This window comes from Carex rostrata, chromosome 16, assembly GCF_964058835.1.
Source record: "Carex rostrata chromosome 16, lpCarRost1.2, whole genome shotgun sequence".
Classification (NCBI taxonomy): domain Eukaryota; kingdom Viridiplantae; phylum Streptophyta; class Magnoliopsida; order Poales; family Cyperaceae; genus Carex; species Carex rostrata.
This window is the reverse complement of record NC_135933.1, coordinates 871433-1015611: the sequence shown is the minus strand read 5'-3', so window position 1 is coordinate 1015611 and position 144179 is coordinate 871433. Positions and strand designations below refer to the sequence as shown.

The following is a 144179-nucleotide window of genomic DNA, read 5'->3' as shown; positions in this document are numbered from 1 at the left end:
ACCCGGTTAACCACTTCATGTTGGCTCAGGGCACCTCCAAAGGCATCAATCAAATTGCCAAAGAGAACGGTCATGAGCGGCAGCGCGGCCCCATTAGCAATGGAGCCGACCGTACCGAGTAGCATCAGTACCACATCCTTGGAATCCGCAAATGCGAACAACTTATAAAACGGTACAGTGTACCCGCTGCTACTTTCCTCCTCTTGCTCTTGCTCGTGACCATGGCCATGATGGCCTGACTTGTTTGGATTGCTCGAAGAGGCGAGCGGTGAGGAGCTCAATTCGAGAGCAGCATCCCCATTGCTTCTATCCATGGCTCTATAGTCTTCCTCCCTTAGTTTCTTCCTTACTCCATACTCTGTTTTTCAGTTACAGGGAACAAAACTGGGTGAGAGATTTACTTGTATTTTAAAGAGCAAAACAAGGAGGTCTGTTTCAGATAAAGGGGAGGTCTTTTTCAGACAAACATATGAAGGGAGAGAGAAGGAAGAGAGGGAATAGAGAAAGAGAGGTGCTACAGCTATACATACCAAAAAGCAATGAATGGGCATGGCGGCGTTGTCAGTACAGTTGGAATCCACAAAATAATAGAGAACTAAACCAAAAAAGAAAGGCCAAAAGAGAAGGAATGGACTTAATGGAGGTGGATAAAAGTGAAAAAATTTAACTTTAGGTTGGGCAAGTGCTATGTACTGGGTCTGGGAATAATACTAAACATAAATAAAGTTGGTGATTAAAGAATGAAAGATAGAATGTGGGAGATGACGATGCGCGCAGAGCATATAGACTTATGAGCAGCCATATTGCATATATAGTGCAACGAATGGAATTGAAGGTTAGGTGCGCGGTTAAACTCACCATTAGAGGTAACGAGTTACTTTGGAGAGGTTAAAAGTGTGAAAAATTGATACCAGATGCGGCTACCTAGAAATGGGAAGTGTATAGTAGAATAGCAAAGCGGTTGGGGCGATTCATTTAATAAAATAAATAAATAGCGAATGGTAGAGCAAAGGGAAAATAAATAAAGGGCAGATAATTATACGTACAACAAAATTATAAGAGGCGAAAGCGAGGTGGAATAATTGATGATGAAATTATGGCGAGATAAATACCCTTCATGCCCTGCTTGCTTGCTTCCGGGATAAGCAGTCTTTTCTTGGTCTTATTTCTCTTGGACCACTGTCGGACACTTTATCATGAGATCTTTTGTGGCCATTTTTTTCTACCACTAGACCGACAGTATGTAATGTCGTTGCTAGTTAAAAATTTATAGGTTGGTGCTTACTTTGCTCGTGACCGACTTTGCAAACATCTGAATTATTTATTATCGGAACAGTTCCGAATAAAACAATGAAGCATCTACTCTTATTATAAACTATATCCATATTATATTCTTTCTCAGAATCGTCTGTTGTCGCAGAAAATCCTCAAGAGGTCTACTTCGCTGCTCACTGTTCTGGTCAGAACTTGTTTAGTTTTGAGAGAGATTAGGCTCTACCAATGTGGCAATGCCTTTTTCCGTTTTAGTAAGAGGGGTGATTTCTATAGATAGATTGGCTGAAATAGCACAAGCATCCCATGTAGGTTTTTATTTCTTAATTCTCATTATCAGTTTTTTAAGTTACTGGTAAGAACTTTGTAATTTTCATTACTGTCTTTTACTTTACTGATAGGATTTTTGTAATATGAACTCCTTTCCTTTAAGGATAAATATAATCACGCCCAACGGTCCAAGACTCCAAGGGCTTTTCCTCAAAAAAAAAAAAAAAAAAAAAAACTTCGCTGCTGTTATATGTCAGTCATACATCATCTTCCTCTGTCCGTATCCGTATGACATGATAACATTATATAATACAAATATAATATTTATTTATCCATGTATATAATCTAATAGGATAGAATATATATAGATTAATCAATAAAACACATGATGGAAATGCGAAGAGTGGTCTCTTTAGCGGGGAAAAGGAAGAAAACGACTCTGACTGCCCTACTCATTCGTCTTGCTGTCTATTTTTTTAAAAAGTAACCTCGTTATAGGCAAAAAGTAATATGAGTTAAATTTATTAAAATTTACATTTCATAAGAAACGATGAAATTTTAAAAAAATTAGTCGTATCATGTCATTCTTTTTTTATATTTATCATTTTATTTGCTTCGTTTATTGATTATCTTAGTCAAAAGATTGATGTATTTTTATTACCTTTGTCCTTTTTAAAAGTATTTGTTAAATTGTTGTAACTAGGATATTATGATATAACTTCTTTGAGTGAGGTTGTGGTATTATGCATAGTGCAGATTAGTTCGAACTATGAATTAATATGTTTATTTTCAAAATTCAAACAATTGATCTAATTTGTTCAACACAATTTTCATATGAAAATATACTTACATATCAATTATTTCATTTTTTATATGATTCTTTAGATAAGTAAAAAAATCACTATTTATATAAAAAAAATAGTAAATAAAATTTAAAAATAAAAAATATACCAACAAATCAAGTGATTTTCTACTTATCTAAATAACAGTTAAAAATTGGAACAATTTAAAATTTAGCATACAGTTATATTTTCATACGGAGATTGTGTCGAGCAGTTTTGATCAGGTATTTGAACTTTAAAAATAAAAATATTGATCTCTAAAATCTACACTATGCATAGTACCATTGCCTCATTCTAACTTTTTTATATTATTCATTTTTATGCAATTAATTATTTTTTTTTTATATATAAAATTGAATTCTTTAAAATGATACAAGTCTTTGATATAGTCATATAATTATATTTTATTCTGCTGTTTTGAATAAGGAATGTTTTTTTTTTTTTTAAATCTTCGTAGAAGCTGCGAAGTCGTGAGGGAGAATCGAACTCTCGACCTTTGGGTATAACAACTCTAGGACTTTTTCCTAGCCAATTGTGCTACCTCCCCTTTCTCTTGAATAAGAAATGTTAATGTCAAAAAAGAAAGACTTTAATAATTAAATACGGTCCAATTTCACAATTCAAAGTTACACAAATTTTTATTAAAATATAATATTGTTTAATAACTATTCAAGTCAATCGTCCTTCCAAAAAATAACTATTCAAGTCGGAATGAACTCTCCTCCTTTTCTTGAGAAAAGGAGGACCCTCATATTCTTCAATCTGGACCATATAAAATCGATCAAATGGCTTCAATTACATCTGATTTGTTTTAATAAATTTTATTGATATGAAAGAAAAATGTAATTGAAGCCCTTTGGTCGATTTTGAACGGTTCAGATTAGAGAATAGGAGGGTCCTCCTTTTCTCAAGAAAAGGAGCAGATTGGCTTCCATTCAAGTCAATCACCTTACTCTCTTTTACCGAACAAGCTGATAAAGAGAACCGAGAGAAAAAACAAAATGCTTTGAGTCGGACAGATGAGTTTATATTCGGTTGACTTAATTGGTGAGTAAAAATTAAGAAGATTTAACTCATGAGTAGCGGTGTCTTAATATTTAAATAGAAATTTAATATTCGAACAAAAAGAGACTAAAAAATATAATTTTAATTTTAGTTAAAGAATCAATGTTCAGAAAGATTAAACAACTGAAAAAATTAACGTGTTCGGCGGACAAAGGAGAATAGGAATGGAAATGAAATTGCAAAATTTTTGAACTAATTTTCACTGTTCATGCGAGGAAAAAAAAATTCAGTCTGAGTAATTTTTTTTTTCTCACATTAACAGTAAATTCCGAACAATATCTAAAAGAGACTTTCAAGAAATTTTTCTTTAATTGGGGAGTTTATTAGTTTCTGGGGTCTTTCTACTTTTATCACATATTCACATGTAACCCTGTAATGTTTGACTGTTTGAATATAACGACCTAAGGGTCTTTTTCCGCAAAAAAATAAAAAAGGAAAAGGCTTAAAGAGACTATTTCACCGAACGGTCCCTTGAGTCCTGCAGTAACTCTGCCACGCACAGACGCTGTAAATATTTAAGAGGAAGCTTTTAATAGAAATCTTAACCGACATAAAATTTTAAAAATATATATATATCCATCGATTGGTGGTGCGCTGCCCCATCACTCCATCAGTACTGCGCGGTGCCCGTCTGCCCGACCAAAATCTTGAATTCTGACCGTTTTCTAAGCACTTTTTGTAGCCAATCTTCTTCTTTATTTTTTTTGTATTGCAATGCCCGTAGGCTTACATCTTTCCTGAGATACATGAGCAAAATTTGCCAAATTTAAATAAATCCCCTAGAACTAGAAGTCCGGCCATTTTTATTAATAACCCAAAAAAAAAAAAGTTTTTTACAAAAATAATCTCAAAATCTGAGTTTTTTCAAATATAACCAAACCGCCAGGATTGCTGGCGGTCCACTTCTATAGCGGACCGCCAGGGACACGGGCGGTCCGCTAAGGACCCGACCGCCAGAGTTCTGGGCGGTCCGCTATTTTTTTTTATTTTTTATTTTTATTAAAGATCTGATTTTTTCTTAATATTTTCATTTGTGAAGTTTTAGTTTTTTTTTTGTTTAGGGTATTTGGGATATTTGTCAAAAAATTAAGGACTTGGCCTTTATTAAAAAAATTTCAACTTCTGACAGCTTGGGCGGTCCACTAGGGACCAGACCGCCAGTATCCCTGGCGGTCCGCTAGCTGTCTTATAAGCACGCTTTCTCTCTCTCTCCAGCACACAGTCTCATTTGTTAAACCACAGAGAAGAAAGAGAGCGATTTTAGGCAATTGCTACAGGTATTTTATTTTTTATTTAATTATTTTCTATTTAATTTTTAATTAATAATTATTATACTATGTAAATACTATAAATTAGTCTTTAATTAATATTATAATTAACTTTTAAATTGCAAAAAATAATGAATCTATTATACTGTAATTCTTATGAATTTTTTTTTTAAATGTAGTTTGTTAAGGAAAAAATGTTGGTTGCACTGTACGTGGGCGGTAAGCTAACTAAGGGTGTAGAGGGCGTGTATTACTCGAAAGATGCCTCATTCGGCTTGCAGGTTAATGAAAGAACCACATTTATTGAACTTAAGCAACTAGTATACGAAAAGACTGGTGTAAACCCCAACCGGTATGACTTAGAATTGGCTACACGAATTGACACACAACGGGCTGGGGCGGGTAGACCTTACTTTGTGAGTTTTCCTATAACAGATGAGGAGTTGTGGAAGGCTGTGTACTAACAATTTGAGTCTAGGGGGGTCGCGATGATAGACTTATATTCCAGGAGGGTTCCCCAGGCCGGGGCTAGACCTTTTAGTGCGGCTGGGGCTGGACCTTCTAGGGCTCCCCCTGCTGGACCTTCAGGTTATGACAATTCGGCTTATGACAGCCAGGGGTACCACCACTCCCCTCATGACAGCCAGGGGTACCACCACTCCCCTCATATGACAACCCGGGGTACCATAACTCCCGTGAGTTTACTGAAGTTGTACCACCACCACCACCACCCAGACAGGCACCCATAATCCCTACATTTTCAGCTATACCAGAGTCAGTACCGATACAGTTATCCGTTAATCGAAATGATACTAATATTGATGTTGATGCTATTGATGCCATACCGGAAAGAGAAATGGAAACTGGAAATGAATACCAAGGAATTTGGGAATCTGATGACTTATCAGATGGTGATGCAAATGTACCAGGTTTGTCCAGGGAAGAAAAATTCCCAATCAAGGGTCGGAGGAATAGGCATCCTGTCGCCACATTCAACGATACCACAGCTTTTGAAGAGGCTGACATTAGTTTCTTTGGTCCTCGTGTTGTATACAATCGTGAACTTGCCCCAGGGCAACTTTATACCAACATAGATGAACTTGTAAAGAAAATCCATGAGACTCATGTTCACGGCAACTGGGAATGTATATTACAAAAAAGGGAATCAAAAAGATTGGTTGTGATATGCAAAAATGCCCCTCGTTGCGAGTTTCGCCTTTATGCAACCCCTGCGGGTTCGGGGGAAGCATGGATAATTAAAAAGTGTGAACCACCTCATACATGCAAGTCTGCGTCCACAAGGACAGACCATTCAAATCTGACAGCATCACTAATTGCCGATGCAATTGAGGCAGACATTGAGTTGGACCCATCGATGAGCATCAAGGCGGTGGCTATGGCCGTCAGACACAAATACATACATGTAATTCCAAAATATAACAGGTTGTGGAGAGGTCGTGAACTTGCGATTTGCAGAATATTCGGTAGTTGGAAGGATTCATACAACTATCTGGCACCATTGCTCCAGGCCATGGCAAGTACAAATCTTGGCACTGTATTTCAGCGGTGGCATGGCCCCATTTATGACAGTAATGGAGTACTAATAGAGGGAGTTCAACAATTCAAGAGCATAACATGGGCTTTTGGTCCTTGTATCCAAGCTGTGCCATTCATCAGACCCATTATCAGCATTGATGCATGCTTCATGTCTGGCCGTTACGAGGGGAGGCTACTGATAGCATGTGCATATGATGCTGAGAACCAGCTGTTGCCTTTGGCGTTTGCAATTGTTCAGAAAGAGGATGGTGAGAACTGGGGATTCTTTATGCAGTTTTTAAGAAGACGTGTGATTGGGCCAATAAAGTTTTTCTCTGTAATATCAGACCAGCACAAAGGAATAAAATATGTTTTTGATCGGGAAGAATACGGTTGGTCAACACATACTGGCGAGTGTGTGCACAGGTTGTGTATGCAACACGTTGCGGAGAACCTTAGCAAGGCAACCGGACACGATACATGGGTCCTAGAAACATTCAGACGTAATTGGAAAAAAAAAAAGCCGAGAAGGGTGGAAGAGATGAGTAGAGAATTTGCAAAGGTATGTGTTTGTTAATTGTTTTGTCTTATTATACTTCGTGGACATATTTTTATTTTAATTGTTTACTTATATTATTTTATTTCCTTATTTATATGTAGTATATGCCGAAAGAAAATCTCTACTTAATGAAGGTGGGCAAAAATAATCCCAGAGATGTCCAAGAGCCACCAGCATACGAGAAAATATATCAAGCACGTGATGGAGGTTACCGTTGGGGAATTATGACCACCAACGGTTCTGAATCGCTGAATGCAGTCTTCAAGGAGAGTTAGACGTTGCATGTGGCTGCAGTTGTAGAAGACACTTTCTACAAGTTAAATACCTGGTTTCAGGAACGGCGTGCTAAGGCCGCAGAATTAATAAGGATGAACCAATCATTTTCAACAAGGGTGGAGGAGAGAAACTAAGAAAACACAGGAACAAAGGTGCAACTATGACCGTGATCCTGATGGGTAATGATGGTACAGAATTCGAAGTGCACAATTCAAATGAGTACGTTCCTTCCAGCCGTAGACCAGATGACACTATGGAGTTTGTGAAGAGGGCTTTCAAGTACGTAGTGCAATTCCGAGAGGCAAGAGAGGTTGACCTGTACATGCCAAGGACCCCAACTAACACAAATACCTTGTAGTCACGTGATGGCGGTATGCCGAGTGAGAAACTTCTGCGAGGATCACTATGTCGCTGACATGTATCGTACCGATTACCTTGCTTCTACTTGGAGTGGATCTTTCCATTCTTATCCCAACCAACATGAGTGGCCTGCGTATGTCGGTGATAGAATACTCCCTTCAGAAGGATGGATAAGGAAAGGGAGGAGGAGACACAAACGTGCTATAATGACCATGGACGAGATGGGTGGTAGGAGGCCATCGGGAAATCAGGCTCGCCGTTCCGTTTCTGACAGGCGCAGGGCAGTTATGTAGCATTTTTCGGAATTAATTTATGATTTTATTATATTAATAACTGAATTCTATTGTTATGTTCAGATGCCATAAACGAACACAATGAAAGAGAAAATGCGAGAGTTGTTGCTGAAACAACTGGTAGAACACAACCACCTATTGCGACCCAATCATCTAGTAGCCAAGGGTCTACAAGTACTGCTGCTCCTGCAGCTGGCACCAGAAAATCTTCTCGTCTATTGGGTCTATTCCGACGTCGTGAAAGATGAACTTATTATTTTGCTTAGGTGAACTAAGTTATGAATATTTGTGAACTTCAGTTGTATCGTTGAACTTTAATTGTATTTGTGAACTTATTATTCCGACGTCGTGAAAGATACGTTGTAATTTCAGAAGACCGTTTCGATGTAAAGCAGAAAAAACATAAAAACCAACATGAAATATAAAATAAAACTGCAATCATAATAAATACATCATAAAAAAACTGTATGTGTATATATGTATGTGTATGTGTATGTGTATGTGTATATGTATGTATGTATATATGTATATATTATACATATATTATAAAAACCGAAAAAAAAGACCAACAAGCTGTCAGAACTTGAAATTTTTTTAATAAAGGCCAAGTCCTTAATTTTTTGACAAATACCCTAAACAAAAAAAAAACTAAAACTTCACAAATGAAAATATTAAGAAAAAATCAGATCTCTAAAAAAAAATAAAAAATAAATAAAATAAAATAGCGGACCGCCCAGAACTCTGGTGGTCGGGTCCCTAGCGGACCGCCCGTGTCCCTGGCGGTCCGCTATAGAAGTGGACTGCCAGCAACCCTGGCGGTTTGGTTATATTTGAAAAAACTCAGATTTTGAGGTTATTTTTGTAAAAAAACCTTTTTTTGGGGTTATTAATAAAAATGGCCGCTAGAAGTCAATTACAGCACTTCTCTGTTCCTGAAAAAATTGGACATGTTTATCCTTCGTAGTCCCAGCTCTGCAGTACTCTGCCTTTCTTCTTCGCTTCTCTTTTCCTTATTCTATTGAAAGGGACCCGTCGGCCGTAGGGCTGTTATTTGTTGCCAATAGCCAACACCTTTGGAATGCGTATCCTTTGCATTAACTAAAAGAAAATCTTTTGAGTTAATAAATCTCAACCGTTTGATTTTGATTTTAAAAGGAGTCAATCTAGTTTCTACTTATGATATAGAAGTCATTTAATATTAGTGTAGATCTAGTCTATACGAATCTTAAAACATATTACATAAACAATAATTATTAACTCAAAAGATTTCCTTTTGAGTTAATGCAGAGGATATGAATTCACACATTTCACCAGTCTCGCGCTGCAACATTTATTCTAGAATTTTTTTTATAAACCATAATTAGAAAAATCATTTTTATCAAACCAACGTGATTATTTTTTTTTACAAAAACCACAAGGACCGAAATGGCATTTTGGTCCCGTATTTTCTTTTTGATCAAAATGCCAATTCGGTCCTCACTGATTTCACATATTTTCGTAGGAAACGGTGTGGCAGTTGGTGTAATACACAGGACCGAGATGCCATTTCGGTCCAGTGTTTTTTTAGCTGGGACCGAATTGGCATTTCGGTCCCATGTATTTTTTTTTAAATACCCTTCTTCTATAATTGTCATGGACGCAGTGCATAATCAGGCTGGAACGATAATTGCCATGCAAAAATAGTTTAACCAAAAATTTAATTAGTAAATTTAGATCCAAACCGATATTAAACAAATACCCTCGTATTCACCAAGTATAATTTATGTTGTTCTTGAGGCAACTGCAATAAAGATCCTAAGAGTAGTTCATCATCCATTTTGCACTACAATATAAATTAATACATACAAAAAAAAAACATTAACATGCAAATCCAATTAAATATTGGCATGCATGACATGCAAACCCAAATAAATATTAACATTCATTCTATTACTTTACTTTATTCTACAATTACACTACAAAAATCTAAATTACACTAAAACAATTAAATCATTCAATAATTGATTAATACTACATGCAAATAGTTAAATTACTTGCAAACTAAATAATTCTACAATTAATAGTTACACTATATAAACTTAAATTACACTAAAAAAAATAAATCATTCAACAATTGATTTGTACTACATTCAAAAAGCTAAATTACTCTACATGCAAACTAAAAAATTCTACAATTAATTATTACACTACATAAACTTAAATTATACTAAAAATAATAAATCATTCAACAATTGATTTATACTACATGCAAAAAAACTAAATTACTTTACATGCAAACTAAAAAAATTGTACAATTAATAATTACACTACAAAAACCTAAATTACACTAAAAAATGCGAAACCACAAGGGACCGAATTGCCAATTCGGTCCAGAATATTTTCGGATGGCACTAACTCACTATTCTTTATTTGTCTTATATAAATTAGCTCACTATTTTACTAACTCAACTAAAAATTAAATTAACTACTATTCTTAAATTTAAAATTAGCTCTATTATTGCTCTATAGTCTATACCTTGTTTCATCCAAACGTACCTACGATAATGCGTTGTACTTCTCCTTTTTGACTACTACTACAGCAGCACAGGCTGCACAGCTCGCTTTGTTTATCTGAAAAAAATAAAAAATAAAAATACTACTGGTGCTGTCCGTCTGTCCCGTACATGTTCTGTGCATCTACAAATTGCTGCAATTTGGATCCTTGACCGCACAATACCGCACTGCATGCGAATCGTGCGGCACACTCATTTCAGGATTCGTGTCTTCCTCTTGAATCTGCTAAAAATCTTCCTAAAATCCTCTCCATTCGTCTTCACCCTGAACCACTACTTCCCTACTTAAAAATAAAAATTAAAAGAAAAGAAAAGAAAAGAAAAGACTACAACTAATGTTTTGTACATCATGTACTTTCCTAATTTATTCCAATTCGGATCTGGTCGGTTATCCTATCGTGTGGCATGAGAAATCTGTACCATTTGTTTTAATCATTCATTCATTTTACAAATGATATCGCCAAACATTATTCTGTATTAAAGTACATTAACTAATAATCTCATGTTGTGAATTTTAATATGAAGCGGATTGAGTGTTAGATAGGTACATCAACTGAAGCTGCAAAGCACTTTCGTTAAATACATTATCACCTTAATTAATCATACATTAGCCATGATTATGAATAAAGGCACTACATGATTGTATAATGCTTAGTGCTAATGCCAACTGTAAAAAAATATCGATGCTACCACCTTTTTGGTGGAGGCATAAGGCATTTGGTGTAGTGGGATCGTCTCATCGTCTATGCTTTTACGAACTTTTTGGGGCCGCCTGCCGCCACCATAAAGAGACTAGTCCCCTAGAAACCATGAATTTGCATTTATGAGTAAAACTTGTATCAAGATTTGATATGTCACAACGAAATCTAAAATATGTAATATACGTGAGTAGAACTAGGGTGTTCTAAGGCCTAAGCTCATCAAATTTTTTATGAACTCAATTTTAAAAACTATCATATTGATTTCAAACGACGAAATCAAACTGATAAAACCGATCTACTTCATGAGTAGTGTATTTACATGCAAATTTTATAAATTTTAAAATTAAATTTGATATAAAATCAAATTAATAAATTTTGCATACAAACACATTACTTATGAAGTAGTTCGTTTTTAATAGTTTGAAATTATCGTTTGAAATACATCTGATAGGGTTTACCGTTAAACTTACTATGATATACTTTATAATTAAGCTTAAGAACACTCTAGTATTACTCAATAAAAGTAATATAAATTAGTATAAATTATTGAACAAGTTATACTGTAAAATATTAGTTACTTTCTTATATCACGTACAATAATATAGAACTAACAAGTAAAAATAAAGAAAACATATTCGAATGGGTGAGGTTTATATTTGATTGATTTTTTTTTCCTGAAACTAAACTTATATATCGTAAAAAGAAATTGAAAGAGGAATTGACAATTGATTCCACTTCAAATACATAATTTGAAGGAGAGATCAGAGATTGCCATGTGATTTGTCGTTAAATTAAATAAAGAGTTGTAATTAATAATCGATTCAGAGGATCGATCGTGGACAATTAGAATTTTGAAGTGTGTACACGAGTTCCAATATTTAATTAAACTGAGAACAAGATAAGAAGAGGAACTGTGGGATCGAATTTCCTGCCCCCAGAGTCACTGTTAGTGGGCTCCCTAAACTCTAAACCCTAAACCCGGTCCCACCCACCCTAAATCCGGCCCCACCCCGCAGTGACTGAGGGGGCAGGATTTTCCTGCACTCCGGGGGGCAGGTGATCTGCTTCCAGGAACTGTGAATATTCAACTTTAACAATCAACAAGGGATTGATAGTGCGGCTGCTCAAGAGATAAAGAAGAAGAGACATTATGACTCCACATGAAATTAGTAACGGAGTCACATTGAATTAGGAATATAAAAAAAATTTATTTTATTTTAAAAATCGGATATAAATTTATTTATTATCATATTGTTGCTTACTTTTAGAAAAAAAAATTATTTACTTTTGAATAGCTCACAGTCTGAATTGATTAATTTATGAGTCTTTAAATTACTAGTAATTTTAGTAAAATAAATTGCTTACCCTGGTAAATTTCAATTTAAAGTCAAATTTAGATTATTAATCTCCCTCCTCCTTGTTAATTAAATCGTAGCTTTAATAATTAATTGTTTGTGTAATTATTATTATAGCCGTGTTATTGATACATTTTATATATGCAATTACACCATTTATTTGAAACCCGCTGACTGAATAATTCTAAGTTCTCCCATTATCGAAGATATAATTTATACAGGCGATCTCAATCATTCAAAGTTTCAAACACTGCGCGGCCTATGGACAGTTTCAGTTTCATTCAAAGAGATTAAGCGAGTATACAACTTTAAAAAAATAAGAGTAGAAGTTGGGTGTTTTTAAGTTTATTAATTTTTTTTTTTTTGGTGAATTCAACTTTAAAATATATTGAATTGGTTTCAAACGACGAGTTCAAATCATTGAAATTCATTTACCTTACAAGTAATGCGTCAACATGCAAAAAATTTAAATTTCAAACTTATTTGTTTAGAATCAAGTAGTCAAAAACGTTAAAAAGATGAATGCATAAAATTAATTTATAAACCTTATAATTTTGACCGTTTGATTGTATACTAATTCGAAATTTTTTTTAAATACCATGATAAAAAAATCAAATCACCTCCATTTTGGGGAGATCGCACAGCCGATCCGTGATCTCAGACTGAGGTCCGCAATTGAATCTGCGGCCTCTTGAATTTTTTTTATTTTGTTTAAGAAAATATTTATTAAATAATAAAAAGGCTCAAATATTGAGGAGACATGTCAGACGATTGTAAAGTCTCCAAATTAACTGAATATTTAATGTCAACACGAATTTCAAGTGAAAAAATAAATAATTGGAGCCGCAAACTAGCTGTGCGGTTCTCGTTAAATGGGACCGTGGATTGAATCTGCAGCCTGGATATTTTTCGAATTCTTTTGGAACGGATGTACTTTGGTTTTCTTTTTTAGTTATGGTATTTATAAAATTTCGGTATACTAATAAGTTTGAAAGTAAATGTTTGCATATAGACATATTACTCATAAAAAAAGATGAATTTCAACAGTTTAAATTCGCTATTTAATAACCCCCTAGTTCTACTTAAAAAATCATTTTATTCATTGGACGGTGCAGTGCACCAGTGCCACGCAACATCTAAGCTGATCTTTTTTGTCTTAAAAATTTCCGATGGCGTTCACCTCACAAAAAAAAGATAAAACAAATCTGATGACGTCAGCTCTGCTTTACATTTCTTTCTCTTATTTTCACTATATTCCTCAATTTTCCGTCGATTTCACATGTTGGGTTCGGAAAACTTTGAACTCTCAGTAACTCAGTAGCATTTTCTATACTAATTGCGGGGCGGATAGAACACAGTTGTCATTCTGTCAACGATATAAAAAAATTTACAGATGCAGAGGAAGAGGATTGTTGTTGATTATATATTGCCGCATAAAGATACAGTCGATGGACAGAGCATGTCGTGGGCCCACAGTGGTTTTGGGAAAGAGAATTTTCTTTATAGAAATAATTATTAAATAATATATGAAAATAGAGCGATTTTTTTTAAATGTTATAGATGAATTTGAAAATAAAATTTTGGATACAAATTTTGAATTTTTTTTCTGATAGACACAACTCTTAGTGATTTGATCACACATATCAAAATGTGAATTCGCGAACTTTGAGTGCGTAAAAAAATATACTTCATTTAAAACTAAAATCCTACTCTCCTCTTCTCTCAACTCTCTCGGTTCACAAGAACCACAACTGAACTATTTACACATCTCACATACATTGTGTCTGTGCAGATAAAGGAAAAAATTTAAACAAACTCTTCTCCCTTTGCTTGGGGCAGAACCAAAATATATTTAACCTGAATCATTTGTAAAAAATTAATTAAAAATAAAATTGATCGTAAATTTCCACACCGTACTATGATAAAGGAACTATAATGTGTTTACCTGAATCTCTTTCATATTTAAATGATCTTAAGGAACTTTGTATAGATTGTTTTTTTTATCAATATTCATTACATGTGGAATTAGTTCAGATTTTTTTTAAAAAAAATTACAAACAAACACAAACTTCAATTAAATTTGAATTTTGCTGATTTCAAAGTTGAAGAAGTAAATATGCATTGAAGATCAATGTAGTTTATGTTATGTGAAGACGGTGAATTTTGCTCAAAAAACTATATTACACTTGCGTGCGCTCTTTTTTTCTTTATTTTTTGTTACTTTTGCGTAACTCTTTTTGTTTTCTAAACAAGTAAACATGGTTAATTTGTTGTTTTTTTTTAATAAAATGTGGCTACGATGGGATTTGAAGATCTATTTCTTTCATTGGACACTTCCTTTTTTACTCTTGTATATTTGATAGCTTTACAAAAGCAAAATAAATTTAATATAAATAGTGCGAAAACAAAAGAGTCGATGTGAAAATAAAAAAGACAATTAGAAATATGTTTTTCGAATTTTATTAATCAAGACCTTATAAACTTGTAATATTGCATAGGGGGGCTACTTCCTATGAAAAGTAAAATTCAGTTGAACTTCTATATTCTTAGTAAAATAAAATTGAATGATAGAGGTGGCTTAGCATCTCCCAACTTCCACTATGTCCTGTCGCTGCTTTCTGTTGAACTCATAGTCCGCAAAAATCACAATACAACCATCTCTGTACCTCATGTGCACCATGGCCATCCGACAAACGAGCACCAAAGTTTAGATTCAAAAAAAAAATTGAATCCAAAATGATCAATTTCTTCGTGTGATCATCTGTGATGTTGCAATCATCAGAAAAAAAAAGAAAAAAAAAATCGGATCGCACAATTTGGATGTAAATTTTTTTCAGATTCATCTATGGTATAAAAAATTCCAGCTACTCTTTCTATTTTCTTATATTATTTAATAATAATTCCTATAATTAAAAATTCTCCTTGGCAACGTGGGACCCGCTTTTACCAGTGCTACTGTTCGATCTGCTGTTGTCATATGAGGTCGTCGTGTCGTGTCACTTTAATTTGCCGACTTTCTATGTGCTATTTTTTTGGGTGTTCCACTTCCACATGGAGAATTCGGATTCCAAGTAATTCAAAGTTTTGAAATTGAATCATCTTCTCAAAATTTGCACTAATATTAAAAAAATCTCGTAAATTTTATTTTGAACTGAATTAGTTCAGATTCTGAAGTAGTTGTTTGCATGATTTTTAGTATATGTTTTTTCAAAGAATGTATTTTTTTATGAACTATTGAATTATTTGCGAATCTCACAAATATTATAAATTATTTAACAATTTTATCTGAATTATAGTAAAATTATTATTTTTTAACCTGAATTACGAACTTAGACCTTGTTAAATTTTGTATTGAATAGTTTTGATTTAAGTGTTAATTTTGTATTGAAATAACGCTAACACATGCAATGCTTATTTTGAGAAGAGAAATGCATTTAAATTGCATGCAGTGTATCAGAGATGACACCATTGACTCTGTTTTGTCAACAAGGCACCATTGCTTTATTAACATCATTGATTCTAAATCAGTCGTCTCTTATATTTTAGTGTTCAGATTAATTAAAAGGAGAGGAGAGGAGAGGAGAGGAGCTTGGACAAGAGAATTTATGTTTTACTTTTGCACGTCGGCTCAGATTTTTTTTATGGAAAACCTTTATCGGCGAATAATTAATTACAATATTTTTGCAAGTAATGTAGTCCTCAGTACCGTACACATTAATTAAGATTTGAATTCAAAACTATGTGAAAATTATTGTAATAACTTATCATTGAAAAGTATTAGTTGGGTAAAACATAACTTATGTGATGCTTATATTTTGCTTCTGAATTTTAGATAAACTAAACTTGAATGAGGCTATATATGGTATTATATATAGCTCATACCAGTCCGTATTATTGATCAATTAACATATTTATTCTCAAAGTCCAAACAGTTAATATGAATCATTCAATATGATTTTTATATGAAAATGTACTTCCAAGTAATATTTTACATTTTTTAGAAATTTTTACTATTTTATAAATAGATAGAAAATCAATACTTTTGAATGATCTAGAATTTTTAAATCGGTTAATTTTTTATCAATCTTAAAGAATTATATTTTTTTTAAATTATAAAATTCCTTTGCAAATATACTTTTATAGAAAGATCACGTGTACATTTAATATTGATTATTTAGACTTTAAAAATAAAAAATATAATCTATAATACATATTAACATACGCTATGGACAGGACAGTTCCATAGCCTCACTCATTAAGGTCTTGTTCGGTCGTGTTACTGTTTATGTGAAAAAAAAAAATTTAGTTCAACTGAATTTTTTTTTCTTATGAAAATAGTACTTTTCAGTGTACATATTCATTTTCAATTGAAGGCCTAACATGGCCTAAACTTACGATATATTTGGGAGTTGGTGAGAGCCAAATCACTCGAGCGGTCAAGCCTGTATGAAATGAATCGACGAAGTATTGACTTTGTTAAAGTATAAATGCAAATCATTTGTAGTATAATAAAAATTAATATGTTATCTTTTTCATGTAGCCCAGTTGAAAGGTACAATCGAACGCAAATATTTAGAATTAGGGGATACGATCGAGGTCCATATCGTTTTCTGTTGGCATCATCATCATGGTTGGTGCATGTAGAAACTAGAATTCGATCAATCCAATAAGTCAAAAAATTAAGTAAATTTAACAAAATATTTGGTTGGGTAGCCGTAGTTCTGAATGCAATAAGCAACGCGTTAGTCAATGACAATTGACAAGTCTGTCTATCAATTAGCAACGTGTTTAAGCCACTGAGAAGAATATCAATAAGAAACCTGTGGCTGTGATGGATATCATCTAATTTTATTTTTTTACAATGGGAAGAGGATTAGAGGAGTGACGTGATAATACTATCTACTATGCATCATATTACTGTAATATGACCAGCTGTATTATTGTATTGATATAAGTAATTAGAAATCAGATTATATATTATGGGAATGAATAGTTTTGGAGAGTACAGATTTGATCAATTGGTCAGACGCCCACAACAACATGATTATTTGCATTTACTATTTAACACAATCACGGACAGATGTAGGATTTTCATCATAATTTTCAAATCCATTAATCAAATCAGCATACTTTACTTTTAGTTGGGATTTTTGTGGGCTCGAGCCAAACTTTTTTTAGGCATTTCCGACTACAACCATGACCATGTTCATTCCGCTTTTTGACCATTTTTGCACGGTAGGTAGTAGGTACAGCCGTACAGGTAAAGGTAATAATGCTATATTGCTATTGTTATTGCTATCATGACAAATGTCATCACTGTTAGATATTTTCTCAATTGTTTTGCTTTGATTTGACAGTAGAACAGGGCAGTTAATAAACGGCCTAAATTTATCCGAAATTTTTAAACTAACCATTTTATAAAAAATGTTAAACCAAAACATCAGTTCTCGCTGTTTTTTACAAAAATTGCATGGCCGCTTGCCCTGGAAGCGGCCACATGGAGCTTGGCCGCTTTGGAGGGAAGCGGGCACCTATTATGGGCCGCTTTGGGGGCCAGCGGCCACTGTTCATTTTTTTTTTTTTTTTTTTTTGAAAACAGAATTTTATTTTTATTGTTTGTATTAAAATATTAGAAATGTTGAACATATTTCTTTGAAAATAGATGAAATACAATATAATTTGATTTATTAGAAAGACTGCAACAAATAACGCGGATCAATATTTTTCAGGCCGGATTTTTCGCGGTTGTAAGAAAAATTAATATATTTCTTTATGTGTTATTGGAAAATAATAAAAATACTTAGATTCTGAGTTATTGATCCCGGTTCAAAATTCACTTCTAGGTAATACAAAAAATATTATGATCCTTCTAGTACATTTAATTTTTAAAAAGTTGTATCTATTTTTAGAATTATTTTTAATATGAAAGTAATTTAGTATGGACAAATCAGGTTGTGACACATCATAATTATGATAAATTGGACCATCTAAATTGTGACGCATCATAACATATGCAAAAAAAAAGGTTTGCACGCCCATGCAATTGAGCCATCTAAAGTGTATTTACTTTCCTCTTAATGTGTAACACTTGGAAGTTCGGAACCTTTGATGACAAAAACAGAAATAGACAGGTTTGCATCAACTTTATACGAGCGTGCCAATTTGCACTCACTGGTGGTTGCTTAATTGGTTTCTAGTCTATTCAGCTTTTAACCGAATTAGAAAACTTTGAACTAATTGTTTCAGTTTTTTTTTTTTTTTTTTTTTTTTTGAAATGAACTAGTTTGGTTCAATTTTTAATCTATTTCGGTTTTTCTATTAATTGGTTCGATTAATATTATGATCCTTCTAGTTTGAAATGAACTAGTTTCGGTTTTTCTATTAAGGATCATAATGCACTAGAAGGATCATAATATTTTTAAAAATAGATATAACTTTTTATAAATTAAATATATTAGAAAGATCACAATATTTTCTGGATTACCTAGAAGTGACTTTTGAACCGGGATCAATAACTCAAAATCTAAGTATTTTTATTATTTTCCAATAACACATAAAGAAATATATTAATTTTTCTTACAGCCGCGAAAAATCCGGCCTGAAAAATATTGATCCGGTTATTTGTTGCAGTCTTTCTAATAAATCAAATTATATTGTATTTCATCTATTTTCAAAGAAATATATTCAACATTTCTAATATTTTAATACAAACAATAAAAAAAAAAAAATTTCTGTTTTCAAAAAAAAAAAAAAAAAAAAAAATTAATGAACAGTGGCCGCTGGCCCCCAAAGCGGCCAAGCTCCATGTGGCCGCTTCCAGGGCAAGCGGCCATGCGATTTTTGTAAAAAACAGCCAGAACTGGTGTTTTGGTTTAACATTTTTTATAAAATGGTATATTTAAAAATTTCGGTAAATTTATATTAGACTCCTAGGCTAGTGGTGCGAGAATGCATTACGATTAATTTATCTATAAAAAATATATATATATATATATATATAGAAGATAGAAAATCACTGGATTACTCGGAAATTTTTTATTCATAAAAATTATGAAAAAGGTAGAGAGAGAAACAGAAAGAGTGCATAATTTGTAATATTGGTAGAAAGATCGGTATAGAATTTATTGATCTAAACTATCAAACAGTTAGGATAGATAGAATTTCTATCTATCTAAACTATCAAACAGTTAGGATAGGTAGAAATTTTACCTATCTAAACTCCATTTCAAATAAAACTGTAGCAATTTGCTGCGAACAGATGAAAGAAATAAAAACAGATTAGGATCGGTAGAATTTTTATCTATCATAACTGTTTGATAGTTTAGATAAGTAGAATTTCTACCTATCCTGACTTTTTTTATTGTTTTGATCGATAGAATTTGTACCGATCTTTCTATCAATATTATAAACTATGCACTCTTTCTGTTTCTCTCTCTACATTTTTATTAATTACTATGAATAAAAAATTTCCGGATTACTCCGCACAAGCATCATGGTGTTATCATTGACAGTCACAAGCAAAGAAATATAAAAGAAAGAAAAGATACCGAAGCCTTGTATGGTCCAGCTTTGTCTGAACTCTGAAGTGATTGGCAGGAAAGCGCATCTCATTGCGACATTACCAAACAATTTACATCTACTTACGGGTCAAACTACAGCGCCAAATATCAGCCTAGTCATAGTCATGTGCGGATTTAGAATTTTCATCGGAAGCATAAAAAAAATTAGGTATCGAATTTATATTCATCAACTAATCAGGTAATTAAGTAATTGATAAAAAATAATATTCTAATTTATTTTTCAATACTCTTACTTATAATTTTTAATATTTTAACTTATAATTTTAATTATCAATCATAATTCAGAAAACTTATTTTAACTTTCACTTTAAATTTAATTTGAATTACAAATTAAAAATCGAGAGAGGACAAAAAAGTTTCAAAAAAAGAGTAAGTACTATAGTTGTGGCATTTATATGAGACCTCATAAACAAAATAATAACAAGGGGGAGGATGACAATTGACAAACAAATTGAAACAAGTGTCACATATAACTCCAATCTGAATTCTATAACTATACTACTTGCGGCCAACAAAAAATAAAGTGTTGCAAATTTGAAGGTGGTGACAGTCTAATAGACGTATATGACTGAGCATTATATTAAGAAGTGAAAATAAGCTTAAGAATTCTTGTATAAATGACCAGGCGACTGCTAGAATAAATGTCGAGAACATATATATCCTCGTTAGAACTAGTATAATGTGGTCTTGGTTATAACCTCCAGGGATTGTGAAAGCGACAGTAAGTGTCACAGTTGTATCAATACGGAGTCTAGTCCGATGACTTCAGTGCTATCCAAGTTATTTTTCAAAGATGATTGTTTCATCACTATGTCAAACCAATCTTCAGAAAGTTTCTCACCATGAGTTTTCTAGTAGTTGAAAATTCGTGAAGACATACAAAAGATTTGTTTTGATATTATTGTCCAAGATAGTACTCATTTATCAATATCAAAAGTTCTAATCAATGTTTTTAAATACAGTCGCATGAACTGCATATACGACTGAATATGCGTATGCAGTAGGAAGTCGCATCCACAATTCCATAGAGTCCCTCTTATGTTGTTTTGAATATGAGACCGAATATATAGATATGTATTCTGAATATGCATATATGCGGAAATGAAAAAAAGAATGGCAAGGGCAGGGATTTTTTATTTTTATTTTATTTTTTGTGGAGAAAGGCAAGCGCAGAGATTTCCGACATTTCTATTTTTACTCAATTAAAAAATTATTTTAATAATAATAACCAAGGTTTAGGAATAATTTTAAAAATACCCAAACCGTGGAATTTTAATTCCAGTCCGTGGAAAAATTCCACGGTTCCAACTTTTTTGTTTTTGTTTTTACAAAACAGAAATTTGTATTTATTTTTTATTTTTTGTATTGAAATATTAGAAATATTGGATATATTTCTTTGAAAATAGATGGAATACAATATAATTTGATTTATTAGAAAGACTGTAACAAATAACCCGGATCAACATTTTTCAGGCTGGATTTTTCGCGGCCGTAAGAAAAATTAATATATTTTTTTATGTGCTATTGGAAAAAAATAAAAATGCTTAGATTCTGAGTTATTGATCCCGGTTCAAAAGTCACTTCTAGGTAATCTAGAAAATATTGTGATCCATCTAGTACATTTAATTAATAAAAAATTGTGTCTATTTTTGAAAAAAAAACAAAAACTTTAATTTATTTAATGATTGTTTTTCAAAAAGAATTCTCAAAATAGAAACAATTTTTTATTAATTAAATGTACCAGATGGATCACAATATTTTCTAGATTACCTAGAAGTGACTTTTGAACCGGGATCAATAACTCAGAATCTAAGGATTTTTATTTTTTTCCAATAGCACATAAAAAAATATATTAATTTTTCTTACGGCCGCGAAAAATCCAGCCTGAAAAATGTTGATCCGGGTTATTTGTTACAGTCTTTCTAATAAATCAAATTATATTGTATTCCATCTATTTTCAAAGAAATATATCCAATATTTCTAATATTTCAATACAAAAAATAAAAAATAAATACAAATTTCTGTTTTCAAGATGAGAATCAATTTTTTTTTTCTCCTTCTTGTGCCGAGATGAGAATTGGGCACCAAAGAAAATCAATTTCTTTTTTCTTTTTTCTTGTGCCGAGATGAGAATTGGGCACCAAAGAAAATCAATTTTTTTTTCTTCTTGGAAAATCAATTTTTTTTAATGTTTGTGCCGAGATGAGAATTCGGCACCAAAATAAAAAGTTGTATTCTTTTTTAAAAACAATCATTAAATAAATTAAAGTTTTTATTTTTTTTCAAAAATAGATACAACTTTTTATTAATTAAATATACTAGATGGATCACAATATTTTCTAGATTACCTAGAAGTGACTTTTGAACCGGGATCAATAACTCAAAATCCAAACATTTTTTTTTTTTACAATAACACATAATGAAATATATTAATTTTTTTTACAGCCGCGAAAAATCCGGCCTGAAAAATGTTAATTCGGGTTATTTGTTACAGTCTTTCTAATAAATCAAATTATATTGTATTCCATCTATTTTCAAAGAAATATATCCAATATTTCTAATATTTCAATACAAAAAATAAAAAATAAATACAAATTTCTGTTTTGTAAAAAAAAAAAAAGTTGGAACCGTGGAATTTTTCCACGTGCTGGAATTAAAATTCCACGGTTTGGGTATTTTTAAAATTATTCCTAAACCTTGGTTATTATTATTAAAATAATTTTTTAATTGGATAAAAATAAAAATGTCGGCAGAGATTTTGCTATTGCATAGATCTATATCAAAACAAGACAGAGATATTCTAGCTTGCTCTCCTAAATAAAAAGATATTCTAAATTGACAGTGAATGGTTGAGAGCAGCGCTCGAATAGTCGGTTTGTTAATACTGAAGTAAATCTATGATGGTCAACTGAACTATTTAAACTGAATTAAATTTTAATTTATTTGGTTGAATTGAATAAGAGATTAAATTTCAACAAGTCATAACTCAATACATACAAATACATTAATATTTCGCAGAAATAAATATTTAAATAACACTATATATTGTTTAATTCCATATAAAATAGGTAGATGTGTTTAATATATCCAAACTAAAATAAAAGGAATCAAGTGATAATTGAGCTAAATACAATAAAAAAAATCATACTTGAACCATTAAATTTGGTTAGTTCGATTTAATTGGTTTTAAAAAATCTAAATTGAACCGATCTATTTAAATGGAAAATTATAAAGTCAGAATCAATTCATTTAAACCAAATTCTTTTGATTCGATTGAAAACCAAACAAACATAATCGTTTAAACACCCCCAACAGAGATCCAACAATTGCTACGGAGTTGCACGACCATTAACGTTTCCTAACCTCACCATGGTATAAATTCTCTGTTTCTCCATCAACACAAGATTTTTAATTTCTTCATGGTTCACACCAAAAAGCTAAAAATAAAAAAATAATACTTCTGTTGTTTGGTATGCCCGTGATTTTTATTAATACCCAACTTTAAATATAAATATCTATTTTTAAATAAGCTTTTGAACTTTTTATAAAAATACCCAAACCACTATATTATATAGCGGATTGCATTTTTATTCCGATCCGCCATATAATATAGTAGATCGGGATTTTTTCAAAAAAAAAATTCCAAAACCGCTATATAATATAGCTGATTGGGAATTTTTTTTTAATCAATTAGAATAATTGTAATGTTTTAGATATATATTATTTTATTTTATGGTTATTTTTCACAAAAGATTCTGAAAGTTTAATCGCCAATAGTCCTAAATTAATTTTTATTACAAAAAAGTTCAATTACATATATTTTATTTTATTTTGTAGTTATTTTTCACTGAAGACCCTGGAAATTTAATCGGCGATAGCCCTAAATTATTTTGTATTACAAAGAAGTCCAATTACATATATTTTATTTTATTTTATGGTAGTTAAGCGTAATTTAGCGTAGTTTGTAATTTAATATAATTAGCATAATTTAATGTAATTAGCATAATTAGTGTAATTTAGTGTAATACTCGAGATCCACCAAGTTCTTCTATCCTTCGCGCCTTCAATTCACTTAAGAGATGAGATGAATGGAGAAGGTGATTAGGGTTTCAAAAGGAGAGAATGGTGGTGTGTAAAATGGCTCTTCATATGGCTGCCTCATGCCTTATATAACAAAATTCGTGACTTGGGAAATAATCAGGCGCAATCTAGAAGTGAATCGGGCGAAGATCTCACATTAAATGCACAAAATCTGCTGAAATCCTGTCTGGTGCGGCCTGGGCAGAACTTCACAGTCGGATGCACTGTGAGGGAAATGGAGAGTGTGCGGGCAGGGGAGGCCGCACTTTCACCCGCAAAAGCTCTCCGACTTTTGAGGTGTTGTTCAGTGCGGGCAGGGGTGGCCGCATAGGGGGCCGCACCAATGTGTTGTGCTTCATGCTGTGAAGTTTTGATAGGTGTGCGGGTCGGCCAGGTTGCACCTTAGGCCGCACAACCTCTCTGACTTGGCTGTTTTGGTTCCTTTTCCATCAAGGTTCCTTCCAAAGTGGATACGGTCTCACCAAGTGCCTCAGAGACCATTCCAAAACTTACAAATGCTCCAAAACTACAAATAAAATGAGCAAACAGCAGTAACTTGGTTCTTGATGTATTTCTAAGCTAAATTATGCTAAATTAACCCAAATGCATGGAAATTGGTCAAGTTATCGGTACAAAACCCTAAACAAAAGTGTATATATTTTGTGCTTATCAGGCCCTCTATGCAACCCATAGCACCGTAGCCTTACTCATATTAGCCTATCTCTCTCTCTCTCTCTCTCTATATATATATATATATATAATCGATTGTTCCTAGCCTCCCATGCAACCAAGTCGTTTTCTGATTTTTAAAGTCCAAATGATTGATCCAAACCATTAGATGTGATCTCCATATTAAAATGTGCTAGGAGACCAAATTTTACATTTTTTGGAAATTTTTTACTATTTATTAAGCCACTTTGAAAATCGCTGATCCAACGGTAGCTTCTGATTTTACTGTTTGGTTAAGCCACTGTTGGATCAGCGATTTTCAAAGTGTCTTAATAAATAGTAAAAAAATTCCAAAAAATATAAAATTTGGTCTCCTAGCACATAATAATATAAAGATCACATCTAACGGTTTGGATCAATCATTTGGACTTTAAAAATCAGAAAACTACTTAGTTGCACGAGAGGTTAGGAATAATCGATTGTATATTAGCCTATCTCTCTCTCTCTCTCTATATATATATAGAGAGAGAGATGGGCTATGATGAGTTGCAAAGTAAAGCGACTATTTTACTTCACACTCATATTTTGCGATTTTAAAGTTCAAAACGTCGATCCGAATCGCTCAAGATGATCTCCATATTGAAATGTGCTTGGAGACCAAATTTTACATTTTTTGAAATTTTTTTACTATTTATTAAGCCACTTTGAAAATTGCCGATCCGGTGGTCTAGAAATTTTTACTGTTCACCCGGATTTTCAGATTTTCAAAGTGGCTTAATAAATAGTAAAAAAAATTCAAAAAAATGTAAAATTTAGTTTCCAAGCATATTTGATTATGAAGAACATGTTGGAAGGTTTGAATCGGCTATTTGAACTTTGAAAATGAAGATATTGCGTGAAGTATATACGTGTTTTACTTCGCAACTCACTGTAGCCCATCTCTCTCTCTCTCTCTATATATATATATATGTATATATATTAGATGTTGACGTCAGTGTTGTAAGAAACGTCCGTTTTGGTTGATCAGTCATTGGTGGTGATCAAACCGTCAAAATTTTTTTTGACTATTTGACCAATATTTTGTGATTATGACCGATTATTCTTAATTAATCGCTTGATAGAATCATGTTCGTCCAACGAGTGCATACCATTATTTACAACACTGGTTGACATTACATATACAGATAGTTAAATTTCATACAAAATATGTAAATATCATAAAAGAATAATTATAACAAGCCCCTCACCCCTGTCCCCCCATTTATCCCCGCACTCTCTCACTTCCTTAACTGTCATATCCCCTCACTTATTTGGCTAAAAATTTTTATTTATCCCCGCATTAAATTAGAGTCATTTAATAACAATCCCCGCATTAATTATGCTTTCCTCTAATAACAATTCCAGCATTAATTATTCCTTTAAAAATAATTTCCGCATTAATTATACTGTTATCTAATAACAATCCCCGTTAATAAATGTTTATTTGTTATTTCTGAGAAGTATTTATCCATGTAACATAAAGTATTTATCCATATAACATAAAGTATTTATCATTATGTATGAGAGTATTTATCATTGATGTTTACTGTAAGTTGCAATTATGTTTGAGAAATATTTATCTATGTAACATAAAGTATTTATCCATGTAACATAAAATATTTATCCTTATACATGAGAGTATTTATCATTATGTCTAAGAGTATTTATCACTGATGTTTTACTGTAAGTGCAATTATATTTGAGAAATATTTATCTATGTAACATAAAATATTTATCCTTGTAACATAGAGTATTTATCCATGTAACATAGAGTATTTATCCATGTAACATAGAGTATTTATCATTGATGTTTTTACTGAAAATTGAAATTATGTCTGAGAAGTATTTATCTATGTAACATAAAGTATTTATCATTATCTGTGAGAAGTATTTATCATTGAGTGAGGGGATTGTTTATTTAATGGTCCCCAATTGTGCGGGGACAATCCAAAAAAAAAGGAAATTTTGTGCGGGGATAACTGACAAGTATTTATGAGGGGATTGTTTATTTAATGGTCCCCAGTTGTGCGGGGACAATTAAAAAAAAATGAAATTTTGTGTGGAGACAATTAATGGATTGATTTATTCAGTCATAAATAGAGATCATTGCATAGGGATTAATATTTTGCAAATTCAGGATAAATACTTTGATGCTTCAAGTTAAATACTAACATTTTTTGCGGAGTATTAATGATTGAGCGGTCCCCCCATGACTTTTTTGGCAGTTAGTGCGGAGTTTTTTTCGGGGATAGACCTGCGGAGATTGTTATCAGCATCCATCATAAAATATTCAAATAAAATGTTGTTCATTTTAAGTAAAAAACAAAGAAAAACAAAACATACATTTGAAACTTATAAAGTTTAGTCGGTTCGATCTTTTACGTTTTGAAAAATCTAATTTAAAGAAAATCTAAATATCTGAAATATTTCAAAAAATTAAACCGTACCGATCCATTTATACCGAAAACCTAAACCATTTGATCCAAAATATGATCAATTCGATTGAAAACCCAATAAATCGTACCCAATAAACATCCTTGTATCAAACCCACCTATCTTTTTTACTCTTTGAACGTGTTCGGTTCGTGACCTTTCTTTGAAGGTGGCATTGGAGAGAAACATTCGTCAACAGTCAACACATTATAGAGTTCACATTTCAATAAAGCAAGAAAAATGTCAGATGCAGACAAAAACATTAATATAATTCTACAAATCGTCATTTATTAATTAAAAGTAATTTCTCGAATGAAAACAGAATCTGCTCTTTTTAATTATCTGACAATTCACAATTGACATGTACATGTGACCCACGCCTAATCACAACTTTGGATTTATATAAATTCAAAGACAAAATGAACTAAATCTGACAAGGAAAGCTGAATTTCAAATCAAGACCTTTATAATATTTGTAAATTTTTTATACGCTTGCTTGGGTTGCTGGTCGCTCATTGCTCCAAAACTTATTATTCGATCAAAATTTAATTTCAATGTTTTTTTAAAAAAAATATTATGATAAAAATGAGATAATAGTGTGATCATAGTTTATTTATTATTTTTTTTAAAAGAAATGTAAAAGTCTAGCTTCTATATTACAGTGTGCTTAGAGTTAAACACGCTGTTGTCAACTTCTTTCTCATAACTCGACATACTAATGCCAATTATTTTCCTAGACTAACATGCCTATAAAAATTAGTTCATTCTCAAAATATTTTTATAGTTGTAGAAAACATTAAAATTTATATTCATACTCTAATTAATTGGTTCTAAATTCTAATCGTGACCATTAAACCGACAAATAATCTTTGTATTACACGAATAACCAAAACCGATCGAGTATCATTGAATTATTACCTAAGAAGAATTTTAAATCACTATTTATTTCATATTATGTCAGTAAATATATCCGAAAAAATGCTGGCAGTAGCACTAGAATATTATTTAGTACAAAAAAAAGAGAGTTATAGCCAATCTGTTAATTAATTAATTATAGTTAGGAGTATATATTATCTGCGCATGGAGTTGGAACTCGGAACAACATCGATCCCTCCATCCAATTCATGGCCCAGTGAACACAATTTCAACATGCTTGAAATTAAATTGAAATATTAATAATAGAAGATACTGTTTTTTAGCTATCCACCTAGAATCAGACTGCGCATCTACCGTGTTTTTGCTTTATATTGACTTGTGAACACTTTGTAAAGAATTTCCATCGCTGAATATATATAGTAGCTTATTACCAATTTGGGTTTTAATCCATGCAGTAATTAACCAAATAATATATATGATTATACCTAGGGGTGACAAGAAAGCAATTGACATGATGCAACAACTAATTCGTAGGTCGATTGGGAGCATTAGTTGAAATTGATGTAGTGTTTAATTAGTTGATATAATCAAAAAAGGCAAATTGAATGAGTGAAATAATTTTCAAGGGGAGTGAGACTTATTTGGTAAGCTTTCAATTTTTTGCATTCATTAAGTGTTGACACCAGGTCCTTTTAACCAATTAAATGCATCTAACTACTCCCATTTATCTCTCTTCTCCTCTTTCTTTCCATGCTTTGTGTGCACGAATAAAGGGATTCTAGTTCTCTAGGTTAGTTGGATGCTAACTAGATGTTCTCATATTCAATCGCAGGTTAATTACATCATGTTCAGGAGCTAAACTATAAAATTTATATAAAAAGGCTAAAATTTGAAATACATAATATATGGTGAACTATATAAAAATCAATTAAATTTCATCATGTGTGGTGTAGAGTATTTTTCTGTTTTTTGAAGGACACAAGTATACTGTGTCGTACAAGCAAGCTTAAACCAAAGCAATGAATAATGATTGTTACTCATGAAAGCTACAATAATCTCTCGTTAAGAGAGAGCCCATCAATTGCTTAATCTGCTTGTCATTTTCCTTTCTCGTTGCTTTCATTCGTATAACTGAAAGTTACTATTCCCTGTAGTACAGCGAAATGTTGTTAACTTGGTTTTTTCAATTCAAACAACATGAAAATAAATCTCATTTTGCAAACTCCCAGAAAATTAATATCACAATTAAGCACCCACAGGTTGTAAGGTTTGCATTTTTTTTCTTTTTGGGCAAAGATAAGGTTTGCATTTAACCAAGGTTGGCTGGATATTGTTGCGTTGTCAATCGAACTACAGTTAGGCTTGGCGTTTTCCAAAAAATAAAGCAAGGACTTTATTTTTGAGGTGAAAGCAAGGACTTTATTAGACTTAGGTAGGAGTTAGGCTAATATGACATTGGTGTTATTTGAAACTAAATAACATTAAATCTTAAATTCTTAGATCTGTTTTAAGATTCGTAATATTCACTTTTACTGTTTAAGCACTTTATTTTGTACGAATCTTAAAGCAGATATAAGGGTTTAAGATTTGGTGTTATTTAGTTTCAAATAACACCAATGTCATATTAGCCTAACTCCTTAGGTAGATGTAGAAGATAATTTTTTATTCATATTAATTATAAAAAAAAAAGTGTACAGAAATAGATAGATTACCTCGTTGTTAACTAATATGATAAGATTGTCAACACATATCACGATCCATATTTTATGAATCTGAGACAATGTTCACGATCCATCTTTTTTTTTTTTGTAAAACGGTTTAAAACTGTAGTCTAAGTTTTTTTTTTTTTTAAAAAGATGGATCGTGGGCATTGCCTCAAATCCATAAAATGTGGATCGTGATCCGTGCTGATGATCTTACTATATTGGTTGAAAACGAGATACTCTATCCGTTCTGTACATCTCTTTTTTATAATTACTATGAATAAAAAATTCCTGATGGAAAATAGAAAGGATTGCAGTGACACATACAAAGTGATAGTCAGAGGTTTATAATTTGAGAATAATTTAATGATTTAAATTTCGTAATTCCGAATATAATAAAAATATAATTAAAGAACAAATTGTTTCTACTTCTATTACCGTACCAAAATAATATTATTTTTTTCTACCAGATAAACAAGAAATAATTTTAACGAATATTATGAGATAAATATTGTGTTACTCATACTATTTATTAAATTCGAGAATCATGACTAAGTCGGTAAGATGATGAAAGAGAAATTTCTATATAAATTATTTGTGTATTAATTTTTCATACTATTCTAAATTAATTTGATATTCGATCAAATATCTTTAAATATGAATCGTTGTAAATTTTATGGCATTTGACGAACCGTGAAACTTATTATATTTCATGTATATGATGTGTATAAAATATAAAATATAGATTATATTTTACTTACCGAATTTTAAAATTAGAAATTATTTGATAGATATATTATTGGGCATGTTATTACCAGCCACCAGGTACGTACGACACACACACACACACACACACACGCTAACTAGTGCCCGGTTGGTTGGTTGGTTCGGTAGTTACGTACGCACGGACTCTTATATATGTTATTATTCGACATGGTGATCATTGGAGAAAAGCAAAAAAGGTGCCCAGAAAGAAGTTGGCGTCTCTTACACTCTCCTTCTTGTCTTATCCAATCATTCATTATTCTTTTCTTTCTTTTAGTGATACTAATAATAGTTTATTGTTAGAAGATCTCCCGTCACCTTTAATAAAAGATAGGAAGAATTATTGCTAGATCAGTTCCACACTTCCACTTGGCTTCGATAGTTGGATCTCTTCAGATATTGTAAAACATTATTATTATATTTGTAGAAGATGAGGTTATATTGTTGTTAACAAGCTCATAGGCTTATTTACAAAATGATTGAGAAAGCCCAATAAATTTTCAGAAAACAATGAAGGTCCATTAAGATGGTGCCCCTCTCAATGGCTCACACTCTTACAGGATATATAGATTCTAAATTTTGCATGTTTTGTTATATATTTTTATTTATTTTTTTTGCTACATGGCTTGATGTGCATGAGATCCATTTCACCGAGTTGGACACCTCCATTGCTGAGCTCAAGACATGTGGCCGGCGAAATGCAGTTGGAGAGCAACGATAAGAAGAATCACGAGATGTTCAACTTGATCCGAGAATCGAGAGATGCGATTTCTACTGACAAAATCTATCAAAGCTGAAATTTTCATATGCCAATTACAAAAATCACGAGATGCCATGGCCGAAATTTTTAAATATACCATTATTTAAAAAATAATAAATCAAAATATCATTTTTTCGTTAAAATTATAAAAATGACATGGCTGCATTTAGACAAAGCGGCCACTATTTTGGTGGCCGCCTCCACAGAAAGCGGCCACTATTTTGAACGCTTCTAGGAGATACGGTCACCCCTCAACCCTATAAATAGTGGCCGCTGGTGCTGGATTTGGTCACAATTTCATTGGTTTTCAATCACTTCGAATCAAGTAATTTTCTTCTTCTTTTCTAATTTCAATTTTTAGTTTAGATTAGGAATAAGAGTAGGAGTAGGGTTTAGAATTTAGGGTTTAGAATGTATGATTTTGATATCTACCAAACCTAGTTATTGACCAAAATAATTAGTTATGGACCGAAATAATTAGTTATTTTCCAAAAAAATTAGTCATTGATCAGAATAACTAGTCATTGACCAGAAAAACTAGTCATTGATCAGAATAACTAGTCATTGACCAGAATAACTAGTCATTGACCATAATAACTAGTTATTGTCCAAAATAATTAGTAATTGTCCAAAAAATTAGTCATTGATCATAATAATTAGTCATTGACCAAAATAATTAGTTATTGTCCAAAATAATTAGTAATTGCCCAAAATTAAGACCAGAATATAATTGTAAATCCTAATAAGACCAAAATATAAAGAGTTAGGCTGGGGTGCTATGGATAGCATAGTGGCCTCTATGCTACGGCTCAATATTCGAGTTTCCAAAATCCAAACGGTCGATCTAAACCGTTCATCTTATTCTCCATATTAATATCTGCTTGGAGACCAAATTTTATAATTTTCTGAATTTTTTTACTATTTATTAAGCCACTTTGAAAATCGTAAATCCAACGGTTTTACTGTTTTGTGCAGCCACCGTTGGATCAACAATTTTGTAAAATACTTAATAAATAGTAAAAAAATTCAGAAAAATGTAAAATTTGGTCTCCAAGTAGATATTAATATGGAGAATAAGATGAACGGTTCGGATCGACCGTTTGGATTTTAAAAACTCGAATATTGAGCCGTAGCATAGAGGCCACTATGCTATCCATAACACCCCAGCCTAACTCAAATATAAAATACATCATGGCATCTACGAGAGATATATCTTCTTCCAGTCGAGGTGCAGCCCATATACCTACTCCTTTTGAGATGTCACAGTACGTCAATGAGGCATTGACATCTGTGGTGCCCGGTATCCGGTACCGCACTGATCGGGTGTCAGACTTTTTCTAGTACCCGAACGCGTAGCACCGTATCTTAGAGGCTGCCACTGGGGTAAGTTTTATATTATTAATAAAATTATAATTTTATTGCAATTTATATTTATATGAATGCTTTGACATTTTAAAAAATTTAGGGACTAGATGCAGTTACGGTACACCACAACAAGATGTGGCTTAAGTACCAGACGGCCTATGCTGGGACATTGCGTGCCATGGGTTTATATCAGCTATCCCAGATGGCCGAGGAGAATGCTGACGAGGGATTGTGCTCTGGCCTCATTAAGCGATAGCGTCCTGAGACCCACTCATTCCATCTCCCCCACGCTGAGATGACAGTCATCCTACATGATTTTAGTTGTCTGTGGGGCATGACTATTGTCGGGGAGCCTGTGACAGGCGTCGAGTACGGGGATTTTAGGTCCTTGTGCCAGGATTTGCTAGGGGTACCGCATGCGCAGCTACAAAAAGAGAATAAAAGAGGCGCAACAAAGACACAGATCTTCCCCGGTATCATCAGCTTGGCTAAGCTGAGAGTCGCCTTCAAGGAGTATCCAGCTCCTAGTGGTCATCCCTCTCAGGTATAAATTTTATCTTATTTATTTATGAAAAATTTAAGTTTTCTTCTATCTAAAAATGTTCTAATTAAAATAAATAACAGGCCACCATTGATCAGCACATGCGTGCATACATTCTGGAGATGATCACTTGCAAGCTGTTCCCTGATTCACACAGAGATCAGGTGCGGCTGTGCTATCTCCCATTGCTGGCTGATTTGCCCAATGCGGGCAAGTACAATTGGGGGGCTGCAACTCTGGCGTGCTTGTATAGGTATGTGTTTTGAAATTATTATGCAAAAAATTTAATATGGAAAATACCATCATTAGACCTCTTGTTAACACTAACATTGTACATGGGTCTTAATCAAGCATGCCTAAAGAAGAACAAGACCTTTATTGGACCATGCAAGTTGTTGCAGCATTGGTCCTGGGCGCATCTGATTGTTGGTCGTCCGACAGTCACTAAATAGACATATGTGTTGGATTGGGGCAGGCCAGAGCCAGACACATGCCCTGCATACGCGGATAGGTATAGCTATCCGAAGACCTATGTCGGTGCAGGTCATGGTGGGACACTCGGCATCAACCACTGGAGGCAGCAGATCAAGCATCTCAGGGATGATCCAGAGTATGTGACATGGGAGCCCTACAGAGAATATGTAAGTTCTTATTTTATTTCAAATTTGATCTAAATAAATTTGTAAATCTTGACACTTGGATTGATGTGAGTGTTAAAATCTATAAATTCAGCTCGAGGTAGGTAGGGTACATCAGACCTGCCTTGAGATATTGCCGGAGAGATGTCGGCAGCAGGAGGGTTCCTGGCATGCCGATGTGCCGCTCATATGTTTTCAAGTACCGTATTTTCAATTTACTTTATAAATTTTAGAAAAATAACCTTTATTAAAAAACCTACTAAATTTCAGATTGTCGAGCATCATTATCCTGAACGGGTCATGAGACAGTTCGAATTGCGTCAGACAGCTCCTCCCCCGATGCCGATTAGTGAGGACACCTGGCGACAGCTTCATTTTGCCATGGACATCTCTCCGGGCAGAGACTGGGTGCATTGGCATAGAGAATACGTCTAGCTGGCATCTGCTGCCACCCCACCCATAGCTGAGGAGCACCATCACATGGATGTATCGCCAGTGTAAGAATCACTTTTTTTCAATGTCTCTATTGAATCTACATGATAGAATATCTGACTTATTTTTAAAAAAATACAGGCCTTACAGAGATTGGTATCAGGAGAATGGCACGTGCACGATGTATTTAGAGGGGTGTATCACCGACAACCCTCTCGAGCGCGTACCGAGGCCGAGAGATCGGAGAGGATGATGTACAATGTTAGTGTTAATGTGGGTACAAGGCGCGCCTTGACGCTCTTCTGAGTTGTGCAGGATTGTCTGAATGTGCCAATGTGGGTACAAGGCGTGCCTTGACGCTCTTCTGAGTTGTGCAGGATTGCCTGGATGTGATCGAATTGATGACATATCGGATAAGCCTGATATCTACGTCGCATATGCTAGTGATGAGGCTATTTGGGCTACGGTCCAGGCTGCTGAGAATGTCGGTCAGGCGTTCGACAGAGGTGCTGAGACGTTGCGCCAGCGCACCGCAGATCATACCATCCCTACTCAGGAGTAGGCCGTCCCTACTCAGGAGCAGATCCATACTCAGGCCTTCTCTACTCAGCCCACACAAACGCAGGTGTGTTTTTTAAAAATATACAACTTGTGCATTTAAAAAAAAATTAAATAATGCATAACTAATTTGTAAATTTGTAGAAGGACGACGGGCTAGGCTTCAATATCAATACAGACCGCGATGGTTTATATTCTCCGGGTTACATTGCGACTCAGTCGATGCCTCCTGCATATCTACCAGGGTTTGTTCAGCCGAACCCCTTCCCGCTGTTTTCTGGCACCTGCACACAGCCGACTCAGTATCCTCCCGTCTCGGACATTGCTGGCACCTCCACACAGTATCTTCCCATCTCCATGGAGGATCCTATCATGAGATGTGTCTATGGCTTATTCCCGCCTTCCGAGACTGGACAAACAGTAGCATCGATCCTGCAATCCAGCAGTCGATCGACATTGAGATTGAGGAGGTTCAGGCAGAGGACCAGCAGTTGCCCGATGACTCAAATGATTCTATAGATGATCATACACCGATTACAGTTTTGCTTCGGAGTATAAGGACTAGGAGGGCGAGGCAGCCGTTCAGTCCTTCTGACTATTATGTTGTAGTGTTCATATTTTTTTTTTACTCTAGTGTTGTCAGATACTGTGATTTATTATATCATGATGCTTATTTTGTCAGATACAGTTTATTTTTCATACTATTTCGCTTTTATCTTTTATCATTTTTTCGTCACAGTAAAATCTAAACGTAACGACATGTTAATTTCTTCCGACAAAAGTAAAATATTTTCAAAATAACAGACAAAAAAAAATAATTACAACTATTTTTAAAACAACAAAAAACAACAAATAAATCAAAACCAAAAACAAAATAAATCAAAACAAAATTAAAAAAAAATACATTCTGAAAAAAAAAATGGGTGGCCGCAACCTCTAGAAGCGGCCCAAAAATCCGGCCGCTTTCTGTAGATGCGGCCACCAAAATAGTGGCCGCTTTGCCTAGATGCGGCCATGTTATTTTTATATTTTTTATGAAAAAATGGTGTTTTGGTTTATTATTTTTTGAATAATGGTATATTTAAAAATTTCGGATGCCATGGACATGGACAGGACTAGAAAATCTTGATAAGAAGTTGAAATTTAAAATGCATAATATGTAATTGGTGAAATTTGAATTCAAATTTTCACCATTATAAAATAGAGCTCTTATTATTTGACTATAAGTAAACATTTCACATTTTATGAAGAAGTTGGACTATATAAAAGGTTAAAAAAAATAATATACATAATTAAAATTTTCCAGCCATAAGGTTGGCTTTTTAGATCTGTCTCTGACCATGAGCCCTCAAGTCTGAGGAGAGGCGGTGATGATGATGGGATGGATCATGGATGAGGATTGAGAGTGCCTAGGGGCGGAACTATAAAATTTGAATAGAGAGACTAAATTATAAAATACATAATATGTGAAAAGGAAAGAAAAAAAAGTGTGGTCATTGGAAATTAAACTCAAGACCTCACGATTCACAAACATCAAGTGGAATTCTAACCACTATGCTACAAGCACACAATTATTATTTTACGAGAGGAGACTAAATTATATAAAAGTTTTAAGCAAATAAAAATTAAATTAAATTTTAATATATATAATTAAAATTTTAAAATATAGGGATGATTTAGCTTTGAGTGCCTTGAGTATTAAAGCTTCTTTCGGTTTATGTTTAGTTTACTTAGCATATTGGCATCTATTACTATTGACTTGCATTTGTTTTACTTTTGACTTGTGATATATTAATTGTGATGGATGCCTAACTATAGGTCGAGGACCCCAGGTCGGATCTGGTCGGGTCTAATCAGAGATAGAGCCCGTACATGGCTTGTTATTGGGGATTGACTCGACAACCTTTTTGTGATGTCTACAATGTGCAATACGTCAATACCGGAGATCAAATGCCAGTACATAAAGCAGCCATGGTACTTGTTCAGATATAGTCATATAGATATCTAATGTGTTTCGTCTTTTCTTTACATGGGATCCACTGGACCATGATCCAGGTAGAGGTTTTTGTGGTGTGGTGGGCCGTGGGCCACCATGTGCTTTTGGTGTGCCAGGTAAGTGCGTATATGAATGCGCAGGTGCTTCAAGTGTGGTGGGAACATAGTTCAATGAGGGTGTTCGGCGAGTTGGTTTGGCTTAAATTTTAAACTCTACTAAGGAAGAGGTGTTTGGCAAGATAAATTTAAGAAAGAAAGTCTTTAGCTTTCTTAAGGAGGCTTAATGTCTTAAGCCATGTAGAATGATAGCTTAAAAATTGGGACAATCTTAAGAAAGTGGGCAAAAAGAGGTTTAAGAAAGTGATTTTAAGCTTTGCAAAGGAGCAAGTGTTTGGCAAGCTTAAGACTCCTTAGAGCACTAAGGAGCTCTAAGGAAGCCTAAGCCTTATTTCCATCATATGTTTCTCTCTCATTTTTAGAGTTATATATACTTGCCTGGAATTCAAATTCCTTGAGTAGCAGGAATATCTATCTAGAGTCTAGAATATCTGATTTTATCAAACGGTCTGGGTGATGAATGGAGATTGCTCATTTTAGGTGAAACGTTTTGAGTTACAAAATCAGGATCTTGCTATCGAGGCAAATAGTAGCGGCAGTTACGGACCCCATAAATTTGACACCTACGAGTCAATTTGCTGGTTTTTATTTTGACGATAATTTGCAGAAATTTTAGTGAAAAATATTTTCATTAAATAAAATTCTGTCAGCGTGTATGTGACAACTGAAACTAACTGTAAATGTAAATCCAAATTCGAGGATTGTAAAAGTTAATATATCATGATTTAGCTAATCAAAATGAAGCCGACATGCTAAAAATTTAATATGCATGTCAATAGAAGTGTAGATCACATATAATTGTATCGATGTTTCGGTTTTAGAACCTTTGTTCTTTAAATATTTTAAAAAAAACCGTAATTGAAGCAAGGTAAATTTAGGCCTCTAATCCTTACTAATATACTGTAAGCAATAAAAACCAAATTGTCTTTACTAATACAACAGAGACTGGTAATTTCCAGCCAGCAAAATTTCAATATCTAATCCTAATAATTAAATAACCCTTCCTACAAAAATGATGTCAACCGAATAAATTATAGATACAAGGATGCGGCAAAAACAATATCACGCTTGATCTTGGAAACGGCCTCTTCAAACTTGTTTTCTAATTCAGTCTCTCCAATCGATTTTGCAGCTGTGATCAACTGCTGGAGAACCTCTTCCAGTCGTCGGATAGCTCTGATCAAACTGCCTTCAAAAACTTGGGTTATTTCCATTATCTCATAGAATTTTGCACCTTTGGCCCATGAATAAACTGCCTCCATTATGTCGGGCCGGAAAGAGTTCACAAAACCCTCTACATCGATTTGAACCTAGAAAAAAGAGCTCAAATTTAGAGGTGTATTCCTCAGAAAGTTAATCACACATATCCCTTTTAAAACCAACATCTGTCTTAAAACCATACAGTATAAACATTCAAAAACTCACTTTAACCAAAAGTCGAGACTACCCATCTCGCTCTCTTCATGGATCATGATTGAGGATATCATGACTAATGTTGCACAGATACAGACAGGTGTCGGACAAAACACGACATAACATGGCATTTTTCATAAAATACAGATACAAAAGCTATATTAAAATATTCATAAAATATGTTACTTGATAAATTTTTAATAAGTCGCAACGTGTTTAGCTTATTTAGTTATTGGATTGGAATTTTAGATCTTACAACAAACAACATTATCTGACAAGTATTATTCTATTTTACTCTATAGGATGTCGCGCAAGTCATCAACAAGTGTTGGATCCAAAAAGCACATACCAGTGACCAAAAATGTAATATGCATGCAATTCACCAATGCTACAAACTTCTTCTGAAGTACTTAGTATATTCTGCTTCTTTCAATAGATACCAATAAACACATTACCTTGCAGTCATATTGGACAGTGGCAACCCGTCTTGCAATCTCTTGCAATTGTAAGAATAGAAAGCCAAGCTCCTCCCTAGGCTTCTGTGCATCGCGCAATCTCTCCTGCCAGACAAAGCAAGAGAGCAGCGCCACCATTTGTTCAACCGATATATCCTTGAAGGCCCCACTAAACATCAGTTCAGTCAGTGTCAGCTCATCAGCCGAGGTTATTTCACATGCTACCTTCCCTTTCAGCTCTACCACATCCTCACTTGTGATGTACCTACACCAATATGGCTGATTGAGCAACTCTTGCAATAGAATGAACAAATTGTTGCATAGAAATGACTACAATCTGTAAGCATTTTCATAATAATTTGACCAAATTGTTTCATAGCTGATTCACATAATGGTATTGCCAACAACTAAACCCGTATTGCCGCAATTTTACGTCCAGACTAAAAGCAAAAATAACTCAGATGTAATTATATATTTCATTTTCAACATTACTCAAATTTAGCATGTAGATAAGAACACTTACCCAAGACGGCGAAGCACCCTTTTGCGGGCTTTGAGCTCATCTTTAAAGGCAAGAGTTGTGGATTGGCGCATAGTCTTCTTGATTAACTTGATCCTGGCTGTCAACTCATGCTTAGCATGCAAAATCTTCAGCTTTTGGTTTATAAGAGGTGACTTTCTAATCTCGTGCCTCTCAAATAAGCTCTCAAGTGCCTCTATTCTCCTTGCCGCCTTCCGGTATGAACCAGATTTTACCTGAGTATGGATTTAAAAATAATAAGGCACGTATGATTAAAAACAGCTAAAAAGTTCTTAAGAACAACTAAAAGAGGTTGCTGACTTTCATGTCCTCTTCAGGATCAAGGAGAGGGATCCCGTCTTTAGAAAACCTCGACAATACCTCTGACACCTTTCTCAGAGTATTTTCTCGAGCTTCATGTGGCAATAGATCCTTTGGTATGAACAATCTTACACTGCTTAGGCTGTCAATCTTCAGACAAATAGAATAATGCATTTATTAGTTGTGAGATGAGCAAATATAAAGAAGTTCAGGAAAGAAAAAAAAGTTGAGATATTACCAGGGAAAGAGGAATTGAAATTACAACAGGTTCACCAGAGTCATTTACTGAAACAATCTTGGCAGGTGTCTTTGCACCTGCTTCTTTATTCGATGTGCTTCGTGTGAGTACATCAACAGTATACTCGGAATCCTCTGGCCCTTTATCTAGCAAAGAGAAATTTTATGGAAGCAAGTTAAGCCAAAAAATAATTATGATAACACAAATATGAAAAAGTACACTTCTTTAAGGGAATACTACCAGCACAAGAAGTAATAATAACAATACTTTGTGTACTTCCGGCTACCTAATACCCCCACCCCAACCGCACACACATAAAATGGTGTTTCTATTTTCAAAACTGCGCCAAAGTAATGTTCACTTCTCACTTTTTTATGGAAAGAATAAGAGGGAAGGTATTCCACTTTGAAATATATATATATACAGAGAGAGAGAGAGTGACTAATGTGCATTCGTATGCATATGGTCCGATATGTATACGGTCCAAATTTGAAATTTCAAAATCCAAAACGTCGATCCGAACCATTCATCTTGTTCTCCATATTAATATGTGCTTGGAGACCAAATTGTACATTTTTCTGATTTTTTTTTACCATTTATTAAGCTACTTTTTTTTTATCAAATTTATTAAGCTACTTTGAAAATTATTGATCCAACAGTGGCTGCTGATTTTACTGTTTTGTTAAGCCACCGTTGGATCAACAATTTTCAAAGTGACTTAATAAATAGTAAAAAAATTCAGAAAAATGTAAAATTTGGTCTCCAAGCACATATTAATATGGAGAACAAGATGAACGGTTCGGATCGACGTTTTGGATTTTGAAATTTCAAATTTGGACCGTATGCATATCAGGCCATATGCATACGAATGCACATTAGTCACTCTCTCTCTATATATATGCAATGAAGAACATTCAACTCGGGTCTTGTGCTAGAAAATTTCCACTTTAGTTTAAAAAAAATAACAGACTGCCACTTGTACCTTCGCCGGGGCTTTTGACCTTGTTAAAATTAATTATGACACCCCACATAGTGCCATTCTGGGAATTATACAATGGTATGTCATTGTCAGTACTGCATTGTATTTGCACAAGCCGGCCTGGTTGCAAGAAAGGCAAGCAGTATTTTGGAGAAAATACAATCTCGCATACTTCACTCTTCAGGCTTCTGTATTGCTTGAGTAGGTCATAGTAGTCTTTTAAGCTCTCCTCTTCTTCTATAACCATCGAATCCCTCTCTATTTCCAGCTCCTTGGCTTGTTTCTACAGGAATGAACCAAATCAATGTATGATACTTTCAAATTATCCCAAATACCCTCCTCCCCCTACAATTTATTCACGAAACACTAAAATTGTTCCCAGTTCCTCTTTTTGTCTACTTGATTTCTTAAAAAATAAATAAATAAATAATTGGTGTTTTTCTCTTTCCCTCTCTCTATTTTCCAAGTGATACAAAGAAAATTATTTCTTCAAAGCTAATAAATACCAATTTAAGATAATGTGCATATTATAGACAAGAACATTTTGTTTCATTGACAAATTACAACTTGAGAATCTTCGAAGAAAGCATACCTCAAGATCAGGAAGAGAGCGATCTGCTTGAAATTGGTAAAAAGAATGCCTAAGGAGCTTCTCTGGATCTCCATCCTCGCTCCGCATTTGATTCAACAACATATTGTAGCTCAAATGAAATGCACTGTTCATTTTGTGTGGGGAAGTAATTAGAAAATAATTTCACAAGCCAAATAAAACAAAATAAGACTTGTAATCTTTTTTTAGGCGAACCATTCTATGGGAACCTGTTCAAGCTGTCAGCATTTCCTTTTAGGATAGTCTTTGCTGTAGAAGGTTCCATTTTCTCATCAACCATGAATATACAAATACCACGCTTGTCAATACCACGCCGGCCAGCACGACCACTCATCTGTATGTACTCGCCACTAGAAATGTATCTAAATTTATCACCATCAAATTTGTTCACACTTGTGAAAACACAGGTCTTTGCAGGCATGTTTAGTCCTATACTGAATGTCTCTGTGGCAAACAAGCACTGCAAAGAACGAATTTCAAGACACAAGAATTGAGTATATAGATTATGCACAGTAATTGTTAATTGAGAGTTGTTATTTTTAAGTATGAGATCAGCTGCTTAAACTTATGTCAAGATCTTCAGACAGATATTAGATTGGTCTATAAAATCCATATAAAAAAATAGAAAAATACTAAGCATAATTGAAGCTTCTGAAAAAAAGATGTGAGTCAATTGACCCCCATATGGCTAACTTGTATCTGCCCCAGCAGGTGGAGATGATATAACGAAAGCACAAGTGTTCTAAAGAAGGTTCCATAATTGAGCCTTAATAAACCATATTTAGCTTGCGGCATTAAAGAATCACGAAAAATTTAGATTGCTGAAATTAAAGTATTGGTGAAGAACGGGTTAAAATGGCATTTACCCAAAAGAGTGGACAAAATGTAAAATACAAGTCAAAGATGCAAGGAAAAAGAAAGAAAATGCCAGACCTTGATAAGCCCTTCTTGGAAGAGAATCTCTATCACTTCTTTCAGAATTGGTAGCAGACCAGAATGGTGAACCCCAATTCCCCGTTTTAACAAAGGAAGCATATTTGACACCTGATGGTTTTTGGTAATATCATACTATTACAACTAAGCAGAGTCAAAAGAAAATGCAAACACAAAAGTTTTTATTATGTGAAAAATCTTGCCTGAGGAAGCTTCTTGTCATCATCAGATAGCAAATCCATTGCACTCCAAAATATTGTCTCTGTATTTTCTTTCTCATCTTCACCATTCAAGTCCATCTTAGCCATCTACAATTGCAAATATATATATATATATATATATATATATTAGCAAGGCAAACAGTTTAAAGAATACCAAAGCAAATTTGCGCAACAGATATTTCATTTCTGGTAAATAACCCATGTTGAAAAACCAAACTTCTATAAAATTAACTAGAACCACTCTTTGAGACAAAATAGGCCAGTACCTGCATCGCAAGAACTTCGCACTCCCTCTTACTAAAAGAAAAGAGTATAACCGGGTCATACTGCCTCTGTATAATCATCTTCACCATCTTAAAAATGTCGCTCTGCTCACCACCCTTCACTGGCAAAAGACTCTTTTGCCACTTGCTATTCTCCTTGTCCCCCACTGGTACAAGAGCATTTAAGGCTTTTTGAAAGCTGTCTTCTCTAAACTTCCCCTTTTCGTCCACGACCAAGTACAAACCATCACCTCCAGAAGGGAACAAATAATGCTGGAGGGGCGTTGGCCGGTAGTCAGTATAGACTATGTGGCATGGTTGTTGATGCACCTGAACTGACCGAATTGCCCTTTGTCATGCATTAGTCATGTACAGTATTATCAAAATAAAGTATGGTAGAGAGTAAAGTTACGGTACTGCATAAGGTAGCAAATGTACAGTACTGGTCTGTACCTAGAAAAATATTGTACCTCTGCCAGGTGGCATCCATCAATTTTCAATAATTGTCTTGCATAATTGGTATGTAATTGCTCACTCCTAGTGCCAGTATAGTGTCGGTCAGATATTGTCAATCTATGTACCCCACATGTTGATGAATACAAATCTGTAACGATAGATTATTTTGCTCTTTCTGTTTGGCCTGTTTGCTTCCTTAGGTTAAATCTGTCGGTATAGTTGGTGTTTACTCATAACAGGCCAAAATCCTCAGAAGAAAACTGAACTTAAAGGAGAGGGATTTAACCTTGGCAACCCAATCAGCGAACTCCTTAGCATTTGGTACCGTAGCAGAAAGAAACACAAAACGGGAGGATTTAGGTGCCATGACTATACTCTCCTCCCATACCACCCCTCTCTCTCTATCTCTCATGTAATGCACTTCATCAAATATGATCCACGCGACCTCTCGCATTATCTCTGATCCTCTGTATTGCATGCTTCGCCAGATCTCAGTTGTCATCACCTGAGTTTTCACGATTTTCCAACCACAAAATCAGGGATTGAAAACTTAGATTCTGGTACAGTATTGGCTGATTTAATTGATCTTCCTAATTTGTAATGTTTGGGTAACCATAATAAAATAAATATATTCTCGAAGGCAAGAAATCCCTCGGGTTTTCAACTTTTTGTCCAAAAGGCTTATCTCACGCAGCCGCAATTGTTTGCCAAGGTAATTTACATGCAACTGAACAGCTAACAATGAGACAAAGAAAATATAACATAAACGAATTTTGAATAAATCGACGATGTACCAGGCAAGAGGCATTGGGCTCAATGGTGACATCACCAGTCATCAGACCCACATCACCAAACTCTTCTTTGAATTCTCTGTATTTCTGGTTGCTCAATGCTTTAATAGGGGAGGTGTAAATCACCCGCTGCCCATCTCTCAGGCACATAGCAATGGCGTATAGAGCTACAGCTGTTTTACCAGCTGATGTATGCGCCGAGACCTGAGAATTTCATAGAATATATATAGTGATGACAGAATCCTCCATCAAAAGAAAAACATCACAAGTCATAACTAGTGGTAAATGGTTAGAATATCCAACAGTGAAAAAAAGCCCCTCTAGAATTTCAAAATTTTCAAAAATAATGTCATTATATAAGCAATAACCACTGAATATAATAAAATCAGTGAAGACATAAATACCACTGAAGTAAAAAAAAAAAAAAAAAAAAAGCAAAAACACCCGATAGGTTTAGTTGATTGCATCTTAACTTAATACGATAAGATCCTAAGAAAAAAATCATTTAAAAAAAAAAACTTAAAATAGGGTGAGAAACGAAGGTGAGGGCCTACCATGACGGATTCGCCAATCTCAAGGCAACCAATGGCTTCAGCCTGGAAGGGGTCAAGCTGAAAAGGGAACTCTTTGGCAGGCTTCTCCTTCTCCTTCTCCTTTCCCTTCTCCCTTCTGTCCGTCCGCAGCTGGGCATATCCCGGCGGGTACGACACTTCGTGGAGGCAGGTGATTGGTTCGTCCGACTGAATCTGAGGCGCCGCTTCTTCTTCATCTTCTCTGGCTATCTTACTGGGTTGGGGCGAGTCGGAGGACGGAGTTTCAAGGGATTTCCTCTTTAGCGACGCCATCAGAGATGTTTCTGTGGAGAGAGACGGGGGACAGGGTTTTTGCCTTTTTGGACCTCTTTTGGTCTGAGGCGCGCGAAACGCCGAAACGCCGAAACGATTCCTACTACAGTTGCTGGAGTAGAGAGGTGATCGTAAAAGTTAGGGCATACGTAACGTTGATAACCGCCCGGATCTTTAAACCCACAATAGAAGCGATTCAAAATTGGGCTCGTTTACGTAGTTTAGAATTCTGGGCCGAGACAAAAATAAACGTTTGCCTCCGTCTAAGCACCTGAGCTCTTAAACTTTTAGTTTACTTTTAATCAGTGCTGTAGATAACGGTAAGCAGTCGTTGGATGGACAGGATACCGCTAAGCGATTAATTATAAATAATCGAGAATAATTGGCCATAACCGAAAATAATTAGTTGATTAGTTGAAAAAATCTATAACAATTTGGTCAATACAACAACTAATCAGCCGAAACGACGTTTTTTACAACACTGGTACTTTTAACCGTACTTACTAGGGATATTGCAATTTCGGAAAATTATAAATTTTTAAACCCTGTATGATGCCAAGTTAGTTTCTGTTGGAAATAGTAAACGGTCGGTTACGGCTATATGACAATTAATTTTTTTAAAAAAGGCTTAATTGGAGTTGATTCGTACTGAATGACGAAATTAGGGTTCCGATCTTAGAAGAAAGATTTACATGATCAGGCTTCAATCACACGGAGAGAGGTCCCCTGTGATGAAAAGGAGGGGAGGGACCGGGTAGATGGATTTTTTTTATTGGCATTATAAAAAAAGTTTTTTTATTTTTATTTCGGCATTATAATAAAAAGTTATAAATTCAAAGGTAGTAGGAGATTTGAACAAATCTCGTTATCTCGAAACATAGCAGATACACATACTAAGTGGCGTCTCTCTGGACAGATACGCGGTCTAGGTATGTGTGGCTCGATATAGATGTGCAGTTATGATTTGTGTCTGGAGAGACATGCAAACATAGGGACCGGGTACACCGATTTTTTTTTTATTGGCGTTTAAAAAAAAAAAGAAATTCAAAGGTAACAAGAGATGAACAAATCTCGGAAACATAGCAGATAGGGGCGGACGCAGAATTTTTACTAGGAAGGAGCAGGAATCAGATTCAAATAGTTTATTGGGTTCAAACCCATTAGCTTATCGGGTCGATTCAATGCCTTAAAATCTAATTTTTTGAAATTCACAAAAATGAGATTTTAATTTATTGAAAATAAAATTCATAATAATATTCTACGTGTTAAACCGAGAATTTCGATATAAAGAACGCGAAAAACCTCCAAACAGTTGATTTTATATAGATTTTACAAGATTTAACGCACATTTGGGTGTGTTAATGGCAATCCGACCAGTGAGGCCCATTGTCATAGAGGGACTATTTGAATTAATTTGAACCCCTTATTTAATGTGACATCTTCATTTTGAGTACTGCCATACCACATAGAAAGGCAATATCTATGATCTTGACATTGGTTCACAATACAAGTACAGGAATGCCATTCTGGATGTGAAAGTCGACAGTCTCAAATGTGAGTTTTCACCTGCTAAGGCTGTTACGCATTTATAATCTCAACATGCTGTCTTTGAAGTTCTGATCCTTTCTACTTATCTTATTGTAGATTGCCACTACTTTAATTATCTCCGAGATTTTGTCTTATACAAAGGCTATTACTTCTGTCAAGCTTCCTGATGTGAACTCTGGCAAGGTACCATAAATGTATCTTGATCATATATTTAAATAAATTTGTCCAGCTTCTGGTTTGGAATTGGAAGGACTTTTTTCTGGTAAATTTTTGGGTTGTTAGGTGCTCTATCAAGGTTATATTCATCTTTTACTAAATGATTTGTTTGTGTAATAAAAATTTGCCACAATCATATACTTCTTAGTATTAAAAATTTACTAAATTTTTTTTTAATAGTTTCATATGATCTTATTATAAGTTTTTTTTTGTCAATTCAGATTTGATCACTAGAGGAGGTAGAGGCAAGCAAAGTCCGACCACCGCTTTAGACCAAATCGACTCTCATCAAGTGATAATTTGAGCAAATTTAAGGTAATTATATGAACTCTCTTATTATTATTTCTTTGAGAAAGTTGACTCTTATTACTTGTATTGATGGTAATTTAATTAAGACCTTGTAATTTGATCACTAGATCTATTGTCATGTAATTTGATATATAAGTTTGGTACAAGCATGTTGATCATTTGCCCACTTTCAATAATCTCCCTAGTTTCATGAATCGAATCCGTAAATCTTTCGGGACAACCTCCAACGCAAAGGGGAAGAAAGGGAGTTCCCAAATTGAAGGTGAGGTGGGAGCTTCGAAGAGAGATGATAATTGAGAAATTGAAAAGTCGTGCATATTACTGAATGCATGTGAAGAGGTGCAATTATTGACGAATAAGAGGGACCTTAATTTCAAATCAACTCAATGGAGGCAGATTTATGATTTATTCAAGGAAAAAGACCAAAAGTCACGACCATATGAGCAGGTTATTAATAGAATCAAAACAATGAGAAGGGAGTTCGGCAATTTCAAAGAATTGGCCAATAAAAGTGGTTGGAGCTGGAATCATGAACTTCACAAACCGATACCACCAGACGACAATACATGGGAGGAAATAATTAAGTTAAGAAAGTGTTATTTATTTAATCAACAATATTTGGGTTAATTAACTGTGCTTACTAAAATTTAATTTTGTTTTCCTGTTTGATACAGGTTGATAAGAAGAGGTGGCAATATTACAATAAAAAGACTTACCCCTAGTACAAACAAATGCTTGCAATGTGTGGTGGCAAAATGGCCAATGGTAATGCAAGCTACAATGAATTTGGCACATGCAACTGGTAGCGAAATCAAAAGTTCATATGTGCCTCAAACGCCGGTCCATGATGATTGGCAATCCCCGCACTTTGACTTCGAGCCATTTTGCTCACTGAGGGATTCCACGGTCAAACAACCCATGTCTCAAAATGATTGCCAAGAAAGCCCTTTCATCACCGATTCAATGAGAGTCAGCCAAGCCAGTCGAGACTCAGGATCAGGAAAGAGAAAAGGCACTAATGAAGGGTCTAATATGTCGAAAGGCAAGAAAATCCAACGCCGGATTTCTGAAAAAACAAAGGTTATCCAAGAGATAGCGGGGAGAGGTGCACAAATGGTCAAGTTAAATGAACAACTTGTTGAGGAGGTTGGTCGTGTTGCCAAGCTGAAGAAGGATAAATACCGCCGGAAAGAAGAAGAAAAACAAGAAAAAAAAAAGAATTTGAGTGCATGATGAATAAATTAAACAGTCTTCAACTGGATTCGGGTTTATTTCATGTAATTCGACAGAAACTGATGAAGGATCCTCATGAGAGAGAATATTTTTTAGGGGCATCGAATCAAGAAATCGTAGATTGAATTAATTACATAAGAACTCAACAATACCCGAGCTATGGAATGAATCCATAAGGAGGGATACACCGACAAGGTGGGGTGAACCCACTTGGTGGCACATTTTTCATGAACCCCAGTATATATAATCCAACCGGGTTTTTCAATAGTGGATATAGGCCACCACAACAGTGATTACATGCCTGTACCAACAGTTAATATTAGACATTTATTATATGTAGTAATTTATATGGATTTGGACTTTTAAAATGTAGTCAGCTAGTTAGACTCTTTTAATTTAAAATGTAGTCAGTTAGTATCGACAATTAATATTAGGCATTTATTATATAGTAATTTATATGGATTTGAGATGTTAAAATGTAGTAAGTCAGTTAGACTTTTTTAATTTAAAATGTAGTCAGTCAGTCGAACTTGGACTCTTTTATATTTCTATTATATGTAGTGTATATATGGTCTATGTAAGTCCAATATAGGTTTTTCTAGAAATAATTTATGGGCTATGGACATTATCAGTGCTGACTTCGATAATAAGGTGGTTTCTCATGTCACTAGATTGACAAATAATAATTTTATTTCTTTATTAAAAGTTAATATTTCTTAATTAATAGAAGTTATAATTTTGTACAAGATTTGGTTGAGATAACACTGTGCATCCAATTCAATTACTCGAAGCATACAAAATACATGGTTTAATTGTTTCAATTTGATTTAATTTTTGAATCTTTACTCAGTATTCTCTATTCTCTATTTTCCTTTTTTTCGGTTTGACTAGTGAGAGAGTATGTTTCGCACTAATCTTACTACAAACTTCACAAACAGAGAGATGTTGGACAAACTTAGTTAGAGTTTAGCTTTTTTTCAAAAAAAAAAAAATCATACAAGCTTGATCTACATTGTTAAATATTTTCATTTATATAAATTTCAACAATTATGTCGCATGGCCATATATCCCTATAACTATTGCCAAACTAGCTAACCAAATTTAAAAATTTATTAATAATTAGATTAGGTACAACAATTGTTATTTTAACAACATTTTTATTGAATTGGACTCTATTATGATTTGTTGCTTTCTCACAATTTAATTAGCCTAAATTGAGTAAATTGCATTATTTTTCTTATCAATGTTAGTTCTTTTGGATGTAAATAATTAGTTTTTGAAATATAGGACCATGAAAATGGAATATATTTTTGAAGAAGAATATTCAAGTGACGATAACTCGATCATCTCAATTGTTGGACAAGCAGTCATGAATTCAAATTCATGGATTTGGGATACTATGCAAGTTTGTACTATATATTTTAAGAAAGTTAAAAATGATAGGCGTATGAGTGGTGCAGAATACGTTCGAGATATATTAGAAAGCCATCATGAGCGTCCTTACGAAAACTTTCGAATGAGTTACGAAAATTTTATGATTCTGAAACATGAGTTGGAGCAGAAAGGTCCGGTGCCATCTAGAGATGTTATGATCGAGGAGCAATTAGGGATGTTCCTGCAAATTGATGGCCACTCACATACAATCTGTAAAGTGGGCGAGGATTTCCAGCATTCGACAGAAATGGTGTGGCGATGTTTCAACAATGTGTTGCGAAAAATTCTTCACATGCGCCGGGACTACATTAAGTTGACAGGTGTTGACGCACCAATACATGCAAAAGTATAAGAAGGAACTCCACATGAGGCATTCAAGGTAAATTTTTGAAAAATATCCAATAATAATTGAAGCACTTATTGCAAAAATAGCATGTCATTTTTTTAATGTTGCATTGTAGGGAGCATTGGGTGCAATTGATGGAACACACATTCCCGCATTTCCTGATCCCGATGATGAAGAACCTGAACGATTTCGTAACAGGAAGAAATTTTATTCACAAAATGTTATGGCCGCGATGGACTTTGACGGTAATTTTGTGGGTGTTTTGAGTGGTTGGGAGGGGTCAGCCCACGATAATTCCGTATTGCGTAAGGCAGTAGAGAGGGGTTTTCTAGTACCCCAGGACAGATATTATCTTGTTAATCTAGGTTACGCAAACAATAAGAACTTTATGTGCCTATACCGTGGTCGACCATACCACTTGAGTGAATATCGAGGGCGTCATCGGACGTACAATTGTCCAGAAGATCTGTTTAATCACAGGCATGCACAGCTTAGAAATATTGTGGAGAAGACATTTGGAATTTTGAAAATCAGATTTAAGATTTGTCAATGGATGCGTAGGTACAAATTTAAGATACAGGCCAGAGTTGTTGTTGCTTGTTGCATTCTACACAATTTCATTAATCGTCAAAATATGATTCGAGATGTTTCAGATGAATCGTGGTTAGACGAACAACAAATGGACACCGACATTTCTGCTGGTGATACTGAAATTGAAGGAGATTTTTCAGCCCGTGATAATGAAGTTGGAGCTGATTTGAGAGAGAGAATAATTTTTTTTTGTGGAATAACAGGTGAAATGGATTTATTGATGAATTAATCATTTCACTTTTATTGTACTTTAATTATCCGTTATTTAGGTATTGTGATATTGTAACTTATTAACCATTTCAGATTTATTAAACTACTTTTGTTCTAATGATTAGATTATGTTTTCATACATTACTACAAATTAAACTATTTGTTGAAAATATTTTCTTTAATTATACTTTTTACCTGGTTATTTACTAGTTAGATATTTTTAATATTTTTTTTATCTTCAACAATATACATATTGGATAAAAAGATGCTTTAAATATTTTTTAATTGCTCTTGGATGAATTTCCTATTTTTAATTACGTTGATGTATTAAATTAGCTAAAAAGATGTTTCAAATATTTTCAACAAATAATAATTAAAGATTAGAAGGTAGTTGCACAAAAATTATTACTTTATTCATTCCTCTAAACTCTATTCCAAAGAGTGCATCCAAACAAATTTTTAGCTATTCCGAATAGCTTTGAGTTAGAGTTATTTTAGCTATTCTTAATCTACTATTCTCAACAGTAGCTATTCTAGCGTGCATCCAAACGTAATATAGGTATGAATCTAGAAAACGAATCCCTACATCTAAACAGAAACCAAATTCTAATAGTTCGGCTATGAGTTAATTTTCGCTCATAGGACTCGCAATACCGTAGAGAGTACTTGTTAGAGTGTGTGTCTTTTTTCCTTCGAGCACTTTTTTTTTACTTTGAATTTTTGTTCACACGACTGTTTCGAGATTTGTTCAATCACCTGTTACCTCTGATTTTTTTTATGACAATAAAGGAAATTGACAGGGAAGAATGAGCAACGAAAAGAAGGAATGAAATCCGGTGCTCTTCAAATCCCTGCTCTTTCCCTGTTATTATCTCTATCTCTCTCCTCTTCTTTGAAGAGAGAGATAGAGAGAAAAAGAATAGCAGGAGGCTCCTTTTCTAAAAGAAAAGCAGCAGGTGTGGACCCTGAAGAGAAAAACAAACAAAATTCATGATACATGCACCACATGCCATGTCTCTTTACTATATATATATATATATATTTTTTTTTTTTAAATGAGAGAATCCCACCAACTATATTAAGAACATTTGGATGAAACAAGGAATAGAGCAAGAATAGAGTTAATCTCAAGTTTAAAAATAGTAACTAATCCAACTTTTGATTAGATTAGTAAAATAGTGAGCTAATCCACATAAGACAAACAAAGAATAGTAGATTATTAGTTTATTACTATACTTGATCCATCCAAACATCGAATAGCTCAAAAGAATAGTGTTATTCTTGCTCCATCCAAACGCATCAGATCTCTCTACTATATTACATGATTCTGCCAACTAATAAAAAAAAGGTTGATAGTATTTCAATTTCGTTACCAATTTCGAATTAGATATGCGGTGTTCTGGGGATAATTTAATAAAAATTTCAATGCATCTAAATTGTCTTTCGGATTATTTTAGAAAAAATGTTCAACACGTCTGTTAATATTAGACGTGTTTGCACAATTTAAAGAGGATTGATAATACTACTTACAAATAACTGTTTTCTGATATAGATGATAACATTTGAAGAATTATTGTAACTTAAATATGATGCCTTAATTATAAAAAAAAATGATAAACAAATGTACGCAATATCCTACAAATTATATTAAAGAGAGCAAATACAGGAGGTTTCGTAAGCACGCTTATATTCCCACAAAATCATTAATTTCATAACAAACTATGAACTAAATATAATTTCAAGCAAATATCTTCCTAATTTCATAACAAACTATGAACTCAAAAGGGATGTTACGAATTAATGCATCTGGACCGTCCGATCAGCTTTAAGATCCGTGCAAATTAAATCCGCACTGATATTAAATATCCCCTATGTTTTAGATAGTGCTTGATGAGCTCTATTTACAATCGGACGACCGGTATGTATCAACTCAAAAATATTTTTTTGAGTTAATGCAGACGATAAGGACTCGTGATGGGGGAAGAGGAGTGGAGAGTACAATTTGAACTCATGTCCTATCAACCACTAAACTATAAACAAACATTTAATATTTATTAATTAGGGCTAGACTATATAAAATAAAATGTTTAAAATAAATTAAATTTAATTAAATTTAAATATACTTAATTGAAGATTTAAAATCACAAGAGAGAGATAAGAGTGATTTAACCATCATATCAAATTATGAATACATTAAAAGCTGCATTCAACGTTCACCTGCCTGCATTGGTCAGAAGCACAGGGCACAACAGACTAATTAGTAATTAGTAATTAGTAATTACCCGCTTGACAAATGAATACCAATTACATGTCCTGTCCTGAAATTATTGCTTAATTAAGAATCTCCCCAATCCCCCACCGACATTTTTATTTTTATCCAAATTTTAAAATATTTTAATAAAAATAACCAAGTTTTTGAAAAAAATTTAAAAATACCCAAAGTGCGGAAAAATTTCGCACCCCGGTATAAAAATTCGGGAGTGCGGAAAAATTTTGCACCCCGGAATAAAATTGTTTAGACCTTTGGATTAAATCCAACACAAATCTTGAAGCACCCAATTAATCCTCTCTTTCTCTCCTCTCCCTCCCTGTCTGTGATTTTTCCGACTCGATCGAATTGCTCGAACCCCCTCTAGATGACCTCCGTTATGATATTGGTAAAGGCACAAAATTTAAATAGAGGGGTTATTGGTAAACTTAGATAATAAGGAGGGGTGTAATGCGAATAAACTTGATATGTGTAAATTAGTTAAGTAGAGGGGCCTCTATGCAAATCTAAAAATTTTGAGTTATTGTTATATCCCGAAATTTTAAATAAATATTAATCATGCTAATTTAAAATTTTCACTCAAATTAAAATTTTACTAATTAAACCAAATGATCGTTTAGAAATTTTATTATCAATTTAAATGAATCTAAAAATTCCGAAATATAAATAAACTATGAAATTATGTATATTAAAATTTGAGATTTAAAAAAAAATAAAAAAATAAAGTATAATACCTATAATAATTTATAATTATCCACGAGATTCATAAATCGAAAATGAAGACCAAATAATATGGATTATATCTGACAATTTTTTACGATATTTATATTTTAAATTATAAGTCATTAAAATTTTAAAATGAAGACATGGAGACACAAAAAATGAAGACATTTGAACTATCCAATAAAACTTCGAAATGAATTTTGTAAAAAAATCGAATAAAATCCGACCAATGGTGGGATATTCTTCTTCTTAAGAAATAATATTTATATATAAATTCCGTCAATTTTGCAAAATCTGACTATTCAAATTGAATGATTTTTATCCTAATTAATTAGTTTTTGAATTGAAAATTTTATAATTACGTTTTTAGGAGAATTTAAAAAAACGAGGAGAAAAAATTTTGTGCAGCAAAATTTGAACGGTGGAGATTTTCCAAAGAATCAAGTGATTCATTGATTGATATATGGTGCAAATTGCACCTGTCGGGAAGCAAACAGTTATAATTTTTTTAATTAACATTGTTATAAATTTTTCTTCTATATATGAGTTTCAAAGTTTAATATTTCATATCATGTAATTATTCACAAATCATTCTTCAATTCAAAACTCGAATCGAGGCTTCGTAAAATTTCCATAACGTTGTACGAATATTTTCAAGTATTTATAATTCGATTTTAGAATCCGAAAAATTCGATATCAATTAGTATGTATGTGTATACCTATATATATATATATACACATATATATATACACACACACATATATATATACATATATATATATACACACATATACATATATACACATATATATATAGAGTTAGGCTGGGGTGCTATGGATAGCATAGTGGCCTCTATGCTACGGCTCAATATTCGAGTTTTCAAAATCCAAACGGTCGATCCGAACCGTTCATCTTATTCTCCATATTAATATCTGCTTTGAGACCAAATTTTATAATTTTCTGAATTTTTTTAATATTTATTAAGCCACTTTGAAAATCGCTAATCCAACGGTTTTACTGTTTTGTGCAGCCACCGTTGGATCAACAATTTTGTAAAATACTTAATAAATAGTAAAAAAATTCAGAAAAATGTAAAATTTGGTCTCCAAGCAGATATTAATATGGAGAATAAGATGAACGGTTCGGATCGACCGTTTGAATTTTGAAAACTCGAATATTGAGCCGTAACATAGAGGCCACTATGCTATCCATAGCACCCCAGCCTAACTCTATATATACACACACATATACATATATACACATATACATATATACACATAGACATATATATACATACATATACACACACACACACACACACACACACACACACACATATATATATAGAGAGAGAGAGAGAGAGTTAGGCTGGGGTGCTATGGATAGCCTAGTGGCCTCTATGCTACGGCTCAATATTCGAGTTTTCAAAATTCAAACGGTCGATCCGAACCGTTCATCTTATTCTCCATATTAATATCTGCTTGAAGACCAAATTTTACATTTTGCTGAATTTTTTTACTATTTATTAAGTATTTTACAAAATTATTGATCCAACGGTGGCTGCACAAAACAGTAAAACCGTTGGATTAGTGATTTTCAAAGTGGCTTAATAAATAGTAAAAAAATTCAGAAAATTATAAAATTTGGTCTCCAAGCAGATATTAATATGGAGAATAAGATGAACGGTTCGGATCGACCGTTTGGATTTTGAAAACTCGAATATTGAGCCGTAGCATAGAGGCCACTATGCTATCCATAGCACCCCAGCCTAACTCACTATGCTATCCATAGCACCCCAGCTTAACTCATATAGAGTTAGGCTGGGGTGCTATGGATAGCATAGTGGCCTATATGCTACGGCTCAATATTCGAGTTTTCAAAATCCAAACGGTCGATCCGAACCGTTCATCTTATTCTCCATATTAATATCTGCTTGGAGACCAAATTTTATAATTTTCTGAATTTTTTTACTATTTATTAAGCCACTTTGAAAATCGCTATCCATAGCACCCCAGCCTAACTCTATATATATATATATAGAGAGAGAGAGAGAGAGAGAGGTAGGCTAATATACAATCAATTGTTCCTGAGGTCCCGTACAACCAAGTCATTTTCTGATTTTTAAAGTCCAAATGATCGATCCAAACCGTTCATCTTGTTCTCCATATTAATATGTGCTTGGAGACAAAATTTTACATTTTTCTGAATTTTTTTACTATTTATTAAGCCACTTTGAAAACCGCTGATCCAACGGTGGCTTAACAAAACAGTAAAATCAGAAGTCACCGTTGGATCAGCAATTTTCAAAGTGGATTAATAAATAGTAAAAAAATTCAGAAAAATATAAAATTTGGTCTCCAAGCACATATTAATATGGAGAACAAGATGAACGGTTTGGATCGATCATTTGAACTTTAAAATTGAAAAATGACTTGGTTGTACGGGACCTCAGGAACAATCGATTGTATATTAGCCTACCTCTATATATATATATATATAAATATCAAATCAAATATCTATAATTCATAACTGAACGAAATTTGTAACTTTTATATAATTTTATTCGTACGAGAATTTTGTATATTTATTCTCCTAATTAGAACTCTTATTTATTTATTTCTCTACACGAATCATTTAATTTTCTATTCTAAATTTTATGAACTTGTAACGAATTTTCGATTTATGAATCTCGTGGATAATTATAAATTATTATAGGTACTATACTTTATTTTTTTTATTTTTTTTTAAATCTCAAATTTTAATATACATAATTTCATAGTTTATTTATATTTCGGAACTTTTAGATTCATTTAAATTGATAATAAAATTTCTAAACGATCATTTGGTTTAATTAGTGAAATTTTAATTTAAGTGAAAATTTTAAATTAGCATGATTAATATTTATTTAAAATTTCGTGATATAACAATAACTCAAAATTTCAGATTTGCATAGAGGCCCCTCTACTTAATTAATTTACACATATCAAGTTTATTCGCATTACACCCCTCCTTATTATCTAAGTTTACCAATAATCCCTCTATTTAAATTTTATGCCTTTACCAATATCATAACGGAGGTCATCTAGAGGAGGTTCGAGCAATTCAATCGAGTCGGAAAAATCACGGACAGGGAGGGAGAGGAGAGAAAGAGAGGATTAATTGGGTGCTTCAAGATCCATGCTGGATTTAATCCAAAGGTCTAAACAATTTTATTCCGGGAAGCGGAATTTTTCCGCACTCTCGGATTTTCATTCCGGGGTGCGGAATTTTTTCGCACTTTGGGTATTTTTAAAAAAAATTTCAAAAACTTGATTATTTTTATTAAAATATTTTAAAATTTGAGTAAAAATAAAAATATCGGCCCATGGAAAAGGAATCCACTCACTCAATCCGTGATCTTAATATTTATTTTTCGCCAGTGAGTAGTGGGCCCATCCGTTTTTAAACGAATATTAAAATGCATAGAATAATTACATGTTAAGTTAAGGGGTCCATGAGGCCATGACCATGTAACTAAAGTCCAAGAAAGGAACGTGCAAAACGCGGCGACCCGGTTTGCTTCTCTGAAATAACAACTCAAATTTCGATTTTAGATCCGAACCGGCCGATTTAAATAAGCACGAATATTGAAGAGCGCTGGATTAGCCCGGATCCTGATCGAACGGTCTGCAGTTAAACCCAAAATTTGAGTTAACTCAGAGGACTTGGGCACCTGGAGGATGCCGATTTAATAATCACAGGAGCAACGTTGGGCCATTTGATATATAACCGATTTAATTAGCTCGAATCGTAAAATTTTCAACTTTTGTGATTGTAGGATATATTTTCATTGACAGCGATTGTCAAGCCTTCCAAAAAAAAAGAGATATATTAATTGTCATCGCATGCTGGATTAAATTATGCGATTGAGGTGTAGATATATATCGAGCTGAAAAATGTATGTTGTGATTTCTGAGAATCGAAAATAGATACAACTTTTTATAAATTAAATGTACTAGAAGGATCATAATATTTTCTAGATTACCTAGAAGTGACTTTTGAACCGGGATCAATTAGTCAGAATCTAATTATTTTTATTTTTTTCCAATAGCACATAAAGAAATATATTAATTTTTCTTACAGTCGCGAAAAATCCGGTCTGAAAAATATTGATCCGGGTTATTTGTTACAGTCTTTCTAATAAATCAAATTATATTGCATTCCATCTATTTTCAAATAAATATATTCAACATTTCTAATATTTTAATACAAAAAAAAAATTCTGTTTTCAAAAAAAAAAAAGCAAAATGCACAAATCCGGTTAACCATTAACCGGATTTGTTGTTTTTGAGTCCGGGCAACTGTTGACCGGAAATTTGTCCCAAATCCGGTTATTGGATAACCGGATTGGATATTTTTCGAATTCCCTTCAAAAAGTTGATAGATTCCGTAATTTTATATTTTTTTTGGGTATTTATAAAAATTCCGGAAGTCACTACTAAAACGGCAACAAAAGTTATTTACAACTCCTACTATATTATTTCGTTTTCTCACTATTGTGTCAAATATACACAACAATAGCAACCGCGTCTCCACCGGTGTGCACACGAACTGGTTAATATGTGCTAATACCGAACATATGCGCGTTCTGATGGTTCAACGAAAATTCAAACTATTGCATATCTCCATTCTATTAAGCACGTTGGGTGTCTGATCCGCCAACGGCTACGAGTGAAAGATGAAACTTTGGATTTGATTTCAGCCCTCCAATTACATAATTTGTCTTCTTTTGATTAAATGCATTTGTTTTATCTATAGAAGTCTAAATTTAGTTAAAAACATACTCGCTACATGTGCTGCCACACGATACGTTACAACTAAAATTGAACAAACTTTGAAATTTAACGATATATTTCTCCGTTTCCTTATTTCTTTGTTTTTATATTTCTCACCTTCAATTGAGAAGATTCCACATTCCATTTTCTTATTTCTTTGTTTCCTTCTTCTTCGTTTCTATACGGATTACAATGGAAATCATTTTTTTTTATTTCCTTATTTCTCTTTCTTTGTTTCTATACATATTGTTCTGTGCAATTTAGAATATATTTCCAGTATATAATATATCAATGTGTGTGTGTGTATTCTAAATTGAAAACAGAGAAGAAGAATAATATAAATTGGAACGTGTGTGTGAATATATATTTCTCTTACAACATGTGTGTGTGCATATATATATATCATATACATACACACAATAACACTTTTTATTTATGTTTTTTGATATCATATTATATGTCGATATTGAATTGTTGTACGATATTTGATATTAGTTTCAAATCGAGCTATTATTTGATATCATTGGTACTTAAAAATGAAGAATCATCACATCATCAAATTGTTATCAGAGATCACGATTAAAGTTAATTAAAAATATATAATCATATAAATTTTTTATTAACATGTGTCTTAATTTTTAAATAATTATTATTTTTATTGATATATATTTTTTCTTATAATATGTCCCTGCAATACATGGATATGATACTAGTATTCATAATTATTTAGGTCTAGTTCACACTTATTAGGTTGCACAAATTCCAATACATAATTTCAGCTGCACCTATTCATAATGAGTGTAGAATTCAGATCCACAATCTATGCGGCCCAAAATCTTTTAATCTATATTTAATTTCAGAAATGAAGCTATTAATTACTATTCAAATAATATGATATTTGTTCGATTCCCCCTCGCGAACTTGGTAGCTACTACCAAGTTTTAAAAAAAAAAATAAAAAATATGATATTTAAGAAATTTCTAACTATGATAACTTAAAAATCGAGATTACTTGCAGACAAAGAAAGAAAAAGAAGAAGAAGAAGATGATTACGAGGGAGGGGGACCCTAGCCGCCAACACCCCTCTCCCTTTCCTCCCATCAGCCCACCCTAAGTCCTTCTTAGTCCATTCTACTGGTCAGCTCTCTGTTCTCTTCAGTAAGAACTGTGAACTATCAGCTCCGACGTTTTTCTGCTTCAACTTCGAATTTTCGGCGACTTTTGGTAGAGCTTGATTTGTGAAAATAGCGAAAGGGATGGTCAAGAAAAAGAGGCGTAACCCCTCCGGCTCTCTCTCATTTGCCATCTCTTGCCGTTACTTTTTCCGGTCGTCTCTATGTTTTTTTTATATTTTTGCATTGTTAGATGTTGTTGTTACATGTTGACGTTGTGTTATTAGATGTTGATGTTATGAGTTTTAGATTGATGAAATTATTTGACGTTGATGATGTTGTAGATGTGAAACAATGAATGATGGATATAATTTTACATTTTATTTAATGAAAATTATACTTGGCAGCCGTGCCAAGGTTTCCAAAAAAAAAAAAAAAATTCAAAATTAATTTGGATTCAAAATTGATAGGAAAACGAGAATGAAAGAAATATATAGTAAATTTAAGGGCTCTATCGAAAATTCACCTAAAATATAATTTTCCCGATCTCACTTGCCCTCGCGTGTCCATTTTCTCCTGTCCCTGACACATCCTCTAATCCGAACGAATAAACTAAAGTCTGTATCTAGATATTCTATCACTCTCTAATTAGAGAATAATATGTACGAGCGCATCTACCTATCCATCGAATCGGAGACGCTTTGATTGTAACCCGTTACACAATAATAGATAAATTTCCAATTTACAGTGCTTGAGCAATAATTAATATTTTTAATTGTAGCTACAGTCTCCAGTCATGTCTGCCTGTCTGCCATTACCCCATTACATTCGAATTCGTTTCCTCTGCAGTAACTCAAATTTTTAGTTAACATATGACCGTCCGATTTAGTTCTGCACTAATATTAAAGATCTCGGTTGGCCCGAATTATGATCGTACGGTTACTAAATTAACTCAAATGGCACGTTAATGCAGAGGATCGGCTTCATTACAGTCTATCGATCTCTCTCCCATCGTCCAATCCAAGCTCAAATAGCATCTCTCTTGTCTCTCTCACACATCTTCAACTCTCGCTTTCACAATGAGCTTCCCTCACCACCGCTCCGACCCGTTCGACCCGTTCTTCACCTTTCCCACCCCTCCCTCCTGCCCGGTCTCCTCTTCGTCTGTCTTCTATCACCGCGAATTAGCTCTCTTCGCCCCTCCCTTCCCATTCCCTCCCCTTCCCTCCTCCTACGCCTTAGAACATTTCTCTTCCGATCTTGACCTTTTCGCCCCTCCCACCCATTTCGACCGCTTGCCGCTCTCTTCATGTCCGTACTACAACCCAGCCTCCCTTGATCTGCTCGATCTCAGCGATCGCGTCTCCTCCCTCGAGCTCGGGGCTTCACGCCATTGCCCTGCGTTCAAACGAGAGGTGAAGCGCACCTGGACGACTGAGATCAAGGGAGATCGCAAGTACAAATGGGTCGCTGAGTCGAAGAACGGCGAGAGGAGCTACCAGTACGAAGCTGAGGTCGAAAGCCCATTGGAGGATGGGTTCGATCGCAAGTACAAGTGGAGGGCTGAGAGCGATGGGAAGGTGAAATGGACGAAGGAAATTAAGGGGAAGGGGTGCCACGAGCCGTGGGCCCACAAGTACACTTGTGAGGAGTCGTTGTTCGGAGAGGAGCGGAAGAAGTGCCACAAAAAGGAGAAGATTGAGGAGAAGAAGGAAGAGAAGAAAGAAGACAAGAAGGAGAAGAAGCAAAAACATTCTTCAGTTCGAGTGGTGGAGATCGAGGATTCCACTGCCGCTTGTGCCGCCATGAGTAAGGTACAAATTTTCAGGGTTTTGGCACTAATTCTAACTTATTCTTTTCCTGTTGGTGTTTGTAAAGTTTGACACAAATCTTCCCTACCATTTGTTTTGTCTTTTAGCGTTAACCGTTCTATATATGAGAAGCGTTAAATTTGCAGGAACTTCTGGTTAATAGTTAGCTTTGATAAATGATATTCTTAAATATAATTGACTGGGCGAATGATGTCATCCTTATCAGTATTGACTTGGCTAACAAACTAATTAATGGTTAAGACAATGGGTATTTTAGTTAATTTAATTTAGGTTTGGTTTAATTAATTAGGTAGGCTAGCCTGACTGTTATACTTTGTTAACACTTGATGTCTAGTACTTCCATATGTGATCTCGGAAAATCTGATCTCACAAGAGTTTACCTTCTTAGAGTTGAACATTGTCTTGTCCCTGTAAACTTGAAACTGTTTTATTCTCACAAAAATTCAAACAGTCAAAATGTACGTGTGAAAAAATGTTTCCATAAGTTACACAGCTTAGATATTGAGGTTTATATTGATGTAACATGTCCTATGGCATAAATCTATATCCAACTTCATTTTTGTAAGTTGACTAAATACACAGTAGTCTTCGAAAGCTTCATAACAAAATCTTCAGTACTAGGGGGCTGCAACCATGTGAGGCTTAATTTTTAAGCTGCACTAATCTGCACCCATTTGGCAATAAAGTTGATAAGTAACTTTCTTAAGAAAGCCTTAAGCTTGGCAAAGTGCTCAAGTCATGTGAAACCATGGCTTAAAAACTTGGGCAAGCTTAAGAAAGGTGGGCAAAAGGAGCACTAAGGAGGTGAGATTAAGCTGTACTAAGGAGCACCCGTTCGGTAAGCTTAAGACTCCTTAGAGCACTAAGGATCTCTAAGGAAACCTAAGCTGAGCTTGCCAAACAGCACCCTATGAGTCTTTTGGTGTGATTGTCATATTTATCCTATTCCCTGCAAAACTTCATAATATCAATGTTGGATGTATCCTATATCACCCACAAAGCATATCCAGTATCTCTTGTCACCATTTTCTCAATGACCAAAAGGTAAAATGTGGAGCAAGTACAGAGAGATGTCTTTGTGTGTGTGTGGGGGGGGACTGGAATTCTCTGTTTCGTTTCATTGTTTATGCTGGGTACTTTTTAGTTTTCATAGGGACATGTAGGATGTTCTTCCTAACTTTTGAAGTCGCCATTTTTAACTAGATACCTCAAATGGTTTTGCAGGGATGTCGATGTCACTCTTAAGTTGGATTAACCTTTCCACTCCTAGCATTTGAGGGGTTTACAATGTTGTACTTTTTTTTTCCATATCTGAAAAGGTTTTCAGAACTAGTTGTTGTTTTTCTAAAGATGTTTATGTTTATGCTTTTTCTTAATTTTGATATCTGCTTATGTGTATGAAAAATAATGTCCCTTGTGTATTAACTCTTATGCTGCAAGTTTTTGAATTTGGATTGTGATTAATTCTTGGTGTTATTTCTACTGATGGAACTACTGAAATGTTTTAAATTATATTTATGCAGATTCACATTTTGCTAAGTTTAATTTTGTAACATTCTGATCTCAATATGCTTATGTAGATTCATTTGCATAGCACTAATTATTAGGCAGTACTTTTCTCTACCTGTGGTTCTTGTACACACCTGATCATTCCGAACCAGCTAAAGAGGGTACCGTTGTTATATATGACTTGTCTCTGCTATATGATACTAACTGGGACATCTACTTTCGTGAAATAAAAAATATACAACAAACGAGGAGCATTATGTTATAAACACTCTGAGCGATGAAACGAGCTGCTACTTGCTTTTGTTGTCTACCAAGATAAATTTAAGCTATCATCTGCAGCAATATACTAATATCATAGCTTTATGGTTTCAAACCCGGTGATCTCAGGCATTCCACAGGTGCTGTGACAAGGGAAAGAGAAAGGAGCTGTCTCCACAAGATGCGGCAATGATGATACAAATGAACTACCGGGCCCACCTAGCAAGGCGGTCCCAGGTGCTGCGGTGCCTGCGTCAGATGGCAGTTGCCAAGGCCAGACTAAAGGAGATCCGTGACCTCTTCTACAACTTTGCATACCGCCGCCGTGTAGCCTGTGATGCAGCAGAGCGCCAAACCTTCTCTCAGAAGATCAAGGTTCTCCTCCTCACAGTTCAGGACCTTGAGGTATCTCCCTCTTTTACTCAGTCACTCGAACATGCCGGCATGCATGTGTGAGCTTGTAGGTGTTGTGTGCATGTCTGTGTGTGTTTTATGCGTGAATTAATTGTGATCGTCCTTTCTCTAGTACTGTTTAGGCTTAGATTTACTCGTCAATTGGGATCTCTTAAAGTACCTGACTGTCAGTACTATTACTCCGGAGCTATGAATTTGAATGAAGGGTGGCGCACCAGTTGAAATTTCGATGCAAATCAACGGTTCATGACTTGTCCAAAAATTAGCTCGTATCAGTCAACACATAGTTCAGTACCAATTTAGAAACTTAGCATGCCTACGGGCTTGATTAAAAAAAAAAAAAAATCCTTAGCAAAAGGAATTTTGGATCTAACCACTGCCCCCTCCCGCAATTATATTTTGCAGGGACCAGACTACATGGTGCGTGTTGCAAAGAAATCAATGCTAGAGGAGCTTGAGGCAATGCTGGAGGTGGTGGACCCACAGCCACAAGGCAGCAAGTTTAACCTTATGAGGCGATGCCGTTTTGACCTTCCCGAGGGTCCCATCTCTGACGAAATGCAATCTGGAGTCTCCAACGTTGTCCGTATTGTTGAGAAAGAAGAATAAAAGTTAGATTTGTAGGGTTCGTGAGTGTGTTGTTGCTGGATCTGTTTAATAAAGGTCAAAACTGGGTGGTTTGGCACTATGGATCTTATCATCTCGGTTTTGTCATGTGTTATTGAGTTGTATCCTTTATGTTAGTGCTATGTATTTTAGGGTTTAAGACTTGCGATTCTGCATGCTTTGCGTCGTTTCTGTTTATCTAGGCTTTGTTTGTTTAGACATGCGTTGAAATAGTGTACTTTTGTTTTGGAATTTATGGTTGGATCCTCTCTGCTATGTGCTCTCTTTCCTTATTTTTAATTTCTTATATGTATTGGTTAAAAATCACCTCGTCGGTCTAATGATTATAGATGGTGCGCATTTAGCTCTGTTAAACTAAATTAAGCCACCTTTATTAAATGGCCCCTGCAGTTGTCCCCACTGTCAACAAAATAACTTGGGCTACCTTTGAGAATAATGTGAACCAGATTAAAGTGTTCGCATCTTGCTATCGCAATTCAGCGTGTCTTATATATACATACAGAGAGATAGCAATTCAGCGTGTCTTGTATATACAGAGAGAGAGTGACTAATATGTATTCGGTAGCATATGGGCCGATATGTATATGGTTCTAATTTAAAATTTTAAAATTTAAAAAGTCGATCTGAATCGTTAATCTTGTTCTCCATATTAATATGTGATTAACAAAACAGTAGCCACCGTTAGATCAATAATTTTCAAAGTGGCTTAATAAATAGTAAAAAAATTTAGAAAAATGTAAAATTTGGTCTCTAAGCACATATTAATATGGAGAACAAGATGAACGGTTCAAATCGACTTTTTGAATTTTGAAATTTCAAATTTGGACCGTATGCATATCGGTCCATATGCTACCGAATGCATATTAGTCACTCTCTTGATATATATATATATATATATATATATATATAGAGTTAGGCTGGGGTGCTATGGATAGCATAGTGGCCTCTATCCTACGGCTCAATATTCGAGTTTTCAAAATCCAAACGGTCGATCCGAACCGTTCATCTTATTCTCCATATTAATATCTGCTTGGAGACCAAATTTTATAATTTTCTGAATTTTTTTACTATTTATTAAGCAACTTCGAAAATCGCTAATCCAACGGTTTTACTGTTTTGTGCAGCCACCGTTGGATCAACAATTTTGTAAAATACTTAATAAATAGTAAAAAAAATTCATAAAAATGTAAAATTTGGTCTCCAAGTAGATATTAATATGGAGAATAAGATGAACGGTTCGGATCGACCGTTTGGATTTTGAAAACTCGAATATTGAGCGGTAGCATAGAGGCCACTATGCTATCCATAGCACCCCAGCCTAACTCATATATATATATATAGAGATGGGCTATGGTGCATTGCAATGCATGAACCCTCTTATGCATTGCACTATTAATCATGGATTTAAAGTCCAAATGACTAATCTGAACCGTTCATCTCGTTCTTCATATTAATATGTGCTTGGGGACCAAATTTTACATTTTTTGGAATTTTTTTACTATTTATTAAGCAATTTTGAAAGTCGCTGATCTGATGATCCATAAAATTTTACTGTTTTTTACTGTTCACAGCAAAACAGCAATTTTCAAAAATACTTAATAAATAGTAAAAAAATTCCAAAAAATATAAAATTTGGTCTCCAAGCACATTTCAATATGGATTAAACATCTAACGGTTCGGATCGGTCGTTTGTACTTTAAATCCGTGATTATAGTGCAATGCATAAGGGGGTTCATGCATTGCAATGCACCATAGCCCATCTCTCTCTCTCTCTATATATATATATATATGAGACTGGCTAATTTGTTGCTCGCAGCACTTCGACGAAGTGCTTACGGTGTTATATTAACGTATTTAATGTTCAAACAACAAATCCAAACCGTTAGATGTTCAATCTATATTAAAATCTGCTTGGAGACCAAATTTTATATTTTTTGGAATTTTTTTACTATTTGTTAAGCTGGTTTGAAAACCGCTATTTTTATTAAATTTATGAAGCATTGAAAATAATGGTTTTCAAAACCAGCTTAATAAATAGTAAAAAATTCCAAAAAATATAAAATTTGGTCTCCAAGCAGATTTTAATATAGATTGAACATCTAACGGTTTGGATTTGTTGTTTGAACATCAAATACTAAAATATGACCCCGTAAGCACCTCGGTCGAAGTGATACCGGTAGCAATTTAACCATACTATATATATATATATATATATAAATAGAGAGAGAGAGAGAGAGTAAGGCTACGCTACTTTGCGAATTAAACGGGCTGTTTTAATTCGCGCCGATATCTCTAGTTGCGAAGTCCAAATAGCCGATCCAAACCGTTAGATGTTTAAACTAAATTAAAATGTGCTTGGAGATCAATTTTTTTATTTTTTGAAATTTTTTTACTATTTATTAAGCTGGTTTTGAAAACCGCTATTTTCAATGCTTCATAAATTTAATAAAAATAGCGGTTTTCAAACCAGCTTAACAAATAGTAAAAAAATTTCAAAAAATATAAAATTTGGTATCCAAGCAGATTTTAATATAGATCGAACATCTAACGGTTTGGATCGGCTATTTGGACTTCGAAACTAGAGATATGAGTGCGAATTAAAACAACCCGTTTAATTCGCGAAGTAGCGTAGCCTTATATATGAGATGGGCTACGGTGAGTTGCGAAGTATAACATGTTTATACTTCATGCAATATCTTCATTTTCAAAGTTCAAATAGCCGATTCGAATCTTCCAACATGTTCTTCATAATAAAATATGCTTGGAAACTAAATTTTGCATTTTTTGAATTTTTTTTACTATTTATTAAGTCACTTTGAAAATCTAGGTGAATAGTAAAAACAGTAAAAATTTCTGGACCACCGGATCGGCGATTTTCAAAGTGGCTTAATAAATAGTAAAAAAATTTCAAAAAATATAAAATTTGGTCTCCAAGTAGATTTCAATATGGAGATCATGTTGAGCGGTTTGGATCGACGTTTTAAACTTTAAAATCGCAAAATATAAGTGTGAAGTAAAATAGTCGATTTACTTCGCAACTCACCATAGCCCATCTATATATATATAGAGGAGAGTTCAAATGCCTCCATTTTTTGTGCCTCCATCATGCCTCCATTTTTTAAAACTTTAATAACCCAAGATTTAAAACTTAAAAGTCAAAATAAAACCGTTAGATGTGATCTATGTTATTTTCTCTATGTGCTCATAAAAAATTATCACATTTCAATTTTGTTTTTATGTGAATCAATAAGTTCAAAAATCAACGTCTAGAAATCATCCAAATTAGTGCATTTTTTGCAAGCTCTTGATGACAATCAAAATAAAATTGAAATGTCATAATTTTTTACATGTGTATAGATAAAATGATGTAGATCATATCCAACGGTTTTATTTTGATTTTTAAGTTTTAAATTTTGAATTATTAAAGTTTTAAAAAATGGAGACATGATGGAGGCACAAAAAATGAAGGCATTTGAAACCTCCTCATATATATATATTATGAATTTCAAAGCCCGTAGACTGTACCAGTACATCAGTCACAACTGATCAACTTCCTCTAGCTAATACAATAGTAATGAGAAAAAGAGGAATCATTAAAACTCTATAACATCTATGGTAAAAACATAGGAAAACCATAACCTATATAATCCCACCTCTCTAATCTTCCTTTATTTGCAAGATAATCAGCCAAAACGTTTTATCCTCTAGGAACATACAAGCATTGAAAACCAGGCATCTCTTTGAATGCTTTGCAAACATTGAACACTTCTGTGAAAGCCCGCCAGTCCATACCAGTTGGTGGTTGTAAGTCATTTGCGGCATTAGAGAGTGTCGATCTGACAGTCTGTTTTAAAAGTGCATTCAGTGAAACCTTCCGTTTGGATCCATTTAATAGCCTCCTCAAGTGCGATTGCTTCCGATCTATGTTGCATGGATACGGATACGGGTATCGTATCGGATACGATACGGATACGGCGATATGGCAATTTTGAAAAATCTAGGATACGATACGTCTATTATATATATTATTTTTATTATTTAATTATTATATTTAATTATTATATTTTTATTATTTCGTATTTACGGGGAGACCGTTGATGAGGTCAATGTAGTTTTAAGATTTGGGTCTCAATTCCTCCAAAGTAGCCTGTTTAATGTGTTGCAGGGAGCATAGCTAAGACCACCAGTTGGGCTCTTGTTTATATCCACATCTCTCTTCACGGCCCAATCCTTTTCTCAACTTTTTGAGTCAAGCGAATTCGGATCCCCTAATATCAGGGGGGTGTCAATGCCACCCTTTTACACCTTGTTTGGATGGGCAGAGTAGAGGAAGGGAGGGAATGAAATCTAGAGACTAACTTGCTCTTCATTTTCTTCTTCTTCACCACCCTCTCTTTCTCTCTCTCTTTTTCTCTTTTTCGCCTCCTCTCTGTGTCTCTCACGAAGCACACAATAGCACCACCTCCTTTCTCTTTTTTTTTTTTTCTTTTTGTTTCTTTCTTTTGCCAAAATGGGCTGGACCCAACGGCCCAACAACGGACTCCAGTCAAGCAGCCTAAGGTTCCTGAATAAAACATGTCTTATGTCCAAATTATATTTTTTGTTATCGCGTCGAATTATTTTTAAACCAAAGATTAAACCCGGTCTTTGTATCGATTAAATTGAGCCGACAAAATGGGCTATTAATTTATTGGATCACGTGTTATTCCTCAAGTCATTGATGAAGATGGAATAATAAAAAAAATGATGAACATGAAATTTGGACTAAAAGTAAAAGTTTTCATATTTGATTTCATGTATCCAATCAAAATAGAAGCAGAGTGCTTAATCTCATATTAATTACATCTTAAATTTAAATCATGTTTGGTTTACACAAGATGAACGTATAATCAGGAGAATCATTGCCTCGCACTGCTCACCTCTCCTTCCCTGATCGATATTTGCATCTAATCTCTCTCTTGATTAACATTAATTGCTTCTGAAATAAATAAAAGAGCGAGACAATGAAGTGCCTCAAGATTAATTATATAAAATAAATAAATAAATGTACAAGTCAATGAAATAAAAGAGTAGCTAGGCCTTTAAACTTTGCTCAGTTAATACACTTTTGGTGTTAAATCTTATCATCACTTATTTTGCTCCCAATATGTAGCAACACTTGGGCATGCAAATAGATAAGCAGTTATGTATAATATTGTAATTTTGAAATGAAAGGAGATCTAGATACATTGATTTAGTATCTCGTGCACTAATTAACGTGTCAATGAGGTCTGTGCAATCCGAAGATTTTGAAGTTAATTGTTAGCAGATCACACAAATTTAGCTCGAAGACTCTTTATGATCGAATATTTAAAAATAAAAAAGTTTCAATTACATTTTTATCTCAAAAAAAAAAAAAATGACATCAGTTCGGTCAAACTGTATTAAATTTAAAACCAAAAACCTCGATCGCCTGGTGTTGTTTTCCAAAAATTTCTTGATGTTGATTTGCAATTAGATGAAATCTGAACACTTTGGATAATTTATTCGCATTATTGGAGGCCCCACAATCATAATAGACAATAACGTGCTGTGATTGTATAAGCTCAACTGAGGTAGGTCTTGTTGTACCTGATCCTTAAACATTTTGAACCTCTGGTTTATAATTGGTACCTCGATCGGTTCAAACTTTTGCTTGATGAAATATGAAATAGTGATGTTAGAATAATAGTTGGAAGTGTATCATGGAACAACAATGAAATATGCGTTTGGGATAAAAAAAAAAAAAAAAAAAAATTGTATTTCCCAAAAGACGACAAAACATGAGTATTTCCCATAAGAATAAGGTGGTAAAAGGTTAAAAGCATCAGTTTCTTGACCAAAAGACGACAAAACAGAACTGTCTTAGAATTAGGTTGTCCACATGTGACGGCAAACTCAATTATTTGGTACGCGTGCTGTGTTAGAAATTCTGGTGGTGTCCGTAGCACCTCTCGAACATTCACCGACGTTCGTTCTATTTTGCAGGCTACTTTCAAGCATTTTAATTTGAAGAATTAATTTCTTATAGTTTGCAAATGCAAGAAGAAGTCACTAAAGATGCAATCGAACGAAGGTATGTATGTATGTATGCAGGGGCGGACGCAGGATTTTTGTCAGGGCGGGACAATAATTGGATGCAAATAGCTTATCGGGTTCCAACCCAATAGCTTATCGGGTACAATTCAACATAACAAAAAAAAATACCAATCAATATAATAAAAATCATAAATTACTTGAAAAAAAATCAACAATTAAACATTTATAGGGAATTTGAAATCAACATTTTGGTTCAACTTGGCAACCTCTGCCTTTGAATTCAAAAAAAAATAAAAAATAAAAACATTTTGGTTCAACTAATTTTTGCTATTTGGGATCAGCGCCTATTTGGGCTCCACTAATTTGTTTCGCTCAGAGTTTATACGGGCTCCGTTCCGTCTATTAGAATTCCAAAATGGGCTACAGGGGGGCAATTTGAATTCCAGGGAGGGGCAGAGGTCCGAAAAGCAGATTTTTAGCACTATTTTTGAAAATCCAGCGGGGGCAGCTGACCCCCCTTGTGCTACAGTAGATCCGCCCCTGTATGTATGTATGTTGTTTTTTCTACTGCAGAATTTTTTTTCAGATTTAACCGATCCGGCCATTTTTATTAATATTCCTAAAAAAAATCAAAATTTTACAAATGGCCCTGTCCCCAATTTTTTTTTAAACATGCCCTGACCGCCTGGGCTTCGGGCGGCCCAAAATTCCCCATGGGGCGCCAGCCCCTGGGACGCCCCATAAGGCTAGTGAGGCGCCAGCCCCCCGGGCGCCTCATGTGTTTTTTTTTTTTTTTTAGAGAAATCTTAGTATTTTGATTTGAATAATTTTGTGAAAAAAAGTTTAGGGTTTAGGGTTTATGTATATGTGTATGTGTATGTCAAAAAATAAAATATTATGTATATGTGTATGCCAAAAAATAAAATATTTGATATATTTACGGAGTGATGTCGTAAATTTTTATAACTTTGATTTTTTTTATTTTTTTGGTGAACTATATGTATAATGTACATATATACACATACACATACACATACACATACACATACACATATACACATATACATATATAGTTCTAAAAATAGTTTAACATAGTTCAACAATAAAAAGTTCAACACTACAATCAAAAGCGCAATTAAAGTTCATAACATAGTTCAAACCAAATAAATCAATTCGCATAAGCAAAATACTACAACAACATACAATTGGGGGCTAAGCTTTACGAGCTGAGGAGCTTGCTCCATTCTTTTCCTTAGCCCGACGGACGCACGCAGGACACTCCCACGTAGTGAGACGAGCGTCATTCAGCAGATCTGCATGCGGGTCCATGCAATTGGGATGAACAGCTTTGCCACATTTATAACAGAAGAACATATCCACCATATCTCCCTTCAGCTCACATAAGCAGCATTGTCCCCATCCAGGTGGAGGGACCCTGTCCACCCAGCCTTCCATCAACATTTTTCTAATTGATGGATCAAGAGTGCTAAGAAATTCTTCATTATTTTTGGGTGAAAACATTCTTTCCACATTCCTCATCGCGTAGGCTTCAGCCGTCCAAAAATTATTAATAAGTGCTCTTTTTGCTTCGCGTTCGGTTTTAGTTCTTTCTCTATTTTTTCCAACTTTGGGAGCCATTATAACTAGGGTTTCAAATGACAGCAATTGATTAGGAAAGCTAATTATGTGCGTAATTAAATACTAACTGTACAGTAATCAACGATTAATTAGGAAATAATTAGAAAATATTTAAAAAATAATTGAAATAAATATTTTAAAAATAATTAAAAGAAATATTTAAAAAATAATTACAAAAAATATTTAAAAAATAATTACAAAAAATATTAAAAAAATAATTAAAAATTTATTTAAATTACCTGTAGCTGTAGTCGCCCAGAAAATCGACTGAAATCGCCTTCAGCTCTTTCTCCCTTCTCTCTGCCTTTGAGGTGGGAGGTAGATTGATGTTGGAGTGAGAAGAGAGAGAGAAAAAACAAATAAATAGGCATCCCTAGTGGACCGCCCGTGGCCCAGGCGGTTAGGACCCTAGCAAACCGCCCCTGTCACTGGCGGTCTGCTGGGAGTGTTGGTCGCAAATAAAAATTACGGTTTTTTTTTTTTTTTTTTTGGTTTCTGGGCGGGTGGAACAGAGAAGGGAGACAAAGAGGGAAGGGGTGCGTGGGGGGTTATAGTGGGTAGTGGGGCGCCTCACAGGGGATATGGGCCGCCAGGTTAGGGGGCGCTCCATGGGGAATTTTGGGCCGCCCGAAGTCCAGGCGGTCAGTGCATGTTTAAAAAAAAAATTGGGGACAGGAGCATTTGTAAAATTTTGATTTTTTTTAGGGATATTAATAAAAATGGCCGTAACCGATCGATTGTATGAATGTATGATCAATCATCAAACCATGGACAAGGTTGTACAAGTATTATCGATATGTTTCAAGCATTTTAATTTGTGCTTATTATTAATAAGGGTTCAAATGTTTGAATTTTTTTATCTCCTATTTTGAAGTAGAATAATTTAAAATTGAAAACTTAAATGTTAAAATAATGTATTATTGATTTATTTCTTCTTCTTGATTGGACAGAATCGTGCATTATTGGTGTCTCCTCCAATCCAGTGAGCCCACGAGGGCCCCCCCTTGATTTGGTCTTGACGACAAATTTCCCAGAAAGCCCCCAGGCACCAGGTGCAGCAATAAATCAACCCCATCTGTCAGATCACAATTTAATCATTCCGTTACCATTATTTATTTCCCCCGACCTCCAAAAATATCAAATAACATGTCGGCCCCTATTGCCTATTGGAAGCAAAATCAAAATATATTTCAATTACTGAATTATTTTGCATAGTGGCACTGGCATTCAAATATTTCCCATAGATAACAATGAGAATTATATATGTCATAAAAGTTTCCAAACTGTCACCACATTATATTAAGAATATAGTTAGATCTATATTATTTTTACTACATGCACATAAGAAAATATTACTTTTTTATTTTGATTTTGATTTTATATGATCTATAAGTTGAAAAATAAACGTTCATACTTTATTCATATTTTTTGGGAGCTCTTAATACTAATAAAAGCAAAATCAAAATACCGTGATATTTTACGTGTGCACAAAGAAAATTATACATATCATAAATTCATAATTAAAAAAATTATTTTGATATTTTAGATTTTAAATTATTGTAGTTTCAAAAATGAAAACATAACTGATGCAAAAATAAAAACATTTGAATCCTTCTTTTTTATTAAAATATTTTCATAATTTATTTATACTAGACAAATTTTGCAAAACAATGCGGTGGACAATTCAGCCCCATGTGCAATAGGCATGGACATAGGCTGAGATGACACATAAGCAGCAATTGCCACCACTCAAAAAAAAAGGGATGGTGGTTGATTGTATGATGAACTCTGTCCACCAACCAAACCAAGAGACACAAGTACAATAATGTTTGTAATTTATTGCCTTTTGATAGTGACACGCAAGAACCTTTTGCTAAATTTCAAAAGATTCACAATCCACTTCCTGTACCGTTGGATCATCATCGTCTGTTTTGTGTCATCCAAAATTTAGAACCACGCCTATTTGTTTAATTATTCATGGCGTTAATTGACAAAAAGAAAGCAAAACAACCTATGAAAATGAGATCCTTATCTGTACTGTATATGAGATTCATAAGTTCTATGTTATTTTTCTAGAAGCTTAATAATTAGGAACCGATCTCTTTGTTGGCCACCTGTCAACTGATCCGACGGTACCAATTCATTAAGATATGGCCGAAGAAAAAATTTCAACAATATTTGACCTTAAAAGACTACATTATAATCGTTTTTGTTTATAAAGATTTACATATGAAAATGACTAAAATTAGGGTGCTTTTAAGCTCATCAAATCCTTTGATGTGCTTAACTCCAAAATTTATTATAATAACTTTGAGTAATAAATCCAAATTGTTAAAATTAATTTGGTTCACAAGTGATGTGTTTATATATCAAATTTATAAATTTTTGAGTGAATGTTGGAGCGGAGGTCAAGCCAAACTATTTAATCCACGGTGGGTGTTCCATCTAGTTTTCGACCCTGCGACTTCTTATACGGAGGGCAATGACTTTGTTACTAGACCAAAGACTGATTCTTAGAAGATTTATAATTTAATTTTAATACGTTCATTTTTTATTATTTATTGACTGCTTAATTTTATAATAAATTAATTCAAAATTTTATAAATTTAATATGTAAACACAATATTTGTGAATATTGAAGTATATCGATTTTAATAGTTTGGATTCTTGGTTTTGAGCAGCTAGTTACACTCAATTGAAGTTTTTATAAAGGATTGGAATCTTTATTTAATTGAACTCACATGCGAATCAAATAAGCCAACTGAAACTATTTTCAAAGATCCAGATGTGGGTCCTATTTGTTTTTGAATATTTTTCTCAGGTCCCCCCACATGTGCATCTAATAATTCTTATTAATATTTCCTTATCTTATTGCATCGTAGACCCAGCTTAGCTAATATGTTGGTCAACGAGAGAAAATAAATAAAAATAAATAGGTGAAGTAATTACAAAACTCAAAATTTCTATCCACCGAGATTGATTACCATCATCAGATAATCTTTATTTATGACCAAACAAATAGTCAAGTCAAGTGCGTTTAAATTCTTCTAGTCAGAGAGTTCAAATTTTGCAATTGAATTCTAGTTGTCATCAGCAAGAAAGTTCAAACTGCCAATTGTTTTTTAGATAGCAAAATCATCTGAGTTTGGCAACAAATCGTTTCCTAACATTTGGCATAAACTCCAAAGCGTGGTTTGCGCTAATTGTTTTGAACGTATCTATTTTTCATTTTGACCTCGTAAATTTAGAAATTCATACTTTCGTTTCTGAAGCTTTATATTTTAAAATAAATGTTAGTGAATTCATACTGTTCTTTAAATCTTGACACGAATCTTAAAGGGGACCCCTATCGTCTAAACATGCACTGAATTGAGTTTGGTCCGGCTGGTAGTAAATCTGGGTTGTAAAGTTGTGGGCCCCACCATGCAGTACTACAGAGGATACGGGTCCTCCTGTATTATGAAATTTAGTGCCAATTTATAGGTTCAGACTAATTTTGTTCTCTCCTGAAATTCTATTTGCCCCCTCTAAAATTTTGATTTGTAATTATAGTTAAATTTATGATAATTTTTATTAATTTTAATTGGTAAGTGGAATTAGAAGTCAAAACACTGGAAATTATAAGTTAGAATATTGTTTTTTTTTTTTTTATCTAGTACCCAGTTAACTTGCGGGTATGAATCCAGTTAGCCATTTAAATCTAGTTCACTATTTTTTTTTTTGTCCTCCAACGAAAATCCTTGATCCGCCCCAAATGACAGTAGCATACTAATTTGATAATTTTGAAGTCAAAATGAATATATGGTTGTCCATTCCAGCATTGAAATTCATCAATTTGGACATCTTAATAATATGAAGGACTTCTGGACTTGACAATTGACATTGATTTATCATGCATGCATCATTGATGATTTGGATGATGAAAAAGATTTACAAGTATTTATCATATTATGTTCACCATAATTCAAACTTCATAAATAAAATCGTACGTGTCTGAGCCAATAAGTCATGTCACACATACTATTAAATATTAAATGTTCAATCTAATTTTATTTTTACCCATCCGAATAGAATAGCCGGTATATTTTCATTTCACTTCTCTTATTTTAAAATTTATTTGTTGTGTCTAAGATGCTTCAAAATAATTAAAATAATATAGCTCTTTTTATATTATTCTACATGGATTCTAAAACGACTAATTGTATCGTTGTTCAATATTTCGACAATTATATTTATTTATTTATTTTTTGCCGGAAACAATTTTTTTGGTGAAACTCGTCTAATTTAAGATTTATTTGTTTCGTGGGAATAATATTATAAAAAGTAGTTGTCATCTATAGAATAGAAATGTCTAATAACTTGTGCATTTTAAAAAGAAGAAGAAGAATAAGAAGGCAAAATAGAAACCAGACACAATGGAAAAAGGGCTTTATTCCTCCATTGCATGCCGCCATGGAATCGTCAATAGAATTGTTTATTACACCGCTTAAAATACGAGGACTTCTTTTAAAAGGTGGAATTTGACTTTAAAATTTCGGTTCAATTTATCTTTTCAAATTCAACAATCTCATTCAAATCTGATCTTACTTAACAAATATTCAAAAATAAAATAAAATAATAGTATAATCTTGTTCATTTCGACGTCCATGTCATATTAATTTGGGTGCCTGTACAAATTTAATGTAATTTACTATTATGGCACATGTTAAGTTGTTAATTACGCTACAAATTCGAAATACATTGAACATTATATAAATTAAAATGAGAACTTTGAAAACTTCAGCTGGGACAAAAAAAAAAAAAAAAAAAAGGATGTACAAATTTTAGTGGCAACCATTATCATAATTGCAGTAGAAAATGACAAATTGAATTTAAGGTAACAGAATACGTAACGCCACGACACCGATCAATTAAAAAGAGTAACAAACTTTTGTACTAATTTTGTCCACAAGCTAGCATTCCAATTGATAATTGAACATGTGAATGTCTGGCAGCCAAGAATTCAGAAACCACCGTTCACAACCACATGTGACATGTGAATTTTTCTTAATTATCGTCTCATATTTTATGCCAATTTTCAAATTTTCACGGAGGAAAACCAACACAGATCTGTCATGGAACATGGCTTTAATTTGTTTGGCGGCATGAGCTTCAGGAATTTCTCAAATAATGATCATAATATTAATTGTTCATGCATCATGAGCTAGCGTCAGGCGTCAGCACCATGTTCATCAAATATATAGTCGGTTTTCCACATGGACCCGGCTCGGCTGATCATGTAATCCCAAAATTGTCATTCCTGCAACTAGACTAGCTCATCAATCACGAGTTATACAATTGAAAATTTCGTTTTAACGCTTAATGAAATAAGAGAAAGATAATGACGTTCAATCACTGATTCTCGTTAAATATTGTAGTAGATGTATAATTACAACAATTACTATTTTTTTGTTAAAAAACTATTTCACCAAATAACATTATAAAATTGAATTAAATATTATTCACGTTTTCTTATTGTAGGAGAGAGTCACCTTAATTAAATTTTAATATTCTTATAATTTCCCCCAAGCACAAGCAACATCGATCTATCTATTAAACAAGCGAACAATAATGTGACTTAAAAACACAAGTCACAATTATGTGGCAATTATGTATTATATAGGCAATCATGCAATAGACATGCCACGTGTTAACACAACCATACTCGCTAACCGCCTGATGCCTGATTTGAGAGACTTTCCGAACTCTCTCTCTCTCTCTCCTTGTCAGCGCTGAGACAGCAAGCCAATAATAGCCTCACCAAAGAGAAATGAATCAATTATTGGTCCTATCTGTCCCCACCTTAACTAACTTATTGCTTCCTTGATGACATGTCAGTTATTTGTGGACGTAGTGTTCCAAATGCCACGTAATACCATTCTTCCATCCAACCCCTTTTTTTTTTTTTTTTTTTTTGTAGATTAAAAAAGGACGACCCTAGCTAATTGCGTCTCCTTACGTGTTGACTCAATTAATAGTATTTGAATCAAATATTCCGAATTTCAAAAATGTGTTTTCTTTCTTGGGATAGAAAAGTCAAGATCTAATCTTTTTATATTTATAAAGCTCATACAAAAATTCTTTATCTAAATTTCGAATCCACGATCTTTCATTATTCCCTTCCACAACTTCTTTCATCCATAATTTTATGTCTTTATTTTCTAACATATTTAGTCCATTAACATTAATGATTTCAAATAAAGTTCAAGCAGTGTTATGGACCCACCTAAGCTCTCAAAATAATGCCCATTAACAATAAACTTGCATCCTATATATGTAATTCCTTATTTAGATTAAAATTAATCTAAATCAGTTGTATACTTGTACCTAGGGGTGGCAATGAACCGAACCGAACTTACCTCCAGTTGAATTAATTTCGAACCGAACCTGGTTTGATTCGTTTCGAACCGAACCCATTACGAATCGAATTAATTGCGAACTACACATTTTTCGAATCGAACCCGAATCGAATCACGAACTAAATTATTTTTTAGCAGTCCTTATACCAATAGTTTATACATTAATTTTTTCTCGCGGGACAATTCACATGGCTTCCTTTTACCGGTATGAACTATGAAATGAGTGTTTTTAAGTTGAAAAATTGTTCATGAAAAAATACATCAGAGACGGCTTTCCTGGTATGAACTATGAGAGACGACCGAAGAGAGAGGAGAGACAATCATCTAGGCCGGAGAGAGGAGTGACAGCCGGAGAGACAGCCAGTCGCCGAGAGCGTCGGCTAGATTTTAGAGCTAGAGGGAGAGTGAGTTAGGGAAAGGTGGAGAGAGAACTAGGTTATTGAGATTTGAGAGCGAGGAAGTGTCGGCTAAGTTAAATTATGACTCTCTATCTTGGATTTTAATTTCATCAGGTAAATGGACGGCCGATGTTATTATGAGATTCGAACTATAAAAATGATCGAACCCATTTCGATCGAACCAGGCTAGGTTTGGGTTTGGTTTGAATTAATTCTGAACCGAACCTGGTTTGGTTCGTTTCAATTCGAACTCATTTCGAATCGAAATAAACTCAAATCAAACCCGAATCGAATCACAAACCTCGAATTTTTTTGCCAGCCCTACTTGTACCCCCACGTTAATTAATGATCTGTCTTGATTATTAGAAATAAGATTAATATCAATTATTAAATTACAAAACAAATACAATATACGACCATATTAAGAAGGGAACAATGATAGTTTTCTGAAAAAAATAATCTAGACATCAATGCTACATTGTAATACAAAAAAATTATGTCAAATCAACAAAAATACTTCATGCTAGGAACAATCTATCTTTCAATCTCAACATAAATTAAGTACTAAATAAAATAATATATCTGAGGATTTCTCACAACAAAAAATGAATATTAACCCCATACATATCTGATTGTATTGGACATCATTTAACTTTCGTTTAATATGTATATCGTTCTTTTTTTTGTTTCAATATATTTAGTTAGTATGAGAAATATAAAATTACATTTTACTATATGATATATCTTTTTTTTTTCTTTAACAAATTCAAATTGCTTTGTTTAACTTTAATAAGCATATACAAATTCAAAATAACACACCACTTAAAAAGCGACAATAAAAGCATAAAATTATTACTGCTAAGCAAATCTTATGCTTTAATAACATAGTAAGAAAAATCATAATTTACTTCAACTTAACAATAGAGTTTATATTCAAAAATAATGTTGAGAGAAGTAGTAGGATGAACTCTTTAATTTACCAATTTATGTAGAGGTAAAAAATTAATTATAGTATTAATACAATTACTATTTCTTTTGACATATTTGTTTATATTACCGTGAAGCACTTATGTTTAGATACTTTCTTTTAAAAATATTTTTTTTAATATGGTCATATATTTTAATTTTGTCTCTAAAAATTAAATTAAGACAAATAATAAATTAATATTTGCAACAAAAAAATTTAGATTAATTTAAATCCAAATAAAAAATCACATAAATACAAATTTATTTTAATAAACAAAGCATACAAGGAAATAAAGATAAATAATTAATAATGTAAAAAATTGTGGAAGTAAATATTAAAGAAGGGCCAAATTGTATACGGATGGTCAACCAATAGAATACATGTTTATTTCTTCTATTAATAGCTATTTGTTATTTATTTTATTTTAATAATTGGAACTTACCCCTAATACATTTCAATTTCAAAGAATTGGAAAAAAAATGCTTATTCTTTACAAATGGAAATATCATATCATCAAACAACCCTGATAGATAATATTTGTGTTAGTGCGAAGTGTAATTTTAATTAATAGAATTTTTAGTATCTTTTTATTGATTCATGATAATATATCATGAATGTAGCTCGTACCATTTTTTTCTTCTAAACTCAACAATGGAAAATTTGTACATACCACCTAATGCATAATCAATAAAAGTGAGAAAAACAAAACACAATGTGATACAAGAATGAAATACTTAATGTTACAATTTCAACTAAGTCCACTGAAGTCACTAATTTTTTTTTTATCTGTTATTTTTTACTACAAGAAATGATTGTTACATTTTTGTTGTTATACTTTTCAAATTTTAAAAATAAAACATTTCCTAAAAGATTTTATAGAGTACTAGACGTTTAGTTATGAAAATAAAATAAATCATCAGTGATCTTTAATATAAAGAAAGTTCATCCTACAAAAGATATGATGTTTAGAGAGAATTTAAGTAAGGACATACTTGTCCATGCAAGTAAAAAATCCGAGTTTGTTGTATTAATAAAAAAAAATATATATATTGTGTCAGTATCATGACCCCTAACAAGGGGTCATTATGTAGCAGTTTGCTCAATTATTGTGTTTTCCCTTTTTTTTTTTTGGTAATAAACAGATTTAATATATATATTGTGTTTTCCCTTTTTGTTTAATTTACCTCGAATATTCTACACCCCTTGTGCTCATAAATAATTATGAAGTAGCAGTTTGCTCCGAATTTTTTTATTAATAGTAAAAAAAAAATTGAGAAAGGTGAACGATTTGGGAAAATTTTTGAAATCTAAGAAGACCATTATAGTTTATAATATATACGGAGTGTTATGGACCGTAACGTTCGGATAATCTAACTAATAATAATCTCTTCGACATCACTAATTAAAAAAAAAATCTTAGACTTATAGTCCATAACGTAATCACTGTAGCAATTTTATTTATTTTAATTTTTAAGTGCATTTCCACAAGCATCTTAGGTGCATGACTCGGTTTTGAAAATGAAATAAAGGCTCATTTCAAATGAAGGACCAGAGATGAGATTGCTAATTAAAAATAAATAAACAAATTGTAATTGATTGTATTGTAGTATTGTACTAGTGTATATTTGTATATAAAGAAGGAAATGATAAAGGAGAGCTAGGCGTGATGGATAGATTAGATTAGAGGGTTAGAGCAGTACCCAATCAACCGAAAGAGGACGAGATGAGGTGGTCAATTCCATTCCAGCCTAAATTGCTACACGACATTAATAAAAGAATCGGGCAGTTTGCCTCCTTGTTCAAATTAATAAATGACTTTACCTGTATACAAATTTTTGAGACATTAAAAGGAAATGATTTGGAGAGGAGTATAGTTAAACAATAAAGTACAGAAGAAAAAAATATTCTCCCTTCATGTGTCAGAGCCGGTAGATTCTTTTTCTGTCTATCTTGTTTTTTATACAACGTAATAAAACTTGTCTTTGGTTCTGAAATTTTTAAATCCAAAATAACACAGTTATTAACCCATTTGTTCATACATTTTTTTGTTTTAAGTGCATCTATCTCGTTTAACACAAATACTATTATCTTTTATAAATTAAATCTGTTTATTACCAAAAAAAGATGGGATAATTTAGGGGTGCAAACGGATCGGATACAGATCGGATAGTGGTAAAATCATATCCGTATCTATTTTCCGGATATGAATACGGATTGGATATTAGACAGATACAGATCAGATATTAAACAGACACTGATATCTGCTTTTTATAATAGTAAATAACATAATTTTTTTTCATAATATATATTAAACCATATCCGTATCCGTATCTGTACGGATATTTAGATATCGGATATCCATATCAAATTTTCGGATACGAATTCAAATATGATCGAATAATATCTGATCCGTTTGTAATAATTGCAGAAATATAGTTCCTTGGCAAAATAAGGAAAAAAAAAATTCCTTTCTAAAAAGCTTCATAAACAGGAAGCCTCTAGCATTCTTTTCCTCTGCAAACAAGACGACAACATAAATAAAGGACCTATTAGCATAGTGACAAAGTTCAGATTCGTGTACATCAAAAAATTGAACTATGTATAAATAAATACATTGTAACTTTTATAAATAATATGAAATATATATTATATCCGCTCGAACAATTTGTGAAATTCGGAAATAATTTGGAGATGTGACAAACAAATAATAATTCAGATATAATATATATATTATCGGAAATATTATTACTATGCCTCTCAGAAACCAAAAAAAAAAAATGATGATTACTATATATTTTACAATTTTCAGAAAACAAAGGACTATTTCCACAATTTGTGGTGAATATTCCAACTCATCCCAGAAGGCCAGAATCTAGAAATGACCCCACCCGTCACGCTAGCTATTCCCGGTTGGCGATGACGTGGCAGTAATTACCATTTAAGCAATCATGGCAAATTAAATCAGAAGCGTAATCATGTTAGCAAATACAGAAACAGCCAACCAGCTCCTATCTAATTAATTACCCGGCCCCTTTCTTCTATATATTTTCTTATTGGCGGTGCACATGCACAGATGCACTCTCCCCTCTCCAACTTTTTTTTTTACCTCTAAATTTTCTCGATTTTTATGAACGAATTTTCTTTGACACGAATAAATTTGTAAATTTAATTGATAACTTTAATCTAATTTATTATTTGTGAAATAATAAAATTTACATCATTCGTTATTTTAAACTTGTAATTAAATTAAATTAAATTAATTAATTAATTATGTTGAAGCGCGAGGAGCTTCACAACATCCAATTAATATTTTCTACTCTTCCTGACGTGTCTAACAGCACACAACGTATCCAATATTTTCTACTCTTCCTGATGTGTCTAACAGCACACAACATCCAATATTTTATAATCTTCCTGACGTGTCTAGCTAACAGCACACAACATCATTTTTAGCCAATGAAAAAAAAGGACGCGGTATTGGAACGAAGGAAATGCGTGGTGTTTCTATATATCTTGCATGATTATCTGGCATCGGTAACATGTCAGCAGTCGGCTCGGTGTTCTATCTTCTATCTTCTATCTTGTATTTTTATCCTGTTTGACGCCGTTGACTGCCACATCAGCTTCATCGCTTCTACTCTTTTAACTCTCTGTTACGTTGCTAATACTAATCGGAAAATTTTGTCTCATTCAAAAGAAATCAAAATGCTAGGCGCTAACAAAGTTGGTACTTTTGATTGGAACACGTGGCATGCGCGTATTGATGAATGAACCGGCCGGCCGGAAGCTATTAATTTGATTATACAATACAATATATAGCCAGTGAGGAGGCGATCGATCGAGCTGCCTGTTGAATAATTCAATACAGAAAATCTACCGACTTAATTTAATTTAATGCTGAGTCTGTTGATGTAAAATGGGATGACAAATTGGCTAAAACATATATTTTAAACACCATATATACCAACTACGACAAAAAGAAAATTAAATAAAAAACATCTCCATACCAACTATGACTAAGAGCAACATTTTTGTGTTAGCTAGAAGTAATAATTTAATGTCAACAACAATGAGTCATACGGTTATTTTTTATTATATATTTTAAAAATAACTAATTAATTAAGTGTTGCATATCCAACATATTAATTTGTTAAAAAAAATAGATATTGGATGCATTTAAGATGAACACTTAAAGAGTGAACCTAACACATTTTTCATAATAATAATAATAACAACAATAACAATAATAAATTATTATGACTACTAGTAATCGATTTGATAATTAAATTCTTTAATTCAAATATGCATAAAATAATGCTATTCGATTATTAAAAAACGTGGCATATTTGATTAGTATTAAAAAAAAAAATTATGTGACGTACGTAACATTGATCATAAATGATTGTTGTGGTCAATGTTACTATCGGAAAAACATGGATAAAACATTGTATTCATCTTTAATAATGTTCGATCACGTGAAAATATATATGTAAAAGGAATCAAGAAAATTAGGGATCTTTATTACAGAAACTATAACGAATGTTTGAAATTGCGCATGCTGGTTATATATATAGTTTTACCATGCAAATCAACTAAATTAACGAATGTTTTTATTTTAGTTTGGGAAGAGATAGGAACTGATGAGAAATATTCATAATTTTGGAAAAATAGTTTCAAGTGATTTAAACTAATTTTTTCCAAGGTTCTAAATAGCGTTTATCGCGTCATAGCGGGAAGCCGAAAAAAAAAGCTATAGCGAATAGCGTCGCTATAGCGAAAGCTATGCCACATAGCGTTTTTTTATTTTTATAAAAATTATATCATATATTTGTACTAAATATCAACATTATATAAGTCTCATAGAATAATAAATAACATCAAATTGATTAAAAAATTATAGTATTCATATTGAACCAATACAAAGTCCAAATTGCGACTCAAAATATCCATAGTATTACTAATATCATAAACTATCGATCTTTTTCTATTCAAAATATATTTAGCATCATGACATAATCTATCTTTTTTCTATTTAAATTTCAAAATAACCTAGACATCATGGCATAATTAATTATCTTAATCTATTCAAAATATTCAAACTACCATATAGTAAGTATCATTTTGTTACTTCAAGAAATATCTTAATATATTTAATTTGAGCCTTTATTTAAAGCCCATATAAATTAAAAAAAGAAAAAAAAAACAGCTCATGTTGCATAGCGCGCTGTAGCTTCCTTATTTGATCTCATTTAATAATTAATAATTTTTTTATTAAAATAATAATTAATAATTTAATATAAAGCTTAGTATGTCAATTATAAAAAAAAATCACGGTTAAAATCCAATCTGAGCCTTTATTTAAAGCCCATATAAATTGAAAAGAAAAAAAAACAGCATGTTGCATAGCGGGCACTATTTGCGCTACACGCTATGCGCTATAGCGGACCGCTATTACCGCTATAGCGTATGTAGCTCAAATAGCGTGTTTTAATTGTATAGCTTAGCGTTTTGGGTCCAAAAACGCTATAGCGGCGCTATAGCGCGCTATTTAGAACACTGATTTTTTCCACTAAAATATATTTTATTAGATAATTGCAAATCTTATCTCCATCTCTTTACTTGTCCTTCCATAACACAAAATTGATGAATGAATATCTGCGTTAAATTCTGTTACGACGCAAAATGCAAAACAGAATTACACTACCACAGACCACTCCCACTCTATTTCGATTTTCGACAAACAAAATTAAAAATTAATCATTTTTCAGAGGACCAGCGCAAAAAATAACCCCGAACCAGCCCCTATATAAACCCTCCCTCTCCAGTCTCCAACGGCCACCAGCACCCCATGCGTCACGCATTAATCACTTGAATTTCAAATCTGGAACGAAGCGTACTAAAAATGGACCCGCGCGACGTTCAGTCATCCTACGTTCCCCTCCCCACCACAGCCACCGATTCTGACGATATCACCTCTTACTCTTCCAGGCGGCGCCCCCTCCTCATTGCCGGCGCCGCTTCCTTCCTCCTCCTTATTCTCTCTATCTCGGGGGCTGCATTGTACCTCTCACCCCAAACTGACGCAGATCAACAACCAACCCTTTTGAAATCAAACGGACAAGTTGAACCAACGATTCTCGAACCGGCCATGTCGCGTGGGCCATCAGATGGCGTGTCAGAGAAGGTGTCAACTGTGCGTGGGCCTGGCGGGGGCTTCCCATGGTCCAATTCAATGCTCCAGTGGCAACGCACCGGATTCCATTTCCAGCCAGAGAAGAACTGGATGAACGGTTTGTATTTCCTCCCTCATTTGGATCAAATTTTAAACTTCTAATTATATACCGAATCTTCAATAACACTTGTGCTGAGTCGAATTAATTGCCAGAGAATGACATTCTTTATAATTTGCAATTCAAATTGTCTTACCGCAAGTCGAATGAATGATTCAGGTTTCTCTATTTCTATCAATTTCTACCTAGTGAATTGCAAATTAAATTCTCTTGCTTTATTTTGCCATTCCACGTCTCTGATGCTTGCTTTGGATTGCAATGGTGATTGGCGCGTGCATTATGTTTATCAGATCCAAACGGTATGTACTATTTTCCTCTAACATTTTATTTCCTCTTTTGTTATTCGGCAAGCTTGTTTAATTGACTTACACGACAACATTGTATAATTGACTTCTTGAATTGGCTAATTTAGTTGCATTATCGATATATCTTAATCTTTCATAAAAGATTTTCCCCATATATTAGACGTGCTCTTCCTATCTTGCCCATATAATATATTAGCCGTGTTTTTCCTATTTATAAAATATTTTTTTCCATATATTAGACGTTCTCTTCCAAATTAAATTTTCGACAAGTACCTCCATTCTTTCTGGAAAAAAAAATTCATCAAAAAATGTATCACATTTTGTCTGTCAGTGGTCACTTGATATCAAAGGCACCAACTGTCACCAAAAGAAAAGAGGCCACTTTATATTAGTCAAGGCATAATATAGGTTGTTAGTGGCAATATTTGTATTCTAAGGCTAAAACTTTCCAATTTGCTAATTAATACATTAAACAATAGATGATATGTCATTCCAAGTTCCAGCGATCTTTAGTCATTAGCATGTAACAGGTGGAGCTGTGATGTGTTGTAATAATGTGTATATATCTAGGATCATGTGTAATAAACCCTTTTTAATATCAATATATTTGTTACCGGCTCTTCGCCGGTTAACCCTAAAAATAAAACTGTCTTTCCGAATCTCCTTAAATAAAGACTTAAAAAATTATTAATGTTGGGAGGTAAAGCACCAACTATTATTAAGCTAAAGAAACTCAAACAAGACAAATGGAGGATTGAAAAAGCATTAATCATAAGAGCCACGTGGGTCGTGGCAGCTGGATTCAAATCTGCTCCAAGGAGCACCCTCCTATTCTTCAATCCGAACCGTTTAAAAGCAATCAAACGGCTTCAATTATATCTTATTCGTTTTAATAGATTATATTGATATAAAAAAAAAAAAATAATTAAAGCCGTTTGATCAATTTTAAACTGTTCGAATTAAAGAATAGAAGGGTGCTCCTTTTCTCAAGAAAAGAAACTGATTTGGATCCGTGGCAGCCTGCCAGCCTCTCCAGTCCATATGCTTTCATTTTCATACACACAGACAGCACCGTTAATAATTGAGTAAACTTGCCTACCAGCTGGATCTATAGCATATGGGTCCCCTTGGATCTGTGTATTGCACTTTTCTTTTCCTCCCACGGGAATCCCTATGCATCGGGCCCACTTAATGGAATGTTTTATACGTAGCCCTGAGAAAAACACTCATTTAACCCTGTAAACATGGAAATTTATCATAATTCTCAATTAGTTGCTTCAAAAAGTATATGTAAATGTACATCCTGCCAAAAAAAAAGTTCTGCTTCTGCGGGTGCCCCTAAGAAATTTACTTGCATTAATTTCTCGAAAAAGTATTTTTAAAAAATTTATTTCCACAAGATTGGCATTTTTGGAAGAAAATGGGGGGAAAAAAAAACATTTTTATGGTTATGCTTAGTAACTATTTGCTATCCGGAAGTTAAGTCAAAATCCAGTGTAAGAGGAAGTGTGGACCCCATCATTGGGTCCCCATCTCATCATTTCCTTGCTGTCCCACGTGAGACGGTGAGGGGCTTTCTATCTACAGCTAAAACCTGGGAAATAAAATAAATTAGATTATTTTAATCAAACTCAAATTTCAAATATTTCTCTTTAAAATTTTGAAGTTCGAAATTCCATTGTCGTTCTGGAACTGTGTCCGGACTTCTCCTGGAACTGCACAAGTTATGTGTTAAACACATATATATATGTTTGATTACAACAACCAAAGCAACTACTTTGAACATTTCTGTATTTGTTTCACATAAGTTATTGGATATTATGTTGACTCGGTAAGCCTGTTAAATTGGTGATATTACTGATATGTCATTTTTCCCTTTCCAGGAAATGTTTTTTTTATATATATATATATATATTCAACAGTTCGCTATGTAACATTCACACAGACCAAAAAAAATCAAAATAAATAAAAAAGAACAAAGAAAAATGCTAATACGGATGAACACAAAAAAAAAATTGTCTGCAGGTCCGGTATATTACAAGGGTTGGTACCACCTCTTCTACCAGTACAATCCCGATGCAGCAGTATGGGGCAACATCACATGGGGTCATGCCGTATCACATGACATGGTGCACTGGTATCATCTCCCCTTGGCAATGGAACGAGATCAGTGGTATGATTCCAATGGTGTATGGACTGGATCTGCCACAGTCAGTCCCAGCGGCCAGGTTTACATGCTATATACTGGTTCCACCAATGCTTCAGTTCAGGTGCAGAACCTAGCAGTGCCGTCTGACCCTTCTGACCCATTGCTTCTTCATTGGACCAAGTATGAAGGCAATCCGATCTTGACTCCACCAAGCAGTTTGTTGCCGACAGACTTCCGTGATCCCACCACTGCCTGGTATGATCGTTAATTAGTCAATTAATTTCATAATTGCTTTACATCAAATGATCATAATTATTTGAGCTTATCAGTCATTACAAATTAAGCAATAGCTGTATTAATTAAAATATTGTATGTGACCTATTTAAATATATTTTCTTAGTTTAACCTAAGTACTTCTAACTATAAAAACAAGATATCTAATATTATATTGACGGTCTGTATTAACTGAATGATATCATGCAATTTAACACTTTATTCTGATATAGGTTTGATAACTCAGACGGCACATGGAGAGTTGCCATTGGCTCGAAAGATGATAACCATTCTGGTATAACACTGGTATACAAAACAAAAGATTTCATTTCGTACGAGCTGGTCCCAGGACTCCTTCACAAGGTTGCTGAAACTGGGATGTGGGAGTGTGTTGACTTCTATGCTGTCGCAGCATCTGGCACCTCAGCCAACCAGGCAATAGATACAACTGTGCTTGCAGCCATGGGGAACAGTCAGGATGATATACGACATGTGCTTAAGGCCAGCATGGATGATGATAAGCATGATTACTATGCTATTGGAAGGTAAATATATAGTGAATAAATTAAAATGAATAACATAAAAAGGGGATATATTCTTGCTTAACAGGTGCAAGTAGCTAGAATTGTTAGTTCTTATTTTAGCGACTTCATGATCTTGTTCACAAATTTAAAATAACATTTAAACCTCTGAAAAAACAGAAAGGTCCCTTATAGTCCTTTAAACATTGTAAAATCACCCGAACAAATTTTCTATCAATTTGTCAAGAAATAAATGGTCACCATTTTTCCTCAAATAATGGAGCAGTATAACAAGGGAAACTTGGTAAATCATGATATTTTTATGTTTCACGGGGCATAATACTAATCATTTTGAAAACTAACCTCAGAATCTCCCCTCCGGTATGTTAAGCAACATTTTAAATAAGATTTATGTCAAAAAGAGAAAGAAAAAGAAAAAACTGATTTTGTTTATGTACTTGTGATAGCTATGATGCCATAAACAACAAATGGAAGCCTGACAATGCTGACATCGATGTCGGAATTGGGTTGAGATATGATTGGGGAATCTTCTATGCATCAAAGACATTTTTTGATCCAGTGAAGCAAAGGCGCATTCTCTGGGGGTGGATTGGGGAGACAGATAGTGAGAAGTCTGACATCAGAAAAGGCTGGGCCTCATTGATGGTAATGGCAATTTATCACCTTTTGTTGTATTTTTTTTTTCTGTGAATAATACCAGTACATTATTTTTTAAATAAGTCAATGAAAACTAAGAGGTGCCTGTTGGTACTTCTGAATCTCTTATTTGCCCTTTGCACATGTTTGCACTTGGGCCAAAAAGTTGATAGTTACGCCGGGAGCTTAATTTCCGACTGTATCTAATAATGTTTGGAAGTTTCTGGTGTATTATTGAACCCGGTCATAACATCTTGGTTACAATTTAAGTTGTTGCAGTACAATAATTGTGATCTCTGAGTGACCTTTTTTTGTTCTTTTAGTGACATGTGTTACCTCCATGTGCTGCTTGTTCTAATATTCTGGCAGTTTAGCTATGGGTTGTGCATTTTTTATTAACAACTTGTTGCTCCTTGACAAAATATTTGTTTTTCTTGAAAGTACCTGTTTTGAACAACTTCCAAAAACAACTGTTATTGTAAATCTGTTTCCCTTTTGTATCTTTAGTAGCAAAGATAGTATGGTCTAATATGCCTCTTTCAAAATGCAGTCAATTCCACGAACAGTGTTGTTTGATGTTAAGACTAGAAGCAATCTTCTCCAATGGCCTGTCGATGAGGTGGAGCAGTTGAGGACGAACAGCACAACCTACACAAACATCACCATAGACACTGCTTCATACTTTCGCCTCAGTGCCTCCAGGGCTGCACAAGTATGCACCACATACAATTTTTTGTTTCACTTTTCTCTCTTTTTGCAAGAGAATAGAACATATTTACTAGGACAAAACCTGGACCTTATTAACTTAATGTGATACAGTTTAACCAAATTCATGAAAAAAGTTTTAGAAGTATGAGGAATTAGATCTGTTGATGTTATTGGTACCAGTACTAGTACTTACCAGTAAGTGCAAAACGTGCACCAACCTTGAGGGTATACAGATTCTGATACTAAGATTGTTGAGAATTGTAAATACTACTTCCGTCCATTTATTAATACAAAATACTCACTGAAACAATTGCATGTCTGTTCAGCTGGACATAGTAGCTGAGTTTGAGATAAAGAACACAACACTAGAGAAGGCAATGGAGGCCGATGAAGAATATAGCTGCAGTACAAGTAATGGAGCTGCTGGAAGGGGCCTACTCGGTCCGTTCGGTTTTCTTGTCTTAGCTGATAAAAGTTTAACTGAGCAGACAGCCGTGTATTTTTACATCTCAAGAAATTCAGATGGAAGTCTCAGGACACATTTTTGTCAGGATGAAAAGAGGTACTTTTTCCCCGATTGTTTCAAAACCACCACATCAAGAAAAATGACCTTATGTTTTTTAGAAAGGCAAATCAAGAAATGTTTGCTTATGTATCTACAAATAAAATTCTTATGAAATCATTGATGCGATTCTTATGATTTCAACACCGGGTTGAAAGCTCTCTGGTACTTTACTGTGTTTTCCTAGTACCAGACATGCATGTATCTGCTGGTGATAAATGCCCATAATGACTCTGTGCAAAACATCTCCAAAATTCCTGTAGTTTAAATTATTATTGAAAAACTTTGGATAAAATATTTACCAGTGTAAATTTTTTTGTTAAAATGTAGGTCATCCAAGGCGACTGATATTATCAAGAGAATAGTAGGCAATATTGTACCAGTTCTTAGTGGTGAAACTCTGACAGTGAGGATATTGGTATGTCAACAGTTCTTCAGATCTCAATTATATCCCTTTTACTTGCTAAGAAGAAATTACATTATTGTAACTGGATTGCAAAGGTTATATAACGGAAAAGAAATAATTAGTGTTGGTTTTTTCTACTAAAAAACTGAAAAACCCAAGATCATATACAACGCTGGTTTTAGATTTAAGACAAAGTGCCTTGTAAAGTTTATAAGGTTAAGTCTAATTGTGGCCTCGGACCATTTATCATCGCATGCTTCTCAATTTTTAATTTCACAGACTCAAAACCTAAATTTGCAATTTAATCAATAATTTATTACCCACAATGTATAATCCTCTATAACCAATGCAGTTATCAAGTTTCTCTGAACTATTAAGTGGTTTAAAGACAAAAAAAAAGAATAATCTCTTTACTCTTTCTCTTTTTTCATAGGTGGATCACTCAATTGTAGAAGGCTTCGCACAAGGTGGCCGCACATGCATAACATCTCGGGTGTACCCTACCAAGGCAATAGATGATGCAGCTGGAATATATCTATTTAACAACGCTACAGCAGGACCCATCACCGCAAAATCAGTCACTATTTGGGAGATGAGTTCTTCGTACAATCGTGCCTATAATGGAAATGATGGGGAACTAGGGTTTTAGCCCCTTTAATTTCCCCTCGATTATACTTATTGATCCTATTCTTTTCACATTATCCTTCCTCCCCATTCCCCAATGTGTTTATATCATTTTTCAATTTCGTTCCAGTGTAAATTATTTGCATTAGTCAAGGTATGCCAAGAAAAAGTAATATGTAAAGAAAAATTTTGCTTGTAAATGAGAATGATTTATTTGTGGACTTCTGTTGTCTTCAGCAGTTCAACTCAGTCTCTCTCATTTTTCATTATCCAGAGGGCATAACATAATCCTATAATGCTGTACTTCACAAAAAAAAGCGTCAAAAAAAGTTCACACGGGTTTTACACGTCAAATTATAAATTTTTGACTCAAACCCTTTGAACTCAAATAGATAGGTTTTGAAGTTTAACTCACAAATTACTTGGTGAGCTTAAGAACAAGTTTTACACATTATATTTATTATATTATTATTGTTATTAATTTTACTGGTATTATTAATATTATTATAATTATCATCATTAATGTTTGTTAGTTTTGTAGAAGCAGAATTGAGAGATTTGAAATTTTCTATTTTTTTTTGTGTCTTACAAGTTGCTGCCTAGAGGCAGTATTTATATTACTTGAGATTATTTACCGTTGGTTCAAACGGTAACATCCTATTTATCCTAAATTACAATTCTACCCCTATTTCCTTATTTTACAAAACTACCCTTCTATTCTATTTTATTCTTCAACGCTCCCCCTCAAGCTAGGATTATAAATGTCGATTAATCCTAGCTTGCGTATTATTTCTTCGAATGCTCTTGAAATCAGTCTCTTAGTGAAGATGTCGGTTAATTGGTATTGACTCTTCACATAAGGGATTTCAATCTCCTTTGCTTGTACTTTTTCTCTTATGAAATGACAATCAATTTCAATATGCATTGTTCTCTCATGAAATACGGCATTTGAAGCAATGTGCCTTGCCGCATTATTATCGCAAAACATCTTTATTGACTTATCATTTTTGAAGTTCAACTCTTCAAGCAATTGTTTAATCCACGTGAGTTCACTCGCGGTGGATGTCATGGCACGATATTCCGCTTCCGCACTTGATCGTGCCATGACATTTTGTTTTTTGCTTTTCCATGTGACTAAGTTTCGGCCTACAAATGTGTAATAGCCGGTTGTTGATTTTCTATCAAAGCTCCCGGCCCAATCTGCATCGGAATAGCCACACATATTATTAGATTTATTATTTTTCATCAATACACCATTTCCGGGTGATTTCTTTAAGTATCTCAAAATTTTATCAATTGCATCCAAATGAGGCTTTCTTGGTGCATGCATGAATTTGCTAATTTGGCTCACCACAAATGATATATCCGGCCTTGTTACCGTTAGATAAATTAACTTACCTACAAGCCGTTGAAATTGGTTAATATCTTCCAACGGTTCCCCTTCTTCGGAATTCAATTTACAATTGCTATCAATTGGTGTTGAGACCGGTTTGGATACTAATTTTCCCGCTTCTTTTAAAAGGTCAATGGTATATTTCCTTTGTGAGATAAATAAGATTAAAATAGGCATGAGCCCTTCCATTAGAATAAGATGCAAAAATACAAGATGACTGTATATAAAAAAGAAAGAAGAAAAGAAAATCTACACTTACATCCAAACCTAAAAACCCATCAAAACAAAAGCACCACCTGCTATGCATCTTAACAGCACTATAATATTCAAGCCAAAACCAAGACACAATAAGGTATTTATGCCAGCAACAAGGGTAAACCCCTTTTATTACAAAGTTCAAGCATGACAGGAGAAAATAAAGCCTAACAAGCAGCCAAACTCATTGCTTCAAGCAATCATTAGGACAGGTTCCACTGGTACATGATCAAGTGGATGCAGCTCAAGCAGAGACAAAGGAGAGAGGGACTTTATCGGCACCATATCAAAATCTTTTGGAATCCACTCAGCGATGAATTGCCTCATATTCCTTTGTTTATATCCTGTCCAATAGTCCAACAGGGAACATATTAGTAAAAGTACATTTCTAATCGTAGGAAGAGGTGCATTATCAAAACAAAGATAATTTTGTGTTCTCCAAATACATCAACAAATCGCACTAATTACCATTAACAACGCCTGTTTTTTATGACTATTCAAAGAAAGTGCTAATTGTAAGATGTTTTCTAAAGATGTCCAATCACCATAAAAAAATTTGAATTTGCCCATCCAAAACCAAATTTGAGCAATATAAGGCATTTTAGAAAAAAGGTGTAAGGCTGATTCTATGGTACAGTGACAAGAGAGACATGTAGTATCTCCTTGCCAGTGTTTGACAGTGAGAACATCTTTTGTAAGAATTTTATTTTTGAACAATAACCACAAAGATTTTTATTTTCAAAGGTATTGGTACCACCCACCACACATCAGCATAGGGAATGGTGACACCCCTAAAAGAAAGAAAATTATATAAGGAAGCAGTAGTAAAGTGCAGTTTAACATCCCATTTTCACTTAGGTAAGTCAAAGGAGTCAGTGAGAGTATAAGAAGAAATGACATAAGTGATATCCATCCATTATGACAAGAGAATGCCATGCAAGTTTCTCCTACTTTGTGAGATAAATAATATCTTAATAGAATGAGTTATTTCAATTCTTAAAAAATATTTAAGTTTACCAAGATCATTTATTTCAAAATTTTCTTTTAAGTGTTTTTTAACATTGTTAATTTTTTTATAATTATTTTCGGTAATGATTATGTCATCAACATAAACAAGAACAATGGTTGAATTATTATTTTTATGTTTTGAAAATAGTGATGTATCAGATTGGCTTACTTTAAAATCGAGAAAAAATAAATATTGACAGAGTTTTCCATATCATGCCCTTGGCGATTGTTTAAGTCCATAAATTGACTTATTTAATCTACAAGCAATGTTAGTTTTTTTTTATATGACCCGATGGTAGAGTCATATAAACCTCTTCTTCAAGTGTTCCTTGAAAAAACACATTTTTAACATCCATTTGACATAAGTTCCATCCATTATTTACCGCTATTGAAAGCAAAATTCTGATGGTATTCATCTTTGCTACTGGATCAAAGGTCTCTTGGTAATCAATGCCATGTATTTGGGTATACCCTCTGGCAACTAGCCAGGCCTTATACCGTTCTATGGATTCATCGTTTTGATATTTTATTTTATAAACTCATTTGCATCCAACATGTTTTTTATTTTTTGGTAATGGTACAATGGCCCATGTGTCATTTTTTTTTCTAAGGCTTGAAGTTTTTCTTCCATAGCCTTATACCACACCGGTTGGTTAATGGCTTCTTCAAAATTTCTTGGTTCTTCCATTTTTGAAATTAAACTAAGAAATGCATGGTGGTTTTTTAAAATATTTTTATGCATGGTGGTTCCGACCGCTGAGCGCTCTTGCCACAGCCTTTGCCCATGTAAGATAATTTCTGCCATTGAGCAAAATATTGGTGAGCTTGGAAGCATTATTGGGAGCCTCGTGTTGTCCCTCTTGAGCCATTTTTGCTCATTTTTGCTGATTTTCTGTTTATGGATTTTTTTTTTGTGTTTTTTTGTGATCTCAAGAACCTGGCTCTAATACCATGTTAGTTTTGTAGAAGCAGAATTGAGAGATTTAAAATTTTCTATTTTTTCTTGTGTCTTACAAGCTACTGCTTAGAGACAGTCTTTATATTACTTGAGATTATTTTACCGTTGGTTCAAACGGTAACATCCTATTTATCCTAAATTACAATTCTACCCCTATTTCCTTATTTTACAAAGCTACCCTTCTATTCTATTTTATTCTTCAACAATGTTACTTCAATTATGTTATTTTAATTTAGTATGTGGTTTTAGAAATTTCAAACAAGTTAATGTACTTTTTAATTGAAACTTCCATCAAACGAGAACGACTTAAATCGCCACCTGAGTTTTAAATTCATATCGGACATAAATGAATTGAGCCAGTTTAACTTTTAAGTAAATAATTTAATTATCTTAATTTTAAGGTACAACTAAACATAATCTCTATCTTAAAATAATTCTCAATCTGATTGTAAATAATTAAATGTTGTGGACCTGGCTTGCCAACTGATAGGCTGATTTACGTTTGGATCGTGCAAGGATTAGTGCAAGAATAGCAACTTTTGAGTTAGTGATTGAGAATAGTACTAACCCGAGTGGTTTGAGAATAGCACTAACTTTGAACTATTCGGGTTAGTAACAATGTTATTCGAATTGTATATTTGGAATAACAATGTAGAGAAATAAATAAAATAATAATTAAACTAATTTAATATTTAAACTAATATTATGTTACATTTAAATTAATATTTTTAATAATAATATAATATTTTATTTAATACTAATCTAAAATTAAACTAATATTATATAATATTTAATCTAATATTTTTTAATACTAATAAAATATTTAAAGTAATAATATATTAGATTTATTATTTAAATTAATATTATATTATATTATATTTAAACTAATATTTTATTATATTTAATCTAATATTTTATTTAATATTAATTTAATATTTAAACTAATATTATATTATATTTAATATAATATTTCATTTAATACCAATCTAATCTAATATTATATTTATTTAATACCAATCTAATATTTAAACAAATATTATATTACATTAAAATTTTAAATTAATAGTATATTATATTTACTCCAACATTTAATTTAATTTAATATAATTTGAAATTATTTTTATTTAATAATAATCTAATATTTAAATAAATATTATATTATATTTAATATTTAAACTATTATTTATTTGATACTAATATAATCTAATATTTATACTAATATTATATTAAATTTAATATTTAAAATAATATTATATTACATTTAATATTTAAACTAATATTATATTATACTAATCTAATATTTTATTTAATACTAATCTAATGTAATATTATATTTATTTAATACTAATAAAATATTTTATTTATACTAATTTAATATTTAAACTAACTCTAATTGAGAGGAATCCAATATTTTATTAATATCACTAACCCCACTACCTCTATTCTTGCTAACCCACCATTTATTTGAGTTAGTAGAATAGAGCTATTCTTGAGCTAACATAATTTGCTATTTTATGTTTGGATCACCAAAGTTTGAGAGTAGTGAAGCTAACTCAAGAATAGTTCTATTCTTGGATGATCCAAAATTATATAGATCTAAACGGTATTCTTTTGAATAAATGAGTGGATAAATATTTTAATATACAAGGCTGCCCCGTCGAGTCACCTAAAGAGATGATTTGAAATGTTAAAAGATTTGGTTAAAAATCTTAAACACATTATTTCGTGATAAGTGTTTCCTTCTATTGAAAAAAGGGAGGGGGTTGAATGTTTGGTTCACACTTCACACTATTAGAAACACACCGATTCTTTCTTTTGTCAGATCTAAACGGTATTCTTCTTGAGAACGGAGTAGTTCTAATGTCCATCGAATTTACTTTTGAGTGTAATGAGTTTTATGACCGTTTGATCCATTTTAAAATTTGTGTACACAAAAATCGAAGCAAAAATACACAAATTTTGAAACAAAACACACGAACCTTAAAGCAAATTGAATAGCGTTTGAACCCATCAAACGAAAATATGTCCGATGGTTAGACCTACTCTCAAGTCATTTTTTTGATTAATAATGTTTGGTTCCCAGTTCCCACTATTAAAAAAGGCTTGGCCTGTTACTGTTAAAAAAAAGGGAGAGGTGCTTCTCCATACCTAAATTCTGATAACATATTTGTCGGAACTCGCAGTCTCAGTCTCAGGTGATTTGATAATTGATCCGCAACTCTGCCTGTTTCCAGCTGGAATCAAGGAGTGACGAAATCCATTAGCCTATATGGCTATATCCATCTAGATATGATATTTTCATAAATCGCACGACAGAGAACGCGTTTCGGGCTTTGAGACTCCCAAATTCCCAATAGAACCGCACGTCTGACGGTCTGAGAGAGCTTGAACGGCTGCTTTGGAGTTTTCCGCTTTTATGTTGAAAATCTAGAAAGGTGGAGTCATCCGCTAGAATGGGAAAATAAATCTTCTGTTATTTCCAAATAATTACAGGATCGAACTTGTTATTCCAATCTTAATTAACCGTTCACATTTTTTGTTGTTGTTGCCCATTTAGTGGTTTCCAAATTCACCAGCACTATCCGTTAGCTCTTTTACTATCCGTTCCAAGACTCGAAGCAATGTGATAATGAGTGAAAACAACCCATGAAGCGGTGACACAAATGGTCCCGCTCCCACTCCCGCACAAAAAAAAAAAAAGTCAGCTCCTCGAATAGCTGCCGTTTACGATGGGCTGTTTCATTTGTTAGGCCGTGTTAATTAATATTAATATTAATATATAATACATGCGCTAATAACTATCTCCCGTCTATATGGGATTCCGGTTACTGATTTATTAATGTCACAGTATATGTTTTTAAAAGCAAGTACCGCAACTAAACTTGTCTTCAAACTGTCTTCAATATATAACAATAACAGGCCTCTACTTGTATTCAGATTCGCTCAATAAGTAACCCAAAATTTCAGTTTGAATCCGGATTGTCCGATCATAATATGTAATTATGTATGAATGTTAAATTGAATTGAGCCAAATTCTAATCAAATAATCCCAGTCTAAACTCAAACTCTAAGTTGCTCCAGGAGATACGGACTCCTAGGCTCTAGCCTTCAAATTGGGATAAATATTTTAACGTAGCATTTTAGCTTCGTATAATCAGTGTTGTACATAACGGAATGCGATCGTCAGATGAACAAAGTACCAAATTATAACCACGTCGGTCACATAACTCATCTAAAGGTCAAACATAGAGGTGCCAAATTATAACCTAAAATTAATCTTATGTGAATTGCTAAAAAAAAACATTGTAATTGTTAGGTTTTCTATGGTTTGAGAAGAGAAAGAGAGTAAGAGACAGAGACAACTGAAAATGATATTCTGATTAGACTTAGTTCTCTCTCATGACAAGAGACTACATATTAAAGATACAAAGCCCAATGGGCCCGAATAGCAATTTGGGTCAAAACATAACAATCTCCACCTTGAACCAAATTGCATCTAAAATAAACTAAAACATAAAGCAAATGCATAAAGCAAACATAAAGATACACTAGCAACATGCTAGAAACAAAACTAGCTCAAACTAGCTAGAAACAAACCGACACCAAACTTGAACAAAGCTTGAACTTTGCAATTGGAAGAGGCTTTGTGAGCATATCGGCCGGATTCGACTCGGTACCAATCTTCTTCACGGCAACCTTGCCTTCCGAGATCACATCTCGAACAAAATGGTACCTAATGTCAATGTGCTTCGTCTTCTCATGGTACATGCGGTCCTTGGTCAAATGTATCGCGCTTTGGTTGTCACAAAACACCGTAATAGGACCCTCGGAAGAAGACATCTCACCAACAAACGCCTTGAGCCAAATAGCCTCCTTAATAGCCTCGGTAATTGCCATGTATTCGGCCTCGGTACTTGAGAGTGCAACAGTGGCTTGAAGTGTAGACTTCCAACTAATTGCACAATCTCCAAGGGTAAAAACATAACCCGTCAAAGAACGCCTCTTGTCTAAATCACCCGCAAAATCCGCATCCACATAACCGGTTAGTGTCTTGCCATTACCAAACTCCAAACGAGCATCAATAGTACCTCTCAAATAGCGGAAGATCCATTTCACCGCTTCCCAATGCCCTTTCCCGGGACAAGAGAGATATCTACTTACCACACTAACAGCTTGAGCAATGTCGGGTCGAGTACACACCATCAAGTACATGAGACTCCCGACTGCACTCGAATATGGAACCTTTTCCATATATTTCTTCTCAGCATCAGATTTTGGGCTTAAAGCGGCCGAAAGCTTGAAATGTGCCGCAAGAGGTGTTGAAACAATCTTTGCTTTCTCCATGCCAAAACGGCGTAGCACTTTCTCGGCAAAACTCTTTTGTGAAAGAAACAACTTTCTTTTGGACCTATCCCTTGTGATCTCCATCCCGAGAATCCTTTTGGCGGCCCCCAAATCTTTCATCTCAAATGCCGAACTTAATTGCTCTTTCAACCTCCTAACTTCTTTCAAGTTTGAGGATGCAATCAACATGTCATCCACATAGAGCAACAAGTAAACAAAATCCCCACCATCCAACTTCTTGAAATAAACACAACTATCATAATTGGAACGATGGAAATCAATACTCACCATAAATGAGTCAAATTTCTTGTACCATTGCCGCGGTGATTGCTTAAGGCCATAAAGGGACTTCTTCAAAAGACACACACGGTCCGTCTTTCCCGTAACCTCAAAACCCTCCGGTTGACTCATGTAAATTTGCTCTTCCAAATCACCATGCAAAAAGGCGGTTTTCACATCCATTTGCTCTAACTCCAAATCCTTCATTGCCACCAAAGAGAGCAAAACTCGAATGGAGGTATGCTTTACTACGGGAGAAAATACATCATTGAAGTCCACACCTTGGACTTGGCTATACCCTTTAGCCACAAGCCTTGCCTTGTATCGAAAATCCGCGGGATTTGAGCCATCAATCTTCCTCTTAAACACCCACTTGCAACCCACAATCCTCTTACTACTAGGAGGTTTCACAAGAGACCAAGTCTCATTTTGTTGCAAGGATTGTAACTCTTCATTCATAGCAGCGACCCAATTGGCCGCATCCTTATAGGAAGATGGCTCACAATACTCCACATCCTCTGCAATCGCTAAACAATAAGCAAAGTCGGAGTATCCATACCTTGTAGGTGGTCGAATTTCTCTTCTAGCTCGGTCCCTTGCCAATGCATATGGTTGTGCCTCTTCTTGGCCTTCATCTAAATTGGCATCATCATGTGAGATCGCATCATCACCTTCTTGGACCGGTTCCTCAAACTCCACCTTCTTCTCAACTTTCTCATTCTCCTTAATAGTCGGCTCGGGTGCAACATCATTTGCCTTCAACATTGCCGACTCATTGAAAATGACATCTCTCGAGATAAGGAACTTGGATGATTCGGGACACCACAACTTATACCCCTTCACATTTTCGGGATACCCAACAAAAACACACTTCTTTGATCTAGGCTCCAACTTTCCTTCATTCACATGTGCATAAGCGGGACAACCAAACACCCTCAAATTCGAATAATCGGCCGGCTTACCTGACCACACTTCTTCGGGTGTCTTCAACTCAATTGAAGTGGTAGGAGATCGATTCACCAAATAGCAAGATGTGTTAATGGCTTCTGCCCAAAACTCCTTACCCAAACCCGCATTTGAAAGCATGCTTCTAGACCTCTCAAGTAGTGTCCTATTCATCCTCTCTGCAACACCATTTTGTTGAGGAGTGTGGACCACCGTCTTGTGCCGAACAATCCCTTCGGCCTTACAAAAATTATCAAACTCACGGTTGCAAAACTCCAAACCATTATCGGTTCTCAACCTCTTAACTTTCCTTCCCGTTTGGTTCTCCAAAAGTGACTTCCATTCTTTGAAGGTGCGAAACACATCGCTTTTCTCTTTCAAGAAATAAACCCAAACCTTCCTTGAGAAATCATCAATGAAAGTAAGCATGTAACGAGAACCATTACCTTTAGATGGCTCACGAGAAGGTCCCCAAAGATCCGAATGGATGTAGTCCAATGTTCCCTTGGTCGAATGAATGGCCGTGGAGAAACTCAACCTTTTATGCTTGCCAAATACACAATGCTCACAAAACTCCAAGTTGCCCGTGCATTGGCCACACAACAAGCCTCTCTTGCTCAAAATGGTAATTCCTCGCTCACTCATATGCCCCAATCTCATATGCCACAACTTTGTAGCATCTGCATCCGAGATAGTACCCGAACGCGCAATGGCGGCCGAGCCCGTGACCGTGGAACCTTGTAGGAAATAAAGAGTTCCAATCCTCTTTGCCTTCATAATTGTGAGAGCCCCTTTAGAAACCCTAAGGACTCCACCTTCACTTTGGAACTTGCACCCCTTTTCCTCAAGAGGCCCCAAAGAAATCAAATTCTTAGACAAATCGGGTATATGCCTCACACCCGTCAACCTTCGGACCTTTCCATCATGGAACTTAATTGTCACCGAACCAATTCCGGCAACCTTACACATGTTATTGTTCCCCATGAGAACCTTACCATCCATAGACTCATAAGTCTCAAACCAATCTCTATTTGGAGTCATGTGTTGCGAAGCACCCGTATCCATCACCCAACAATGCATGTCATCAACATTGGTGTCTACCACACAAAGAGTATCAACCGTGTCACACTCAGCCACATTGGCCTCTTCTGAAGAAGTACCTTTTGTATCCGCCTTTTGTTTATTTTTGAGCTTGAAACAATCGGCCTTAATGTGTCCCTTCTTCTTACAATAGTTACACACCAAATTATTGTGCCTAGACTTCGAACAGGTCCTTGTATCTTTCGAGTTTCGGTCCCATGACCTACCTCGATCAACAACCAAACCAACACCTTGAGTTCCTTTCTCATTATTGGTCATTTCACTATCAATGTGCAACTTGGCTTGCAAATTGCTCTTAACATCCTCAAGGGAAATCTTGTCTCTACTATAAATCAACATGTCTCTAAATGCCTTGTATGATGCGGGTAATGAGCACAATAACAAAAGAGCTTGGTCCTCATCCTCCACCTTAACATCAATCTTACCCAAATCATTCAAAATAGATGCAAACTCCGAAATATGATCGGAAATTGATGTACCTTCAACCATGTGAAGGGTGTAGAGGCGCAACTTCAACCGCAACCGATTGGTGAGAGACTTCTTCATGTAAATGTTCTTCAATTTCTCCCACAAATCCTTAGCAGTTTTCTCCGACAGGACCTCTTGCAATGTCGAATTGCTCAAACACAATTGGATAATGGAGAGTGCCTTATCATCCATAGTTCTCCACTTACTATCCGTCAATGCATCAATCAATTTATCTCGACCAAAAATGGCATCCTTAACGCCTTGGCTCGACAAAATTGCTGCCATGCGCACTTGCCATAGTGCAAAACTCGTCTTCCCATCATACTTCTCAATATCATACTTTGCCGACATATCCATTCAATTTCTTAAAACACCCAATTAATTAATTCCCCAAATTATCAAAATTCCTTCAATCACCGAAACACAAAATCCAAATTTGAAAATTCCAATTTAACAGAAAAATGGAATTTAGCACAAATCAAACCGGATATGAACTTTAATTGTTTCGGAATTATAACAGAAACGCCAAATTTATGGGAAAAATTAGAGGATCTTAGATTTGACCTGCTTCAATTATTCCGTGTGTACAAAGCACCCAAATCAACAAATCGCGGCTCACAGAAGCGCGTACACCACACCTAAATCAGAGTCACGCAACACAGAAGGAATTATCGCGGCTCAGGTGAAATCGCTGACCGCACAGAAACGCTACCCGCGACAGAGAAAAATGGATCTGATTAGCGAAGCAAAATTGAAAACCCTAACAGCAGCGGAACAGATCTGAACCCTGGAACCGTCGATCGACTGCCGACGGCAAGATGGCTCTGATACCAATTTGTTAGGTTTTCTATGGTTTGAGAAGAGAAAGAGAGTAAGAGACAGAGACAACTGAAAATGATATTCTGATTAGACTTAGTTCTCTCTCATGACAAAAGACTACATATTAAAGATACAAAGCCCAATGGGCCCGAATAGCAATTTGGGTCAAAACATAACAGTAATTGTTCTCTTGTATCTGAGAGGAAGATGAACGAGAAGAGAAATGAACTATTGTGTAGAGGATTAAAATGTTTATTATTTTATCACACACAAAAAAGAGATTGATCGGTTGAGGGAACTAGGAGAATGAGCAAAATTAAAAGAAGAGAACACAAAGATATAATGGGAAAGTAAAATTTAATGACTGGAATTAATTTGATGGGGTAAATTAATAAGAAATATATGTAAGAGAAGAGTTGTGAGGCGGCCATTTTTATTAATACCCTAAAAAAAACGCTTTTACCAAAATAACCTCAATTTTTTTTTTTTTTAAATCTAACCAGACCGCCAGGATCACTGGCGGTCCACTTCCATAGCAGACCGCCAGGGATCTGGGCGGTCCACTATGGACCAGACCGCCAGTGATCCTGGCGGTCCACTATGCATTAATCCGGCCGGTCGTGATATCATGATTTTTTTTTCCAACACAAACAGTGCTACGCGTTAGATTTTTGAATTGTATTGATTTGATGTGGGCAACCACGTGGAAAGAGAGTGATATCATGATTTTTTTTTGGACTATGCACCACCGGTTTCTAAAGGTCTGATATTTTAGATTTAAAAAAAAAATCAATTTCAGATTTCGAAGTCTATCCAGTGTTGTAAAAACACAACCAGCAGTTTTGTCCGATTAATGAATTAGTCATTAGTAGTAATTAAACCGTTATAATTTCTTTTAACTAATTGATTGATTATTTTCAAATATAATCGATTATTTTTTATGTGTTATTAGAAAAAAATAAAAATGTTTGGATTCTGAGTTATTGATCCTGGTTCAAAAGTCACTTTTAGGCAATATAGAAAATATTGACATCCTTCTAGTACATTTAATTTCTAAAAAGTTGTATCTATCTTTGAAAAAAAAAAAACTTTAAGTTATTTAATGATTGTTATTCAAAAAGAATTTTCAAAATAGATACAATTTTTTAGAAATTAAATGTCCTAGAAGGATGACAATATTTTATGTATTACCTAGAAGTGACTTTTGAATCGGCATCAATTACTCAAAAGCCAAGCATTTTTATTTTTTTATAATAACACATAAAGAAATATATTAATTTTCTTACCGCCATGAAAAATCCGATCTGAAATATGTTGATCCGGGTTATTTGTTGCAGTCTTTCTAATAAATCAAATTATATTTATTCCATCTATTTTCAAAGAAATATATTCAACATTCCTAACATTTCAATACAAAATATAAAAAAAAAAAATTTAAAATTCTATTTTGCAAAAAAAAAAGAAAATTCGAAGTCGTGAATTTTTTCCACAGTTTCGAATTAAATTTCGAAACCGTGGAAAAAATTCACGGTTTGAGTACTTTTAAAATTCTATTTAAAACCTGATTATTATTATTAAAATATTTTGCTAATTGAGTATTTTTAAAAATATCGGTCAATCTACCACATATATGTACAAAAGAGTTGTTTTTTTGAAAGTTTTCTAGCACCATTCACACGTGATCATAACGAAAATTTAGCTAGTAGATAGACTCAGTGTTGTAAATAATAGTATATGTTTGTCGGATAGGATAACGTCAAACGATTAATAAAAAATAATTGATTATATTTGAAAATAATCAATCAATTAGTTAAAAGAAATTATAACGGTTTAATTACCACTAATGACTAATTCATTAATCGGACAAAACTGCTGGCTGTGTTTTTACAACACTGGATAGACTTCGAAATCTGAAATTGATTTTTTTTTAAAATCTAAAATATCAGACCTTTAGAAATCGGTGGTGCATAGTCCAAAAAAAAATCATGATATCACTCTCTTTCCACGTGGTTGCCCACATCAAATCAATACAATTCAAAAATCTAAGGCGTAGCACTGTTTGCGTTGGAAAAAAAAAATCATGATATCACGACCGGCCGGATTAATGCATAGTGGACTGCCAGGATCACTGGCGGTCTGGTCCATAGTGGACCGCCTAGATCCTTGGCGGTCTGCTATGGAAGTGGACCGCCAGTGATCCTGGCGGTCTGGTTAGATTTAAAAAAAAAAAAAATTGAGGTTATTTTGGTAAAAACGTTTTTTTTTTGGGTATTAATAAAAATGGCCGGTTGTGAGGTATGTTGTAACGTCATGTAAACTAAGATAATAAATCAAGGTATGAATTAATTTAAAATCTTTCATTACATTAAGATGTTCCAATTAAGAAAATATAAAACGATTAATATAGACTCCTCATATTATTTGATATTATGGTCTTAATGCTGCTTAGCATCAAATTAAATGTCTATTTACATAAACAAGAATTATTTTAATGCACCAGCAGCTTCCAATTTAATTAAACGCACCAGCACCTTCAAAAACCTATAGTTTTTCTTTTAGCCAAATTAATTAAACGTTCAAAAACTTAAACCTCCTCAATCTCAATTAATCTTGAAGGTTATTTCATTTAAAAGTCTTTAATATACACGTTGAAACTCATTCCTTACAAATATTCACCTCTATTTTGTCTTAAACCACCTCCATTTTATTTTGATAATAAACCTCTGATCACTGTCACATATCTCTCTATTAATTTCTCTTGCAAAAATTGGATTGATTCTTCTCAGGAAAAATTCGGATTATAAGGTACTCTAAAAACTATGATATTTTATTATTGTATGAATTTCATTGATTAAGTAGATATATTGATTAGAATAAGTTATTTAAGGATTTACGAAATAATAATTCTAAAAAAAATTATAATCTAAAAATTATTTTCTTTGATAATAATCATAATATTATAATCTGAAATTTACTAGTAATAATTAATATAAGTAATTCCTTACTGTTGTTTTTATAGTTATTCATATTATGATTAAAGTCTCGTTAATAATGAAGACTATATTAATATGGCATCTCTTACTCACATCTAGATATTAATATATACTTTAACTAAATCATACCTTTAGAAATGAATAATTGAAAATAATGATTTTGTAGAAAGTTAAATCAGTTAATCAAAATATTATTGTAGTTTAATTTCGTATTTGATAACTCTAAATTAAATATTTGTCTAAACTCACTAATTATTATTATTATTATTATTATTATTATATTATTATTATTATTATTATTATTATTATTATTGTTATTATTATTATTTTCTTTGTATACGTTTTGTTTATTGGAAAGAAACAGATAAATTATATTGATATGGTGATATTTAACTTATTCCTTTTTAGCAATAGTTTCATAAGTTTGAATATAATTAATCAAATAGTCATATCATAGAACAGAAGAAAATAAAATGTAAGGGAAGTGTTATTATTGTTTATAAAATAATATTAATTTGAAAATCATATGTATATGGTTTAGATTCACGTGGCAAGGAAGTAGAGTGCGCAGAAGTAATCGTCAATTATTCTACAACCACAGGTGCGGGTTTTTCTTGGACTTTGTAAAATTATTACTTATCGTTTTGTTTGCATTTATTTTTATACAGTAGAATTATGCATGTTGAATTTGAACAATCATTTGACTTTGTTAGTGAATATTAGAATAAGATTATTCGCTTGATCAATGGATGTGTTGTGTTGAGTTAACATACATGATGTGAAATGATAAGTAAAGTGAACAGGGGCCGATATGTTCGCATATCGGGGTGTGCACATTGGGTCCGGTGTTCGACTAGACTTCTCATTAACGTGACTGTAGGCGAAAGCGATCCTGTCATGGGTTAAGACCTAGCGTAGGGTGGACTCCCCGTCTAGTGAGACAGCCTCCTACTGTTGGTTGGACTTCCCAGTAGATTGGCGGCCTTCCAATGTTAGTTGGACTTCCCATTGGATTGGTAGATAAATGGATTAACGAAAAACTTGAATGTGAATAACGATTTAAATATGTAGGATTGCATTAGAGATTATTTGTTCATTTATTTAATCGTATTTTTTCCATGTTATATTTGTGAGAATTAAGTAGATTTTACAAACTCCGGACTGGAGCTAAATCCCGCACTAAGAGGATGTTCGAATCTCTCACCTGTTCCACTTTTATGTGGGTTCCAGGTAATGAAGATGAAGGTACTGAGCAAGGTTGTGAGTGAGCTAAAGCGGGAAGATCACCAAGGAATAATATGCCACATGTTAATTTAATTTTTATTTTTAATAATTGATACATTGAACGGGCATGGAAGTGGTCGTTTCACTAGTTGTGTCTATCTTGATCGTTTGTATAATATTTTTGCTTATGAAATAAATATGGCTTTTATTATATATTTATTGATAATGTATGTGATGTAAATGCGTCTTATGTAGAAATACGTGGCGGGTTGTCTCGGAGTGTGAATATGTAAAAAATTAACCCTTTAAAATAAAATTGACCCTAAAATGTATATTTTTATAGCTCATCTTATCATGTCTGTATTCTTTCCTTGTCAATCCGGACAATCGTTAGGCTATATATTTCAATGTAGCCGTTAATTCTTGGAGAGAAGAAAAAGTAAGTCTCCTTTTAATATAGACCTAATTTCGACCGTTAAGGTTGTGGATCATTAAATGGATTAACTGTTCTTTGATAAAATTAACCCTCGTCCAATCAGCAATTAACATAACATGGAACATGCAGATTTTAACATGCTTTTGAGACGAGCATGAGGCGCCACTTTCAAGGGAGACGAAACCTAAGACTTAATTACTCCATTTCACACACATCTTATTCATAATTTTTAAAATATTTGATTTCAGTTTAGTCCTTGATAGAATTTAATATATACGTAGAATATTATTACCGTTAAGTCGTAGTCCGATGACTAATTAATGATGAATATTTGATTGATGAAATGATGAAGATGTAAAACAGTTTCAAAATTCATTTACAAAATACGTAATTGACAAATGTTAACATGTTCAAAACAGTTCCAATAAATATCAAATATGCAAAAAGTATCATTTATACAAATTCAGAAAAAAAAACTGTCGCATTGAAAGATTTGATTTTTTTATTTGATTTTTTAATTGAATATTTAAAGTAAATACATGGACAATTTAAAAATAAAAACATTTAAACCGGCAGGAAATTAGGAAAATGTTAATATTTATGTTTTTCATATATTTTTTCTTGAAATATTTTATTCTAACAAAATTGTCTTTAATTTTATTGTATCTAAATCCACAACGCTACCCTAATTATTCTTTAATAAAAATATAATATACAATTTCATTCGTTTGTTAATACTGTTGTAAAAATCTCAAAAATCAAAATATCGTATAGAGCTTTGTGAGTTGGATGCGAATTTCCGGACGGTTGCAATCGCACTTGCATTACCATCGTAACTACGGAATCAAGAGATCAAATCAAGCCGAAAAATGCGCCCACTGTGGACACAGTCGAGTGAATCAAGAGAAATAAAATCAAAACGCGTGCCGCGGTGGCGCTGCATGTGCTCAACTTGATGTGCTTTGATCAATTCAGGATAAAGATATCAAATCAACCCTCTGTGCTAGATCACGAAACACCTCAATCCACCACTGATAGATAGCCAAGTGTCTTGATGGGACGCCGAAACGGGGAAGCCAATCTGCTCCTTTTCTTGAGAAAAGGAGGACCCTCCTATTCTCCAATCCGAACCGTTCAACATCGATCAAACGGCTTCAATTTCTTTTTAATATGACACGAATCTCAAAGCACAAATAAATCAGATGTAATTGATGCCGTTTGATCAATGTTGAACGGTTCGGATTGGAGAATAGGAGGGTCCTCCTTTTCTCAAGAAAAGGAGCAGATTTCATTCCCCGAAACGGGGCCTTTTTTTTTTTTCTTCTTCTACTAACAGTTCTGATCCTGTTTTTATTTTTGAATGAATAGTGATCCTGTTCTGTGCGAAGTTCAATCGATGGCACGCGCTTCGCGGTGGAAATCTTACTATGATATCCTTTAAATAAAAATAATTCTTAGGAATTCGCCTCTAGTGACCCTTGCCAAATTATAATTTTCCTCAATTGGCATGAGAAAATTTCTGTTTTAAATTAGTGCTTCATCGTTTGTTTGTTGTATCTTTATACAGAAAATAAGTTATAAAAGAACATTTTTTTTACATTTTCATATAAACTGACATCAATAAAAATTATTACCTATATTAATAAATGAAACATTATGTTATTGACCAATTAGGAATTCCCATTTGTTGTTGTGTATGTACTGTGACTGTGAGAAGCAACTTTTAAGGAGGTGCGTACCTTAAAAAATCAAAAGGCCAAGGGGCACGGCGTAATATATACATTCCTATTTCGTATTTATGCATCCGACGGAGCAGAGCCCTGAAAAAGGAAAGAGATCAAGCTGTCCAAAATTGCATCTTTGACTACTTTTTTTATTATTCGGCCTTGCTCTTGCTCTTGCTCTGTTTTTCATACACATACCACTACCTCTCTTAAAACCCTACCAAACCCACCACAATACTAGACTGACAGAGAGAGAGAGAGACTATTAGCAGCTGCTGCTCAGGATTCAAAAGGGAGAAAGCTCTCTGATAGTGCTAAAAATTTAAAAAGCTAGCCGAGCCGAGAGCGCAGAAAAGAAAAGAGGTACACTATTCGCCGACTCGCGGTACAGCTACATTATCTTGTCTTCTCTTTTTGACCTGAAAGAGGCTCGATGCTGACATGGCGGGTTGTGTTCGTGGCGGTTCTAACGGCGGCGGTGCTGACGTGGCAGTCTAATGCCGCTGATCCCTTCGCTTACTTCGATTGGGATGTCTCCTACATAACCGCTTCTCCTCTTGGTGTCCCTCAAAAGGTGATCTCCAGTTGTTTCTTGTTCTTAAAACTTTTGCTGACAAAAAACTAATGAAATGTTCATATGTGTATCCTTGTGATGGTTTCGACTGGCTTATGGAGTATAAGTGGAGATTTCTGTTCATCGTTTCAATTTAATCCTTATTTAGTAACGAACTTTCGCGTTGGACTTTTGCATAGTTAAAAGTGTGTGGTTTTTTTTCAAATAAATAGAATTCTGCTACGCACCTATACTAATACGAAAGTAAAGCTGTTAAGAGAAACATAACTCGATTTTAGCATCCAATTGAAAGTTGACGCTGTATGGTTTTAATTGTAAGAGGAATATTGCTTTTGGATTTTTTAATTTATCCCGCTAAAAGCTTTCTTAAGTTTTCAACTTTGTACCTAGCTTAATTAAATTTATGGCTGGATTTATATTTATAGGTGATAGCAATTAACAAGAAATTCCCAGGCCCGGTGATGAATGTAACTACCAACTACAATGTGGTGGTTAATGTATTGAATAGCTTGGATGAGCCTTTACTGATTACTTGGTAAGGTTAAATTATATTTTTCACTTGTTCATCTCTTAAAAAGGGGAATTTTTTTTTTTTAATTTCTAAATTTATCTGGGTTTCTTTAAAATTTGCAAATCAGGGATGGAATCCAAATGAGGAAAAATTGTTGGCAAGATGGGGTTTTAGGGACGAATTGCCCCATTCCTTCTGGCTGGAACTGGACGTACCAATTTCAAGTCAAGGATCAAATTGGAAGTTTCTTCTATTTTCCCTCACTCAACTTCCAGAGAGCGGCTGGGGGGTACGGGGGCATAACTGCAAATAATCGGGCTGTCATTTCAGTGCCATTTGACACACCAGATGGAGATTTTACACTCTTCATGGGGGACTGGTACAAAAAGAACCACACGGTATGAGAAAACTTTTTGTTAAGTAGATGCCTAGAATGTTTTATTTATAAACTTGTACATTATGAAAGAATACTTTTCTTTCTTTCTATAGGATTTGAGGAAGCTGTTAGATGATGGAAAGGCACTTGGTGTACCTGATGGCGTCCTAATAAATGGGAAAGGACCATACCAGTACAACACCTCCCTTGTACCATCTGGTATTGACTATGAAACAATCAATGTTGAGCCAGGTACGTAAAAAAAAAATTCTCCTTAAACATTGAATGTTGCAATTTATTTAGTGTTTGTCACAACTAAAATCAAGCTAGCCAAACAAAAGGTTGTTTCTTCCTGCTCTGACTGATCCCAATTTCAGGCAAGACATATCGCTTCCGCGTACACAATGTGGGGATCTCAACTAGCCTCAACTTTCGGATACAAGGCCATAACCTCCTCATGGCGGAAACTGAAGGCACCTATACCGTACAACAAAATTACACTAATCTAGACATACATGTGGGCCAGTCGTACTCTTTTCTTGTCACCATGGACCAAAATGCAAGCAGCGACTATTACATTGTAGCCAGTGCTCGTTTTGTTAACGATTCGGTGTGGGATCGGGTAACAGGTGTTGGGGTTCTGCATTATTCAAATTCAAAAGGGAAGGCTTCGGGACCTCTTCCTGAAGGGCCTAATGATGTATACGACAAGACCTGGTCCATGAACCAGGCCCGATCTATCAGGTGCATGAGAAACCCTTTTTGTTCTTTTTCTGGATTACATGTGTCCTTTGCAAATAATTTGCTTATTGATCATCTTCGCTGGCATTGTACCTTTTTAAGTCTACTACTGTTGGGTCAAATTGTAATCATTGCATTATATTGGAGGGGCCATGTATAAAAGAAATTGTCGAATTTTCTGCTTTCTGGTGTTATGCAAGATTCTAATTTTCTTTATTTCTCATTATGTCATTTTCATACAAGACATATACACATAGGAAATTTGCAGTCTGATATCATAACTTAGGTAGTTGACGATTATAGAAGTTATCATTTGTTCTTATTTCACGAGCTAGTACAGTCTGTGATATACTTGTTTCTTATTTGCTATTTTGTTACAGGACAAATGTCAGTACTGGTGCTGCTCGACCAAATCCACAAGGCTCATTCCATTATGGGCAAATTAATGTAACTCAAGTCTATGTACTACAAAACTTACCACCAGTAAATATCAACGGTAAACTGCGTACCACCCTGAATGGGATCTCTTATGTACCGCCTGAGACACCATTGAGACTTGCCGATTTGTATGACAAGTCAGGCGTGTATACAGCCGATTTCCCGACTGGTCCAACTAGTGGACCACCGAAAATGAGCTCTTCCATAATTAATGCGACATATAAGGGTTTCATGGAAATCGTTTTTCAGAATAACAATACAGTTGTTCAGACTTATCACCTGGATGGATATGCCTTCTTTATTGTTGGGTATGTACAAAAGATGTTATGCTCTTTTAAGCAGTTGTTTTTGGCAATAAATGTGTTTACAAATCTTTTCTCCACTGTTCTCTTTTACTTATATGTACATTTTTTTGCATTATTAGAATGGATTATGGGGTGTGGACTGAGAATAGTAGAGGCACATATAACAAATGGGATGGTGTCTCTCGGTGTACAATTCAGGTATTTTTCTGTTTACTCAATTTGCTGGTTTCTCTGTCAGTCTCTCTGGTCATTTTTGAATGGTTTCTTAAGACTTTTTGGCAATACATTGTTAAAATAATGTTGTTTGATTGTTAAGTATAAAAATACATCAACAGATTAATTTTGACTCCTATGTATAGCTACACTTTCTTGTGATATAAAATTATGAACACATGAATTTAAGTTTTGTTGATGTGTGTATATTTATAGGTCTTCCCTGGTGCATGGACTGCTATTATGGTGTCACTAGACAATGTTGGAATATGGAACTTGCGTGTAGAAAACCTGGACACATGGTATTTAGGACAAGAAGTTTACATAAATGTCCCTGACCCGAGTGGATATAATGTAACTGAGATGGTTGCTCCTGGCAATATCCTCTATTGTGGCCTTCTTAAAGACAAACAAAAGTAAGATTCTAGGGTAGAAAGTTATATTATTTTTTTTAAATTTGCCAGAAGTATTCCTTTTTCTCACTTGTTTATTGGGAAAGCCTGGAGGCAGGGAAGTGGAGAGGGAGAGAGAGGAGGGTAGTTTAGGTAATTTCCTGAGCAATTGGAAAGGAAGGGTATAGTACATATTCTTTTTTTCAAATATGAATGGAAGCATTTGCATGTAGTGTTCTTCTGTTGCTGTCTAGATTTCCTATTTGCCATCCTGGTTCCTTTGCACACATTGCCCCTGCAAAATTTTGCGCAAGTTTTGTTTGTTACACAAACGTCTCCGAACAAAATTATGTTGATTGAAAGACGCAACACAAGCTCTATGTGTTTCCATTTTAAAGTATGCCATTTATATGGATAGCAGTGTTTCTAGTAATAGAAACAGATAAGACTGTTGCACCATAAAAAGGAAAGAATATTTGTGTATTAATTTTTTTAAATAAATTTCAGGCAACAAGTAGCTCATGGTTCTCTTGCAGCAGCATCGTCCTCGGTACTGGCAAACAGTAAAATATTCGCATTCATGCTGCTCTTGCTGGCGCTGATGTTCTTGACTTGAGCTGATGCCACCATTAACTTTCTTGTTTTTGTCTATTTAATTCATAAATTGACATTATTTGATAACCGTAGCTCTAGGATTTTTGTGTGCATGTACTTCTTATCCGATAATTTCTTCGGGGATATTTGTCGCATCTCAGGCTATCAAGTCTGCCTGAGATTGCTTTATTATTCTTTTAGATACTAGTGTTGGACTATCTTTAGTTGTATGACTTGTATCCCACCTGTGGAATGACACATTAATTTATCATTTGTCCTTTGTTTCACACTTTTTGCAAATTTATTTGGGCGTTTTTGGATTTGATTGAGATGTTCCGCAACAATTTAGTTTGAAAGAATTAGAACATCACTGTACCATGTGCGTGCCAGAACATGCTTGTACCAAACCAGTGTCTGGTTTGCTGTAAATAACAGTATGCGGTCATCGGACGGACAAGATACTGCCAAGCAATTAATTAGAAATAATTGATTTATTAGTCGGAAAAATTCATAATGATTTGGTCATTGCTAACGACTAATCCGCCTAAATAGATGTTTTTTACAACACTACCAAATAAATGTTCTTACAAACTAAAACTGACACTTTTTCGTCTCCTCAAAAACTAGTACTCTTTCTTGGTATGTATTTCACAGTACAGTTGCCAGAACTTCCTAGTCCACCCTCAGTAACGGTCGAGATTTTGATTGATTCTCTGTAAGGCTCATGGCTACTGAGCCTGGGAGGGAACACAATATTGTAGTGTATTTGCAGTATATGGCTAGCACCGGTACAAACAAATACGGCAAATTAAGCGAACGTTACAAACAAATATGGCAAATTAAGCGAACATCATCATGCATATCTGAAGTATAAAAAAAAAGGTGATCTAAGTCAACTAAATGTAGTAGAATCAAGGCGATAAAAACATATAGAAGAGTGATAAGTCATTTTCTGACGCAATACACCACACTATTAAAAGAAAAGAATTGTGGTTCTAAAAACTGAAATTAATTCCATTGATCCCTCAGTTTATATAGGCATTACAATTTGCATTTGCAACCCTATAACTTCTATAATTCATTTCTTACCGATATAACTCTATAACTTCTATAATGCGATAAAGATACATAAATCTCAACACTCCCCCTCAAGATGGGCAAAAGATATCCATCAAGCCCATCTTGTCACATAACCTAACTAGATCCATTGAGCTAAGTCCTTTAGTGAGGCAGTCAGCTACTTGGTCTCTAGTAGCTACGTGACTCAGCTCCAATAGCCCAATTTCCAGTTTTTCCTTAATGAAGAACCTATCGATCTCCACATGCTTGGTTCTGTCATGCTGCACCGGATTGTTGGCAATGCTAATTGCTGATTTGCTATCGCACCACAATTTCATCTTCCCTTCGTGCTTCACCTTGAGATCTTCCAGTAACCTCTTCAACCACAGCATCTCGGCAACTCCTAATGCCATGGCCCTGTACTCGGCTTCTGCCGTCGATCTCGAGACAACTGGCTGCTTCTTGCTCTTCCATGAGACCAAGTTGCCCCCTACAAACATAAAGTAGCCAGATGTGGATCTCCTGTCATCTTGGCAACTAGCCCAGTCAGAGTCACAATAACCCTCAATGTTCATGTGCCCATTTTTCCTGAAAAATAGGCCCTTTCCTGGTGCACTCTTCAGGTACCTCAGAATGTGGTACACTGCGTCCATATGATCCTTTCTAGGGTCATGCATGTAACGGCTCACCACGCTCACTGCAAATGAGATATCGGGACGAGTGTGACCCAGATAGATCAACCTGCCTACTAGTCTCTGGTACCTCTCACGATCAACCTGTTCTCCTGCCTCTGCACTCATCTTGGCCTTTACATCAATTGGAGATACTGCAGGCTTGCACCCCAACATGCCTGTCTCAGTGAGCAAGTCTAGGACATACTTTCTCTGAGATAGAACAATTCCCCCTGCTTCATGAGCCACCTCAATCCCAAGAAAGTACCTAAGCTGTCCCAGATCCTTCACCTCGAATTCCTTCCCCAATCTTGCCTTCAACTGTGCAATCTCCCCCGCATCATCCCCAGTAATGATCATATCATCGACATACACAGCTAGCATAGTAATGTGACCATCATGTTGTCGGGTAAACACCGTGTGATCAGCATTGGTTTGTTGATAGCCCATGCCTACCATAGCTCTCCTGAACCTATCAAACCATGCCCGAGGGGACTGCTTCAACCCATAGAGTGACTTCTTTAGTCTGCATACCTTACCCATTGTCTGGTTTGTGCCAAACCCTGGTGGAACCTCCATGTACACCTCCTCCAACAAATCACCATGAAGAAATGCATTCTTCACATCGAGTTGGTGTAACTGCCATCCACCATTCACTGCCATGGAAATCAGTGTCCTCACTGTGCTCATCTTCGCCACTGGTGCAAAGGTCTCGTCATAGTCAATGCCATAGGTCTGGCTGTACCCCTTCGCTACCAACCGAGCCTTGTAGCGCTCAATCAGACCCTCTGGATTCTGCTTTACTGTGAAGACCCACTTGCATCCAACAGCCTTCTTGCTTGGTGGTAGTGACACAAGTTCCCACGTTTTGTTCTTGCAAATGGCACTAAGCTCTTCTAGCATGGCTGCTCTCCACTTCGGATCTTCTTTAGCAACCTGCCAACACTTAGGGATAAAGACAATGTCTAATGATGCAATGAATGCTCCATGTACAGGTGATATGTGTGAGTAAGAGACAAATCTGGCAATGTCATGTGGGAAACCATATCGGTTAGGAGGAATGCCTGCATTCTCGCGAGAAGTCCTCCTTACCGATAGAGGAGTGGGAGGAGTAGAGAGAGGAATCATATCACCTGTGTATTCTGGGTCTGAGGTGGATGGTCAAGGTGTCTCGAGAGTCGGAGTAGGCAGGGACAAGGGACTTGGCACAAGTGGCACTGTAGGCACGGTTCCCTCGTTCTGTTTCATTCTCTTTACATACACCTCACCATATCGCAACTCCCCCTGAGCCTGAGTTCTACCACCCTCGGGCTCAATCCTCTCAACTTCTGTCTCAATGCTAACCGAATTCTCCTTTTTCTTCTCCTTTTCCGGCTCAACCACAGCCGATTTCTCAAGAATTGGGCAACTAATACCACCCACCACACTCACCGTCCTCCTCTCACCATCACCACTACTCTCCCCCTCTCGCCTTATACCTCTTGTATCGAGCGAGTCTTCAAATGGTGATGTTGCTTCTGAGGAGTAGTATGGTTCGAGCTCGTGAAAGGTAACATCCATACTCACAAACATCCGCCTCTCAACTGGGCTCCAGCACGCATACCCCTTCTGAGTGGCTGAGTACCCCACAAAGATACATCTCACCGCCCGTGGATCAAGTTTCCCCACATTTGGTCTGTTGTCATGTACAAAGCACGCACACCCAAAAGTTTTGAGAAGAAGAATGTCTCCATTCTTACCTGTCAGCATCTCAATTGGAGACCTCCAATCCAATACCCGTGAGGGCATCCTGTTGATCAAATATGATGCTGTCAGAACTGCTTGCCCCCACAAATACTTTGGGACTTTCATCGAAATCATCATACTCCGAGTTACCTCAAGGAGATGCCTGTTCTTCCGTTCCGATACCCCATTCTGCTCTGGTGTGTACGGACACGTGGTCTGATGCTGTATCCCCTGAGATGACAAGTATTCCCCAAACGCCTTATTAGTGTACTCTGTCCCGTTGTCAGATCTCAATACTTTCACAACCGCACCGTATTGAGTCTGAACCATCTTGTGAAAATTTTTAAAGCAAGCAAGCACATCACTCTTATTTTTCATCAAGTAAAGCCAAGTTGAACGAGAAAAACAATCAATAAACGACACAAAGTATCTAAATCCATTCAAAGTAGTTGTAGGACAAGGTCCCCATACATCCGAATGAATCAAATCAAAACTACAAGACCTCCTACTACCAGAGCTAACATAAGAGCTTCTGGTATGCTTGCCTAACTCACACGCATCACACACCAATTTTTCCTTATTTGCCTTTTCAAACAAAGGCGGATACAACCTACTCAAAACTGGAAATGAAGAATGACCCAATCGCCTATGATGGAGCAACAACAGGTCTTCTACACTTCTCTCAACAATGGATGAGAGGGCCGAGTCCATACCCTCGTTATCTATGTACCACAGGCCCTTATACAGTGTGCCAGTCCCAAGTTCCTTGCCCGTCTCTTTCTCTCGGAAGATCACCTTGGGATTATCAAACAAAACAACACAATTTAGTTGTGAGACAATGGCACTTATAGATAGAAGATTCACAGGAAAAGAAGGAGCATGCAAAACATTAGACAAAGTCAAAGTGTTGGTACATTTCACTGTACCCTTACCGACCACCGGCTGAGCCGTACCATCGGCTATCCGGATGCTCTCTGGAACTGCTAGGTGAGTATAGGAAGAGAACTCCCTAGCAGCACCAGTCACATGGCGAGATGCACCAGAATCGACTATCCAATCTGATGATCTAGTGGTGGATATAGAGGGGATAGCAAGAGTATCACAAGTACCTGTGGCTGAGTAAGCAACAGAAGCAACGTTACCCGTGATGGATGCATCATCAACTGCACTCTTTTCCTCACTTGCTCCTCTCTGCCTCCTCCTGACTATCTCCCTGATCAGATCCTCCTCAGATAATCCCACAATAGCTTCCTCTTCTTCCTCTGCAACCATCAGATTTGCCCGGTTGCCTCCTCTTCCACCTTTTCTGCCCCCACGGCCGCGTCCACGGTTCGCAAACTGTCCTCTACCACCTGCATCTCTCTCTCTTGGTGGCCTAGGACAAGCCTTGATCAGATGACCTGTTTCCCCGCAGTTGTAACACCTGCGAGTCTCCCCCTTGGCACTTGTCATACCTGAGCTCGAGGCAGCCAAAGCTGATCGTGCACCTGGGGGTCCACTCGGCTCAGCATGTATCACCATGCGACTCTCCTCTTGCATCATCGCTGCAATAGCCTCATCCAATGAAGGAATCTTCGTCTGGGCTAGGAGAACTGATCTACTCTGATCAAAAGCCGAGTTCAGCTTAGCCAAGAACTGCATAGTCCTTGTCTGTTGAAAGCGCTCCTCTCTCTTGCAGCTTGGATCACTACAGTTCAACCCCTGTGATAAGTGATCAAGCTCTGCCCATAGCTTTTCTAGATTCAAGGAGTAATCCTAAATCGATCTATCACCCTGCACCACAGCCAATACCTCTTGCTCAATCTGGAACACCCTCATGTGGTTCTCAGTCCCACCATAGGTCCTCTTCAGCTTTGCCCAAATGTCCTTCAAACGTCGGATGCCATCGACTGAAGAGGCAATCGATTGTTTCATCGAGTTGAGCAACCAGGTGTAGATCAAAGCATGTGTGGTCTCCCACTCCTCAGCCTGAGCAGTAGCACTAGCTGGCTCATCCTCTGTCAGATACCTCTTGAGCTTCCTCCCCTCCAGAGCAGTCTCAATCCGACGCGACCAACTCAGATATGAGGACGGTCCATCAAGCTTAAGCTCCACAGTTTGGAGATCAAACTTCACCTGTGGTGGATCACGTGCCAAGGTATTGGTCTGAACACTGGCTCCCTGGATAAGACCAACCAACACCTTTAGAACCTCCGGATCAACACCCGACAGGCACTCTAAAACCCCTTTCCCTTTGTCACCCTCGCTGGACATCTTCTCTCAAAGGATCCAAGTCTTCGATCGCACAGATCACCTTGACTTCCTTCCCTTTCTCGATCCGATCACTCGTATCTCTCGTAAAGACCCGATCTTGCTCCTCAAGACGGATCTAAACCATCTCCCCCTTTCTTCTTCTCTTTCTTGACCCGATCTTGATCTATCTCATCAAGATTCGAGCCCAAACTCAATCTAAACCCGCTTCTCGGGTATCGCGGGATTTAGGCCTCCCACGCCGGCCAAAGCAAGCAAGAAACCGAACTCCCTTACCTCTGGTTCGGCTTAGAAGAAGAAGAACCGACTTGCTGTAACTGGGGCTGCTGTAACTGGGGCTGCTGTAACTGAGGCTGCTGTAACTGGGGCTGCTGTAACTGGAGCTGCTGTAACTGGAGTTACAAGGTGGCTGTTGGTCTTTGGGCGGAGCTACAGTGCTCGGCCAAGAGAGGGAGGAGGGAAAGGAGGTCCGTCCGGCGACCTAGGTGGCGGAACCGAGCAGATCGGCCTAGGTTGAGGTAGAGCCGATCTGATCAGATCTAGGTCAGATCGGACCAGAGCATGGGAGCTCCTGTGCGGACCAGTGCTGACCTAAGCGGAGGTAGGCGGACCAGGCGGAGCTCCGGCGACGTTCAGGCGGCCCTGGCGGAGGTGAAGGAGGAGGTATGTGCTACAGTACCGCGGGTTTGCTACAGTAGCCAGAAAATCAGAAAGTGCTCTGATACCAAAAAGAATTGTGGTTCTAAAAACTGAAATTGATTCCATTGATCCCTCAGTTTATATAGGCATTACAATTTGCATTTGCAACCCTATAACTTCTATAATTCCTTTCTTACCGATATAACCCTATAACTTCTATAATGCGATAAAGATACATAAATCTCAACAAAAAGGCAGACAAAAAGATAAATAACACATTACTATCTTTTATTTCTAAAATCAACGAACATGGATCAAATGGATAGAAGAGCTTGAAAGTTGAAGGTTTCTTGTTCTCCCGAAAACAGTCCCATTAATAGAGTTCAAAATTTCTGACGGCATAATAAAAAAAATGCTACAGGAAAACAATAAATTTCTTGTGCTGGCTAAAATACATTTTATTTTCTCCTGATCTTCACATTTAACGTCCACTGTATCTTTCCTTCAGGGCGGGGTATATCTCTTGGCAATCGAAGAGGCACCTCATACTCGCCCAGAGAATCGAGCGGGTTTGGCAGGTGCAAGTTCTCTGGTTTTATATTCACCATTAACTGCCTTGCCACCTTAAGAGAAAGAGCAAGGTTATCAGAAACATAAAAACAGATTTAACAAGGATAATAAAAAAATATTTATTTACATTTTAAGTGTAACCAAGAAGCCAACAATAATTATTTAATAGTCTTCAGGTCTTCTACACCCTTTTCTCTACTTGAATAGATGTACTGAGGGAAGCCAGACATGAAGTGTTAGTTAGTTGCACTTGGTTCAATCAGACAACTGAACTTTGTGGGTGCCAAAAACACGTGTTGATCAACCCGCATATGAAATTTCGCATTGGTTCAGTTAACATGCCGGTTGAATTAAGACCTAAAATGCTAATGTCACACTCTAAGACCACAAATTTTCTATTTATAATTTCTATATCAGCCCAATGTATAACATCTTCAAGTTTACCACATCTGTAAAAAAATTCAACTTTTTGGTTATCTGAAAGATGACGCAATGCACCATTTATCTGCTAGCTGATTAAGAACTCACTTAAACCAATAACAACAATTCAGAGGTTATTTCAACCACAACCAGTTTTAAGATGTCTGACCCAAATCAAATGCAATAGTTAAGCAGGCTAAGTGAAGCACCAAAAAAAGGAATCTAAGATTGAGCCAGGTGCAACAATTAAAGGGCCAAAATTAGGCAGTCCTATTTATACAATACACTGTTTATATACTCTTATTTGAACCCACACGATCTTGAATACATTGTGATATATGTGATAGCATTTTAACAACCTTTCTCATCAATTATAGTCATCCCTCTTAACAATATACCAAAGTGAAGTTATAACTCCCCCATGTATGTAGATATAGTAAAATATGGATTTTGCGAATCACCCTCCCAAAAAGACATTAGAATCAAAGAGAAGTACCTCAGTCACGATCTCTTCTTTGGTTACAGGATCTCGTATTTCATTGTCAACCTTAATATACCTCCTCAAAACCTATGGTTCATGGTTTAATAGGATTAATGGTATTCACTTGCATATGTAAGAATTCTTAGAAAGAAATGTAATCAATCTTGTAATAAGTATGCTGACCAGGCGAGCATTATCAAGGATCTTCGCCGCCATCTGATATTCTTTAATTTTCGCTTCTTGTTCCTATTAAACAAAGTTAAACAAGATACATATAAAGATAAAGCCCATGGTTAAGAAATTTCTTCGGTTAACTTAAAAGAGTGAGAACACAAGTACAAATTAGAAGAAGAAAGATCAATGAAACAAAGCAAAATTAATGATGCCAGATATTTTTATAGTCAGAGGGAATTTGAGGGTGTAGATAAATAACCTTTGCAGCATCATCTGCCTTTGTGTCTTTCACTGTATTATCTTCCTCTTCCTCTTTTTGGTATAGCTGTCCAGTACAGAAATAATTAAAAAAAAAAAAGGAAAAATATTAGATTGCTATTTTCTGCCAGAACTAAATTCAAAGAATTAATTAAGCCCCAAAGCAATGAACCCCCAGAAACCACAAGACAAACAAAAAATTGACCCAGAAAAAAAAATAGAAATAATGACTCAATGAAAATAATAAGAAGAAGAATAACAACAACAACCTTGCGCTGCTCTCTGATTAAGAAGGCGTACTTGTCAATATTAGGCACCGCCAGCAATTTGGGCATGAGATGATTGCGAAAATACCCTGGCGCAACGGTCACTGTCTCTCCAGCTTTTCCCAATTTATCTATTGTCTGTCCATTTTCATAAAACAATTGTGACAATTGAATGGAGCTCAGAAGCTAATAATTGGACAAGAAAAGAAAATGAGAAGGGATCTAAATGAGGGTAAATTGAAGGTACCGTAGTTAGGATGACTTCCAGTTTGCGAAAGCGAAGACCATGCCCAGAGAACAACACAGGGTTTGTGATGCGATCACATCTAGTTGCGGCGGAGGCATTTATGGAGCGCCGGATTGTGTCGCGGCCGCATCGCGCCAGAGCCATCGCCTTTAGCTGCTGCTATTCTCTCCCGTGGGGTTTATTATTAGTGTGCGCAGAAACGAAGAGAGAGAAGCAAAACCTCCGGACTCTACACTCTACAGATTCAACTTCAACATTTTCTGATTTTCTCCACTCGAATCTCAGGGCCTGAATTGGATCGTGTTCCTTTGGACCATCCCAACTGGAGGCCCGTATCTGTTGTATTGGACGAAAACACGTAGCACAACGGCACTTAAATTTATAGTAGGTTGCTTCTTCTTCTTCTTCTTCTTCTAATTTTAAATGTATGGTTTTAAAACTGAGTGCAATATCTGGTCCCTGCACTGGTTGGGGTTAGATTTGAAAGATTCCCCCATTTCTTTTAATTTAATTCAGTAGGTATATTCTGAATTTTCATCTGAAAATGCTTTAAAACAGCCTATATAATATAATTTGTTAGATATTCCAGAAGTATTTATAACTGTATATATTTATACGCAGGAGTCACATGCAAAATATTTATTTATAGAATAGTACATTAGTACTCGGTCTCGCATTAAATTTATTTATAGTCGTCGATAGTGCAATGATACCGTTCTTACTTTGACAGGACCTTTTATGGAGTCCATATCCCCTCGATTTTTTTTCAACATGTTAAATTTCGTATTGTTGTTGGATCTCTGTTGTTCTAAGATCTCTTTAAATTATTTTTAAAGAGGAGGGTTCAAATGCCTCCATCATGCCTTCATTTTTTAAAACTTTAATAACTTAAAATTCAAAATAAAACCGTTGGATATGAACTACATCATTTTATCTATGCACATATAAAAAATTATGACATTTCAACTTTGTTTTAGTTGTCATCTTGAGCTTGTAAAAATGTATACTAATGTGGATAATTTCTAGACGTTGATTTTTAACTTATTGATTTACATAAAAGCAAAATTAAAATATGATAATTTTTTATGGACACAGAGAGAAAATAACATAAATCACATCTAACGGTTTTATTTTGATGTTTAAGTTTTAAACTTTAAGTTATTTAAGTTTTAAAAATGAAGGTATGATGAATGTACAAAAAATGAATGCATTTGGATTTTGGACCCCTCATTTTTAAAATCAGTAGAAACTGGCCCTACAAGTTGAGCTGTCATCTCACATGGCTTTTGGGAACTGTAACGTATGTAATAGTAGATGGAATCAAGAACAATTTTCGTCTCTGGATCATTTGCCACTTAGAAAACACCAAACACTTTATTTATTTAGTTTTTATTAAAGGGTCCAATACACTCCAACATCTTTTAAAAATATGTTATTTTTGAGAAATAAACTCGCGCCCCTCCAGAAATGATACATAAAAAAGAAGAGAAGAAATGCCGAATCTAATTGAATCATATTTACTTATTACTCTCAAAACAACAATTTTAAAGGAAAGTACAGGAGAGGGAAGGAGAGAAGAGGTGACCATTTGTATACAGATTCCACGATTTTTGTAATCTCCAAATCAAACAGAAGGTGAACTTTTAGGCAGCCTCCCCTCCCCTCCCCTCCCTTCCCCTCTTACACCGCACAAGAAATGATGATGTCCTGGAGGGCATGATCGAATATCATTGAGTTAGATTTACGTTTATGATGATTGTATAGAGGACTAGAGAGACAAATAAGCCTTTTGTAAATAACTTTTTTTTTTATAAATAATTAATTATATATGTTGGAGCTTATACTTCCAACGGTCCAACCTTCACAAATAAAAAAAAAAATTAAAAAAAAATACCACCTCCCAATGGGAATCAGTCGGATGCTTTGTTGCAAAGTTAATTAAGCAAACAATAAGATTTGCATTAACGTTTAACCACCTTAGATTAAATATAAAAAATACTACTCAAATTGCATCAACTTTTACATAATGCCTCTGGCCTGGATAGATCTTAGAATGAAGTACAACAATTAAACTCACGAGAGCTGTACTTACCAATTAGATCGCATTCAACTTGTTAGAACGCACAACACAAGAAAACAATCATAAATAAATTAGACAGAGTTGGAAAAGTAAAAAATGTATCTGCTTTCCGAGAAGAGCATTTGAAAAAAAACATAATTTGTACCTTGGCAAAGAAAATGGCTCACATTTTGTGTCTTGACTCAGAACTCTTGGTTCTATGGTTGTCAATTTCAGGCTATGCCATGCTATGTATTTATGCCCATTAACACTTACAAAGGAAAAAGAACAATTGAATGAAAACCGAGGCGAGCCTTATTAGACAGGATCTACAAAAATTTGTTTTTTTTCTAAAGAAAGTCAATGTGCTTAAAGCAACATGGATTGGGGGTTCTCAACGTATCCCTTGAATGCCTTCAACCACTCAGCTCCAATAGCACCTAGTAAAATCAACACACAGATATTAGTCAGAGAGAACTCCATTGCATACTTGTGTGTGTGTGTTAGAGAGAGAGAGGAGGCGCGGGGACGGGGGGGGGGGGGGGGTTACCATCAATGACACGGTGGTCACAGCTCAATGTGACAGACATGAAGGAACCAAACTCAAACTGGTCTGGACCCTTACCAGGGATCACTCTCTTCTCAGCTGTATAAAAGGATAATGGAAAAAAGGCACATGTTAAACAAGTTAATTGTGAATAAAATGCGATTGTAATAAGTTATATGATACCTAGATATGCATTATCTGGGAAGCCAAATTAAAATAGGAGTATTTTGCTTTAGGTGAGAATTCAACAATTTAGACCAAAAATTACTGAACTACTATTAATGCTCAGGTACAATACTGGAATTCTTCTTTGCTTTTGAAATTTGTTTATATTATTATAGGTCTAAACAATTGCAAGACAAGTATGGGGGGGGGGGGGGGGGGGGGGGGACTTTCCAAAAGAGAGAAGAAAAAAAATGGTAAGTACCAGATCCAACAGCCAAGATGGCACACTGAGGAGGGTTAACAATAGCACAGAATTGCTTTATTCCGAATGGTCCTCCCAGGTTTGATACCGTAAATGTCCCACCCTACATTAACACACAGACAGAGAGGTGAAGAATCAAATTAGTTAATTAAAACAAAAGATATTCCACAAGGACAGGTAAATATCAATGCACCAATCCATTTATATCTGGATATTCTGAACTCCATCACATACCTCATAATCTTGGGGCTTGAGGCTATTCTCCTTGGCTTTCTGAGCCAACACCTTCACCTCCTCTGCTATTGCTGACAAACCCTTCTTGTCGGCATCCTATAAAAATAAATTTTTCCAGGGTTTAGAATAATGTGCTACATTTTGATTTAGTTAATCTAACCAACCTGATAGTTTTATTATGATAAGGCAGTTCTATCATAGTAATCCTACTTTTATGTCTTTTTTGTTTGGAATTATCTGTTGGGGCCGTGAATTATCCTGCACCTCCTTGTGATCTTAGTTTTAAGTACGAAAACGAATAATAAAGAAGAATAAGTAACCATACCTTGACAACTGGTACAAACAAACCATGCTCGGTTTGCACGGCAACATTAATATTTACATTGTGGTACCTGAAACCCACAATATATTTATGTCAAAGGATAAGTATCCCAGTTATATGTTACCACGGCACAATGTAAATCAAATATTGATCGTTTATATTAGGGATATAGCAAACTAGGTGACTCACTGGCGGATAAAATCATTCATCCAAGAGCTGTTGCACTGGGGAACTTTCCGCAGGGCCAAAGCAGCAGCCTGTGCATATAACAGATTCGAGATCAAATCCCAGTTTAGTAGATACTAAAGACTGAGACTAACTATTTTTTTCTTTTCTTTCATTCTTATGATGCAAAAGACAAATTGTCAATTTTGTTTAATTTGATGAACAAAGGATGAAGTCATGAAGCGTATTCTGGAACTCCTAATTCAGAGGGTAATTCAGAAGTGTAAATTTGATGCATAGACCCATGAAGTGTCTTTCAAACTTGATCATGGATTAAAGATTGAATCATGATTGGACTCTTTTGCACATTGAATCTTGGTATATTATTTATTGTTTAAATTATTGTATATTTAGGCATTTTACAATATTAATTTGGACCAATAGATTAGATATTGATGAATTTATTAAATCATTGATACTTGCACATTTTGAAATACTAATTTGAAATGTTTCTTATGCGTTGAAATTTTGATGTATTATCCATTAGTTAATTCAACTGTGTATTCTATGCATTGGATCTTTGAGTTTGCAACATAATTTTGAAAATTCAATACTGGGTCACAAGGTCGTGCTTATGAGCTGTAGATGATTCACGTGCAAGCAGAACGAGCCGATGAGATGAGATTAAAAAGCCGTGAGCTACTACCAAAATAAATAATCAAGCTGGTTTGGTTTACATGAATCAAACTCAAGCAAAATTTTCAGCTCAGAATAGTGTTTTATTTCAAGCTGGCTTGATTTGATAATATTACCAATCAAACAAAAAGCTTGGTCCAGCTCTTTTGAGTTTGATTAGTTTGCAGTCCTAGTTTTACTGCTAATTTCCTAACTCTTGGAATTTCTTCACTGATTATTCTAATGATTCCACCTTGCTGAATCAGCACAACATGTCTATTCTTAAAATCTATACCAGTTCTATTATTGAGTATAAATGGAATAAAAAGAGTTAAAAGGACCTTAATAACTAGATCATTGACAGATATTCTCTTCCCACCAGAAGCTTCTTGCAAAGCATTCAACTCTCCACGCAACCTGCGAAAAAATAAAGAAAAATGTCTAAATTAATATACAACTTATTATAAAAATTAATTTAGAGCAGATGGTGGTACATATGAAACTTACTTCATTAGATTATCAACACGACTGTCAACAGTCAAGTAGTAGTGGGGGATGGTTTGCTTAGATTGTAAGAGCCGTGCTGCCGTAATCTGCAAAGGTATGCCAAATATGTAAAGAACTTCTGTATATGATGTCCATAAGATAATATTGACTGACCAAATCTTTTTGTTGCTTTTCTCTTGGGTTAATATTTCTGATATTTCCTGATTAAATTTTGGTGTTTGCTCCAAGTTTTAGCCCACAGATCATGGCTTATTCTAGGTTCCAAACATTTGGATCCCACTCACCCACAAATGCAATCTTAATTGGTTCCATACTGCATAGGGACCGTCAGGTGAGGTAACACTTGGAAAAAATAAAAGAATAATAACAACAAAAAATAATAGAAAACATTGAGAGGGAACAGTTGGACCTTTCGAATCTGGGAAACTGAAAGGTCAGCATAATCTAGTGTGGAAGATGGAGTCACATCCTTCACCGCAGCACCCTTTGTTGCTGAGGCTTTAAAAGAAAAGAAGAAATCATCAAGTAAAAGCACAAAAGAAAGCAGTGTTAAGTTGGGGCATATGTAGGATAAAAAAAATCTATAACAAAAAAAAAAAATTAAAGTTTCAAAGAACGGCTTTTGATTGTGGGGAAGAAAACATACACAAGTAATCTTCAACATCTGCCTTCACAATGCGGCCATCAAGTCCTGTACCCTTTAAGCTTGATAGTGGTACCTATACCGTACAAATTATATCCCTAATTTAGCTAAACATCACCTTGCACTCTTCATGCTAAAAGCAGTTACTTTGGTGATTGTACCTTACTAGACTTGCCCCTATTTGTTACTGGACAGACATGCAATATGCTTTTCGGCTATCTTTTTCTGTATTCATTGATCAGTTGGTGCTTATGAGGTAAAAGAGAAGGCATGGAAACATCATAAATATGGTACCTGAATGATATGGTACTATACCCGGTTGATCTGGACCATGTAAATCTTAGCTTGTATAAACACAGCCTTAGCCAATATATCAATAAACACGTACAAACAGTCAGAAACATACTTTATTATCCTCTGCCAATTTTCTTGCTAGAGGACTCGCAAAAATACGGTCACCCTTCTGAGAGGCCTCTTCAGCCTTAACGGGTTTCGGTTCGGGGGCCTTAAGAGGCTGACTCTCCTCCTTAGGTGGGGCAGGCTCTGACGGTGCAGGTGCTTTTGCCTCAGCAGGGCTAGAAGGAGAGGAGGAGACTTGATAATCTTTGAATTTTGGGATGTCTGCCTCATCTTCTACCATAATGGCAATAAGCTATATATTTAAGGGGGAAAAATATGCTTCAAGAGAATAATCATTTAGGGCTACTTTATCATGTCTGTGTGTGCGATTAATATATTGTTCTCATAAAGCATGGAAGGTATCTTACCTCTTCTTGTATTAATTTCTCCAAAATTATTCCATATACCTTACTAGGGAGGTTAATTTTGGAAAGATGATTGAAAGGAACAGGTCTGTAATCCATATAGTCCATACTAAATATTTCATGTTTCTAGTACTATGTGAGAATTTCTAAGTTTCCAGCCTGTATGCAATATTTAAAACCTCAAGAGCTTTACATAATAGTTTGGCATTGCAATTAGATGTATGGATATCGAGAGAATAACTTACCTCGCCAACTTGGATCTCTTTGGCTCCATCACCCTGTAGTATCTTAGCAAGATAACCCTCCTCCATGCACTCCATCTCTACTGTTGCCTTGTCCTGATTAAAATCATAGCAAAATCAGAATAAACCTCTTGTAATTATTTACTATATTAAAAGTTAGATCAAGCAACACACAGTCTCGACTTCACAGAGAACTTCTCCAGGTGAAAGCTTGTCGCCTTCCTTCTTAAACCATTTCGCAATGTTGCCCTGATTTAATTGAGAACCAGATAAAAAAATTAGCTAAGTGAAAATGATGTAGGTGTAGGAAAATATGATTACTTTAAAAAAAATAAAAGAATAGCACACCTCTGTCATGGTAGGAGAAAGAGATGGCATCCCTATTTCCTGATGAGGAGGTAAATCTGCAACAATACAATAGAAACTTTAGAGAGAGAGGATGAGGTTAAACTACACAAAAGTTTGGAATGCAAAATAAAATTAAAAAAAAAGGAAACACACCTGATGAAGAGAAATGCCTCACCGAAGCAACACGTGCACTAAAACAAAATTGAAATGATCAGTATAACTGCAATTTGCTAATGAAATCAAACAGAAATGAGAAGTTGCCACATACCCGCTGAACCCTAGAACAGCTGGTTGTCTGAAATGAGTGATGTTGCCTGCACTGCTCACAGAGACCTAAAATATGTAATTGAAAATTAAAATTAGTCATAAAAAACACTAAATCGCATGCAACAAGGAAAAAAATAAGATTAGTGAAAAAAGCTAAATCATAATTCCATTTCTGCTCCTGCAAAATTTGAAAAAGAAAATCAAGTATGCCCCTGAAAATATAGACTTGTCCTGATAACCCTCCAGATTACAGAAATATCATCTCCACCCTGCCTTGCTCATTTCCTTCAGAAACATGCCAAAAATCATCATTCCTCATTTTTAACACCACATAGGAAAATGGAACAGGATAATTTGGGGATTCCAGACAAATTAGGCTAGGTGAAGCTCTATATATTGTTCCTGAAGTACCTACCTTGAAAGTACGAGCTGGAGTAAATCTGAATAAGTTCTCTCTTTTTCCAAGCAGCCCATTTGGTCTGAGACTTGACATTTCTGAGAGAAAAAAACAAAACAGAGTAAAATTGTAGGTGAGTACAGACTTTAACTGAGAATGCTTAGTCCAGTTGTATCAGCCAGAGCCAATAATGTACACACCATGTCTACTAACGAAGGTGTTAGCATCTTTTGAAAAGTATCGGGCTAAGCTAACACTCTCAACTTCCAAAAGGTTCTGAGCACTCCTTAGCTGCACAAATTCAAATAAAATAATCAATTCGACAAAATCTTGTCAATGACCACTGCATAATGGTGGTAGTATATTGCTTCCAGTATGAGATAAGATAGCTCGTTCAACTCTTGTAAAGTAATTTAACAGATATCTACCTCCTTGGAAGCATGGATGAAGGTAATATCTGTAAACAAGTTTCATGTACTTAATGTGATGATAAGATAACAACAGGTTCATTTTTAAATTTCCTGATCCTATTAGACTGTTAGTTATCCAACTTTGAATCTCCATTGAGCAAAATTTTAGCAATAGACATTTACATCTGCATATACCAATAACCCAACACACAAACACACATCCCCGCAAGGAACAGGAATTAAAATTAATTGTAAAGCCATAATCATTTTAACCAGGCGAATCTTTCCAAACAAGAAAGCAGGCCATAACAGTGAATCCGAAAGAATTAGGAATTGACATACAAAATGGTAATTCATTGCTACATCGGCAAATTTCAAGTTAACCTTGCGGGATAAAAGACGGAAGAAAATAAAGATGAAAACAACCTTGCGGGAGTGGCGGAGCAACTGGGTCGTGCAAGACATGGTCGGATCCGATCTGACAAAGACGGCTCAAAATTCGCTTTCTTAACCTGAAGCGAATTTTATGACTAGAGACGAATTAATAGAAGAATCAAAAGAAGATTTTTAAAGGAAAACATGGACTGTTGTGAAAAAATGCGCCATCTGACCTTTTTCTTCTTTTGGCGAGGTAGATGAAGCCAGAGGGAGAAAAGGAGGTTCTGAGAATTTTTTAGAGAGAGAGAAATAGAATCCAGTTTCGCTTCGAATTGTATTGTTTTTTCTTAATAATTTTGAGAAATTTGGATATATACCCGTCATAACTTATTAAATTAGATATTTCCCCATCAAAACTTTAAAATTAGTTATTTCCCCAACTAAATAGAACTATATTATAAATATATCCATTTTTCAATTAAATCAACTAAAAATAATAATTAACAATTCTGTCTCTCTCTCTCCCTCCTTTCTTGCCCCTCTACTGAAGATGTAGTTCCTCCTCGAGACGAGTTGGAGAAATCCTCAAGGGTTAGAGCAGTGATTCTCTCTCGCGCTGGAACTCTGATCCACATCAACGCCAAGACCAAACTTCAAGCAGGTATTAGTACGACCCTGTTAATGCATATTTTGGTTCCTTGCATTGGCGGTTTGCTTCCATTCTGGTTTATGCATACAAGTAGAAGGGGGGTGCTCTCGCTCTCACGTGGCTTGACTGGCGACTCTAATATGTCATGATGCTAGAGCTTTTTTTTGCAAATTTGATAGTAGCTCAGATCTTACTATTCATTTTCTTCTTTTATGTATCTTACATGACAAGAAATTATTGTAAATTGTTAGTCATGCTATGCATTTAATTTGTGAACTTGAAATTGATCGGAACGATCTATTTTCTTATTTTAAAATTACCGAATGTAATGCACTAAGACTTCTAACATTGATCGTGTTTTTTGTAAACTTAGCTGCTATTTAGTTTTCATTTTTTTTTTGTTATACAACTTTTTCATATATTGCACAATTTTGTCATTTCAGTTTTTTTCTGTGAGATGTTATTTTGCTTAAATACTCTGAGGTTAATATATGTTGTTATTTAAGCTCTGATTCTCATATCTGATAATAACTACATTAGTAATTTATCCTGTACCAAATCATTTCATGTGAAATTAGATGCCACAATTTTTTCAATTACAATAACTTTTTAAAGTTTTATCAAAATTGAGGAGCATTGATCCATTCAATATCAGTCTCTTGCATGCCATGGACCTGAGGATAAATGTGGAGTTCAAATTAGATTTTTAATCTATACCTTAGCTTTTTTTTTTTTTTGAGGAAACAAGAGGGGTTGTCTATACCTTAGCTAACATTAAATTTTTCAAAAGTATTTCCTAACCAGTAAATCTACAATTAAAAAAACAACATATGTACTACATAATGAATTGTATTAGAGCTCCAAAACCTGACTTCTCCATTTTCTGGTACATTTCCATCATGGTTTTCTAATTTCCGAATTTTTATGTTCTAAAAAAATGAGGTAAACCTCGATTGAGTTTAATTGGAAATTTTCAGTTCTAATTCACAGCAATTTTGATCAGTCTGATACCAAAAATTAAAAATTGCAAAATAATTCAGAAAAAAAGGAACTTACAGAGATATACAGTCAAAAGATATTTCAGCAAAAAAACGAAAAGGTCATGAACCAAAATCCTAGGTTAGAGGAGTTTCATGAATGTACCAACAAATGGACCATAAAATGATGTAATAAGGTCTATGGCTGAGGCATGGAATCAAGCATAAAAGGCCCCAATACCTGTTTGATGCTTGGTCTTGGTCTTGACGCAGATCAGAGTTTCAGCACAAGAGAGGATCACTGCTCTCGCCCTCGAGGATTCCTCCAACTCGTCTGGAGGAGGAACTGCATCTCCAGTAGAATAGAGGGACGAAAAAGGAGGGAAAGAGGGAGTCGGGTGTCAAAACAGATTGAGAGGGATGGGTATAACTGTCTTTTATTTTTTTTATTACTATTAATTATTGTTTTTAATTGATTTAATTAAGAAATGGGTATATTTATAATATAGTTCTATTTAGATGGGGAAATAACTAATTTTAAAGTTTTGATGGGGAAATATCTAATTTAACAAGTTATGATGGGTATATATCCAAATTTCTCAATAATTTTTTATGTGATAATTACAAATTATACCTTGAAACTTCAACATATTTAAAAAGGTTGTCCATGAACCCTGTTTTAGTTTCTTCTATCCATTTTTTTTCTTCCTTGAACCAAACCATATATTTTTTTTCGTAATTGAACAAATTAATTATAGAAAGAGAGGTTGATTTATTTTTTTTTTTTACAAAAAGTGTAAATACCGAATTAAAGATTTGGTATCCCTTCAGGTGTACTGAAATTTCAGTTCAGTACTCCCTTTTCACGCGAAAACCGATCAAAACATGCCAAAACATATATCGTATCACAAAAGATACTAAAAAATAGTGTACCGAATGAAAAAAATTTCTATGCACCGAAATTTAAATTCGATGCATCTTTTTTTTATTGTTACTTTTGTTTACAAATTGTGTAGTTTTGTATACAGCAGGGTGAAAGAAAATGAAGCAAAAAAATTTTTATACTCTCGATACTTATGGTTTTTTGCAATAAAAAAATAATCAACCTTTTTCATAAAATCCTTTTTTAAAATTACGAAATATAAAAAAAAAATCACCAAATCAAATGATAGTCGATCCTTGTAACTTTTGGGTTCTAGCGGTCCTCCCTGCATTTCATCACAATTATTTCCTTATTTAATATTTCATGTTTAATTAAAATTATTAATTGTTGTATAAAGATAACCATATCTTTAAAATAGGGGTGTTCATTGGTTCGGTTTGATCCAAACCGAATTAAAATATGCAAATCAAAGTTTTATTCAATTTTCAAAAAATCAAATTGAACTGTATCGAATTTAAATAGAATAAGAACTGAATTGAACAAACCAAAGTAAATTTTAGTTTTTTTTATTAAACCGAAACAAGATATCAATTATAAAAATGAACATTTATTTGTTAATTTTCTTAAACATAAATTAAAATTTTTTGTTTGGTGTGGTTTAATCTGTTTTAAATCGAACCAGGCAATATATATCATGTTGTAATTTTTTTTTTATAAAATGTTTGATTTGATAGAATGAGAGGGGATGGGTTTACAAAATTCGGTCAGTTCGGTCTAGCCGGATTTAAAATTTCTAAACTGAACCAAACTAAATTTATCAAATGTTGCAATTAAACAGTTGTAATTTGCATGTTAAAGAAACAAAAATCTTCCACTTGTTTTTTTTTTTTTTTAAATTGTACAGATATTTAATGATGTAGCCTTTAATATATTTACCTGAGTTCTTGTTTTAGTTCGTGCCTCCAAAAGTTTATTATTTGACTATTTCTTTTATGAAAAAAGAAAGAAGACTCAAATCAGAAATTTCCTTTATACTCGGAGTTTAAAAATTATAAGAAATAGTATAGATTTTCAACTAAGAGGATTGATGCAATAAAATCTTAATTTACAAAAACAAAAATTATGAAATGCATTTTGGAAACATCGAACAAAATACTTCTACTTTAAATTTATTACTATCTAAATTATGAAATGCATTTTGACAAAATACTTCTACTTTAAATTTATTACTATCTTTCTGACTTTCTCCTCTCTTTGAATCCGCATCATATTTCATATGCATCAACGCACCGTTTGAGTTTAGCTTCCAACTGTCCGAACATAATTTGAGCTAATCTGGCCCACACGTGTAATGCACGAAACCCTATAATATTCATCGGATTTAAATCATGACCATATATAAACTCAAAATTTGAGTTAACTCGGAGGATATGAATCCTCTTGAATATGCATCATGACCACAAAAAGGAGGTTACATTTTGTTTAGAATGTTATTTATGCGATGTTTGTAACTATCCATTTGTGTAGTACTAAATTTTAATTATTCAATTATCATATTTCAAAATTTGACATTGTCAATTTACTTTTTATGCAAATTAACTTCTAAAAATTAATATTAAATCCAAGAATTAACTAAATGATATGTTCAAATCATAAAACTTCCAAACATAAGTGTTTTTTTATATGAAAATATCATATATATATATAGGAATATGCTAGCATGATATGCATAGCATAGAGCCCCTCCATGCAACGCCTTGGATTTTGACTTTTCAAAATCCTAGCGGTTGATCCAAACCGTTCATCTTGTTCTGCATATTAATATGTATTTGGAGACCAAATTTTATATTTTTTGGAATTTTTTTTACTATTTTTTTAGATTTATTGAAAATCGCTGTTTTTTTATTATCCAGATTTGCTGAAAAGAGCGATTTTCAATAAATCTAAAGAAATAGTAAAAAAATTCCAAAAAATGTAAAATTTGGTCCCCAAACACATATTAATATGGAGAACAAGATGAACGGTTCGGATCGACCGTTAGAATTTTGAAAAGTCAAAATCCAAGGCGTTGCATGGAGGGGCTCTATGCTATGCATAGCATGCTAGCATATTCCTATATATATATATATATATATAGAGAGAGAGAGAGAGAGATGAGCTATGGAGAGTTGCGAAGTAAAACGCGTTTCTACTTCACGCTGTATTTTGATTTTGAAAGTCCAAACGACCGATCTGAACCGTTAAATGTGATCTCCATATTGAAATGTGCTTGGAGACCAAATTTTACATTTTTTGGAATTTTTTTACTATTTATTAAGCAATTTTGAAAACTGTTGTTTTGCTTTGAACAGTAAAAAAATGTAAAAATTTATGGACCATCGGATCAGTGATTTTCAAAATTGCTTAATAAATAGTAAAAAAAATTCAAAAAAATGTAAAATTTGGTCTCCAAGCACATTTCAATATGGAGATCATGTTAAGCGGTTCGGATCGGTCGTTTAGATTTTCAAATCGCAAAATATGAGTGTGAAGTAAAATAGTCGCTTTACTTCGCAACTCATTGTAGCCCATCTCATGTATATATATAGAGAGAGAGAAAGAGGCTAAGATCAAAGTGGTAGTTCCTGAGCTTTGGTGTTACCAATTCGTTTTTCAATTTTCAAAGTTCAAAACGTCGATCCAAACCGTTCAAGTTGTTCTCCATATTAAATTGTGCTTGGAGACCAAATTTTACATTTTTCTGAATTTCTTTACTATTTATTAAGCCACTTTGAAAACAGCTGATCCAACAGTGGCTTCTGATTTTACTGTTTTGTTAAGCCACCGTTGGATCAGCAATTTTCAAAGTGGCTTAATAAATAGTAAAAAAATTCAGAAAAATATAAAATTTGGTCTCCAAGCACAATTTAATACGGAGATCAATTTGAACGGTTCGGATCGACGTTTTGAACTTTGAAAATTGAAAAATGAATTGGTAGCACCAAAGCTCAGGAACTACCACTTTAATCTTAGCCAACCTCTATATATATATATAGAGTCTGGCTAAATTGCTGCTGGCAGCAGTTCTGCCCAAGTGCTGTCGGGGTTATATTTAGCCGTGTGATGTCCAAACAACAAATCCAAACCGTTAGATGTTTAATCTATACTATAATCTACTTGGAGACCAAATTTTACATTTTTTGGAATTTTTTTACTATTTATTAAGTTGGTTAGAAAGTCAGAAAGTTAGTAATAAATTTAAAGTAGAAGTATTTTGTTCGATGTTTTCAAAATGCATTTCATAATTTAGATAGTAATAAATTTAAAGTAGAAGTATTCTGTTCGATGTTTTCAAAATGCATTTTATAATTTAGATAGTAACAAATTTAAAGTAGAATTATTTTGTTTGATGTTTTCAAAATGCATTTTATAATTTTTGTACTACACAAATGGATAGTTACAAACTTAAAACACCCACTTTAATTTGCAAAGCATGATAGCCCCCCCCCTCCCCGCTCTCTCTCTATATATATAGTAAGACAACCATACATTGCAATGTATAGGCATTTAAAAAAAAAAATGAAATAGATGAACAACTACATGAACTTAGAATCATCTAGTTTATTATTCAGTTTTCTATTATCTTATACCTCCGATTGTAATTCAATTATAAATAATAATCAAATGCAATTTCTTATTAATAATAATTTCATTAACATAATTATTGAATTTAAATCAGAATTATTCGATTATTATTTATAATTACTGAATTTAAATCATAAAATCATAATGGTAAATCATGCAAATACTATTCGAATTAAGGAATACGCTTAAGATTGTTGGGGTAAGTTTTCCAAAAATTTGAATAGTTAGATAAATTAATAAATAAAATAAATCAAGTTGAAACAATGTTATTCGGATTTTAAATAAATTGTCAATCAAATTTGTGGAGCAGAGCAATATAAGTCGATATATACAATGTGGCTAAATTTTCATAATATAATTAAATCTTTTATTATTGTATTTTTTTAAAATCTTAAGATGTGACAAAAACAAATAATGAATACAACAAACTACTTACTAATTTTATAAATCTAACTTTTAAGGAAAGAAAATTATACAATAGTTTATGAGAGATAAACAGATTTTAAACAAAATAACATATTTTATAAACAATATTTTTGTAAGGAAAGAAAGTCTATGATAAGATATGAGAGAGAGTCAATTTTTAAAGGAAATACTTATTAAAAGGTAAAATTGTCCATATAGTAAAGTATTTAAATAATGTTGTGTTATTAAAAAAATAAAAATTGTTAATATCATCACCCTTTGTTTTCCTTGGAAAAGGTAATCGTAGTTTGCTTTTAAGCAAGTTTCGGGTAACCAAAAAAGGAAGGAAATCTAATCACCTCACATGAATTGGTACTTTAAATTGTTCATTTCTTTCCTTTTTTTTTATGAATTAAAGCCCGTAGGAAAAATTGTTTTGTGTCACCCTGTAGCTGGCAAGGAGGTAGGTTTACCCTAATAAGATATCTTCACTAATAACTCCCCAAGTAATAAGCAACAGAAAAGTTATATCTAGTGTCGAAATGCACTACAGAAATATTGGTTTAGGAGATCATATAAAAAAAAATGTATCACAACTAAAAGATTAATCCACTACTTTTATTTACCAACAGACAACACTCAACCTGTAATCGATACAATAAACATCCCAGACAAATTATACCAAGGTCAAATTACATTTCGGGGTTATGCAGTCAGCATAGTGAAGCTTAGCTCACCAAGCTTAATAAAGATCCTAGAAAAATACCTGATCAAATCTCAAATATACTACGTTATAATAAAATTTTATGAGACACTAGAACCAGATTGGTCTAACCAAATTCCACCAGCAACTGATAATACTGTGCCTGTATCCATACACTTTTAAGCATAATCTACAGAGGCTTCTCATTCTGCCTTCGACCAGAAGCAAGGAACAGTTTTTGTTTCCTTGCAAAAATTAAGAATGCAAAATATTATTTTTTTAAAAAATAGCCGAGCAGTATACCAAGGAGAGCAACAAACACCACAACTATGAATGAGAAATTGCCAGCTTGTTGTTTTCCTACTTCCCGCCTCAAAGTTTCCTGCACAGAAAAGAAAAAAGACCCAATATATTTCTTTTCACAAGAAAGAAAGAAAAAGTCAATTATTCTTATGTCATCCAATACGTGCTTGGGATTTTCAGGTGACCTAAAGTCAATTGCAAAATCAATTTTTGACAATGAAACAAAAATGCTACAAATAGTATTGTTCATTGGGCATTGGTGCTGGATTCATGTCTCAATAAGGAGGTGGTATAGCTACAACTGAAACAGAGGATAGTGATGTGTATCAATACTCACCAATTCCTGTCTGAGACCCTTGTTTAGTTGAATGGCCACATTTCTTTCTTCCGTCAGCCTTGAAATCATTGACGCAACCTTAAAATGAAGCAGAAAAGCAAGTAGTTGACTTCAAGATTTAGCAAATCAATCGATATTTTATTAATGAAAAAAGTGCGTCATTGCTTAACTAGGAGTGTGTTCTCCATATTTAATATAGAAGTAATGGTTTCTGATACTCCACTTATGAAATTTGAAATTTTAGTTAACTCCATAAGTTATAATATAAAAAAATTGAGTTTGTATAGGCATTATGTTAGCAGCTAATGCTAGAGCTCGTCTAGCAATAGTTTCTGATACTCCACTCACTTCATAAAGTATATCACCAGGTGATATAATGTATATGGAATGTTTTGATATGATTAACCTTGGTTTTTTTTTATCTGAATGATCCCATTCTGATTCTGTCGTCGTTATTGTAGGATCAGAGAAACAAAGTTTTCCCCTTGGTGTGCTTACATGCACACAACACAAGTAGAAAAGAAACAAACAAGACAGGGAGGGAGATAAACCTCAGAAGAACTATCTTCTGACTCCATGGGGGCCCTCCTTGACTGTTTCAAGAAAATTAATCAATTGATTTGCATTTTGTAAAAACAACATATTTTTGTACATACAGCACCATACTTCAAATCCTGCTCCTAACCACTTTTAACTCGAGCCCAGTGGCAGGGCCACATAGGAGATGGGTGAAACGACACCACTGAAATTTACAGAACACCTAGTCAATTTATCAAATTTGTTAAATTTTCTAGCCATTTTGTTTGAAATTGACACCACTGAGAAGAACTCTCCGCTCCCCAGTCCACACTGGTTGAGCTCCATTAAGCAATTGGTCAATACATGTCAGGCCCGTTTTCTAGCAAGGTCGGACACATGCACCAGCCAACCCATTCGGAAAGATGGCTCTTAACATCCATGTGTATGATAGGGACTATATTAAACACAAATTTAAAAAATTGAGAATAACATTTAAGCGGCATCGAGCAATTTCTGAGATACATGCTGGGTCCAGACCAAAATTCCGTAAAGTAACATAGGTTAAACGTGGCAATCATAGGTCACAACCTGACCTCTGAAATAAATAATCAGCCAGACAATTTGAAAAGCCTAATAGACTACAATAGAACAAAATTCCCACTCACAAAAAAAGGAGAGACAAAAACTCACAGTGGCATATCTAGTGAGGCTCTTAGCTTCTCCCTCAGAAGCCCTTGGAGAAGATCCCTCCTCAGATTCTTCTGGAACTGGTGATGGAGGCTGTGGTGGTGCAACATACAACACTCTTAACTTCACTTCATCTACCTTATTTCCAGATTCCTTGGTGAACTGAAAGAAGAATCAAATAAAAATAAATACTCAGTCTAAAAGTAGTACATAAATGTATTTATGTGGAGTGCATGCATGCGGACACAGATAGTGAAAAAAATGAAACAAATTAGTATTACCATTTCTTGGGTGATATCTTTGGCAGCAATACCAGGGGTAGCAACTACACCTTGTACGAGAAACTTGTCCTTGCATTGCATGTCAGGAGGCATCTCTTTCTGTGCTTGCATCGTAACTTTCATAACCAAAAAACCAACAATATTAGGGAGGATGAACAAAATTGCAAAGACAAAGAAATGAAAAAAAAGCGAAGAGAAACAAAAGAAACATACTGACAACATCACATGTGGATCTGGGGGAGACAGTGCCAGTGTTAGGCCTAACACAGTACTTTTTTGGGCTTGTTGTTTTTACCTGTTGATATGCAATACTAGTAAGATAAAAACAAAGAAACAACGCATTACAAATTTCTCACGTATACCATCAAAGCATATTATTATCCCCCGTCCCTCTCCCGATTGATGTAGTTATCTTTGGTTATTTTTTTTTTCTCTTGATTATTAGCCATGGTAAGATCTGGCTTTCAGTCGCAATATACTGTTACGTTGACAATGAGGGAGATGAATGGTATAGCTCAAAGGGTTTGGTTAATTAAATGCAAAACACAGGTATGAGGTTGGCTGCATCGAGGAGTATAAATGATATAATTTTGTTTAATACCCATTTGATAACACATTGCCAATATCAAGTTTAAATGTTTAATAAATTTGATTCTCTTACAAACCAGAGTACCAGACCTTTTATATAAAAAAAAATAAGGGCTGGCCAATTTATAATAGCTTCTGCAACTTTAATTAATGTTCAGTGCTTTGTATTACCATAATCATAGGTAGTGTTTATGAGCCAAGATATTTAATACAGACTAAGTCGGTCATTCAGATTACCATTTTAAAATAATATAATCAATTCGTCGAAATACAAAAAGATATATATCCAGAGCTGGTCAGTCAACCGAGTAACTATTAACTAAAAGGCATATCTTATGTGCAATTGGTTTCCATGAAACCAAGCAATAACTAATGTTCATGTCTGTTTTCTTTGGATCAATGACCTATTCAGTTAAAACATGGAAGCCAAGATACTGGGATGTGCTAATTTGAAAGTATGGCTAGTGAGAACTGTTCTCTCTGAGATACTAGAGGGGGCGAGCAGTATAAATTGACTAGTGATGCATCCCGTCATTGATACCGGGTGATGCATGATATTGGCAAATGCGCAGACACTGGTTGTACCCTCCAAGAGAAGTGGGAATTTTGATTTGGAAAAATTTGCATACGAACTTTGACTTGCCAACAATATTCTGTTCAAAATCACAATTTTGGACGACAATCAGGAGATTAAACCAATATAAAGTCAAGCAGTCAAAAAATGATGAAAAATGAAAGCATTAGAATTTAACTGATAACCTTATTTTTCCGACCGCTTGACTTTACACTTATTCAAAAATTTATTAATTTTGCATGTAAACACATCACTTGTAAAGTAGATCGGTTTCAACAATTTGGATTTGTCGTTTGAAGCCAATCTGATAGGTTTTTGAATAACACCCTAGTTCTAATCGGAAGAGGTTATCATCATCTTAAATATATTAATATTCTTGCTTATTCTAAGTTGATTTCAAATCCCATTTCCCTCCTTCATCAAGGGTATGCCCCAAAACTAAAAAAGGTTATAATATCTTAGGAGAGAACACCAACCATTATCAACGCATTGAACTTGGAAAAGAAATATTTTCATTAATTTCATTTTTATTTAATATATGCCTATTTCAATATTTGCAGGAAAAGGAAAGAAAGTGAAAACAATTGAAATAAAAAATAAAACTAATGAAATTACTGTCTACTGGTTTGTGAGATCAACAGTAGTGGACTCTAGTGGCTTTTCTGATGCCAGAAAAGCTTTGTACAAAAAGTGTACGGACTAAAGTGCTAGAACAGTTTTTGATATTCATAAATGGTGACCTTGCCTCCCCCCTTCCCCCCTCCCAAAAATAATAAAATAAAATAAATAAATGACCTCCAGTCATTGAGCACTTATAAACTGGCGTCTCGGACATATTTTGGCACAAATAATTAGTTTGCAATCCCAGAGGGAGTTGCTTGGATGATTTATTCAAATTTCAATCTGTTGTATTTTTGTTCGCCTCAACCAACTCGCATTACAGATCTATAGAGCATTCTAAGCAAAATTTGAACGAAGAAAGAGAAGAAATTGATGAAGAAATTTTACCTTAAAAGCGATGTGATCGTCAGTCTTGTTGGTGAGCAGCAGCGAACATGAGATCTGCTTTCTCAATTCAACTACATTCCGATTGAAAAAATGATCGTTAGAGGCAGATCAGGCTTAAATCGATCAGAATCTATGCATTAAAGTTTAAAGAGATAAGCTACAAGGGAATTTGAGCTCAAGGGGCTCGATGCCGAGAAGATCGCTGGAGCTCATATCGAGAGATCAAAATTCAGATCAATTCGCCTCTTGAGAGAGAGAGAGAGGGAGGGAAGAGATTTTATTTATCCAAATAAGAGAAGTGATATAAGATAGAGAGAAAACGGAAAGGAGAGAGAGAGAGAGAGAGAGAGAGAGAGAGAGAGAGGGAGATGAGAATCCGCCAGTATAGGGGAAAGAAAGAGAATCCGTATCCTCTCAGGTATTGCAGAGGATCAGGTGCTCTGAGAGCGACGAGGTCGAGAGGTTGTGACTTGAGAGTACTTGTTTGTTCCTGAACCGGGGAGGAGTAACTAGATTTGTATCACTGAGGTGTGGGTACCATATTACCAATCACTGTCAATGAATGGTTTTGGGGTGTTTAGCACCGGGAGTATCTAAAAATTTAAGAAGAGCCTCATCCTGGATCTGAAATCCTCTCTTGTCTCTCCAATGTGTGTAGCGATCCACTGTCGTGATCCTAGATCCCTCTTTTATAAACAGCCAAAGAGACCCGGTTGATCCTGCCTTTTTGCATGTAACCTCGAAAAACATAAGAAAAAAGTAATTAATTTAATTTAATATACTATTTTGTATATTGGTCGCTGGACGCGGAAAATGGAAATAATAATTGACGTTTGACTGGACGGAGAATTTAAGGAAAATGATTTATTAATTAGGCTTTTATTGTACGGATCAACTCAAATTTGAGATATATTAGGGCATGCAAATTCCCGAAATTTTTAAATATACCATTATACAAAAAAAAATAAACCAAACCACCTCTTTTCTCAAAATTTCGAATTTTGACATGGCCGCATTCCCAAAATGTGGCCACTTTTCTGCGGGCCGCATCTAGGGGATGC

The 144179-nt window shown here is 34.4% G+C and overlaps 8 protein-coding genes and 2 long non-coding RNA genes across 14 annotated transcripts in view; 5 read left to right on the top strand and 5 right to left on the bottom strand.

Moving 5' to 3' along the window:
- LOC144567070 (ABC transporter B family member 21-like) overlaps positions 1-991 on the bottom strand; it is a 7609-nt gene extending 6618 nt beyond the window's left edge. The window contains exons 1-2 of one of the 3 annotated variants that reach the window (XM_078317114.1): positions 925-991; positions 1-358 (exon numbers count right to left, since the gene is read on the bottom strand). The exon at positions 1-358 is cut by the window's left edge and continues 7 nt beyond it. In XM_078317114.1, coding sequence (XP_078173240.1) covers positions 1-314 — 314 coding nt within the window. In that variant the 5' untranslated portion in view covers positions 315-358; positions 925-991. Of the gene's footprint in view, positions 489-530; positions 772-924 lie in introns of those variants that run through there. The other 2 variants (XM_078317113.1, XM_078317115.1) reach the window with 2 other exon arrangements.
- A 36785-nt stretch (positions 992-37776) lies between these two features.
- On the bottom strand, positions 37777-45019 carry MTR4 (RNA helicase, ATP-dependent, SK12/DOB1 protein). 2 transcript variants are annotated; one of them, XM_078317238.1, is made up of 14 exons: positions 44655-45019; positions 44104-44304; positions 43596-43814; positions 42857-43183; positions 42573-42677; positions 42370-42480; positions 41646-41896; positions 41419-41542; positions 40824-41109; positions 39848-39993; positions 39610-39759; positions 39292-39524; positions 38769-39033; positions 37777-38210 (listed from the first exon to the last, which is right to left on the bottom strand). In XM_078317238.1, the coding sequence occupies exons 1-14, from the start codon at positions 44943-44945 to the stop codon at positions 37932-37934; spliced, it is 2988 nt and encodes a 995-aa protein (XP_078173364.1). In that variant the 5' UTR covers positions 44946-45019; the 3' UTR covers positions 37777-37931. The 2 variants fall into 2 exon arrangements, with proteins under 2 accessions (XP_078173364.1, XP_078173365.1); XM_078317239.1 differs by having other exon boundaries at positions 40830-41109.
- A 1518-nt stretch (positions 45020-46537) lies between these two features.
- On the top strand, positions 46538-47602 carry LOC144567551 (uncharacterized). Its single transcript, XR_013515437.1, has 3 exons — positions 46538-46676; positions 46931-47024; positions 47204-47602. It is a non-coding gene; the product is annotated as an uncharacterized LOC144567551 (long non-coding RNA).
- A 2073-nt stretch (positions 47603-49675) lies between these two features.
- Positions 49676-50956, top strand: LOC144567550 (uncharacterized). The gene is made up of 2 exons (XR_013515436.1): positions 49676-50064; positions 50147-50956. It is a non-coding gene; the product is annotated as an uncharacterized LOC144567550 (long non-coding RNA).
- A 9796-nt stretch (positions 50957-60752) lies between these two features.
- On the top strand, positions 60753-64646 carry BAG7 (BCL-2-associated athanogene 7). Its single transcript, XM_078317229.1, has 3 exons — positions 60753-61565; positions 63480-63755; positions 64170-64646. Exons 1-3 carry the CDS (start codon positions 60831-60833, stop codon positions 64371-64373), a joined length of 1215 nt encoding a protein of 404 aa, XP_078173355.1. The 5' UTR covers positions 60753-60830; the 3' UTR covers positions 64374-64646.
- Positions 64647-85680: 21034 nt separating this feature from the next.
- LOC144567170 (beta-fructofuranosidase 1-like) lies at positions 85681-92560 on the top strand. Its single transcript, XM_078317228.1, has 9 exons — positions 85681-86139; positions 86430-86438; positions 88470-88848; positions 89100-89411; positions 89855-90053; positions 90595-90756; positions 91079-91314; positions 91645-91732; positions 92154-92560. Exons 1-9 carry the CDS (start codon positions 85752-85754, stop codon positions 92367-92369), a joined length of 1989 nt encoding a protein of 662 aa, XP_078173354.1. The 5' UTR covers positions 85681-85751; the 3' UTR covers positions 92370-92560.
- A 17861-nt stretch (positions 92561-110421) lies between these two features.
- Positions 110422-114706, top strand: LOC144567169 (monocopper oxidase-like protein SKU5). The gene is made up of 9 exons (XM_078317227.1): positions 110422-110865; positions 111291-111400; positions 111504-111774; positions 111866-112004; positions 112130-112496; positions 112874-113239; positions 113356-113434; positions 113666-113865; positions 114349-114706. The coding sequence occupies exons 1-9, from the start codon at positions 110725-110727 to the stop codon at positions 114455-114457; spliced, it is 1782 nt and encodes a 593-aa protein (XP_078173353.1). The 5' UTR covers positions 110422-110724; the 3' UTR covers positions 114458-114706.
- A 6357-nt stretch (positions 114707-121063) lies between these two features.
- On the bottom strand, positions 121064-123416 carry LOC144567168 (Ribosomal protein L9/RNase H1). Its single transcript, XM_078317226.1, has 6 exons — positions 123196-123416; positions 122952-123086; positions 122684-122749; positions 122434-122496; positions 122266-122337; positions 121064-121402 (listed from the first exon to the last, which is right to left on the bottom strand). The coding sequence occupies exons 1-6, from the start codon at positions 123337-123339 to the stop codon at positions 121238-121240; spliced, it is 645 nt and encodes a 214-aa protein (XP_078173352.1). The 5' UTR covers positions 123340-123416; the 3' UTR covers positions 121064-121237.
- A 1867-nt stretch (positions 123417-125283) lies between these two features.
- On the bottom strand, positions 125284-131930 carry LOC144567167 (dihydrolipoyllysine-residue acetyltransferase component 3 of pyruvate dehydrogenase complex, mitochondrial-like). 2 transcript variants are annotated; one of them, XM_078317224.1, is made up of 20 exons: positions 131814-131930; positions 131629-131714; positions 130993-131083; positions 130811-130890; positions 130397-130461; positions 130282-130319; positions 130129-130184; positions 129955-130029; positions 129784-129876; positions 129181-129426; positions 128778-128850; positions 128541-128629; positions 128132-128217; positions 127966-128041; positions 126974-127041; positions 126788-126854; positions 126463-126558; positions 126229-126331; positions 125805-125900; positions 125284-125694 (listed from the first exon to the last, which is right to left on the bottom strand). In XM_078317224.1, the coding sequence occupies exons 2-20, from the start codon at positions 131665-131667 to the stop codon at positions 125624-125626; spliced, it is 1608 nt and encodes a 535-aa protein (XP_078173350.1). In that variant the 5' UTR covers positions 131668-131714; positions 131814-131930; the 3' UTR covers positions 125284-125623. The 2 variants fall into 2 exon arrangements, with proteins under 2 accessions (XP_078173350.1, XP_078173351.1); XM_078317225.1 differs by having other exon boundaries at positions 131629-131708; positions 131814-131909.
- Positions 131931-138715: 6785 nt separating this feature from the next.
- Positions 138716-143578, bottom strand: LOC144567724 (vesicle-associated protein 1-1-like). Its single transcript, XM_078317889.1, has 8 exons — positions 143280-143578; positions 143119-143189; positions 141162-141243; positions 140949-141064; positions 140671-140829; positions 140013-140054; positions 139462-139539; positions 138716-139203 (listed from the first exon to the last, which is right to left on the bottom strand). The coding sequence occupies exons 1-8, from the start codon at positions 143329-143331 to the stop codon at positions 139093-139095; spliced, it is 711 nt and encodes a 236-aa protein (XP_078174015.1). The 5' UTR covers positions 143332-143578; the 3' UTR covers positions 138716-139092.
- Between the last annotated feature and the right edge of the window lie 601 nt (positions 143579-144179).

Excerpts from the sequence above, each read along its gene's own strand:
- LOC144567167 (XM_078317224.1), bottom strand. The coding sequence starts at position 131,667 with ATGTCTTGCACGACCCAGTTGCTCCGCCACTCCCGCAAG. Across the intron at positions 130,185-130,281 it reads GAGGCATTTCTCTTCATCAG|ATTTACCTCCTCATCAGGAA; the intron begins GTGTGTTTCCTT and ends GTATTGTTGCAG. Across the intron at positions 129,427-129,783 it reads AAGAGATCCAAGTTGGCGAG|CTTATTGCCATTATGGTAGA; the intron begins GTAAGTTATTCT and ends TTAAATATATAG.
- LOC144567724 (XM_078317889.1), bottom strand. The coding sequence starts at position 143,331 with ATGAGCTCCAGCGATCTTCTCGGCATCGAGCCCCTTGAGCTCAAATTC. Across the intron at positions 143,190-143,279 it reads CCTTGAGCTCAAATTCCCTT|TTGAATTGAGAAAGCAGATC; the intron begins GTAGCTTATCTC and ends ATCGGAATGTAG. Across the intron at positions 139,540-140,012 it reads CAGAAGATAGTTCTTCTGAG|GTTGCGTCAATGATTTCAAG; the intron begins GTTTATCTCCCT and ends CTTCATTTTAAG.
- LOC144567170 (XM_078317228.1), top strand. The coding sequence starts at position 85,752 with ATGGACCCGCGCGACGTTCAGTCATCCTACGTTCCCCTCCCCACCACA. Across the intron at positions 88,849-89,099 it reads CGTGATCCCACCACTGCCTG|GTTTGATAACTCAGACGGCA; the intron begins GTATGATCGTTA and ends ATTCTGATATAG. Across the intron at positions 91,733-92,153 it reads CTCTGACAGTGAGGATATTG|GTGGATCACTCAATTGTAGA; the intron begins GTATGTCAACAG and ends CTTTTTTCATAG.
- LOC144567168 (XM_078317226.1), bottom strand. The coding sequence starts at position 123,339 with ATGGCTCTGGCGCGATGCGGCCGCGACACAATCCGGCGCTCCATAAAT. Across the intron at positions 122,497-122,683 it reads AGGCAGATGATGCTGCAAAG|GAACAAGAAGCGAAAATTAA; the intron begins GTTATTTATCTA and ends TTTGTTTAATAG. Across the intron at positions 121,403-122,265 it reads AAGAAGAGATCGTGACTGAG|GTGGCAAGGCAGTTAATGGT; the intron begins GTACTTCTCTTT and ends CTTTCTCTTAAG.
- LOC144567169 (XM_078317227.1), top strand. The coding sequence starts at position 110,725 with ATGCTGACATGGCGGGTTGTGTTCGTGGCGGTTCTAACGGCGGCGGTG. Across the intron at positions 110,866-111,290 it reads CTCTTGGTGTCCCTCAAAAG|GTGATAGCAATTAACAAGAA; the intron begins GTGATCTCCAGT and ends TTATATTTATAG. Across the intron at positions 111,401-111,503 it reads GAGCCTTTACTGATTACTTG|GGATGGAATCCAAATGAGGA; the intron begins GTAAGGTTAAAT and ends TTTGCAAATCAG.
- MTR4 (XM_078317238.1), bottom strand. The coding sequence starts at position 44,945 with ATGGCGTCGCTAAAGAGGAAATCCCTTGAAACTCCGTCCTCCGACTCG. Across the intron at positions 43,815-44,103 it reads AGCCCAATGCCTCTTGCCTG|GTGATGACAACTGAGATCTG; the intron begins GTACATCGTCGA and ends GTGAAAACTCAG. Across the intron at positions 39,034-39,291 it reads AGGGTGCTTCGCCGTCTTGG|GTACATCACAAGTGAGGATG; the intron begins GTAAGTGTTCTT and ends ATATTGGTGTAG.
- BAG7 (XM_078317229.1), top strand. The coding sequence starts at position 60,831 with ATGAGCTTCCCTCACCACCGCTCCGACCCGTTCGACCCGTTCTTCACC. Across the intron at positions 61,566-63,479 it reads CTTGTGCCGCCATGAGTAAG|GCATTCCACAGGTGCTGTGA; the intron begins GTACAAATTTTC and ends CGGTGATCTCAG. Across the intron at positions 63,756-64,169 it reads TCACAGTTCAGGACCTTGAG|GGACCAGACTACATGGTGCG; the intron begins GTATCTCCCTCT and ends TATATTTTGCAG.